The sequence below is a fragment of the Talpa europaea genome (genome assembly GCF_964194135.1).
Source record: "Talpa europaea genome assembly, chromosome: 1".
Lineage (NCBI taxonomy): Eukaryota > Metazoa > Chordata > Mammalia > Eulipotyphla > Talpidae > Talpa > Talpa europaea.
The window spans coordinates 63734984-63879162 of NC_140073.1; positions in this window are offsets into that span (position 1 = coordinate 63734984).

The following is a 144179-nucleotide window of genomic DNA, read 5'->3' on the forward strand; positions in this document are numbered from 1 at the left end:
GGTGCGTGACTTCTGGCTCGGTCACTGACAAGTGGTGGTCCAGGAGAGGACAGCACTTCTCAGACCTCAGCTTCTTCTTCCAGTCACGTAAGTAACGCATTTCTCAAGGCTGTGATCAGATGAAAGGAGATTGTGCAGGCAAACTGCCCTATCTGGGACAGGTCTAAATAGGTCTCTGTATTTGCCACCTATCCCATCATCCACACCCCTAAAAACAACGAATTTGGGATATGAATGTGATGTAAATACCTACTCAGATTGCATTTAATTTTTCTCCCAGCTCCGTGTGACAGAGGAAATTAGCTTTGTGGCCAGCTCTGAGGAGAGGGCTCTCACCCCCCAACCTTGTCACTAAGCGTCCTACTTGCAACCTTCCACTGGAGTTGAGAGATAAAAGCGCTCTGCTTCACAGGCCTGAAGCTGACCACAGGGCTGGCTGCCCTGCCCTGCTAATTGAAGGCAGAAGGCCCAACCCCCTGAGTCTTGCAAAATGCCTGCAACCTGGTTGTGCACGGCTGTCCCCGCCACCCAGATCCCACTGATCCCTGGGAAGACCGCCTCTCCTTCTATCTCTAAACATGGCAAAGTAAGGTGCTGCCAGGCCATCCTGGGCACATCCCCGGAGAGAGATGAAGCTCTAGCTCCCCTGTCTCTATACTCATCTGCTCATACTGACCGGGAAGGGAGGCTGAGCCTCAAGGGTTTACCTGGTGAGTCCTGTGAGCACCCAGAAACAAAGGACTCCCTTCCTCACCTGCTGCAGCCTCTGCCCACAGGCTCATCAGGAAATCCGGTTGCAGAACCTGTGGGGCATGCTGCCCAGAGGCGGTCCCTCTTGGCCTCTCTCCATTGCCCAGGAGTCTGTGCCATATCAGTGCTCACACAATGCCCTGCCTGGGTGAGCACGGATTAATTTTAGTACAATATGTGGATGCAGAGTTTATTAATTATGCATCCACTTTGCCAGCAGTCTTTAACATAAGCATACCCTCTGCCAGGCACTGCTGGGTGACACAGGAGACCTGGTAATAAACAAGGCTGCATGGACACTGACCTCGGGACCGTGAAATCCAGGGGAGCAGGCACCATTGATTAAGTAATCCAGACAGTGCAGATTCAATGCCAGCAGTGATAGACACTGGGAGGACTTATACATGCAGACCTTGGAGCTGATAGAGGGGCTGACCTGGCGCAGGGAGCAAGAGCTCTCCCTGGGAATACAAGCACTTGGACTGAGAGCCAAAGCATTTGTAGGCATGAGCTCAGCAAATCCAAGTATGAATAACAGACCTAGCGCACACTGTACTGACCATGTCCCCGACTCTGTTCTCAGTGATTTACAGTATTAACTCTCCAAGCCTTGCAGAAGCCCAGGATGTGGGTCAGCACCCTGAGTTCACCCATGGGTGAGGGTCTGAGCATAGAGAGTAGCAGGGTGGGTCCCTTTCCAGGCCAGCTCCCAGGGACCAAGTCAGCTGCATACCTTCTGGGCAGAGCTCAAGGCTCACCACCTAGCCCTGGTTGTCATTCCTTCCCACCTGGGACCAGGGCTCTTGCTCTGCTAAGCGGCCAGAGTGAGGAGTAGGTGCTACCCTCTCTGCTGGAGCATCTGAAGCTCCCCTCTGAAGGCTATTAATGTGCAGACTGTGTGCCCAAGGCGCCTGGTGAGGTCAGCTGCCAGGACACAGGAATTCCTAGGAGACAAAGGCATAACCTATGGAAATATATTTTCAATGTGACCCCTAATATATATAATATAAATGTGTGCATGTGTGTGAAGACCTATGTGTATATAATATGGATGTCCACTTATATAAACCTGACTTATCTTATTCAGGTTCCCTGGAAATCCTGGTCTGAGGCAAAGCTTTGGTCTTAATGCTTTATTAGAGGTGAGGCAGGAGTGAGGAGGGAAGAGGATGTGTTTCCAAACTGGCTTATGGTCTGATCTGCAAACACAAGGGACTTTTGGCCGCACAGAATGTCACTAGAGAGACTCGTGGGGCCACTGGATTCCAGAAAAGTCTGTTACAAGGAAAAGGACTTTATTTGCTGGTTCCTCTCATCTCCTATGTCCCATCAGTTGACTTAAGCCCAGGGGTGTCTGCATTTTCTGGCAGAGCCTCCATGAGCCTCCGTGGGTCTGTTTGAAAGCCCAGGTCATTACCTGAGGGATGCAGAGAGGCCCGGGCCTCCACTGAGCCACAGGCAGGCCTTGGAGGTGCAGGTGGAACTGAATAGTACTGAAAAGGCACAAAAAGTGGGTCCAGAATATTGTATTTGTGAACTGAACATGTATATAATCTTTGTGCGCACATACACAAATTTCACAAAACTATCTTTACCCACACTACATTGGGATATATTCTGATAATTTCTGCTCTATTCTTCTACAAAAATCCCAGTAGTTACCCAATAGTTACTAAACTATCCCTTTAGGTCAGATCTAGACTTGTCCTTAATCTTTGTTTCATGTAAGTGGCAGGAAAATGTTCAGAAGCAACTAAATGGGGATTTGCTGTCATACTACGTAGTGGATTTTAATGGACTTTTGTGAAATCAGTCTAGATTCACATGCAACTGTGTCATCTGCTAGAAAGAGATTCCTTGTATACTTTACACCATCTTTCCAAGGGCGACACTTTGCAAAATGATACAACACTGCTTCAAACTACCTATTATTATTCAGATTCTTCCAATTTTACTTCTCATTTATTGAAATTTATTGAATTTTATCACCTGTGTAGGTTCATGTGTCTGTCATCTCAACCAAGACTCAAAAGAGTTCCAGGATCCCTCCTGTTGTCTGTTTACACACGCACCTCTCCCAGACTTTAGAAAGCTGTTTTCCATGTCAAAATCTTCTTATGAGTTTATTTGACACATGTATATCCTACGTCATGTCTGTTCTTAAGTGTTGCCCATGCTCTAGATCTTTTTACAGTTCAACCCCGAGAGCTCATGTGTAGTCTAGCTTATAGTCCTGTGTGGACATGTGATTTGCAAATGTCTTCTCTTACTCTGTAGCCTTTTCACCTTTATGAATCTTGACAGAGCAAAAGACTTTTATTTGGACAATGTACAATTTATCATTTTTTTTATAGATCATATGTTTGATGTGAAGTCTCAGCATGTTTTGGCTAGTGCAGATCTCAAAGATCCTCCCCTAATTTTTACTTAAAAGTGTGTTAGTTTTTCATTTTACATCAGAGTATATGATCGCCTTCAAGTGACTTCTGCAGAAAGTGTGCAGTTTAAAGGAAGATCATTTCTTTTCTTTCCCTTTTACCTCCTCCCCTTCTTCCTGCCCTCTTCAGCCTTCTGCTCTCCCTCTCTTTCCTTGTGGATATCTAACTGCTCCAGCATTATTTCCTGAACTGTTTGGGAACATTGTCAACAACCAGTTGAGCATATTTGTGAATGTCCATATTGAGTTTTCTACTGTGTCCTTTGACCTAGTATATTTTGCTGAAACTACACTTGACTTCTTGATTTCTATTTCTTGATATATTTCTAGATACATTTTAAAAGATTTATTTATCTATGCATACAAGAGCTGGGGTACAGGCCAGAGGTGGGGGGGTGAGAGGGTTCACCAGAGGCAGAGTGGGGAGCAGCACAGGAAGATCAACTGAAATACACTGCTGAGTGAGCTGTGGGCGAGTCAGGAGAGGTCTGCTGCGCCATGTGGGTAGCTCCCTGGCTGGGGATGGAACTCGAGCTGCAGTGGCTGTAGATAGCTTCACAGTGCTGCACCTTAACCCCTTGTGCCACCAGGAAGGCCCTAGATACATTTTTATATATTAGATCTAAATACCTAGTAGAGAGATTCCTCCCACTTTATTTCGTTAAAATTGTTTTAGCTGTATAAGTGAACTTCCATATACACTTTAGCATAAGCAAGTGTAAGTCTACAAAATGTCCCAAAGCAATTTTGATAAAAATGTCATTAAAGCTACATGTTAATTTGTGCAGAAATGGACAGCTTTGTGACATTCAGTCTTCCCATTAGGACATCATATGTCTCTTCATTTATTTAAGTCTTTTTTTTTTTATTTCCTTGCATAATTTTTAGCAAACAGATCCCATACAGGTTTTGTTAAGTGCATACTTAGTATTTTATATTGTTTGAAGTAACTATAAATAATGTGTTTCTAATTTTTATGTGTGCATTTTATTGCTGTTGTATAGGAATGTGACTCATTCTTCAGTGTTAGTCTATGTCTTACACACTTTTTGAAATCACTTATTACTTCTTGGATTGCTACCTTTAATTTTTAGATCTTTTAAGCTTTTACTGATAATCACATTGTCTGCACACAGAGATGGTTTTATTTCTTCTTTTCTAATATGCATACCTTTTCTTTCTTTCACCTAGAAATTCCAGCACGATGTTGAATCAATGTGGAGATGACGGACAGCCTCGCCTTGTTACACATGCTAAGGGACAGGTCTTTCAGCACTGACAGGTCTTTCAGCACTGTAGGATCATTTGTGAATCCTTTTTATGAATTGAAGTAATTTCCCTTTACTACAAATTTGCTGAGTCTTTTTATTTTTTATTTTTTTAATGAGTGTTGGATTTTGTCAAATCCTTTTCTGCCTTAATGGATATATTCATGATTTCGCCTATAGTTTATTTATTTATTTATTTATAAAATATTTATTTATTTATACAAGCACTGGGTACAGTCAGAAGTGCGGGAGGGTGAGAGAATTCACCAGAGCAGAAAGCAGAACAGGCAGACTGACAAAGTACACTGCTGAGGGGAGCAGCAGGCAGCAGGAGAGGTCTGAGCGCCATGTGCAACCGGGGCCGGTGGCTGGGGATCAAACCGGCACTGCAGAGGCTGTGGACAGCTTCGCAACCCTCCGCTCAACCACTGTGCCACCTGGGAGGCCCTCTTCTATAGTTTATTGATAAGGTAGATTGAACATATTGATTATTATTTTGAATATTGAACCAGAGAAGCATTCCTGAAATAAATCCCCTTGATAATGTTGTATAATTCTTGTAATTATAGGAATTCATTTTGTTGACTTAAGGATTGTTGGGGGGATAAGTTCACAGAATTACCTTTACTTTAGTTACCCTTTCATTAGCTACAGGATATGCAGGGATAACCCTTTTTGTTCCTGATATGGATCATTTGTATCTTTTGTGTTTCTCTATTTTTGTAGTCTTACTAGAAGTTAATTTATTGATTTTTCCCCAAAGAGCTAGTTTTTTGTTTCACTGATACTTTATTGCTTTTTGGGATAAAAAGAGTCAGCATAGCCAGCCTGAGGTTGCTATCGCTTGAAAGTCCGGACTTACAAAGTTGGCTGTGGAAGTTCAGCAGCTCCCACTGCCTCAGATATGACAAAAGAGCTTGTCTATCTTTTTCATTTAAATATTTTTTGAAATTTATTTATATTTGTGTAAAAATCTGGGGTATAAGCCAGAGGTGAGGGGAAGTGTGTGGGAGGACTCACCAGAGACAGAGTGGGGAACAGAACAGGCAGACTGACTGAAATACACTGCTGAGGGGAGCAGTGGGAGAGGCAGGAGAGGTCTGCCTCGCCATGTGGGTAGCTCCCTGTCAGAGCTCAAACTCAGGCCACCGTGGTGGGTCATCATGGTGGTAGCACTGAGACTTAACGCTGAGACTTAACCTCTAAGCCACCAGGGGCTTTGTACATACACCTCTAAGTCTGTGTATGTACAAAGATGATAGTTATGCTGAACACATGCTTTCCTCTTGGGAGTCAAGAATTTGGGTATGTGCTCAGCGGTGGGTGCCTGCCTGCTCAGCCTGCAGTAAGAATCTGGGGACAGGGCCTCCCCCAGTGGTGCAGCGGTTGAGCGCTGGGCTGCGAAGCTGCCCGCAGCCTCTGCAGCACCGGTTCAATCCGGGGTGGCCAGGGAGAATCCAACATGGCACAGCAGACCTCTCCTGTCTCGCCCGCTGCTCCCCTCAGCAGTGTATTTCAGTCAATCCTCTTGTCCTGCTTCCTACTCTGTCTCTGGTGAATCCTCTCACCCCCTGCACATCTGGCCTGTACCCCAGTTCTTGTATTAATAAATAAATCTTAAAAAAAAGAATCTGGGGACAATGAGTCTCCAGTGAGTTTCACTGGAAGGAGGTTCTTAGCAGTGTGGCAAAGCTCACGAACTGACTTCTGTGGCTGACAGCTGAGTGTTTCAACCAGGTGGGGGCAGGAAACCCCCACCTTGTGAGCTGCCTCCTGTGTGTGAGCACAGAGAACAGAAGCCAGTGCCAGTGCAAACATGATCCAAATGAGCCAGAGAGGAAGAAGATGCCTTGGGACCCAGCTCAGGGTTCTGGTATTGTGCAGTGGGGGTGAAATCAAAAAGGTTTTCTCCAGAGAGTGGCTGCTGAGGGCAGAGGCCATGTCTTATGCGTGCACCCATCCCCTTAGCAGATGTGACTTCATATTCTTTCACTCTAAGAAGTCTTAGACACAAATATGACTCTGCTGAGTTCTGGTGTATCACTGAGTCTGGGGGTGAGATTTGGGGCCCTCACAATATATTTTCTTATGTTCCTTTTTATTGATTTCCATTTTGATTTATGCTTGCTTTCCATTTACTTGATTCTTTTTCTATGAGTTTCTTGAGATAGATGGAAACAGATTATTCATTGGAGAACTTTCATCTTTCTCATGTGAGCATTACGTGTCAATCTCACAAATCTCCATCATCAATGTTAGCTGCATCTCACATTCTGATTTTTCTCTTGGTCTCTGGATATTTTTTCCTTGGAGACTTCATACTTGTCTCATGTATAATTTAGAAATATATTGTATAATTTCCATATATTTAGAGATTATCATCATGTTATTGTTTTTTAGTTTGATTCTTATTTTGGCCAGAACATGTTCTATATGACTTCAATTATTTTACATTTGTTGATGAATTGTTTTATAGTCTGGGGCATGGTATTTCTAGGTGACTATTCTTTGAGCACTTGAAAATAATTATGTGGTCTGCTTTTCTTGAGTATAGAGCTCTTTGCTTGATTATGTTTTTCAGATCTTTCATGTCTTTGGTGTTTACCTATCTGTCTTCTTTTTTGATGTTCCAAATTCCTTCCTTTATAATTTTATTTCTGTTTAAAGGACTTACTTTAGCTATTCCTTACAGGGAGAACCGATAGTGACAAATTCTTTTAGTTTTCTTTCATCTTAAAATGTTTTAATTTCCTTTTTTTGTTCCCCAAGGACATTTTACCAGATAGAGAATTTGTGGACGAGGATTCTTTTCTATCAGCATTTGAAAAATACGGTGCTACTTCTTTAAGTCCAAAGTTAGGATGTGCCAGTCATTATATTATCTCTTCACATATTTTTTCAGATTCCCTTCTCTCTTCTGGAATAATACAATGTTGGGAATTTTGTTACTTTTCCCCTTTGGTGCCTGAGCTCTGTTCTTTTTTTATTTTTTAAAGATTTATTTATTTATGCATACAAGAGCTGGGGTACAGGCCAGAGGTGCAGGGGGTGAGAGGATTCACCAGAGACAGAGCAGAAAGCAGAACAGGCAGATTGACTGAAATACACTGCTGAGGGGAGCAGCGGGCAAGTCAGGAGAGGTCTGCTGCACCATGTTGGTAGCTCCCTGGCCAGGGATCAGATTCATGCTGCAATGGCTGCAGACAGCTTCATAGGTTGCTCCTTAACCCCTTGTGCCACAAGGGAGGCCCTCTTTTTTTTTTTTTTTAAAGAACTGAGGTGTAAGAGGTTCAAGTGGGGGGTGAGAGGATTCACCAGAGTGGGGAGCAAAACAGGTGGATGCACTGAAATACACTGCTGAGGGGAGCAGCGGGTGGGAAAGGAGTGGTCTTCTGTGCCGTGTGGGTTGCTCCCTGGCCAGCCAGGGATTGAATTCCAGGGATTGAACTCATGCTGCAGTGGCTGGTGATAGCTTGATCACATTGTTTGTAACCCCTGAGCCACCAGGGAGGTCCCCTGAGTGCTGTTCTAGGTGATTTTTTTTCCACTGTGCACATTGGGTGAGTTCTTTGCTTTGTTATCAGGTTCATTCATCTAATTTACATCATTTCTGTCCCTCTTCTGAGGTCATTCTTATCTGTACTAATTTTTTTCAGTTTTATAACTTTTCTTTGGTACCTTTTAATAAAGTTGATTTCTTTCCTATTTTTCATTTATTTCAAGAGAGTTTGTGGGAGAATATTAAGACACATTTATAATCAATCCTTTAAAATTCTTAGCGGAGGGCCTCCCCTGGTGGTGCACTGTTTGAGCAATAGGCTGCGAGGCTGCCCGCAGCCTCTGCAGCGCCGGTTTGATCCCCGGCTACCGGTGAGGATCCCACATGGCATGCAGACCCCTCCTGTCTCACCCACTGCTCCCCTCAGCAGTGTATTTTGTCAGTCTACCTATTCTGTTCCTTGCTCTGACTCTGGTGAATTCTCTCACCCTCTCCCGCTTCTGACTGTACCCAGTGCTTGTATAAATAAATAAATAAATCTTTTAAAAAAGGTTGAATTTCCTTAAATAAATAAATAAACAAACAAACAAACAAATAATAAATAAAATGCTTAGCAGAAAATCCCAGTATTGATTGATTTTGGTGTTGGTGTAAGTTGTTGGTCTTCTCTCTTTCAAGTTGTAATTATCTTTGTTTTTGCTAGGCAGGTGATTTTTAAATTGTATTTTTGTTTTTGTTTTTTTGTTTTTTTTGTTTTTTGTCTATTTGTCAAGAGTGCTTCGGGTACTATTTCTATTTTAATCCCCTGTTCAGGGTTACCATGTGTGTTGTGTTGTGGTTTCAGTTCCATTATCAGTTTAGTTTTCAGAGTCTTTGCAGTGTTGCTTTGGCCCAGGGGGTCCTCTGCAGGGGCATCCTGCATGGCGTGCTGCTGCTGCTGCCCAGCAGCTGCAGTAGCTTCTATGGTTGGGCTCTCAGGAGGGAAGAGTATGCTGGGATCTTCTTACCAGTGTCTCTGATGCCCCTGCCTGTGGGCCCACAGAAACAGGTTCTCCAGACCCAGTCACCTGCTGTAATGTTCTTGCTTGCTCTGCTGCCTCACCACCTCTGTGTCTCCAGGGGAGCTGGGGGATATCATCCCAGAAGGGACCAGAACTTCTCCTGGAGCCCTTTATGTCAGATGGGTTTCCCAGCTGATCTCCTCTGACAGCGTATTGGATTGGATTTCCTGGTGTCGGGGTAGCTACTGTTTGATCTAGGAAAGGAATGAACTTCCCTGACCTGTCTTCTGTTGCTCTGCTGGAATCAGGGTTGCTTTCTTCCATTGGGTGGGGCATTACAAAGACACCCTGCCTCTGTGCTGTCGCTTCATCTCTGAGGCCTCTACCAGCTCATCCTCCTCGTCTATCCTTCAGAGTTCTGCTTAGTTGTATTGTGTCATTTTCATGGTTTATTGCTGTTTTTAGTGTGGAGAGGCAAGAAGAAATGAATCTTTTATATTTTTTTCTGACCAGAACCCTGTGTCTTATCCACTGTGTTTTTAAGATACTGTAACATGGGGCCTCCCTGGTGGCACAGGTGGTTGAACGCAGCGCTGTGAAGTGTGGGGGTGAAATCCCAGCTGCCAGGAGAGATACCCCCATGGCACGGCTGACCTCTCCTAACTCGCCCGCTGCTCCCCTCAGCAGTGTATTTCAGTGGATCTGCCTGTTCTGTTCCCCCACACATCTGGCCTGTGCCAGGTTCTTTTATGCATGAATAAATCTTTAAAAAAAAAGATACTGTAACACCCATGACCCCACCCCTTGTCCCCATCTTGTGTGTGCGTTTGCAACCTGGGGTCATCAAGCTTGCACTGTAGAGAGCTGGATGGATGGGGCCTTCTCCAGGAGAGGTGCACTCCTAGTGTCCACTTCCTCAGACTGTGGAGAGGATTAGACAAGGCAGGTGCTCAGAGACCTGGGACCTGAGCAGAGCTAACTGGGACCTGATGGCAGGGAGTCCTCATATCCTCTCCCAGGTCATGCTTTGTGTTGTGCCCCTGCGTGTGGTCCAGCCTCCCCTCCATCATGGGGGGTTGTCACTATAATTTTTCTTCTATACCGCTCTACGCTTCTGGGAGGGAAGCAATGTTTTTCTTTGTTTTTTATTTAAAGAAGGAAATAAAGCATTTCCTTAAGAGCACAGCAAGTTTTCCTAGGACTTAATTCTCAATAGAAGGTCTTATTTGGGAAATTGCATAGGAAATGCGAGTTAAACCAGATTATACTTCACCATGCCACCATGCAGTAAAGAATCCCGGTGCTGTCTTTTATAGAACAGTTCATAATCATTTCATTGATGTTTGCTCATTGATACTGGAGATTGTCAATAAAGTTAAGCTTTGGAATTTTTATGATCTTATTCATTTATAGTGATATGTAAATGCTCCATCAAAAAAAGGAGCATGCATAGATTTAATCTGTTTTTTTTTTTCTTTTTATTACTGATTCCCTCCTGAATCTGGTCCTTACCAGCTCACCCCACACTAATGTCAGCACTCTGATGCTCTCTCTCCGGCATTCTGCCTTCAGGCTTCTCTCCCTACTAGATGATTTTTGTATCACTATGAGAATCATCTTATTAAATTGATGGCTTGATAATACCACCTGCTTGCTTGAAAGCTCTCCATGAAACTTGTTCTTAAAGGATAAAGTACAAGTTCTATAGCCTATAGTCAAGCTCTATAGCCTGTTGTTGCTGTAACTTTGGTTGGTTGAATTAGTAAGCCTATGGCTCACAATTAATTACATTGTATCTGTAGATACATCATTGCCCATAACTGCTATCACTGAGAAAGTCAGAGGCATGATTTCTGTTAGGATTATAAAGTTCATGAAGTTACAAAGTTCAGTGACAGAACTATCATAATCCCATTTTCTTTTTTTTTTTAAAAAAGATTTATTTATTTATTTATACAAGCACTGGGTACAGTCAGAAGCGCGGGAGGGTGAGAGAATTCACCAGAGCCAGAGTGGGGAGCAGAACAGGCAGACTGATGAAGTACACTGCTGAGGGGAGCAGCGGGCACGGCAGGAGAGGTCTGAGCACCATGTGGGACCCTCACTGGCAGCTGGGGGCTGGGGATTGAACCGGTGCTACAGAGGCTGTGGGCAGCTTCGCAACCCAGTGCTCAACCTCTGTGCCACCAGGGAGGCCCCAAAATCCCAATTTCTAAATGGAATGAAAATCCCTTTTCTGTGAATTCTACTTGTGTCAAGTTCTAAATGATCATTTAAAATTTTATTATTTCTAAAATATAAATACTACAGTCCCGAAGGCACGTATAAAAAGTGTTTCTATGATTAATGCAAAGTTTAGATATACACATAAAATGAATGACATCTAAAGTTCTGCTTAATATGTGAATACTGTGATTCTGTGATATGTTAACTTACCAGGTATGCTTGTATGCTTGGCACTATTTAAGTGTTAGATGTTAACTTGTCAGAACAAATGATCAAGTAGGAGTTATTCTCTCCCATTTTAAAGATGATAAAAACCACATCTGTTGACTAGTTGCTAATGTTTAGATGCAACTTATGGCATGAATAACATGAACCCTTTGGAGTCACATCTAGAGCTGATGAAGAAGAGAGCATGGGTCAAGGACCCAAATTCTGAGCTACATGCAGTATTAGATGAGATTTTAGGGTGCTTCTTTGGGGAAGAAAGTCCATATATGGGAGAAAAGGAATGATAGTAGCCCACAAGCTGGAAGTACTTATTGGTATCCTTTCCAAGGAGCTGGCCCTCCCTTATTGATTATTAATAGATAATCTCTGTTCTCTCACTTGGTGATGTACTTAGTCCTAGCAAATGACTAAGTTAATTGCAGCGATCCTATCCCTTTTTTGAGTCAGTATAATCATGTGACGCCATTCTGGCCAATGAAACTTAAGTTGGGATACGCTGGGTGTGACTGAGTTTAGACGGCCTCTGCTACTTCCTTCTGCAGATGCTGCTTTGTGATAGTGTGATGGATGGCGCCATGGCAGCTGCCTTGTAGTCATGAGGAGAAACTTTACCAACCTGCGCAGTGACAACAGGGAAACAGAAAAAACCCAGATCTTTGATCACATCACTAAGTTGTTAAATTAGGCCAGAATTCTTAATTGAATAATATATACTTTCAGATTTCAATTCATTTTCTAGCAAGATTTTCATTTCTTATTACCAAAAATATCCTAAGTAATCAGAAGGATCACTAGTCTTTGGTCTGCTGACCACCTGGCTTCCAGCTTTCATCATTTTCATCCATCCGATGCTGCTCACCGAACAGATGAAGAGCCTGTTTCCTTCCTGCCTCCCTCTAACAGCTTTTGGCTCCCTACAATATGGCGTATGTCATGCCAAAGCAATTTCAAATGCCTTAGCATTTTATTTGGAAAGTTTTCAGTGGTTCACAAGCCATATGTGTTCGGGTATTCAGGTCTGGAGAGCCTCTGCTCCCACGCTGCCGTTGTGAAGGCTAGGGTCCAGCACCCTGAAGGACATGGGCGTCTTCATCAGCACAGCAAGGTCCAGACAGCAAGGTCCAGACAGGCTGGGAACCCAGGTCTCTTCTGTTCAGGTAAATAGCTGTCCTGCTGTGCACCCCGTCTCTGGGGATGTCAACATCTGACCTCATGAGGCCTGTGCTGAAGTTGCATCTACAGCAAGATTCTTTTTCATCGAATATTTTGCTTGAAATAAAAGCAGCAGCCGACGGGCTCTTTCTGTACATTTCCCTGGGACTCTGGGGAATGTTAACTGAAGGAAGGAAGGATCAGCCTGAATCTTTGTAGTTAATTAGTTTTCCAGGAAACCAATCCCGGGGCCAGAAGTAATTATTTTCACCATTTTGGATTTCTGCCAGATGAAGACTCCTCAGTAGCAGAACCTCCTCCAGGCGGAGGCAGCAGGGCCAGCACAGGCGCATCAGTGACAGGGGGCACTCTCATCTTCCAGGGCAGAGCCAGTCCTCATCCATGGCCCAGTGGTAAGTGATTCTTTCCCAAGAGGATGTCTCTCCCAGGCCTTAGGCTTCCTGGAGGCTCTTCTGGTCTCCATGACCTGCTGAGGAGGAGGGTGTGTCCAGTGAAGGAGTCCAGGCTGCTGAAGCTACACCACATCAGCGTGGCATATCAGCCACGATGTGCTCACCCCAGTGACAAAGGGCTCTGGGGTAAGATGCCCGCTTGGTCGGGAATCCTTGGTCCTGGGCGCCAGGGGAGAGCTGCTGCCTGATGAAGAGAACCACAACTTGTGGGGTCACCTGGCCGTTATACCCCAACCTGCTCACCACCAAGATTAACTGGTGCACTTCTTAAATGCAGATTGCTGGGTCCCCTTCCAGCCCTCCAGAATCAGAACCCCAGGGTCCACAGAGGAGGGTTATATACTTTTATGCACCCAGATGACCATTTTGGACCTACTCACCTAGGCCAAGTCCCCCCACTGAATGTCCTTTGTAACGTCCCAGAGTGAAAGAAGACAAATTTTCCCTGAAAATTTTTCCTCGAGGCTGGGAGTTTTAAGTTGCAGGGGGGGAAACTGGTTCATCCTGGGGGGATGGGCTGAGAAACCAGGGGTTCAGCAGGCCCTGGTTCTCAGGGTAGGCCAGAAGCTACAGCCTGGCTGTCCTCTGGGGCTTCTCACATGACCGCACCAGCAACGGACTCTTTCGAGGATTCTATCCATTGGATCATTCAGCTCCGGCATGACTTGGTGAGAATATTCTGTCATCACCCCCTTGGCAGGTGACGGCATAGAGAGGTAAAGACACACACTCAGGTGACTCAGAGAAGGACAGGACTTGGGTCTGAACCCTGATGGTGTGGCTCCCACAGACACCTCCCAAACATTTGGCCTCATCCGGCTGATTCTTGGAGCCACCGACTCTCAGCTCTGTGACTTCTGTCCTCCACTCTCCCTGGAGGAGGAGGGTGCCCAGGTGGTGGTGTGAGTTGGAGCCACCACCTGTGGTGTGACCTGCTGACTCACATGCTTGGCAGGGACCAGTGCCTCATACCCATCTGTAATACCTGAACTCGGTGACCCAGGCAAGGCGTCTTGTGCTAGGCCTGTGTCTGGGCAGTGGGCTGGGACAGCTGCCCCACGGTGATGGGGGTACAAGGCAGATGCATGTTGAGGACACCCCATAGCAAGAGACAGCCCTTGGTGGAAATAATGCCCTGGCCAGGAGACCCTGGGAAAGCAGAGAGGACTGAAGGGCTGTGTGTCTCAGGGTGCTCCTGTGGCTATGGACAGGGCGAGGATGGGATGGGGTAGGGGGCAGTGTGACCGCCACTGCCCTGGCACCCCACACAGTAGCATCCTGCCGTGTGGTGGGGGTTCTGACCTTTAGAGCTGAAACCGGGGGGTGAGGGAGTGAAGTCTCTACACCTAGGGGTGTCTCCATACCCTGCTCCTACACCAGGCAGGGAGGTCGAAAGGGTGCCTGAGCAGCAATGTGGCCTGAGGTCAGCAAGGCAGGCCTGGTGTTGCCAAATGGAGGGTCACGATGAGGTAATCAGGACTCCAGGCTGCCTCAGTGACCTGAGAGCTCAGGGCTGGGGGCTCAGGGATGCATGGCACTGCTGCTGAACTCCAGGGGCAGGGAGAACTGTGAGAGCAGGGAGAACTGCTCCCATGCCCTGCTCCGTCCCCTCCCTCTGCATCTCGTCTTGCTGTATGTTGCCCTGCCCCTCAACCCCCACCACCTTTTTTTCTGAAAATGTTCTGAGCATCTGCTCAGTGCCCTTCAGCAGCAGCTCCTTGGGGTGGCGGGGATGTGAGCAACTGTAACCATCATGGAGGGTCCACTAGCCGGTACTCAACCAAGTGGATGTGGAGGAGGGGGCGGAGTGGGCTAGGGTGAAGGGATAAGTCCGGGTTGAAAGTGAGAGATGAAGGGACGCATCTGAGAGGTCATGCAGGAAGCTGGTGATGGGTATTCGCAGGAGAAGGGACCTTATGGCTGGGGTCCAGGGCAGAAGTGAGTGGTGCCTGGTGGGGGTAGAAGTCACGGGTTAAAGTGGAGAAGGCAGGGGCTGTGGGGGAAGTCGAGGCTCATGGCCATGAACTTCATGCTTATGCAGAGCCTGGGTGTGGGTAAGACCTGAGGAGGATCACTGCCTGGGCTCGCAGGGGAGGCGGGCATGGGCAGAGGCCAGACAGCGAGTGCCTGTGATAGATGGCAGGACGTGGAGGTAGGGCAGAGAAAGACCCGAGTTCAGGAAAAGGTTTAAGACCTACTTGGGCTTGTCCTGATTCAATCAAGGACATGAGTGTGACAACACAGTGCCAGGGCTCAGTGAGGCCCAGCCCAGGCATCCTGCCCCGGCTCCACACTTCCACAGCAGCAGCCAGGAGACTTGCACCCTCCTAACCCGTGAGCCTCATTGCAGCCAGGTCCCCTGCAGACGAGGCTCCTGCCTGCCACTCTGTCCACAACCTATCAGAGCTTCTGGTGATTTCTATTTCTATCTGAAATAGGAATTTCTACCTGGTCCGAACCCCAACCTCTCAGGCCCTTGACTTCTTGTTCCAGGGACTTGGCCTCCCTTGTCTAGTCATGTTACTCACCCTTGAGGTTAAGACCCTGCCTGGTTATTTTCCTAATTGGAATTGTTTGCACCAATAAAAACAAAATGAGTTCAGCACAGCAAGTGGAAATATTACTCATTGATGAAGGAATGGGGAAGGTGAGCTCAGGCTCCAAAGACACCTCCCGGAGCCAGGGGATTCAGGTCTGTCCTGGGCAAAGGATTGCACGGCCCCCTTGGGCAGGGTCCTGGTGGTCATGTGCAGACCACTCTTTTTGCACTTTGCACTTTTACACACTTCTCTTGTACTTGCTACCCCATTGTCATTGTGAGTGTGGCTGATTTCTAGCATCCTGCCTTGGTTCCTACAGGCAAACAGAGCTTGGAGGGGCATGGTTACCAGAGAAGGTGGGCCTGCTCCTTGTCCAGTGACAGTCACAAGGTACAATATGGCCCCCCGGCCTGTCCCCAGCACGGTGCTGCTCAGCTCTCAGGACAGTGGTCTCCACCTGCACCCGGCCATCGCCCTCCCTGCACGCCTCCCATCCACTCTTGGTGCTTCCACTGAGCAACATCCTAATGTGGGCCCAAAAGTTCCATCCATTGAGTCCATCCCTTTTCACAGCCTTCACCCCATGCCTGCTTCTTCTCCAGTGAGGTCACCTCAGAGTTCCTTCTCTCCCAATCACCTTCAGTTCCCTTGCCCTTCTCGCTTCTTCACTCGCGTGAAACACCTCATCCCTGGTTACATCCACTTTCATTCCCCACCGCTCCTTGACCTCAGCTACCTCTTCTCCCTTCCTGACTACTCCACTGCAGTCTCACCAGCCTCCTTCTGTTGCTCAAACACACCAAACACCCCTTACCCTACAGCCACCGGGGCCTTTTACCTGCTAGCCTCCCTATGGACCCCACTTCACACTCCATATCCTCAGTGAGTGTGGGATCACTTACAGCCGCGCAACCTAATGCCATGTTGCATGCTCTGATGTCTGCTGAGTTGTGGGAATGGTAGAAGGGTAAATTAAAACTCCAAAATGCTCTCATCAAAATTTAGCAACTTCGATCTTCATGAACCTTTCCCTGGATATTGTAAGGATTTTATTAGACTCCAGAGTTCTGAGAGTCACTTCTGAGAGTTTTTGCCAGCTTAATCACAGCGCAGGGATGAAATTTTTGGCATTCCTCGCACCACAAATCAGTCATCACTCATGACTGAGTCTTAACAAAGGAAACAAAAGCACATCAAGGGTGAAGGAGAGTCTTTTCACCAACGGGTGCTGAAGTAGCAAGCTGAGGCTCCATTATCAAATAAATAAGTAAGCCCTGTCCTAAGCCACACACTTTATACAAAAAGAAATTCAAAACTATGTAAAAACTATACTTTTACAAATAAATGAGAAAATTGTTGGCTTCTGTTCAAGTAGGGAAACACTTCTTAGACTTAACACCAAGCCCAGGGTTCATGCCATGGAAACATCAGGAAGTATCGATAAACGGGGCCTCATTAAAATTAAAAACTTTGTTCTTCAAGACCCTGATGAAAATGAAGACAAGCTACAGAATGGGAGAAAATATTGATAAACCACATATTTGTTGAAGGATTATTTTCTAGAATATATTAAAGAATTCCTAATTTCACAGTTAAGCAATGATACGATTTGAAAATGAACAGAAATTTTACCCAATAAGATCTATAAATGGGAAATTAACATATGAAGTAGGTTTAACATCATTAGTAACTAGGGAAATGCTAGTTAAAAGGGACTATATAGTATTGTCACACACCTGTCAGAATGAATAAAATAAAAATTGTGACCACACCAGCTGCTGGTTAGGATGTGGGGAAATTCAATTACCCATACATTGCTGTTGGGAATGTGAAATGTTAATTAAGCCTTTCTGGGAAATGTTTTAGCCTTCTCTTATAATACCTGACATGCAGCTACCACATGATGAAGCAGTGGCACTTCAGTGCATTTATACCAGACAAAGGAAAATTTGTATCCACACAAAAACCTACTCATGAATATTCATAGCAGTTGTATTCATACTAGGTAAAACCTGAAACAATATGTACTTCCTTAAATGGTTGAATGGTTACACAAACTTTGGTACTTAAATTCCATGGGCACTACTAGAAAATAAGAACAATTGATTAATACATAAAATAATTTGTATGGGTCTCAAAGGATGAATGCTGAGTGAAAAATGCTGGTCACAACAACTTACATTTTGTGTAACTTTATTCATGTACTATTCCTGAAATGACACTATTATTTTAATGGCAAGGAGGACAGTGGGTGCTGGGAGTGAAAAGTGGCGTTGAAGGTGAGTTGGATGAGAGGTGGATGTGATAATAAAAGGGCAGCAATAAAATAATGGGTGTAGCGATGGAATGTTCTGTCCTTTGTCTCTGGTGGTGGTGCATGAAATTACATATGGTAAAATTGTCTAGAACTGAATACACAGGTATGCAACCAAGTATCAGAGCAGCTAGATTAATCTGGATGAGATCGGTGCATTGTTTAATATTAATAACCTGGCTATGATACTGGGTTACAGATTTGCACGATGTATTATTGTGGGAAGCTGAGTAAAGGCTGAGTATGTCTGTATTATTTTTTACAGCTGTTCGTGAATCTGCAATATCTTAAAGAAAAAAAACATTAAAAATAGCAAAGGAAGAGTAAAATGGACAATTTCACTTTTGTCTCAAAATTCCCTAATTGCTGGTAGCCATGGAGCTGCACTGCTCACACATCCCTGTAGAGGCGCTGTAGACAGCATTTGCCAACGGTGCCTTCCAGTGCTGCCTCACTTGGCTGCTAAGGCCCGGAAAACTTTTGGCCATAGCAGAGTTCCTTTTCTGGTTCCTTTGGGCTGGCAAGAATTTCTCAGAGCTGTGCTCTGTGGATCTTTGGCAGGGGTCAGAACTGCATTCAGTATCAAGTCTTTGCCTAACTACTTCTGCTTCCTCTCTCCCCTTTATTATCTGTGGTTATTATACCCAATACATATTCACACTTCTAGCTCTATCTAGTGCCTGCTTCCTAGACGGCATCAACCAACACACATCACTGCTAACTGGTCTTAGAGTGTGCTTGTAGATCATCCACAAAATGTCTAGAAGGCCATGGTCTCACTCCCTCACTGCTCCACTTTCAGAGAAGATCCTGTCTTTTTTTTTTTTTTTTCTTCCTACTACCTAAAACTTCTCTGCATCTGTGAAGCTTCTCTTGGTCCCTAGGACTTAAGTTCCTTCCACTGGAGGGTCCTTGTATTTAACCATTTTCTTCTCCTGGAAGTGTTGCTTCTCTCCCAAGTAACTCCACTGATTTTTATATTATCTCAAATGTTGCTCCAGAGGCCTCTTTCCTGATCTCTCATAGCATACTCTCTTTTTCCCCACACTGGGTCGTGCTTGTCTGTGATAGCTTGATAACTTTGTGATTCTCCCATGGCACCAAAAGTCAGGACTTTGTCTTGACTCTTTCAGTTGATTGTTGAATCCCAGCACCCACTCCAGAGCTGGCGTGTGGCTGGAATGCAGCCATGTGTATTACATGGATGGACAAATTGAATTAACTGGAAGAGGATGGCAATTTTCCTAACCTATAGTCTCTTAATTTCATACATAATTTGGTGCAAATTCTTTTATTTGAAATATTCAGGGGAATGTGTTTGACACTAATAACTTTGCACTCTGTGTAAGGCTTGTCTGTGCTGTAAAATGAGGTCGACTCGCGAAAATACTTTGAAGCACCTCTGCATTCCCTGGGTAGCACTTACTGTAATGTCTTAAGTCAGAGGCTGATTTGCTAATCAAAGGTTTTACATTTTTCTCCAACCCCCTTATGAAATCAAAAGGGAAAGAAGGCCATCTTAGCAATCTGGGTTCTTATCCTTAACAAACAATCCTCATAAAATGCTAATTAAGTGATAAATCCAGTGGACAATCTGAATGGCTGACTTGCATTTTTAAAGTTAATGAGTATTTGTAGTTGCCGATACCGCAGGGGTCATTATGAATCTCCTGGTGCAATGTTGACTGCTCAGCCATTAATCTCGCATCTCCGAGAGGGGTCATTGCCTCAGCTTCATGAAAATAAACCTAGGGGTGGAGTCTACATGAAACACTTTATTCTTTGAGTCTCCTAGGAACCAAAGTATGTGGAAGCTAATTAAAAGCAAACAAAGAACAAATACTACATGCATACATGCACAAGCAAATTACACTATTAGTGTTTATGCAAAACAGAAGTCTAATGCATCCCAACAAGTTCTAACAGCAATTGATGAATACTAATGGAAGTCTTAGAGCCTCTGGCCATACCTCTGACCTCCCGAGGCCCTCTTTGGACCCTGCTGTGTTGTGCTTGATCCCAGAATTTCTCTTTTGTTAAGAACTTCATTTAACAGATGGAAGCACCGAATGGCTCCAGAACTTGCCCATAATTGAAAGACAGTTAAATAACAGAAGTAGAAGATGGACTCTAATTTCTGGCACCATATTACAAACCTCTTCCAGGGAACAGACCCAGCTTCATAGCCTTCCCTTCCCAAGTCTGGCTTCCCCAGGTCCTTAGTCTTGCTGAGCCTCCCACGAAGACCTTTTGCATCTGGTCCATCACAGAAGCACATCACTGTGCCATGGGAGAGATATCAAAGCATCCCTGTTTGCTTATATTTTCTTCAGTCCCCAGGGGCACAGTTGGCTTTGATTATAGTAACAACGGGGTCTGTCCTCTGCTTCCCTATGAGCTGGGAACCCCCTTCTCTGTAATCCTTGGACCAGCACTGAGCGGGTACCCTGAGAACTGGATAGGACCCTCCATTCTCCAAGCCAGGCCTGCTTACCCTCCTGTGTCATTTTGAGAGTGTAGTGGCTTACAAGTTTCAGCATTAATGGAAAGAGCAGTTTCTCTACTCTTGCTCTATTACTGATTTACACGGCTTGTTTGGGGTTGGGTGGATGGGGAGGTTGGAAGAACCTGGGCTTCATAAACAGAACTGCAGGGACCCCATTATGCAAGAGACGTACAAGTGGAGCTTCTCAGCTGGTGGCCAGAACCCTGGATGCTTGTCTTTAGGGACTTTGAAACGAGTCCCATATTTCCCCAAGCTCCTTCTGAGCAAAACACATGTCCTGGAAACAGGGTAATTCTCAGAATCCTTGACTCTCAGCCATTCCAAACATCCAGGTCCCTTACTGTTCTGAAATGCTAGTGTTCTCACTTTTTAGTGTAGAGGGATTTCTTCTCTGCTTTCAAAAAAAATCCATGAAGATTCAACCTGCAGAGGACGGGTAATTGATAGCAAAAGACAATTCAGGCATTCAGAGGTCAATGCCAGATAGAATTAGGGTTTCACCAAGATCAGGAATTTTCTGGATTGTGCTTATACCTTGGATTCATATTTGGAAATAGATTTGATAGAGCTAAGAAGTAAAAGGAAAAAAGAGTGTACAAATAAGAGAGGTAGTTATGTGAAAAGTCCCCCTCTTGACTCTTGACAACCTTTCCTCATAGAGTAGAATGTTTCTAGCCTTTCCTGCTGAATAGTTGCGTTGCAAGAACGTATTCACATGATTTTCGATAAGTTCCTCCACCTCCTGATTTAAAGTCTGAGTTTTCAAAGCATTCAGAAGAGAGGGAAGCATTAAGCACATGTCACTGGATTGGTTCATGGAGCATGTTCTCAGGAAGAAACACTTCAGTGTCTCCTGGTAAGACCAGTCCCGAAAGCTTCCCGGTGTTGTCCGTGCCAGGGCAACAGAGGCACATACCACTGGAAATAGAACAGAATAAGTTCATTTTGGTTTGGCTCAAACATTCACATTGGCTCATTTTGGGATCCCCAGAGCATGTCAATTTTAATGATGCACCTTTTCTTTCCAGAAGCTTCTAAACCCAGTACCCCGTGCTTACCAGTGGGGCACTTACTTGAATAAATCCTCAGTGAGAGAGCAAAATCTCAGCTTATAGGCAAAGGGAATAATGAAGAGACTATTGGCTCCAGGTGAGAAAATTAATAAAATAGCAATTACCATCATCATCACCATCATCACCATCATTTCCTCAAGCAACTTGTACCAATAGGTTTAGCCTTTCGAAGGTTTTTGTTTCAAATTCACAATATCCTTACAATAATTCAATGTGAAAACTGAGAATTTTAAGTGGCTCTTAGTTGCTTGTCTCCAGGCACCCTGCAGAAACAAACACAAATTGTGAATGGAGGAAATAAGCTCTAATTCAGGTCCCTCTGGAGTCTCAAATATGTTCATTTAAATATAGGTATATTAAAATTGCCAAAATTAAACAAAATGCCTTGTGTGTGAAGTCAAAATAAGAACACCAACAATAATAGAATGGATTTTGACCAAGTCTTCAGATATAGTTAAAAAAAAAAAAGGAAATAGAAAATAAGAGTATTTGACTTTTTTAAAAATTTTACTTCAATATTTTTTTCAAAGATTTATTTATTTATGTATAAAAGAACCGGGGCATAAGCCAGAGATGCAAGAGATGAGAGGATTCACCAGAGACAAAGTGGGTGGCAGAGCAGGTGGATCTACTGAAATATACTGCTGAGGGGAGCAGTGAACGAGACAGGAGAGGCCTGCTGGCCATATGGGTCCCCTCCGTGGCCAGGGATCAAACTCATGCTACAGCGGCTGCAAATAGCTTCACAGTGCTGCATCTTAACCTCTTGCACCACCAGGGAGGTCCAAGAATGTTTGACTTTTTAAAATCAGCACCACACCATGATGTCTACCTTGTCAGGTAAAAAAATGGGTTACAACTAAATAAGAGCCAAAACCAGCACTGAGACAAGAAAGGGTTGATCGGTATCAATATTCTGGTCTTTGTATTGTTAATAAAGAGGATCAATATACTCAGTAGTTTTTTACATATGGTAGCCATTTGGAGTGTACAGTTAAGTGTTCTTAGGTACATTCACATTGTTACACAGCCAATTTCCAGAACTCTTATAATCATATAAAAGGGAAACTTTATAGTCATTAAATAAGAGACCCCTGTACTCCCTCCCTCAGCTGTCAGGGTGGCCCCTAACAGCCACCAATCTATTTTCTGTCTCTGTGAATCTGACTACTGCAGTGCAGGATGTAAGCAGAATCACACAGTGTTTGATTTTTTCTAACTGGTTCATTTTACTCACCATGATGTCTGCAAGTTTCATCCATGTTATAATTTGTCCAAATTTCTTTCACTTTTCAGGTTGAATAATTTTCCATTGCATGTGCACACTATATTTTATTTGGCCATTGTTCTGTCAGTGAATTCCTGGCTTGCTTCTACCTCTGGCTATTTGCATAGTGCTGCTATGAACATGTGTGCACATATATCTTTTCAAGACTCCAATTTTAATTTGTTTTAGGATAAAGCCAAAGGTGGAATTGTTGGATCATATGGTAATTCTAATTTTAATTTTGTGAGGAACTGCCTTACACTTTTCAGTTGTTGCTGCATCCTTTTACATTTACACCAATAGTAAACAGTGGTTCCAATTTCTCTACTTACTATTTTCTTTTGTTCTTTTTAAGTGCCATCCTAATGGGTATGAGGTGGTATCTCACTGTAGGTTTTATTTGCATTTCTGTAATGAACAGGAATGTCGATTATATTTTCATGTGATCGCTGGTCATTTTAATGTTTTGGAGAGATGTCTATTCCTGTTCTTTATCCATTTTTCAATTGATTTTTGTTGTCAGGTTGTAGGATTTCTTTATATATTCTGGACTTTAAACTTTATCAGATAAATGATTTACAGATATTTTCTCTCATTCTGCATATTGCTTGTTAACGTTGTTGATTGTTTCCTTGATGCAAGAAGATAAAATTTTTGATGTATTCCACTGTATCTAGCTTTTCTTGCTTGTGCATATGTAAGAAATCATTATAAAATATCATGAAGCTGTTCCTCTATGTTTTCTTTGAAGGTTTCTGTAGTTTTAGCTCTTCTATTTATGCCTTTGATCCACTTTGAATTACTTTTTTGTGATGATATAAGATAAGGTTCTAATTTGCTTCTTTTGCATATTTATTTCTGAAATTTCTACTCTATTCCATAGGCCTGTCTGGGTTTTTCTGTTTTTATTACTGAATTGTCTGTTTTGATTACTGTATTTTTGTTATATGTACTGAAATCAAGACACAAAACTTTCAAATTTGTTCTTCATTTTCAAGATAGTTTGTAGATTTATATTAAATAACATAAATTTTAAGATGGCTATTTCTATTCCTGTGAAACTCATCACTGGAATTTTGATAGAGACTGCATTAAATCTTTGAACATTATTGGTACTTTAACAATATTGTCTTACAATTAATAAATACAAAATGTCTTTCTATTTATGTATTCTTTCTTTTTTTTTTTTTTTTTTTTTTTTTAAATAAATTTTATTGTTATATTCCCCATACAATTGCAGCCCCCCCATTCTGACCCCAATCCCTCCGCTCCCGCCCCCCTAAAAGTGTCTCTGGTTCATAGTTTTTTGTTGATTTTGATTTTCACTATCTTATAGTTATTCATTTTCCTGGTCCCTTATTTAAGTTTTCTAGATTCCTGCTATGAGTGAGACCATCCGGTATTTTTCTTTTTCTTTTTGGCTTATTTCGCTGAGCATGATCCCTTCCAGCGCCATCCATGTTGCTGCAAATTGCATGTGTTTATCTTTTTTGAATGCTGAGTAATATTCCATGGTATATATGTACCACATCTTCTTGATCCAGTCATCTATTTTTGGGCATTTGGGTTGTTTCCAAAGCTTAGCTATTGTAAACAGTGCTGCTATAAACATAGGGGTGCAGGTGTTCTTTGGAATTGATGTTTCTGTGTCCTTTGGGTAAATACCTAGGAGTGGAATTGCTGGATCATATGGAAGCTCTATGTTTAGTAGGTCCAGAAATCTCCACACAGCTTTCCACAGTGGTTGGACCAGTTTGCACTCCCACCAACAGTGCAGAAGAGTTCCTTTTTCTCCACACCCTCGCCAACATTTGTTGTTGCTAGTTTTTTTAATATGTGCCATTCTCACTGGTGTAAGATGGTATCTCATGGTAGTTTTGATTTGCATTTCCCTGATGACAAGTGATGTTGAACATTTTTTCATATGCCTGTTGGCCATTTGCATTTCCTCTTCAGAGAAGTTTCTTTTAAGCTCTTCTGCCCATTTTTTGACTGGATTATTTTCTTTGTTGTTGTTGAGTCTCATCAGCTCTTTGCAGATTTTTGTGATCAGTCCTTTATCATTAGTGTTGGGTGCAAAAATGTTCTCCCAGTTGGTGGGGTTTCTCTTTGTTTTTGTTATTGTCTCTTTTGCTGTGCAAAAGCTCTTTAATTTGATGTAGTCCCAGCTGTTTATCTTTGCCTTCACTATCACTGCTTTGGGTGATGTGTCTGTAAAGATGTCTTTGATGTGCAAGTCACGTAGTGTTTCGCCTATATTTCCTTCTATATATTTTATGGTTTCAGGTCTTATGTCTAGTTCTTTAATCCATTTTGAGTTGATTTTTGTGTATGGTGTGAGGTGGTGGTCAAGCTTCATTCTTTTGCATGTAGCGACCCAGTTTTCCCAGCACCATTTATTGAACAAACTTTCTTTGCTCCAATGCATATTCTTTGCTCCTTTGTCAAAGATTAGTTGACCATAAATCTGTGGGTTTATTTCTGGATTTTCTATTCGATTCCATTGGTCTGTATGTCTGTTCTTGTTCCAATACCATGCAGTTTTGATGATTATGGCTTTGTAGTAGAGTTTGAAGTCTGGGAGTCTGATGCCTCCATTCCCTTCTTTTTTTTTCAGGAGAGCTTTGGCTATTCGGGGTTTTTTGTGATTCCATATGAATTTCATCAATAATTGTTCTATTTCTTTGAAGAATGACATTGAAATTTTGATTGGAATAGCATTGAATCTGTATATTGCTTTTGGAAGGATGGCCATTTTAATAATGTTTATTCTTCCAATCCATGAGCAGGGGATGTCTCTCCATTTCTTTGTGTCTTCTTCTATTTCTTTTAACAGTGTTTTATAGTTTTCTTTGTATAGGTCCTTTACCTCTTTTGTTAGATTTATTCCCAAATATTTGATTTTTTTTGTTTCAATAACAAAAGGGATGGTCTTTTTGATTTCTTCTTCTTCAGATTTATTGTTTGTGTATAGGAAGGCTACTGACTTTTGCGTGTTGATTTTGTATCCTGCCACTTTACTGAACTGATTGATGAGTTGAATTAGCTTTTCTGTGGAGTTTTTGGGGTTCTCTATATATAATATCATATCGTCTGCAAATAGTGATAGTTTGACTTCTTCTTTTCCTATTTGGATTCCTTGGATGTCTTTCTCTTGTCTTATTGCCCTGGCTAGGACTTCCAGTATTATATTGAAAAGCAATGGTGAGAGTGGACATCCTTGTCTTGTTCCAGATCTTAATGGAATTGCTTTCAGCTTTTCACCATTGAGAATGATACTGGCTGTTGGCTTGTCATAGATGGCCTTTATGATGTTGAGGTATGTTCCTTGTATCCCAAGAATTTCAAGGGCTTTTATCATGAATGGGTGTTGCACTTTGTCGAAAGCTTTCTCAGCATCTATTGATATTATCATATGGTTTTTATATTTCTTTTTGTTGATGTGTTGGATAACGTTGATTGATTTTCGGATGTTAAACCATCCTTGTGCCCCTGGAATGAATCCAACTTGGTCGTGGTGAATTATCTTATGGATACATTGTTGGATTCTGATAGCTAAAATTTTATTGAGGATTTTTGCATCAGTGTTCATTAGGGAGATTGGCCTGTAGTTTTCCTTTTTTGTGTTGTCCTTGTTCGGTTTTGGTATTAGTGTAATGTTGGCTTCATAAAACGTGTTTGGTATTGTCCCTTCCTTCTCAATTTTTTGGAAGAGTTTGTGAAGGATAGGCACTAATTCGTCTCTGAATGTTTGGTAGAATTCATTTGTAAATCCATCAGGTCCTGGGCTTTTGTTTTTGGGGAGGTTTTTTATTACCATTTCAATTTCGCTAATTGTAATTGGTCTGTTTAGGTGTTCTATTTCTTCTTTATCTAGCTTTGGGTGATTGTAGAGTTGTAGGAATTTGTCCATCTCCTCTAGATTGTTGAACTTGTTTCCATATAACTGTTCATAGTAGTTACTGATTATTCTTTTGATTTCTGCTGTGTCCGTTGTGATTTCTCCTCTTTCATTGATGATCCTGTTTATTTGTGCTTTCTCCCTTTTTTCCTTTGTGAGCCTGGCTAGGGGTTTGTCTATTTTATTGATTTTTTCAAAGAACCAGCTCTTGGTTTCATTGATCTTTTGGATTGTTTTTTTAGTTTCAATTTCATTTATTTCTGCTTTGGTTTTTATTATTTCTTTTCTTCTACTGGTTTTGGGGTTTTTTTGTTGTTCTTTTTCTAGATCTTTGAGCTTCGAGATTAGGTTGTTTCTTTGCGTTCTTTCTTGTTTCTTGATGTGAGCTTCTATTGCTATATATTTTCCTCTTATTACTGCTTTTGCTGCATCCCATACATTTAGGATATTGGTGTCCTCCTTGTCGTTCAATTCAAAAAATTTTTTAATTTCTTCTTTGATCTCCTCATTAGTCCAATGGTCTTCCAGTAGTGTGGTTTTTAATCTCCATGAGGTAGGAAAGTTCCTTGCCTTCTTTTTATGGTTTATTTCTAGTTTGATGCCTTCATGGTCAGAAAAGATGGTTGATATGATTTCAATCTTGGTGTATCTGTTGATGTTTGTCTTGTGCCCCAGTATGTGATCGATCCTGGAGAATGATCCGTGTGCGCTTGAGAAAAATGTGTACTCCGTTTTTTTGGGGTTTAGTGTTCTATAGATGTCTGTTAAGCCCAATTGCTCTAGGTCCTTATTTAGAGCTTTAGTTTCTTTACTTATTTTTTGTCTTGTTGATCTATCCATTGTTGATAGTGGTGTGTTGAAGTCTCCCACTACGTATGTGTTTTCTCTGATGTCTGTTTTCAGAGAGGACAACAGTTGTCTGATATATTTTGGTGCTCCTTCGTTTGGTGAGTATATGTTAATGAGTGTTATTTCTTCTTGAAGTATTGTCCCCTTGATCATAATGTAGTGACCCTTGGGGTCTCTTTTTATCTTTTTGAGTTTGAAATCTGTTTTATCTGATATAAGTATAGCTGTTCCTGCTTTCTTTTTTGGTCCATTTGCTTGTAGGATTGTTTTCCATCCTTTAACTTTGAGCCTATTTTTATCTTTTGTAGCTAAATGTGTTTCCTGGAGACAGCAAAAGGTTGGGTTTTGTTTCTTAATCCAGGCTGCAACTCTGTGTCTTTTTATTGAAGAGTTTAGTCCATTTACATTCAGAGTTATTATTGATATGTTAACATCTGTATTTGTCATTGTGTTTGTCTTTCCTTTGATTTTATTTATTTATTCTTTTAATAACTTTTTTTTTTTTGGCCTTCTTTCATTGTTATTCGTCCCTCTGAGGCTCTGGCTTTAGGACTCCTTGTAGTATTTTTTGGAGTGGGGGTTTAGTTGCAATGAAATTCCGGAGTTTCTGTTTGTCTGGAAAGGTCCATATTCTTTCTTCAAAGAGGAAGGAGAGCTTTGCGGGATAGAGTATTCTTGGTTGGCATCTGTTTTCTTGGAGTCTGTTGACTATGTCCCTCCACTCTCTCCTTGCCCGTAGTGTTTCTTCGGAGAAGTCTGATGTCAGCCTGATTGGTTTTCCTTTGAATGTTATCTGTTTCTTCCCTCTTGCCAGCTTCATTATTTTTTCCTTGTCCTGGATTCTTGGGAGCTTTACTATTATGTGTCTTGCTGTATTTTTCCTTTCATCGTGGAAGTTTGGTGTTCTTCTTGCTTCTTGTATATCAATTTTCAGCTCCTTCTTCACATTTGGGAAGTTCTCTTCAATTATCTCTTTGAATATTTTCTCTGTTCCTACATCTCTCTCCTCTCCTTCTGGTATTCCTATAACTCTTATATTTCCTTTCCTCATGGAGTCAGATAGTTCCCGAAGTCTTTCTTCGTTCTTTTTCCTTCGTACTTCTCTTTCCTTTTCTGTTTTGGTTCTTTTTATTTCTATGTCTTCAAGATTACTTATTCGTTCTTCCATTTCATCTATTCTGCTTTCATTGCTTTTCCCAGAATTCTTTAGTTCTTCCATTAATTCTTTGATCTCCTGCATTTCTTTTACTTCCCTCTTTAGGGACTCAATTTCTTTCTTCTGACCATTGTTTTCCCTCTCTAGGGACTCAATTGCATTCTTCTGATCGTTGATTATTTTTCCCTTATCATTGTTTTCCTTTATGACTTCTGTTAGTTTTTTAATCACGGCAATTTTAAATTCTCTTTCTGGAAGGCTCAGAAATTCTTCCAAGTTATTGTCTTTGCAATCTGGGGGCTGGCTTTCTTTTTGTGGTGTGCTTTTTCTCTGGAGAGTTGCTAGGTTGCGTGTGGTTCTTCTCTTCCCTACTGTCTGTTTTCTAATTTGCCGTATGCGTTGGGACACTGTGTAGTTGGGACTGGCCGGCATCTTGGGTGGGCTTCTCTGTTCCCCTCTGGTTCTTCCAGGAGTCATCTGTCAGTTTCAAGCAGTCTTTACTGGAGAAAGGTCCCTGTTCTCAAATGCCGATGTAGGGACACACTCCCCTGTGCGCCTGGTCTGCCCCGGCGGTGGGTTCCTGCTCCCCTCTGGGCTTGGACTGCAGGCCAGAGGGGGTCTGGCGTGGGCGAACTTCCCCCGCTCACCTCTGGCTCCTGAGGAAGCCTTCTGCAGGTAGTCTTTACTGAAGAAATGTCCCTGTTCTAAAATGGTGATGTGGGACACACTCCCTGCGTGTCTGGTCTCAGGCACACTCTTCTGCGCACCTGGTCTGCCCCGGCTGTGGGTGCTCGCTCTCCCTGTGGGCTCAGACTACTTGTTCGGAAGGGGCCCGGTGTGGGCAAACTCCCCAGCTGGCCACTAGCTCCTTCAGGAGCCTCTGCTGGCTTCAAGTCGCTAGGTGGTGCCAGAGATCTCTCCTAGAGCCCTTGGGGAGCTGATTTTCCACTCCGTGGGACAGGGAGCAGAGCGGGGATGGTAGGGTACACCTCAACGGCTTTGGGGTGCTGTGTCTGCCTTGTGCCCCACCGTCGTGGGGAACCCACGCCCCTAATTTCGTGCCCCGGGTCTCTGTTCCAAAGCCCTCAGTTCCAGGACGCGGGCTGTAGCCCAGATCAGTGGGGCGGGAATGGCGCCTTTTGAATCCTGCTCCCCTGCCTGGGCGCCTTGTTCCTGCTCACTCAGGATGGGCCTCCGCCGTCTCCCCCTAATTTCGTGCCCGGGTCTCAGTTCCAAAGCCCTCAGTTCCAGGATGCGGGCTGTAGCCCAGATCAGTGGCGCGGGAATGGCGCCTTTTGAGTCCAGCTCCCTTGCCTGGGCGCCTTGTTCCTGCTCACTCAGGGAGGGCCTCCGCAGTCTTCCCCTAATTTCGTGCCCCGGGTTTCAGTTCCAAAGCCCTCAGTTCCAGGACGCAGGCTGTAGCCCAGATCAGTGGCGCGGGAATGGCGCCTTTTGAATCCAGCTCCCTTGCCTGGGCGCCTTGTTCCTGCTCACTCAGGGAGGGCCTCCGCAGTCTCCCCCTAATTTCGTGCCCCGGGTCTCAGTTCCAAAGCCCTCAGTTCCAGGACGCGGGCTGTAGCCCAGATCAGTGGCGCGGGAATGGCGCCTTTTGAATCCCGCTCCCCTGCCTGGGCGCCTTGTTCCTGCTCACTCAGGGAGGGCCTCCGCCCGGGTCTCAGTTCCAAAGCCCTCAGTTCCAGGACGCGGGCTGTAGCCCAGATCAGTGGCGCGGGAATGGCGCCTTTTGAATCCCGCTCCCCTGCCTGGGCGCCTTGTTCCTGCTCACTCAGGGAGGGCCTCCGCCCGGGTCTCAGTTCCAAAGCCCTCAGTTCCAGGACGTGGGCTGTAGCCCAGATCAGTGGCGCGGGAATGGCGCCTTTTGAATCCCGCTCCCCTGCCTGGGCGCCTTGTTCCTGCTCACTCAGGGAGGGCCTCCGCTGTCTCCCAGCAAGCCTAGGTCGCAGGCGCAGGGCCCTGGGCAGCTGCAATCCGAGCGCCGCTTTCGCGCAAGCTTACCGGGCGGCCGGGGCTGTGTGCTGGTGCTGGTCTCCTCCTGGGGGGCGTGGCTCTCTTTAATGGCTCCTGGAGCTCACCTCCGCGGTGGATCCTGCAGGGTTCGCCTCTCCCGTTCACGGGGTGTGGTGGCTGCAATAGTTCCTTTCCACTCACAGTCCCACTTGCTGCGTCCGTTTTTCTTGTTGGCCGTTTTGGTTTGTTGTTTCCCTCCTTTCTGCCGGTCGGAGAGTGCCGACTTTGTGGGCGGGGGAGGGGAGCAGGGTTCTGCGCTTCCCTCCCTTCTCGTCCTCTTTTATGGCCACTTTCTTCTTCGGGCAGTTTGCTGGAGTCGTCCGTTTATCTTCCGTGTCCCAGTTCTCACTGGGACCTGCCGCTTTTCCTCCCTATTAACTTTTTTTAATGGGAGATCTTACTCGCAGCGTCTCCTCGCCGCCATGTTGCTCCCTGCCAGTTTATGTATTCTTTCTTTCAGCAATGTTTCAATACTAAACATTGAGTTTTTATTGCACAAGGCTTTCAACTCTTTAAGTGTATCCTTAAGTGTTTTTATTCTTCATAAAGCCATTGTAAGTGGAATTGTTTCCTTAATTTGCTTCTGTGAATTATTCATTATGACTGTATAAAAATGCAATTGATTTTTTTTTTACAGAGGCATGTTTTTATTTTATTTATTTATTTGTTTTTTTGTTTGTTTGTTTTTTTGTTTATACATGCACTGGGTACAGTCAGAAGCACGGGAGGGTGAGAGAATTCACCAGAGCCAGAGCGGGGAGCAGAGCAGGCAGAGGGACCAAAGTACACTGCTGAGGGGAGCAGCGGGCGGCAGGAGAGGTCTGCGCGCCATGTGGGACCCTCCTCCGGTGGCCGGGGAGCAGCCGAGGATCCAACCGGCGCTGCAGAGGCTGCGAGCAGCTTCGCAACCCAGCGCTCAACTGCTGCGCCACCAGGGAGGCCCTGCAATTGATTTTTGTATGTTGATTTTATTTACTTGAATTTCGCTGATTTTTTTCAGTAGTTCTAATAATTGTATGATCTTTAAAGTTTTCTCCATATAAAAGCATGCCATCTGTAAACAGAGAATTTTGCATTTTCTTTTCTAATTTTAATTTCTTTTATTTATTTTTCTTGTCTAATGGCTCTGGCTAGACTCTCAGGAGGTGGTAAAACAGAGGTAATGAAATTAGGTCTCTTTGTCTTGCTCTGAACTTAAAGAGAACGATATCAGCCTTTCACCATTGAGATCATGATAATTGTGGGCTTTTCATGAGTGGCTTTTCTTATGTTAGGGTAGTTTCATTTTAGTCTTAGCTTGTTTGTATCATGAAAGAGTATATAATGTTGTTAAATGTTTTGTTTTTTCTGTCTCAGTTAAGATAATCACATTTGCTCTGTTTTTTCTTCATTCTGTTAATGTGGTATATCGCATTAATTTTTGTGTGTTGAACCATCTTGGCATTCCAGGAATAAGTCCCACTTGATCACAACATACAATCCTTTTAATATGCTGTTGATTCTGTTTGCTAGTATTTTGTCAAGGATTTTTGCATCAGTTTGTCAGGGATATTTATAGTTTTCTTCTTATTATTGTGTCTTTGTGCTTGTCTTTTGTGTCAAGGTGATGGTAGTCTTATTGAGGAAGTGTTCCTTTCTCTTCTACTTTTTTTTTAAGAGTTGGAGGATGATTGGTGTTAATTATTTGCATTTGCTTATGAGTTCCACTGTTCCTAGGCTGGTTTTTTGTTTGTTTTGGTTGGGAAGTTTTATTTTTATCAGTGATTCAACCTCTTTTTAAACACAGGACTTTTAAGATCATAAATTTCTTCATGTTTTGGTCTTGGTAAGTTGTTTGTTTCTTAGAGTTTATTCATTTGATCTATGTTGTTCAATTCAGTGGCATACAATTGTTCATAATATGTTCTTATAATTCTTTTGTTTTTGTAACACGGATTGCAATGTCCTTTTTCTCTATTCACTTTATTTTGTTAATCAATCTAACTGAAATATTGTCAATTTTGTTCATCTTTTTAAATAACTAATTCTTGTTTATTATATTTTCTCTATTTATTTCCACTTTAATATTCATTATTTCCTTCCTTTTCCTAACATTGGGTTTAGTTTTTTTTTTTTCTAGTTCTTAAAGATTTAATGTCAGGATATTGATTGGAGAAGTTTCTTCTTTTTTAAATATGTTTATAGTGATAAATTTCTCTTAATACTGTTTTTACAGCATCCCATGAGTGTTGGTAGTCTGTCTTTGTTTTCAATTATCTAAATATATTGTTTCCTCCTCCTCCCTCTTCCCTTCCACCTTGTCTTCCTCCTCCTTTTTAATAATTTCTATCTCTTAGGAAATATTTTCATTTTATTCATATATTATATTGATTTATTTAGTTGTTTGTTTATATTTTCTTTTTGCTCAATGAGCATATTTAGAAGTTGTTTTAAAATCATTGTCAAGTCAATCAAGAAACATTTGTTTCACTAGTAAATCTTGTTTCTCAAGATTTACTTTCTTTTTTTTTCTATTTATTAAGTTTATTTATTGTCTTACCTTGTAAATTTTTGGACAGTATTTGATTTCCATATGATTCAGTGATTCCACTCTTAGGAATCTATTCAAGAACCCCCTACCCCCCCCCAAAAAAAAAAGTTTGAGAGGAAACCTGCACTCTTATGGTTATTGCAACACTATTAACTTTTTTTCTTCTACTGGGCCATAAGCCTTGTATTTTTTTTTTTTTTTTTGTAATTTGTGATCTTTTGCTGAAAATCAGGTATTTGGAAAAAATGTTGCCTCTCCCGTTCTTCTTCGAAGACTAACGCTATTCAAACTAATCAGTCCTGATTACAAACTCAGAGCCTTCTGAAACCTTTTCTGAGTAATCATTGTCCCTGTATCTATATGTGCTTTTCCCAGATTTCTGTATAATAGTTATTATTAAATATCTTAATTTCATTAAAAGTCTCACACCTGCCTCCAGCCAGGGACTAGAATTCTATTGTATTCCTTTGCTTGTAATCTTTGTCTGTAATCTCTTTCCCCTAGGTACCCAGGGGTCTCCAAAAACCCTTACAGCTCTAATATGCTATGGTGGCTGCCACTGCTTTCAGCAGCCTCCAATCTATATGACACCATTCCTGACAGTTTTCTGAGTGAGGGAAGAATAAGCCAGATAAGCCAGAATATTGCAAGTAAATACCATTATTTTCTTTCTATCCTGTGGGAGGAGACAGGGATTGTCCCACTTCCAATAACATGGACCTGTGCTAGGGAGGGTGTGAAAACACCTTGGAATTATTTATTGATTGATGTGAATGTGACTTTTTCACGGTTATGTATTTCCTATAACTTTTTAACTGGTTCTAAATATTTTACAAAGAGGGCCTCCCCAGTGGTGCAGCGGGTTGAGCGCAGTGCTGTGAAACTGTCCACAGCCTCTGCACCGCAGTTTCAATTCCCGGCAAGCCAGGGAGCTACCCACATGGCACAGCAGACCTCTGCTGACTTGCCCGCTGCTCCCCTCAGCAGTGTCTTCAGTCCATCTGCCTGTTCTGCTCCCTGCTCTCTCTCTGGTGAATCCTCTCATCCTCCTGTGCCTCTCACTGTACCCCAGTTCTTGTATAAATAAATAAATCTAAATAAATAAATAAATAAATAAATAAATATTTTACAAAGAGACTGGGCCCATATGTTGTGGTTACTTGGGGTTTCCATGGTTGAGTCAAGACCCAGATTTACTTAGTGTGCCATCTTGCTGACATCATCTGAAGCTAAATAATTTTGTGTTTTTTAAAGTATATATGTTAGTTTTCTATTACTGTTGTAGCAAATTATCACAAATCTAGTGATAAGGAGTCCCTTACAGGTCTCACTGGCCTAAAACCAGGGTGTTGACAGGGCTGCATTCTTTAGGGAAGAACACATTTCCTTGACTTTTTGGTTTACAGGTCATACACAGTCCTGCTCATGAGCACCTTCTTACAACATTATTGCATCTCATTAATCATTCTTCTATTCACCTCTGCCTCTCATATTAACTTTTAAAGATTCTTTGATCCTAAGGATTACATTAATTATGATGGATTCACATGGCTGATCTAGTAATCTCCCCATCTCAAGGCCTTTCAATTATAATCACAAGTGAAGATTGACTTTTACCTGATAAGGTAAGGATTCACAGGTTTCAGGCATTAAGTTGTGAACAATTGTGGGAGGAGTGGGAGTCATTATTCTGCCACCAATGTCTATGTGCTAAAAATTCTTGTATAATGCTAAAATAATTGACATAGACCTAACATCCAAAACATAATAGCCTAAATGTTAAAAATGCAATAAGAACACACACACACACACACACGCGCACACACACTTCAATTAATGCAAAGAAGAAAAATGAAAAGCACAGAAAAGCAAAAACAAACACCAGAAAACTAAAGGTGGAGAAATGAATATGAATTAAAAATGTAAAGCACTAAAATTTCCATTCATATATATGACTGGCATATTGAACACAGAAGCAAAATCCAGTTAAGTTTAGAAAAGACATACCTGAAATCTACAAAGATAAATATCATAACTTGTGATGCAGCAGCAAAATATGTCTCTCCTCTTTATTTTCCCTTGAGGCTTAATAAGCCCTGAATATTTTTTTTTTCATTCCAAGGGGAAAGAGCTTTGCTACCAAGATCACATCAGAGTTGCTGACCACCAGATGATGGCAAAAGCCAGCTGGCATCAAACAGAGTCACCAGATGCTTGTACTGCAAGGATGGACATGCTGATCCTTATCCACTTGCCACTTCTACTCCTTATACCTGTAGATAAATACCCCTCCACTCAACCAAAGAGCAGGATGGTGGTCTTTCAGACACTAGTCTGCTGCTCTGATTAATTTGTTTTTTTTTGTTTGTTTGTTTTATAGAGGCATGTTTTATTTATTTATTTATTTGTTTTGTTTATACATGCACTGGGTACAGTCAGAAGTGTGGGAGGGTGAGAGAATTCACCAGAGCCAGAGCGGGGAGGAGAACAGGCAGAAGGACCGAAGTACACTGCTGAGGGGAGCAGCGGGCGGCAGGAGAGGTCTGCGCGCCATGTGGGACCCTCCGCCGGTGGCCGGGAGCAGCTGGGGATCGAACTGGCGCCGCAGAGGCCGCGGGCAGCTTCGCAACCCAGAGCTCAACCGCTGCGCCACCGGGGAGGCCTGATTAATTTGTTGACAAATTAAACTACTTTCCTTCTCTTCAAACTGTGTTTCCTTTTATTGATCAAGGGAACAGAGACTGGCTGGCATCCCAGCATCATTTGAAAGAGAGAAGACTACTCTGATGATGAGAAAGTCAATTTTCCAGGAAACATATTGATACCAAATATGTATGCACTATATACAAAAAATTGGCAGAATCATGTGAATAAAATGAGCTGATGAAATAGTGGAGATTTTCAGTACTTTCTCAGGAATTAATAAGTAAGAAATTAAACAATTAGTAGAGATTTAGAGATTTGAACAATACAATAAATAAGCTCGATATAATATGTAGGGCTTTATATTGAAATAGATTACATATTATCTTTGCACACAGAGAACATTTTTATATTTATTTATTTATTTATTTTTAAAGATTTATTTATTTATTTATACAAGCACTGGGTACAGTCAGAAGCGCTGGAGGGTGAGAGAATTCACCAGCGCCAGAGTGGGGACTAGAACAGGCAGAAGGACCAAGGTACACTGCTGAGGGGAACAGCAGGTTGCAGGAGAGGTCTGCGCGCCATGTGGGACCCTTGCCGGCGGCCGGGGATTGAACCGGCACTGCAGAGGCTACAGGCAGCTTTGCAGCCCAGCGCTCAACCACTGTGCCACCGGGGAGGCCCCAGAGAACATTTTTAAAAATGATCAAACAAGAAATTATAGAGCAAAATACAACTCATTTCAAGGAATTGGTTCATAGATATACTTTTTGTAAGTAATTTACAAATCAATAAGAATATTACTCCCATTTATTTGGAATTTAAAATATACTCTTCTAAATAATTCAAAGAGGGAATCAGTGGAAATTAAAATACTTTGATATTGAAAACAATCTCATAAAATCTCATAAAATGTAGTTATACTATATTTAAAGGGAAATAAATATCACAAAATGTATTTATTAGACCAGGATAAATTTTGAAAAATAATAACATGATGAGGCAAGCATCCAGCTTACTAGGATATTAAAAGAAAGAATAAAATCAAAGTGAGAGATGAACAAATGATAAAGATAAGATTAGACAGTTCATAAATAAACAATACTTTGGAAAGAATCAATGATGTTGAAAGTTGAGTCTTTTAAAAGCCTAATTAAATTAAAACATTTTCTGACAAAGTGATCAATATTAGAGGGAGGCATGAATACAAATGGAACAGAATTTCTTTAAAAAATAGTACTATGAAAAACTACACATCAATGCATTTTGGAACTTAGAAAAAAATTAGAAATACATAGCTTAGAGGATTAACTTCAGAATACATAGAATTATGGAGTAATATAGCTACTAAATAAGTGGAATGAGTAGCTCTAAACCTACCTGATAAGAAAAGATTAGGCCTTGGGCCTCCCCGGTGGCGCAGCGGTTGGGGGCTGGGTTGCGAAGCTGCCCACAGCCTCTGCAGCGCCAGTTCGATCCCTGGCTGCCCCCTGGCCACCAGAGGAGGGTCCTGCATGGCACGCAGACCTCTCCTGGCGCCCGCTGCTCCCCTCAGCAGTGTACTTCGGTTCTGCTCCCTGCTCTGGCTCTGGTGAATCCTCTCACCCTCCCGCGCCTCTGACTGTACCCAGTGCTTGTATAAATAAATAAAAAAAAATTAATAAAAAAATCTTAAAAAAAAAGAAAAGATTAGGCCTTAATGATTTTACAATTAATCTTTATAAAACGTTTATGGAACATAAGATCTCAATAAAATATCTTCAATGCAACTTCTGAGGCTAACATACTGAAATATGACAAGGACAGAATGAGATAAGAACATTAAGGGTCAATATCACCAACAAACATATCAGAAAACATGCCAAATAAAACATTGTCAAAATAAACCCAAAAGTTACTTAGCAAGAGAGAACACTCATGACCACTAATGTTAGAGTCCTATTGATAAAATTCACCACATTAACAAATTGAAGGGAAAAAATGATCATCTCAATAACTATAAAAAATGTTTTGTAATATTCATTCATATTTTTGGTCAAATAATAATGAAGATCGTATACCAGAATGTATTGTAATGTACATTATAATAATTATCTTTCATCAAATGTCTGATTAATATGAGATATATTAATGAAATATGATTAATGTTGAAAAAATAGAACAAATCGTTGACAAAGGAGCAAAGAATATGCAATGGGAAAAGGATATTTGTTTATTAATGGTTCTTGGAAATTAGGACCACTACATGCAAAAAAAAAAAAAAAAACCGAAGCTAGACTACTACCTCACTATATGCACATAAACCAATTAAAAGTGGATTAAAGAATTAGACATAAGACCTGAAACCATGAAATACATAGAAGAAAACATAGGTAAAACACCACATGACATACATCTCAGTAACATCTTTAAAGACATATCACCTAAAGCAAAGAAAGTGAGGGAAAAGGTGAACAGCTGGGACTACATCAAATTAAAGAGCTTCTGTACAGCAAGAGACATTAACTAGAATAAAGACACACTCCACTGTTGGGGAGAAAATTTTTGCACAAAATACTACTGATAAGGGACTGATCACATAGCTCTACAAAGAACTGATGAGACTCAACAAAAACAAAGTAAACAATCCAGTCAAAAAATGGGGAGAAGAGTTAAAAAGAAACTTCTCCAAAGAGGAAATACAGATGGCCAACAAGCATATGAAAAAAATATTCAACATCACTTGTAATCAGGGAAATGCAAATCAAAACCACAATGAGATACCACTTAGACCAGGGAGAATGGTGCATATTAAAATAACAGGAAACAATAAATGTTGGCAAGGATGTAGAGAAAAAGCAACTCTCCTGCACTGCTGGTGGGAGTGCAAACTGGTCCAACCACTATGGAAAACTGTGTGGAGGTTCCTCAATCTACTAAAAATGGAGGTTCCACATGATCCAGCAATTCCACTCCTATATATCTACCTAAAGGACACTAAAACATTAGCTTTGGCTATTCGGGTTTTTTGGCGGCTCCATATGAATTTCATCAGTATTTGTTCTATTTCTTTGAAGAAAGTCATTGAGATTTTTAATGGGATAGCATTGAATCTGTAAATTGCCTTTGGGAGGATGGCCATTTTGATGTTAATTATTCCAATCCATGAGCAGGGGATATCTTTCCATTTCTTTGTGTCTTCTTTTAGTTCTTTTAACAATGTTTTATAGTTTTCTTTGTATAGGTCCTTTACCTCTTTTATTAGGTTTATTCCCAAGTATTTGATTTTTTTTGTTTCAATTAAAATAAAAGGTATGATTTTCTTGAAAAAAAATAGAAATATTTATTTTAAAATCAGAAACATGACTACATAACACCCGACAAAATAGGTTTTTATTAAAAAGTTTACAAAGATATTGTTTTTTGTTATTTTGTATGTTAATAAAATTTCAATATAGCATTAAGATACATTGATTACATATATCCACATACCCAATAACAGACCATCAAAATATATGAAGCAAAATGGACTGTATTCAAGGGAGAAACAGACAGTTCTATTATAATAGCTGTAAATTTCAATACCTCACTCTCAATATTAGATGGAACAAGACAGAGATAAATAAGGAAATAGAGGACTTGAACAGCATAATAAACCAACAAAATCTATAAGACTTATGGAACAGTCTACCAAACAACAACAGAATATAGATTTTTTTCAAGGGCACAGGGGATATTTTCCTGGATAGAACATATGTTAGACCAAAATTCAAGTAGTGGGTAAGAAAAATGTATGTACATAAATGGAATGTTACTCAAGCATTAAAAAGAAACAAAATTCCAATCCATTCTGCAACCTGGATGGATCTCGAAGATATGCTAAGTGAAATAAATCAAACACAAAAGGACAGATATGGCATGATTCCACTTCCATGAAATATTTGAGTAGTCACATTAATAGGGACAAGAAATAGAACCTGTCTTCTAGGGAAAAGGAGAATGGGAAATTAGGATATGATGGGTACAATTTTGGTCATGAAAAGTTCTAGAGATGAACAGTGATGATAGTTACACAACAATGTAATGTACTTAATGTCACTGACCTGTATTCCTAAGCGGTGAATTTAGTGCTATGCATATTTTACCATAATAAAAAAAATGAGGTGGGAATGAATGAACACTTCCAAATATTGGGAAGGATAAGGAGAAACAGAATTTTCAGAAACTGTTGATAAGAATACTATTTATATGTTCTCTTTGGGGAGTTTGACTGTTTAAAAGCCACGAACACCATAAAATCCAGTCATTCCACGTGTAGGTATTTTCCCAAGGGAACTGAAAACTTATGTTAATATAAAGACTTATACACAAATATTTATTTAAAGAGACAGAAATTTGTAACACACAGAAACTAGAAACAATCAAATGTCAACCAACAGAGGAACTGATAAAATTATGACATATCTATACAGTGGAGCACAGTAGTATTTAGCACGTATTAAATCAGCAAATAAAAAGGAATTAACAATACATGCTATAGGGCCCCCCTGGTGGTGGAGGGGTTAAAGACAACACTATCAAGCTATTGCCAGCCACTGTAGGATGAGTTCGATCCCTGGCCAGCCAGGGAGCAACCCACATGGCACAGCAGACCTCTCCTGCTTCTCCTGCTGCTCCCCTCAGCAGTGTATTTCAGTCAATCCCCCTGTCCTGTTCCCCACTCTGTCTCTGGTGAATCCTCTCACCTTCCTGCACATTTGGCCTATACCCCAGTTCTTGTATGCATAAATAAAATAAATAAATCTTTAAAAAAAATAAAAGTGAAATAAGTGACAAACCATACCTCTGTTCACAAGAATCTTATGTTCACCACAAAGTTAAAAAAAGAAAGAATCACAAACTAAGATAAAACATTTCTAATATATGTAATAAAGAAAATCTAGACTATATTTAAAAATAATTTAAAGAAAAATTTGAGCAATCTAATATAATGGTGTACGAAAAGACTCAAGCAGGCTTTTCATAGGAGACAAGAGACATGAGGACATATAAACAATGTTCATCTTTATTAGCAATCAAGACAAAATAAACTAAACCAAAATAAGGTATTCCTGGCATTCATTAGATTGGCAAATAAAGAAAAGGACAATAGTAAGATTTGCTGAAAATATCCAGCAAAAGGTATTCATCTACTATTTGTGGAAGTTGACACAATGCCTTTGGAAAGCAGTTGTCATTATACTAGAAAGTTGAAAGTATGCATGCTTTATTAATAAGCAATTTTATGCTTACCAGAAAACTTTCTTTCCTATAGAAAATCTTGCACATTTGCACCTAAAGACATGCATGAAAAGATCGAAGGCAGAAGGGGTTGTTATAGCATAAATTTGGAAATAATGCAATGTTCATCAATAAATGGGAAGCTCATACAATGGAATACTACATAGCAGAGAAAATGAATGAACCATAGTCACACACATTAGCATGAGCAAATCTCAAAATTGTTGGGCGAAGAAGGCAAGTCACAGAGGAATAGAGAGATACGATATCATTTATATGAAATTCCTCACTACTAAATATTTAACAATATATTATCTCAGGAAACATGTTGCCTGATTTTAATGAAAATAAAGGAAATAATAAGCATAAATATGAATGTTAGGATGGGAATAGAGGCATGTTTGGGACTAGGAGTCAAAGGATGTTGGGTCAGGATGTAGATGGTAACTTTATTTTTACAACCTGGAGATGCTATATCCTCTACATACAATTTTCATCAAGTTAAGACTATAAAAGCATCTAGTTCAAGGTACAAAATTTTGGAATTAGTCAGAGATAATACTAATCTTCCTTGAGCAACTTTTCCATTCCAGGTTTTATGTTAAACACCACATTTCAGGGGTGGGAGGTAGATTAAATTGGCTTTTTAATGCTACTATAACCTTTAGCTAAGTAGGTGGTTACTTATATCAGCCCCGGTAGACACACCCAAAGCTGGGAGACCTGCAATATTTTGTTCCCTCTTCAGGGCTCTGCATGCAGGAGCTGCTCCACCAGAAATCCGGTTATGTGTTCACCAATCTTAAACATTTCCTTAGAAAAAGTTTCTTTCCAGGACTAGTGCTATCACCTGACTGGGTCAGAAATGAAGAAACATGATGTGGGGAGACCAGGGAGAGAGGGAAATCTTTTTGAATCTCTGATTTTTCATGTATGTATTTGGGCACCTGAGTGTGGAATGAGCTCACTCTCACTGTTCCTTTGGCCGTGAGTGACACAATCTTATTTCTGAATAATTAAGAAGAGAGAAAACACTCTTAAGGCTGTGGGTGCTAAAGGACAAGGCTGTGAATTTGCAACATCATTAAAACCTTCATTAATTAGTTTCCACAACAGCTGGACCACTTGCCATTGAAGAGTTAGATCGGTGCTGCTCCTGCTAAAAGCTGGGGGAGCAAGCTGATGAGGTTCTGCTAGTAAACAGGCCATTTTCAGAAAAAGTGCATAGATGCAGTTTCACTAAGTGGAGGTTAATTTTCCATAATTGTCCTTCGGTTTCTACATTTTAGTACCTAGGGTCAGTTGATACATGGTTAAGTGACAGATATTTTGCTTACAGTAATTTTTAGATTTACTGTGATTTACTATCAGGGCCATAGAGACAGGCACAGCAGTGTCCAGGGCTGCCCTTAGGGGCTGACCCACAGGGAAAAGCATGGAACGGGTCCCTGAGCCCAGAGCTCAGCAGGAACTGCCAGGGGCATCACCGACATTCCCTGACATAGACCTTGTCTGTGAAGGCAAGAAATGTGCTTCTTTTCCTTCACGCTTCCAACCCCTTCATCAAGGTCTGTCTATCACTGTCACTGTTATAATGATGGGCTAGGTGGATGGATAGGTTTATCCAGTGCGGGCAACACAGCCCTGAGTAAGACATGCAGCCCAGTGTGCCGGCACAATGCTGATGGGGGGGGGGGCGCAGAACCCCGTTTTCTCAGGTAATGCCCAGATGGAGAGCACAGATGTGGCTGTGTCCTGTCACCTCCCAGCTGTGAGTGCAAGACAAGGAGGGCGATGCTTTTCTTTTAAAGATTTATTTATTTATGCATACAAGAGTGGGGACACAGGCCAGAGATGCAGGGTTGAGAGGATCCACTAGAGACAGAGTGGGGAACAGAACAGGCAGACTGATCAAATACACTGCTGAGGGGAGCAGCGGGCGAGACAGGAGAGGTCTGCTGCGCCGTGTGGGTGGCTCCCTGGCGGGCTGGGGATTGAGCTCGTGCTGCAGAGGCTGCAAATTGCTTCATAGTGTGGTGCTTAACCCCTTGCACCACCAAGGAGGCCCAGGCTATGCCTTTGATAGGGAACATTCATTAACCACCTACTACAAGTTGGGTGCTATGCTAAGTTCTTTGCCTGGATTTTTTTCATTTAATATTTGATTAGTTTCTTATGCACACATTTCTGCAGTTGCTGTTGCATGAATGTGGGCCTTGAGGCCAGAGGCCAAAGGGAGCCCACGGCTGTGGAACGGGTGGCCCGCTGTGCGGCCTGTGTCCAGAGGCAGCCTGCACTGGGTGTTTGAACACAGGCTGCAGGAAACCCATGATGTGGTTTGAAGCACTTCAAGAGGCAGGGGAAAGGCTTTGTCTAGATTCACTACTATTATGCCATCAAAATAAATGAGAATTTTTTTCTTTTATATGTGTTTTAAATTGAAATGTTCCTAACTATCCTGATTCACTTTAGTAAATGCGGGGGTGGGGGGATTGCTTGTCAATGATTACTAACTCTGAACTATTTTCCTTCTCTCTCTCCGCTATTCTCTCTCTCTCTCTCCATTTTCAGGAGTCATTCTTCTAGGAGCACAGTATTCAGAGTCTGGGCACACAGTCCCAGCTCATGCTGTTTACCTGAAGCCATCAGCGCTGCAGCACATTCCTTCTAGAGACTATTCCCAGCTCACCCTCCCCACTGTCTGAGCTCTGGGTCACTCCAGCGCAGTGTCCCTTCTTTCCAGGGTGGGTGCTGCCCCTCAGGAGGCGCTGGGTAGAGCAGAGCCCGATGTTCTGTGACCCCATCCGGGCGCCGTCTGCTGTTCCATAGGGAGCACCTGCATCTCTCAGGCCCATCCCCACTGAGGTCCTGGGTGGTACCTCGTGTCACGCTTGCCTCCTGGAGTCCCTGACTCTGCCTGCTCCAACACAGAGTGCCTCCACCTGCCCCCGCCCCCATCTTGGTGATGGAACACACTATTTCTCATTCAAAGCAAAGCTGCTCCTGGCTCAGGTGCTCGTTAGTCTGCTCCCTCAGGACCTGTGCACCCCATCTTAATCACGCCTCCCTGTCCATTGTTCTGCGCCCGCCGGCTGGCTGTACTGGGGTGTCCCGGCATCCCTGTCGCATGTGCATCCTCTAAGATTTGGGGTGATAAAATCCTCATGTGCTGATTCACGTACCCCCGTTTGTGGCTGTCGGGCCCTGACCGTGTGCAGACAGGCCGGCTCAGAGGCGCCACCGGGCGTGGCAGCGCGGCCTGGGGGCCAGCGAGGGGCCTGCGCACCGAAGGGCCCGCGCCTCCCGCTGCCTGCCCAGGCGGCCGGGGCGTCCTGTGTCCAGACGGGTCCAGGGGCTGCGCTCAGCTCCGCTCCGATGCCCTCCCTCTGACAGCCGCCCGCAGGCCCAGCTGGGACCAATCCACACCGCAGCCATCCGCAGGCCCAGATCCGTCCCGTCCACACCGCAGCCACCAGGCAGGCGTCGCAGCGCCCCGGGCCCACCCCCGCTGGCCGGGGAGGCGGCGGCGAGCCCCAGCGATGGCCTTTGGGCGTCACTGCGCATGCCTGTCCTCAAGGCCAGGGCGCAGCGAGCAGGCACAGAGCCCTCCCGGTGGGGGGCGGGGTGCGCTGACCCCAGCCTGGTCTGGGCGGGGGTGGGCACCCAGGCAGATTTTTTTTTTTAATATTTTATTTGCTATAATTCTTGCATCATTTTTCATCTTTGCACAATGTATGCATTTTCATTTCGGGCATATTCCCCATACAATTGCACCCGCCCCCCCCGCCTTATTTTGATTCTAGTCCTTCCTCTCCCTGCCCTTCCCCCCCCCCTTGCCTCAGGTTTATAGTTGCTTGTTGATTTTGATATTTTCTTTATTATAATTAGTCTTTTTCCTGGTCCCTTATTTAGGTCTTCTAGATTCCTGCTATGAGTGAGACCATCCGGTATTTTTCTTTTTCTTTCTGGCTTATTTCGCTGAGCATGATCCTTTCCAGCTCCATCCCTGTTGCTGCAAATGGCATGAGTTTATCTTTTTTGATTGCTGAGTAATATTCCATGGTGTATATGTACCACATCTTCTTGATCCAGTCATCTATTTTTGGGCATTTGGGTTGTTTCCAAAGCTTAGCTATTGTAAATAGTGCTGCTATAAACATAGGGGTGCAGGTGTTCTTTGGAATTGATGTTTCTGTGTCCTTTGGGTAAATACCTAGGAGTGGAATTGCTGGATCATATGGAAGCTCTATGTTTAGTAGGTCCAGAAATACCCACACAGCTTTCCACAGTGGTTGGACCAGTTTGCACTCCCACCAACAGTGCAGAAGAGTTCCTTTTTCTCCACACCCTCGCCAACATTTGTTGTTGCTAGTTTTTTTAATATGTGCCATTCTTACTGGTGTGAGATGGTATCTCATGGTAGTTTTGATTTGCATTTCCCTGATTACAAGTGATGTTGAACATTTTTTCATATGCCTGTTGGCCATTTGCATTTCCTCTTCAGAGAAGTTTCTTTTAAGCTCTTCTGCCCATTTTTTGACTGGATTATTTTCTTTGTTGTTGTTGAGTCTCATCAGCTCTTTGCAGATTTTTGTGATCAGTCCTTTATCATTAGTGTTGGGTGCAAAAATGTTCTCCCAGTTGGTGGTGTTTCTCTTTGTTTTTGTTATTGTCTCTTTTGCTGTGCAGAAGCTCTTTAATTTGATGTAGTCCCAGCTGTTTATCTTTGCCTTCACTATCACTGCTTTGGGTGATGTTTTGGGTGAAGATGTCTTTGATGTGCAGATCACGTAGTGTTTTGCCTATATTTCCTTCTATATATTTTATGGTTTCAGGTCTTATGTCTAGTTCTTTAATCCATTTTGAGTTGGTTTTTGTGTATGGTGTGAGGTAGTGGTCAAGCTTCATTATTTTGCATGTAGCGACCCAGTTTTCCCAGCACCATTTATTGAACAAACTTTCTTTGCTCCAATGCAAAGTCCTTGCTCCTTTGTCAAAGATTAGTTGATCATAAATCTGTGGGCTTATTTCTGGATTTTCTGTTCGATTCCATTTGTCTGTATGTCTGTTCTTGTTTCAATACCATGCAGTTTTGATGATTATGGCTTTGTAGTATAGTTTGAAGTCTGGGAGTGTGATGCCTCCATTCCCTTCTTTTTTTTTTTTTCAGGAGAGCTTTGGCTATTTGGGGGTTTTGGTGATTCCATATGAATTTCATCAATAATTGTTCTATTTCTTCGAAGAATGACATTGAAATTTTTATTGGAATAGCATTTAATCTGTATATTGCTTTCGGTAGGATGGCCATTTTAATAATGTTTATTCTTCCAATCCATGAGCAGGGGATGTCTTTCCATTTCTTTATGTCTTCTTCTATTTCTTTTAACAGTGTTTTATAGTTTTCTTTGTATAGGTCCTTTACCTCTTTTTTTAGATTTATTCCCAAATATTTGATTTTTTTGTTTCAATAATAAAAGGGATGGTTTTTTTGATTTCTTCTTCAGATTTATTGTTTGTGTATAGGAAGGCTACTGACTTTTGCGTGTTGATTTTGTATCCTGCCACTTTACTGAACTGATTGATTAGTTGAATTAGTTTTTCTGTGGAGTTTTTGGGGTTCTCTATGTATATTATCATATCATCTGAAAATAGTGATAGTTTGACTTCTTCTTTTCCTATTTGGATTCCTTGGATGTCTTTCTCTTGTCTTATTGCTCTGGGTAGGACTTCCAGTATTATATTGAAAAGCAGTGGTGAGAGTGGACATCCTTGTCTTGTTCCAGATCTTAATGGAATTGCTTTCAGCTTTTCACCATTGAGAATGATACTGGCTGTTGGCTTGTCATAGATGGCCTTTATGATGTTGAGGTATGTTCCTTGTATCCCAAGAATTTCAAGGGCTTTTATCATGAATGCGTGTTGCACTTTGTCAAAAGCTTTCTCAGCATCTACTGATATTATCATATGGTTTTTATATTTCTTTTTGTTGATGTGTTGGATAACGTTGATTGATTTTCAGATGTTAAACCATCCTTGTGTCCCTGGAATGAATCCTACTTGGTCATGGTCAATTATCTTATGGATACATTGTTGGATTCTGATAGCTAAAACTTTATTGAGGATTTTTGCATCAGTGTTCATTAGGGAGATTGGCCTGTAGTTTTCCTTTTTTGTGTTGTCCTTATTTGGTTTTGGTATTAGTGTAATGTTGGCTCCATAGAACGTGTTTGGTATTGTCCCTTCCTTCTCAATTTTTTGGAAGATTTTGTGAAGGATAGGCACTAATTCATTTCTGAATGTTTGGTAGAATTCATTTGTAAATCCATCAGGTCCTGGGCTTTTGTTTTTGGGGAGGTTTTTGATTACCATTTCAATTTCGCTGCTTGTAATTGGTCTGTTTAGGTGTTCTATTTCTTCTTTATCTAGCTTTGGGTGATTGTAGAGTTGTAGGAATTTGTTGTTGGACCAGTTTATGTGAATGCATAGGTCTCACCCTAAGAAATCCCAGTCCAGCATGTCTGTGATATGGTCTGGGGAGTAGGAATTTTTTTTTTCATATTGCATAGACATTTTTTTTCTGATTTTTAATTTTTTAAATTTTATATATTTTTTTACATAATTTTTCATTTTTGCACAATGTATGCATTTCCATTTTGGTTATATCCCCATATAATTCCACCCCCCTTATTTTGACACTAATCCTTCCTCTCCCCCCACCCCAGAGGTGTGTCTCTGGTGTACAGTTGCTTGTTAATTTTGATTTTTACTTTCTTATAATTAGTCTTCTCCTGGTCCTTTATTTAGGTTTTCTAAATTCCTGCTTTGAGTGAGACCATCCACTATTTTTTTTCTTTTTCTTTCTGGCTTATTTTGCTGAGCATGATCCCTCAGGAATAACTAAGCCCCCCACGCTGAGTTTTCTGGCAGGCAGGACTTCTGAGTCTTCGGGCCTGGGGTTTGGCCCTTCCCGGGCCTTTTGCCTCTGTGCTTTCCTTGCTCTGAGAGCCAGGATTAGGGTAATTTCCTCCCATAGGTCAGAACATCTGTAAGGTTTTTAGTGCCTTTCTCCTTCATCACCTACAGTAAAATCTGACTTACAATATAAGACCCACTTTCTCCAAGGAATCTCTTGACCAACCCTGCATTTTGGGTAATTTTCTTGATGTGTTTGGTGTTTTCTGCAAAATAACCAGCTGTCTGGTCTTAGAGTATGGAGCAGAGAGCTGAAAATGAATACTTGAGAGTTAAAGACTTGGCCAGAACTTGTGCTGAGCCTTAAGTTGGAATATGCTAAATGTTTACCAGCATTTCTAGAATATTACAATACTTCACTGAATCCTAAGGTTTTCTTTATAAACATTTATACACATTTTCTTTGACTACAGGGCATAATTTGCTAACATGTTTGTATTTCCTAACTAAATACCAACAGATGTTTTTTGGCAATAAATAAAATATACATTTTTGTTAGGGTTATTCTTGCATGTGTGTATGTGTGTAAGATTTAATTCTAAACTGGAGCTACTAAATATAAAAAAGATTCCTGTTTTTACTTTCCTATTTTCATAGCATTCAAGTTTCTCAATATTTCAACATGTATCAAACTTATTATTAACAATTATAATACCAATGCAACAAGTTATTGATCATTATTACAGGAGAAACAGTATGCGTTTTATTTTTAGTCAACAAACATTATGAAGAAATAGTTATTTCCATCTTAACAATGAAGACAGCCAAAATGTTATGTAAACACAACCCAAGATTAGAGTCAATATGAGATTTGAATGCAGAAGTGACTGATGCCAACGCTTTTCTTTCTACCAACCTACTTTTGCCTCTGTAATTTTATTAATATTGGTAACTAACACCTAAGAAAGAAAAGAAAACAGAGGGCCTCGCTGGTGGTGCTAGGAGTTAAGACGCAATCTATGAAGCTGTTCACATCCTCTGTAGCATTAGTTCGATCCCCGGCCAGGGAGCTACCCACATGGCACAGCAGACCTTGCCTAACTTGCCCACTGCTCCCCTCAGCAGTGTATTTCAATAGATCTGCCTGTTCTGTTCCCCACTCTGTCTCTGGTGAATCCTCTCACCCCCCACACCTCTGACCTGTAACCTGGTTCTTGTATGCATAAATAAATAAATCTTTAAAAAAAAAAAGAAAGAAAGAAACCAAAACACTCTAAAGTTCATGTGGCAAATTGGTTGGACAATCACACCTTCAACATATGTAAAATAAGGCCAGAGAAAACTTTAATGGGATAGTAAATAAAATTATTTCTAGGTGACAGGGTAGGGGTAACTTTTATTTTCTTCTGTATCTGCTTTTCTACGTTCAAAAATTTATAGTGCAGATGTGCATTGCTTTTGTCTCAGGAACAATGACTCTTTTACAAAATCTATTTGGAGAGGAAGTGGACTTGGGATAGCTCATGGGTTGGGTGGCATGATGGAGAGTCCTGTGTGGTGTGCTATAGAGTAAGAGAAAGTAAAGGTGGGATGAGCTGGAAAGGCCAGATATGTCCCTAGAGGACGTTAACTGGGCTTTGACAAATGCTGGGTTTCTGGAAGGTGCACGGAATGGGTGACGAGAGCAACTATGGCAAGACCCTGGGCATGGTGGATCTACTGGGGATGAGTAGAGAGGTGGGTCCTTCTGACTGTGGTGGCCTTGTGGGTCCTCCTTCAGACAACATTTTGTAGACTTATGATGTTGCTAGGAATATTCTTGCAGGGTTGGGTGGTCCAAGGTTATCTGGAGCAAAAATATGCTGGTTTCCTCAAGTCGTGGGTTTATCTCAAGAATGATCTAAAAGGGAGCCTGCTGAGGCCCTTACTTGTCCTTTGAAGTGCAACCTTTCTTGGGATTTATCTTGCAGTATTACTTACTTGGTTTACTTGATTTCTTCTTTGCATTTCTGCTAAAGCACTGATTGCCAGCTTTCCCTAGAATGAACCCTTCTGCGGGTTGGTGGCAGACTTTCTTTTTGAGAATGATAGAATAAATTGGTCTTTTTTTATATACTTTGATTTTAAGCTGCAATATAATTTATTAAACATAAGTATCCAAAGAGAAGGCACATGGGTTTTTTTTCCTTCCATTGTCCCTTCTCTTTCTCTGCACTCCACCTTTAGCCTCAGAAGCCCTCAGTGTTTTTTGATATCTGCTGGTTTTCAGAAATGTTTTATGTTATTGAATTGTCTGCTGTATAAATGTGTGGCATTTGTTTTTTATCATTTTGACTTACTTTGTTGCATGTAATTCTTTCAAATTTCTTCCTTTTGTAGAAAATGGCTGCATTTCATCCTTTCTTATGGCTGTGTAATACTCCATAGTGTGGATATACCACATCTTCTTGATGCAGTCATCCATTAATGGACATTTAGGCTGCTAGCTATTGTAAATAATGCTGCTAGGAACACTGTGGAGCAATTTTTGATTGCTATTTGGGCCAGTGCCCAGTGCTGTTTGTGCTGACCTTCAGTCTGCTGCTGTGGGCTGCTATCCTCTCAGCAGTCTTGCCTGTGGGCACCTCAGACTACCACACCCTCAGGCCATTGTTGGTGAGACAGCACCATCTTGGAGGAATGGGCTTTTGTTTGGGACTTCCAAACACTGCGGACACTATCTGGGGTGGGAGAGCTGGCTACCTGTGGTCTTAGTAACTGTTTCCCGTTTATTAAATAAACTCTATTATTGTTGTTACCTGAGTTTGAGTGGTTGTGAAATTGTGCACAGGTGAAGACCCACAGACAGCGACCTGTGCTGTTTTGGGCACAGTCCTTTGTTGGTTATAGCCCCCCAATTGCCCTATTTCAACTCCCCGTGATTCTGAGGGGACAGCAATGTATGGGAAGCAAGGCACAAGGGAGGGTGCCTGAAAGACCCCTTAGCGGTTCCACGATCACTTATTGACACCTTCTCTCTGCCAGGAACTAGGAAGTGGACAAAATAAATCAGCACTGTGATGGAGTTTAGAGGCTGCAGGAAATTCAAGCTGGCTGCTGCCTGCGCATAACCTCTTCAGGGTCCCCGCATTACAAATCTGATTGGACAGTTTTCAACCCTCACAACTAATTTTATAAGGGAATATCCTGGGACCCTGCACAGAACTGACCTGCACTGAGCTGGGCCTACTAGCTCTGGGGAGCCATGACCAGAACCGGTCTCATTGGGACCAGAGGCTTATCGCACTTGGCTGTCCTCAGCACATTGGGTGTGACTGCCCAGGGGGTCTGCAGCAGCACTGGAACATGCATCCTGGATACTGCAGCGTGGTCTGCCCTGGGAGCACACCATGTTGCCCAGGCCCACTGTGGTCTCCCCTTGCTGCTTTAGGAACCCCAGTTCCTGAACTGTGCCAGCAGGGCCCAATGCTCCTTCCAAAACAGTAACTGCAGGCTTTGGTGTGGCCCCCATTGCTGGAGGTCCAGGGCCATCCAGTGCAGGGGTGGGTGAGCCTTCAGGCTTCATTCAAGTGGGGCTGCTCTCACTGAGGTGGTGGGGCCAGAAAACCATGCTCACCCACTGTTACTTGTGTAGGCCACTGCAGCTTGCAGGCTACACGCTCTAGAAGGGGTTGGGAGGTGCTGCTCGCAGGTGACAGGCTAAGTGTCATGCTCAGGCAGTGCAGCAGCAACAACAAAGTCACCATGTCCAGCTGCTGGGGGAGGAGGGGGACTCTAAACAACAATATCACTGTAATCAAGAGGGAGAGATACCAATTATCTCCAGAAGTTTCCCTGTGCTCCACCACAATTCCTTCTTCCCTGCATGCAGCCCCTTCTCCAGGCAACCACTTACCTGTTTTCTTCACTACTATTTAGCTTTGTTTTTCTACAATTTTATATCAAAGGAATATTACACTATTTACTCTCTTTTGGTCTTGCTTCTTTCACTCAGAATAATTATTTATGATTCATCTGTTGTTACATGTATCATTAATTCATCCCATTTTATTGCTATTCAAATATTGCCGTTCACATGTTACCATTTAGATGATAATAGTTCACCATTTGAAACTATCTTAATTTTCCAATCATCTGTTTGTGACTATTTGGATTATTTCCAATTTTTGGATATTGGATAGAAGCTGCTGTGAACATTTGTGTATAATGATCACCTCCTGAACTTCTTCTTCTTTTCTTGAGTAAATATCAAAGAATAAGTTAGCTGAATCTCATGGTCGAAGTGGTGTGGTTTACTATTTAAGAAACTGTCAAAACACTTTCCAAAGTATTAGCAATGTTTTATAAACGTGTAAGTTAATTCCAATTGCTTCACATCCTTTACAATGGTTTTTTTCTGTGTGTGTGTGTGAGAGATGTGCCTAATATAAAACTTACCATTTACCAATTTTTGAGACTATGGAAAATTTCTCTGTTTGTGTAATAACGAGTTTATTTTTTATAGTTCTGTAGACTGAGAACTCCACGATCAAGATGTTGTCCCATTCAATTCAATAGAGAAAGATTTTCCCTCTTGCAGAGGGTCACCTCACGTGGCGGGGAGAGAAAGAGAGAGCTTCCTTTGTTAAGTTTAGACATTATAGTGTAGTGCTATTGCTTTGTGATTTTCAGTTCCATTTTCCTAGTGACTTAGGTGAGTGTGCTTTCTTGTGCCCGTTTGCCACCTATATATCTTTGGTAGGATACCTATTAAAATTTCTGCACTTTTAAAAAATTGGTTTCTTAAATTTTTGAGTATTGTTTTTCTTATCTTGTGGTTCTTATCTTTATCAAGTATATACTTTGAAAACATGTACCACAATCTTTTACTGATTTTTAAATTTCCTTAATGATATATTCAGAAGATCAAGGGTTTTTAATTTTGATGACATGCAATGAGTCATTTGTTCTTTTATGGACTATACTTTTAATATCTTTTCTAAAAATATTTGCTTAACCTAAATTCACAAACAACTTTCTTTTATGTTTAATTCTGGGTATTTTAGTTTATCACTTGATGTGTTAAAAAAAAAAAACACTCAATATAGGGAAACTAAGGCATAGTGAGTTTCAATAACTTGCCAAAGGTGACATAATTGTGAAAAACCAGAGCTTGGTGAAAGCCAACATTGTCTCACTCAGGTGACCCCTCCTGAGTAAAAAGGGGATTGACACTGTGGAAGGATTGGCATCACTTAATTGGCTATGGTGGCAAACTAAGAAAATTAAGATGTGGGCTTGGTGACAGTAGAGGTGGTGGGATGGCTTAGTGGACCAGGTTTGAGAGACACTTCAGTATAGTCAGATGCTGGGGTCTAGTGAATCTGAAAAAAGTTTCCTGATACACAGACCTTGGTAAGCTTTGTGATATTTCACAATGAGACTTTGCAGTTCCCAAGAGCAGAATAAAAGTTCCTAGGAATCCTGTGGTAAAACCTTGTAACTTCACTACTTTTATAAAGCTTATGAATGTGTTAGCTTTCACGGAAAAGGAGACTTTGTTGATGTGATTAAATTAAAGACTTTGATGTGGGAGATAATCCTGAATTATTCAGGTGAGCTCAATGTAACACATTTAAAGTAGGAGAGGCAGAGTGAAGAGGGGGTCAAATGGTGCCATGGGAGAAGGACTTGGACACTTCACTTCCATTGCTGGATTTTTTTTTCAAAGATTTATTTATTTATGCATACAAGAGCTGAGGTGCAGGCCAGAGATGGGGGTGTGTGTATGAGAGGACTCACCAGAGACAGAGTGGGGAGCAGAACAGGCAGACCGACTGAAATACCCTGCTGAGGGGAGCAGTGGGTGAGTCAGGAGAGGTCTGCTGTGCCATGTGGGTAGCTCCCTGGCCGGGGATCGAACTCATGCTGCAGTGGCTGCAGGCAGCTTCACAGTGCTGTGCTCAACCCCTTGCACCACTAGGAGGCCCCTCCATTGCTGGATCTTAAGATGGAAGAAAGAGTCACAAGCCATGGAATGCAGACAGTCTTTGGGAGTTAGAAAAAGCAAGAGAATGGATTCTCCCATAGCATTTCCAGAAAGAATGAGGCTCTGATGATTGTGATTTTAGCCAAATGGAACCTATGACCCATCTGACTTCCAGAACTGTGGGATGATGCATTTTTGTTGTCATTAAATTGAGGAAATTTGTCACTGTAGTCATGGGGAAATCCAATAAGGAAAGGCCCAGAACAATATTCCTTTAGTTTTAACATCAAGAAATAATATACACAATGAAATAAAATTCAGCTATAAAAAAAGGTGAAATCTTGCCATTGTGACACCAGGAATGGAACTGAGGGGGATTATGTTAAGTGAACTAAGTCTAAAGGAGAAGGACAAATATTGGATGATTTCAGTCATTTGCAGACTATAAAGAAACAAAACAAAGGAACGGATAAAATGAAACCAAAACAAATTCTAGAAATCTATTTGTAGAATTGAGGGTACTGAACAGGGAGGTGGTGGGTTGGTGGCAAGGAGGTGGCCCAGGGGACTACTGTGGATTATGGGTGCTTCGGTGGTAGGGTGGCGCTGTAACATATACCTGAAGGGGTGTGAACCTATTCCCCTAAATCATATGTAGTGTTATAAATCAATGTTACCTCAAGAAAAAGTAATGCAATAAAAATAAATGAAGTGATGAGACATGTTAAGAGGAGAAGCCAGACTTGTCATGGCCGGGAAGTCAGGAAATACCCGCGGGAAATGTCTGGATTGTAAAGGGGGGAAGACGCTGAGAAACTGGGAGCAGGGAGAAAGGTCAAGATGGAGACTTTCCAGGGTTGGAAAGACAAATTAAAATACAAAAAAACAAAAAGCAGTCTTATTTTCACATGTCTTGTGAAATTGTTGTAAAATCTGGAGTAAAGGAAATCTGTACTATCATGCCAAGTATTGCTAACAGCAGTGTCTCTATTCAAGTGCAGCAGCTGCCAGGTGCATCGCTCCTGGGAACCTGCTCTGCCTCAGCAGCCCAGTCGGGCCTTCCTTAGTGTTGTGCATTTACTTTGCCACTACCGGCTTCCTAACCGTAGGATGAATCACCAGCTCATGTTGCTGGCTTCCAGGCTGGCCTGTGGCTCTGGAAGGAGGGACTGTAAATGCTCCCTGCTGTCTTCTTTTGGCTGCACAATCCTGACACACTGCAGGAATCCCCCATGTTCCGTTACATCAGCAACAGAACGGACAAGTACCCAACATTTGCAGCATTTCTCTGCTCTTCTTGCCAGCTCTGACCTCACCTGTCTTCCCAGCTTAGCTCATGTCCTCTTCCCCCAAATTCTTTGGGGTGGGGCCCCTGTGAAGATCTCTTGGGCCTTGGGTGTCCCCATCCTCACAGCCAGCAGAGAGCCTGTGCTCACAGTAGGGGTGCCGGACGGGCACGGCCCTGCAGTCAGCTGGCCCTCTGAGAGCTCCAGCTCTGACTGTCAGCACGGCTGGGTGACTGAACAGCTTATATAATCACAAGGAAGCTCTTTTTTTTTTTTTTTCCCTCAGTAGATGAGACTTATCAATGTCTACCTGAGATCTTTGGTAAAGATTAGAAATAATGTATGTCAAGCGCCAGGGTGGTAGCTGACGCACAGAAGGTGCCCATAAATGTTGGTGCTGATGATATTAATAAATTTGTCCTATAGAGCTGAATTCAAACTCTGCCACTTGCAGTCCATGTGACCTCAATGTTTCACCTAACCTCACTGTGCCTGTTTCTTCAAATGCAAAATATGTATATAAAGTCTCCCTCATGGCCTATGGAATTCAGGAATTTACTGTGTATTCTGGGCAACAAAACTCCATGTGATGTCATGCTTTCCAGAGAACCTGCTCCTCTTCATTTCTTTCCCTTTCCTTCCTGTATGCAGAGGCAGGGTCTGCACAGGCAGCAGCTTTGTCCTTTGGAAGCTGGGGGCCAGCCCAGCGGATGGGCACTTGTCCCTACACTGTGCGTGCTGGCACAAGAGCCACCTCCCCACTCGTGCAGGACACCCTCAGCATGGCCCACGCAGCTCAGATGTGGGGCCTTATTGCATTTAGTAAGTTAATTGTTCATTAAGAGGAAGGGACACTCACAGAGCTGGCTGACATCCTGATAAGCACCAAACGACTCTCAGTGTTTGATTTATGAGCTCAGGCTGGGATCCTCGCCGGCCGTGCCAGAACGGACTGGAGCGATAAGCGTGCACTTTTCTCTGGGTCTTGATGAATGGCAGGGAAGCCTTGTACCAGGAAGGCAACAGAGCCACCCCGTGGGAAGAGGCCTGTCACAGGGTGCATGCGAAAGTTCAATCAGCCTCCTTGTGGGAGGACAATTAACAGAATTAAAAGTCAGCATTTTAATTATCATACAGATTAGAAGGAAATTAATCAGCTCATAGTTTATGACTTGTCTTGGCGTCGAGCACTGCTGCTTAAGTTTTATGACAAACCTTTGATGAATTGAGACACAGCATGAAGGTCTATCACCCAGACTCTAACCTCATGTTAATTTCTCCCTTTCCTCCTACTCCCAGGGTAAAGACAGGTGAGGAGATGGACGATGCTGAGGCCACAACTGGACAGGCCACGTGGCTTCCCTCCTCACACTTTGCCAGTGTGGACAGTGCTCTGCTGCCCCACCTCCTTTTATCATTTTCATCCTTGACTTCTGCTTTCTTTTGCCACCCTTGGGTGCCGGGTGTCCTGGGCACACCAGTCACCTGACTCTGCTCAGATACCCCAGGACTGAGAGTCGCTGCAAAGTCATCAGTCAGGGTTCCGTGTCCTCGTGTCCATTTTCCACATCTTCCCGGGACCTGAGCCCCTTTGAAACTTGAAGGCTGAAGAATGGTTTCCACGCAGCTTCATGCCCACAGTGGCTCGGCTACTCAATGGAGAGCAAGGGCTTTGGAGGGGGCAGAGCTGGTCATGGCTTCTGTGACACAGTAACAAAAGGAGACTGTCGCTTCATTGCTCTAAACACACAGAGGAGTCACGAGTTTGCAGGAACTGGTCTAAGTAGGAGTCTGTGGGGAATCTGGGAGGGAAGTTCGCCTGTTCATGGGGAGCCAAGATCAGGTCTCAGACAGAAGACAGCAGTCAGGACAGTGAATAAACAAGTGGTCTGTAACATGTCTGCCCCGATCATGGGTCTGCCCTGCAGCCCTCCTGCATCCCCAAGCTAGTCCTTCTCTCTGTCTCCATTCTGGTAAGTGCTAATTCAGTCCTTGCAGTCACCCACAAAGATCTGAAGTTAGCTGATCTTTCAGCACTTCATGTAGATTCTACTACAAAATGTATGCAAGAAGCAGCTCCCTGTCACCCCCCCACATACACACACTGCCCGCCCACTGCCCCTCGTGTTACTGCAGGAACTTGCTCCTGCGTCCACCCTTGCCCGCTTTGGTGGATTCCCAACAAATCTATCAGAAGAAACCGCCCAAGTATAAATTGAATCATGTTACCATGCTGCCAAATGTCCTCAGAGGCTGCTTCTCTTTTAGCGTCAGCGCCAGTGTATTTATGATAACACTGAACAGTGAACGTGATGGGCCCCAACCCACAGTCGCGCCCTTCCCACCCCGCCCGGATTCATGCTATTTGCCCCTCTGTGTCCCCTATCAGGGATCTTCTCCCTTCTGCCAGCTACGTGGGCCTGCCCCCTTCCTTTGTGTCATCTTTGCTCAAATTCTCACCAAGCCTCTGTGGCCCCTCTCTGGCTTCCTTCCCGCCTCGCTGCGGCCTGAAGCGGAGCCCAGCACACCCGTGTCTGGTGGATGTGCAGCAGCTGGCATGCAGTCGGGGGGGTGGGGCACCCAATCAGTGCTTGCTGCTTTCCAGATACTTTCACTATGGCTTATTTTTTAAGCTGCCAAAATGATGACAATAACCTTGGAAAATGACTGAAAATATCCTAAGTGGTGTTCCCAAGCCATACCTCTAATCAACCTTTGCTGTTCTTTTTTTTTCTCCTTCTTATTACTTCTTGACAAGCTATCGACTTTACTTATTTATTTTGCTCATTAGCTGTCTTGCCCACCTGAATGTAGTCTCCGTGTGGGCAGTGATATTTTGACTGCTGTGTTCGCTGCTGGGCTCACAGCCTCTCGGCAGCTTCTCACACTGTGTCTGCCACAGAGTAGAAGCGTGGTGTGATTCTGTTGAATGGCAGCGTCAGTGGAAGAATGAGTGCCTACTGCTTCTCAGGCATGGATACGTTTGGGAATGAGTAAGACCGCATCCTTGACTTTTGTCTAGTAGTCAAGACATGTCTTTGCAATATGATGAAGCAGGGACACAAATAGACATTGTTCCTACTTAAGGAACGTAGGGCAACCACCAAAATCAGATTCGCATATCAGAGCTGACTGATTCTGACCTGAATGAGGAATAATTCTCTAACTATTAATAGTCTTAGACTAGGGGTCCCTGGAATGCCCAGCCTCTAATATTCTTTCTCTGCAGTAAAATCCAGACATGTAGGATATGATGGTCTGTGCTACCTTGTTGAGGGCCTCTAAATCCTCACAATGAATGCAAAGTAGACTGAAGCATACAGCTTAGGTCAGGCCCACCCGTGCAATTTTACCAGCCAGTCAACCCTACAGTCAGAGCTTTAAACAAACAAACAATCAAATAAATAAATAAATAACAAATAAGCAAGAAACGAAACCCATACACTCTAGAACATTGTAAAGTAAGAGCAAGTTACTAGTGCTTGCCTGGGAGCAGCCCCTGGCCTCCACCCAGTGTTGTGTGGAGTGTGATGGAGAATGTGGATAAGGGCACAGCCAGGGTCACTCTTTTTAAAACACGATTATCCTTTTTATTTGTGAATGTGGTCCCAAAAGGGTAGGATCCGCTTAGATCAGTGTTTCTTTCATTTTGAAGAGCAGCAGGGAGGGGAAGAAGAAGAGTGAAGCCTTTTGCTTCCCTCTGTGGATCATTATGCACTAGCGTGCCATTTATCCCAATGACAAATGCATTTTAAAACACAATTGGATAAAGGAAATGAACATTTATTGGAGACGCTAAATTACCTTGTTAGATGAGCCACACAAATATAGACCGAGAGCTTCACTGATAGAATTCCCAATTTTTTTTAATATACACGCTTATCTTATTTGGTAATTTGGACCAGAACATAGAAATCACTTGGGTGAGAGTTTTATGGCACTTTTCCACATCCCGTGTGTCCTGCATGACTTGATGTGTCCTCCCTGAACACGTTCTTCCATTCCACCCTGCTTACTGTTCTGGAAATTGACCTAACTCGAAAAACTGCACAGTGCTCCCATTTTCAGGTTCCTGGGCCAATGTGGCCACCAAGGATAAAGGTCAGATGGAGAAGGAGAGAAAGTCAGGGTAGCAATTCCTTTCACTTCCTCTTGCACAGACATTGAGGCCCTCCCCACTACAAGTCAGAACTTCTGGCTGCTCGCTCAATGGGGAAAGTGCCTCTGACTGCCTGATGGCCTGTTGCCATCAAACTTTGATAGGGACTTCTGGAAGATGAAGGTGACCATGCCCTTCCTTGGAGGAGATTGCTCTGCTTTCTCCAAACCTTATAGGCACCACCGGTGAGACCAGCTCAGATTGAATGTGCAGGTTCCTTGTCAATTAAGGTCATGTTCTCCCAGGGTGGTATCTGTGTGAAGACCAGAACTGCTGAGGAATTTTTTTTCTTTTTCACATTTTCCTTTACTTTTTCTGCTCTGCTCCTCCCAAGATGGTTTCTCTGCTCTTCCCTGGGTTTAGAGGGAGTAAAGCATGGACAAGATTTGTTTTGCAGTTGCCATGAAGGTAAAGCTAGCAGGTGCAACTTGGCCCTTGTAAAGTTTTCCAGCTTGGGTGGGTCCTGGGCCATCACCATGTCCCTGAACTGAAGCCAGCTCGCATGTGTGGTGATGGTGAATGACCACAGAGCTTGGGATTTGAGTATTCAGATTGCTTCTTCCATTGAAGACTTTAATTCCTAAATTATCTGGATGTTTCTCCCAATTTTTAAATGTTTTCCATGTGATTAAAAAAAGTTATTTGTCATCCTCAATTGTTTTTAACAAGAAGCTGATTCAACAGATTTTACCTCATGACTGGAAAACAGAAGCACATGAGCTGATAGTTACAAAGCTTAAGAAATGCCACTCTATTTCAGAAAATAATTGACAATAAGTTTTTGGATGGGAGTAGGGATGTATTTTGGGAAAGCAGGGATGTATTTTGCAAAGTGTTATTCAGAATTAAGTTCTAATTCTTGCTTTTTAAAACAACACCCTTGTCTTATCTCCTCCAGGGAATCTGCAGAAAAGTGGTTGTGGGGGCGGGGGCAGGGTAAGGCACAAGGCACAGGGCACCAAGCAGAATGGCCTTATCTCAGGAAAAGAGACTCCTCTGGAAATCCAGGGATGCTTGCTTAAGAGTATTTGCTACAGATAAAAATAACATAACATTCTCACCTACAAATTAGAAATGCTAAAAATATGTCTTTTACTCTGCTGAGGCGGGTATTTGGTGTTGAGTGTGGCACATTTGGAAGGAATCTGACAACATGAACACAGCCTAAAAGATAATTATGCTTTTACACGTGTAATCTAACTTCTAGGAAATTATATTAAGTAAAATCTAAAATGCTGACAAATGCACTATCCGTAACGATTCATTTATTCAATAGCTACTTATTGAAAGTTACCATGTGCCAGACATTTTTCTAAGCGTTAGGAATAAAAGCAATGAATTAAGAACAAAAACCCCCTGGGCATGGAAGAGCAGGGCTCCCTCAAGTCAAAGATGGGAGTCACTCAGCAGGAAACAAGGAGGGCCTCCCAGGTGGTGCAAGGGGTTAAGCACCACCCTATGAAGCAATCCACAGCCTCTGCAGCACGAGTTCGATCCCTGGCCAGCCAGAGAGGAACACACATGGCGAGGCAGACCTCTCCTATCTCGCCTGCTGCTCCCCTCAGCAATGTATTTCAGTCTGCCTGCCTGCTCTGCTCCCCACTCTGTCTCTGGTGAATCCTCTCACCCCCCCACACCTCTGGCCTGTACCCTAGTTCTTGTATGCGTAAATAAATAAATATATATATTTTTTTAAAAGAGAGAAACAAGGAATTTTAAAGCAGTTCGTTTCTGACTCGAATGGAAAAGGCACATTGCAACTTATTTTTCCCAATGATAATGACCAAACACAACTGAAAGAAGCTTCTTTGGAATTGTGGAAAGTAAATAAGAACAACTATGTTGGAAAGAAAAGTAAAAGCTCCCAAAAGGAAAAATGCCACTAATAAGGTGACTATGAGTTTTCTAGATTTTTTTTCCATCTTTTTGAATTATCAGTTTTGACCTCAGAACAGGTAAAAATGGGAAACCATAGCAAGTACAACTGGCAAAAACTGTACAAGAAGACTCTCGCAGGAGAGCAGATGGGGAAAAGTCCCTGTGGAACAGGGAATGTGGAGAGAATCTTCATAATTTATATATATTTTTTATTTTTATTGTTTTTTAAAGATATATTTATTTATTTGTTTGTTTGTTTATGCAAACACTGGGTACAGTCAGACGTGCAGGACGGTGAGAGAATTCACCAGAGTCAGAGCAGGGAGCAGAACAGGCAGACTGATGAAGTACACTGCTGAGGGTAGAAGCGGCCATGGCAGGAGAGGTCTGCATGCCATGTGGGACCCTCGCCAGTGGTCTGGGATCCAACTGGTGCTGCAGTGGCTGCGGGAAGCTTCACAACCCAGAACTCAACCACTGCACCACCAGGGGAGGCCCTATATATATTTTTAAAGATTTATTTATATATGTATATAAGAACTGGGGTGTAGGCCAGAAGTGCAGGGGGGGTGAGGGGATTCACCAGGGACATAGTGGGGAGCAGAACAGGCAGATCTACTGAAATACACTGCTGAGGGGAGCAGTGGGCAAGACAGGAGAGGTCTGCTGTGCCATATGGGTGAGCTCCCTGGCCTGCCGGGATCAAACTCATGCTACAGCAGCTGGCGAGAGCTTGATAGCATTGTCTTTAGCACCTGCACCACGAGGGAAGGCCCCATAATTAATATTTCTAATTTTACTTCCCCCCTCCCTCCAAGACGGGTCCCTATCACACAATGTACCATGTGGAGCTGACATGAGCTATGAGACCCCAAGCAGACACTGGAAAGAGGGCAAAGACAGGCACAAGCTATGGAGAAAAGTTCAGGAGATTAAAATTCTGAAATAAACTCTTTCTGGGAAGGAGGAACTAGGGGGGATCTCTGGGAGGTGGGTATTATAAGAGGGATGTCTGAAAGGGAGCCTTGTAGACAACGGGTAATTCATGTGTGAATGAACCACCCCAGAGCTGAATCTGTGCGTAACACACTGGATAAGCCCAGCAAAGGCCATGAGAACTGATGGAGCCTCAGCCTTGGCCAACACCAGACCTGTGTGGCACATGCAAGAGAAAGACCAAATAGCATACAAAAGCTGTGAAGCTATACCCACATGAACCATCACTCAGACAAGGAGAATTTGTGAACTAGACCTAATTGGATTGCTTGATTGTTAAAAATTAACATTCTGCAGAGAATTTTAAGATGATCCAGAGTTGCATCACATAATGGTTTAATTTTTCAAAACTGTGACCAATTCTCAATGGCAAAGCAGTCAAAAGAGGTCAGCCCTGAAGATCCAGATGTTGGAATTGCTAGACAGACTTTAACACAACTATTGTAAGAGTGATATGAAGTGAAAGTGACCATTTTTGAAATACATGGAGATATGGGAATTCCCATTGCACAAATAGAAATAAGAACAGAATAAATGTGAATTTTAGAACCAAAATGCAATGTCGGAAATTAAAAAAAAAACTATTACTGGGTTGACACAACTAAATGGAAATAAAAGAATCAAAGAACTTGAAGATAGAATAACAGAAATAATTCAGTCTGAAGAATAGAAAGTAAAGAGAGTAAATGCAAAATGAACAGAACCCAGAGACCTTTCAGACAAAATGAAAAGGTTAGATATTTGTGTTATTAGAATCTGTAAAGACATGAGGAAGAGTATAGTGCTAAAATTAATATTATGGCTCAAAGTTCCCCAAATCTGGTGAAAGCATACATTTGTAAATTAAAGAATCTTAACAAAACCCAAACAGGAAGTTAAATGCAAGGAAGACCATTCCCCAGGAAAAGAAGGAAATAGGTCTTCTACTAAACCTATATACAAAAATGAACTCAAAGTAGATCATAAACTTAAACATAAAAATTAAAAAGTTTAAGACTCTTAGAGGGAAACATAGGTAATTCTAATCTAATCTTTATGGATTAGAATTAGATTGTGGTTTTGTATATATAACACCGAAAGTACAACCCACAAAAGAAAACACAGATAAGCAACATCATCAAAATAAAAAACCTTTTGTCCTTCAGAGGAAAACATCAAGAAAAAAGACATCACATTTCTATGATAGAAAATATTTTCAAGTCATAAATCTGATCAGGGATGTGTATTCAGTATACACTGACTATTATGATTCAATAATAAAAAGGCAGAGTAACCCAATTTAAAAATGGACAAAATATGTGAGCAGACAATTCTGCAAAGAGGATAAACAAATTGTCACATTGAGCAAATAAAAATTAGTCAACATTGTTAGCTATTGGGGTAAATGCAAATCAAAAGCATAATGATAAGTCTACCTCACACCATCTAGGATAGCTACAACTAAAAGCAGAGAATTAGCAAGTGTTGGTAAGGGTGTGGAGAAATTGGAGGATTCATAAATAAGGAGTATGTAAAATGACTCAGATGCTTTGGAAAACAGTCTTGCAAATCATTAACTCTAGAGTCACCATATGATCCAATGAGATCACTGTTGGATTTACAGCAAAGAAAAATGATGGCTTATGTTAGCACACACATACAAATTGTACACAAATGTTCATAGTGGTATTACTCATGCAAAGAAAATGTAGAAACAACCAAATGTCCAAGACTTGATGAGAAGATGAATAAAAATATGGCATAACAATGCAATGGAATACTATTTGGCAATACAAAAGAAGAACATTCTGAAACCTGCTACAATATGGATAAACCTCCAAAACATTATGCTCAGTGAAAGAAGTCAGTTACATAGCACCACATTTATAGAATGCCATTTATATAAAAAGTACTAAACAGGCAAAATGAACAGACATAAAAAGTAGACTATGGGTTGTCTCAGGTTGGAAAGGATGGGAGTTGGTGAGTTAAGGGGAACAAGGATACATTTTTTGAGGAATGAAAGTATTCTACAATTTTCTCTGATGATGCTTGCCAACTGTGAATAAGCTAAAAATTCACTGAATTATAGTAAATGGGTGAAATGTGCGGTTTGTGAATCACATCTCATTTTTGCTATTAAAAAGACTACCACTCTTAGACACATAATAATCAGACTTCTAAAAAAATCAGAGATTTTAATGCATTCAAAAAATACCAAAATTTCTGTGAAGGTTCAATACTTTTTATTAATATGAATTTCTCATCAAAAATCATGGAAGCTGGAAAGCAGTGGATCAGTATTTTCAGATTATGAAAAGAAAAAAAAAATCACTTATCTAGATTTCCATAACCACTGAAATTATCCTTCAGGAAAGAGGCTAAAATAAAATCGCCCTTAGATGAAAGGAAACTATGAGAATTTATCATCAGCAGATTTGTTCTAAAATGAATCAGAAAGGGTTTTCCTTCAGGAAAAAGGGAACCCACACCACAGGGACATTTGTACCTTCAGGAATGAAGGAGAACATGGAATGTCAAGGTCAGCATGGATATAACACACTAGATCTCTCTTCTTCAGTTCTTTGAAATATATGTGACTATTGAAAGCAAGAGTAATAACACTGGTTAGTTTCAATGCATGTAGATATAAAACTCTAATATAGAGAAGAAAGGATAAAGAGTCCCACACGACTGTAACATTTCTGTTTTATTTTAGGTGGTAAAATGTTAGTAGATTGTGAAAAATTTCACATATAATAATCCATATAAAAGGAATAACGAGTAAAAGGCGATATAGTCCCAGCGCCATATTGTCATAGTGACACAGGTTGAATCACTCTGATTCCACTGTAATGAGCCATTGGATACCAATTTTTCCTCTTCCCTATTTTATTCCTACTTTATTTTTAAAAAAGGAGCCTGGTCACAATTCAGTTTATATCTTGACCCATTAATTGTGCTTTTTAGTTTGACAAATATCAGCATAGAGTAGAACTAGCCATCAACTGAGATTTTAAGAAAGAAAGACTAAGAGCTGTGTATCTGGGATGCAAGTCCCTCTTAAACCTCCAATTCTTCCAAAGGTGAACTGGGGAAAAAGCCTGCTCCACAGAGGGCAACTTGATTATCTCAGACTTAGGTCAAGGTGGAGAGAAAACAGCAAATAAAAAATAACTCCCCACTGAAAACTCCTTGCCTGTAGTCATATGTGGTGAGTTCCAGAGTTTAGATTAGATCTATGGCCTCAGAAATCTCAAGCTAAAAATTTAATTTCAAGTAGACCTGGGTTGGTAGCACTCACAGATTCTGTCAGAATTGAGCCAAAATCATCTCTGGCGCAGTCACTTAACCATCAGCCTCAAATAATTATTACTCATAGCTTTAAAAAAAATCATTAAACACACAAGGAAATTGACCACCAGTTCTGAAAGTCAGCAGAAACAAAAATTTTAGATTCATTCTTGAAACCCTTCAAATACTCGATTTACCAGATCTAAAACATAAAATAAGGATGTTTAAGGGCATATAATAGGGGGTTGAAAATGTGGATAAAATTGAGAGTCAAAATTCACTAGCCAGATCTGTGAAAGACAGTAATGGAACTTCTAAAATATAAATGATACTAACTGAAATTACAAGTTCAGGAATATGCACCCCTTCATTGGGGGATGGCATAGTGACTTGCTTCTGAGGACTAGGAGGGGAAATTATCATTGTGAAGTGGAGAAGCATGGGAAACACTGCATTACACAAAAGATGACAGGTAGCACTTCAGCGATGTCCTTGGGTGTCTTGCTGCTCCTGGTGGGATATGATGAGGAAGGTACGCCCCCTCTCTTGTCTTGTTTCCCAAACCCATAATTACCGTCTAATCATGAAAAAAATCAGAGACAGCAAAATTGGGGAAATTCTTTTAGGGGATACTTGGGAATCAACACACAAGTCAGATCCTGGAATAGAAAGGAGACTTTCATGGAAAAGCTGGTGAAATACAAATATGTCTGTAATTTAGTTAATGGTATTGTACTAATAGCAGTATATAAATATTGATAAGTGTGCCATAGTGATATAAGGTGCCAATGACAGTGGAAAACTAGTGAGGGGTATAGGGAACGACATGCATTATTTTTGCATCTTTTTTGTAAATCTAAAACCATTCCCAAAAAAGTTCATTAAAAATAACCGTGCCTCAAAAATGTGTTAAATGTAACCTAGGCAGTGCCAAAGAGGGTGGTGGTGGGGCAATGCCTGTTAACTGGAAGATATATTGAAAGACATTTACTTGGAATGAATTTAAAGCAGAAAGAAATGAAAAATCTGAGACCTTAAAAGCAGGCAAACAGAAGGCTTGCTATCTCCATAGGCACATAATGAGACAAAGAGTTAGTAATGGAAACCAACATTCAACAAAATACAAAGTTTTAGAAGTGTCAAAACAGAATTGTATATTCTGCAAATCTTCTTTAGGAATAAGGCAGACTGGAAAATAGAATTCAGTATTATAGCCCCTACTGAAGGAGGACGCTAGGATATGGGTACAGGCAGTCGGGAACAGGGTGCGCCAAGGCCCAAGTCCATTTATCAGCCTGATCGAGAAAGATTCACAGACTAGGAGGGCACCTTTCCACCAATTCAATTAAGAATGGAATGTTCAGAATACCAACATAATAACACAAAAGCAACAGACCGAAACTTGTTTTGGAGAAGTAAGCTGGGTAATGTGGGAAAACTCACTGAGTCCTGATAGCCTAGGAGACCTCGTGGGCCCAGCCAATCAGCAAGAGACACAACTTGGAAACACCGAATGGCCAGCTGCCCACTCCTTGCCCATTATATGCATATAGCACCTCCGTCTCGGCACCCCCACCCCAGTGGCTACTCATGTGGGATCCCTCTCCCCTCAGAAAGCGTGCCTGTCCTTGTTTCTATCTATCCATAAATTACTTGCTCTTCTGTAACTTTGATCTTGAACTTGAATTCTTTCCTTGCTGAAGACAGGAACCAAGAAAGAGCCCACCTGGGACCTCAGACTCTGGGCCTGCTCCCCACAAAAAAACCTCATTCACTATTGAATGAATGTAGAAAGAGTGTGCTTTGGGAAAAAAAGAACACAAAGAAAAATGATCTCAGTGAAGTTAAAGAAGGAATGATAAGCAAAAAACTGGAGAAAATCTAAGTAAACATTCATTGGACGACATTAACAATATTGTATTTTTTAGAGCCTTAAAACTCTAATGCCCTTAACAATAATATAATTTGTGTTAAATGTAACCTAGGCAGTACCAAAGAGGGTGGTGGTGGTGGACGGGGCATCTGTAGGGTCTAATAAGGTGAGAGGTGATGATAGTTCTGAATTAGTTAAACTGCGAGGAAATTAAAAGTATTTTTAGAGTGTGTGTTTAAATTTCTTTTTCTTTAAATTTAAATTTTTTTTTTTTTAAAGATTTATTTATTTTTATACAAGAGCTGGGGTACAGGCCAGAGGCGTGGGAGAGTGACAGGATTCACCAGGGACAGAGTGGGGAGCAGAACAGGCAGACTGACTGAAATACACTGCTGAGGGGAGCAGCAGGAGAGACAGGAGAGGTCTGCCGCACCATGTGGGTATCTCCCTGGCTGGCCGAGAATTGAACTTGCGCTCAACCTGCTGCGCCACGGGAGAGGCCCATTTAAATTTCTTAGATAACCTATAAAATGGTAGATTGTATAACTAATAAGCTACCTAGAAGAGAAGATAAAATAAGGGAAATAGCCAATATATATATATATATTTTAAAGAGGCATGTATTTTTATTTATTTGTTTGTTTGTTTGTTTGTTTATACATGTACTGGGTACAGTCAGAGCACGGGAGGGTGAGAGAATTCATCAGAGCCAGAGCGGGGAGCAGAACAGGCAGAAGGACCGAAATACACTGCTGAGGGGAGCAGCGGGCGGCAGGAGAGGTCTGTGCGCCATGTGGGACCCTCCTCTGGTGGCCGGGGAGCAGCGGGGTATCGAACCGGTGCCGCAGAGGCTGAGGGCAGCTTCACAACCCAGCGCTCAACCGCTGCGCCACCGGGGAGGCCCTAAATAGCCAATATAAAGAGGGTGAGAATGAAGCAAATGTAGGACACTAGGAAGTAGGCCATACCATGTGGAAGACAGGACTACTCCGGATGTTGTCTTCAGGGAAACTTTCTCTGAGAAGAGCACCTCTAACTTGAGAAGGGCCAACCTTGAGACTAACGTTGTGAGGCAGGTAAAGGAGGGTGGAGTTTGAAGTCACAGTCAGGGTCTGAGCCACAGGAGTAGAGGTGGAAAGCTGGGGGAGCAGTTTCATGCAGGCCCATGTTAGAAGGATTAACCTTTACTCCAAGTGCCACTGGAAACTGACAAATTTTAACCAAAAGAATCATGTGACCTGAATTGCTTCAAACATGCTTTGGGCTGCTCTTTGGAGAATGAATTATATGGGGAGTAAGTGGAGTTAGGAGGCTATGCGAGCAACCCCAGAAAGACTTGCTGATGGTTGTACCGAGAGAGGCAATGAAGGGAGGGGAGGGGAGAGGGGACAGGGAGAACTACGAGACACTGGGTAGACGGATCTGTTTCTGAGTAAGGGAGAAAGAAACGAGTTTGTGAGTTTGGATGGCACAGTTGAATCAAGCATGTCAAGGTGAAAGCATTATGTTTGAGATGTCGTTTAGACTTTGAAATGAGTTGTTTATTTGAGCTAGAGATCTCTAAAGATGCAAAAGTATGTCTAAACAAAAATTTGGTATGTTAAACAACAGAACAGAGTGGAATTACCAAGGAAAGAGGTGTAGGTGGAGAAGAGCTTCTGTAAGAGCCCTTCTAGGCAATAATCAGGTAGAGAAGAAGAAGCCAAGAAACCAGATTCAGAAAGGGCTGTAGGTGAGGTGAGCAGGGACTCGGGAGAGTGGAGGATTGTGGAGTCAAGACAGGAGTGTATATGGAGTGTGTGTATTTAAATTTATCTGCATGTTGAATAAGCCACGATGTGGTTGAAGTCATGGGAAATACTCTGCAGCAAGGACAGAGAGAGTGCTCTTTGCCTTTTGCAATAAGAAGGTCATTGGAGCCTTGGATATAAGCAATTTGGGAAGGTTAGGGGAAAGGGAAGCAAGGTTGGGGAGGGAGAGGTGATATCGAATAAGTGTGATGAACTGGAAAGGACAGGATGCTGGTGACGTGCTGTACGAAGCCCTGAGGTGTGACTCACATTACCCGTGCTGTTGTCACAACACTTGACATGGGGCTTGAGACAAATGGACTTCAGAACACACTTGCTATTGATGATGATGTGGACTGAAACCAGGGGATGGCTAACATTTCCTGTCAATGGTGATGTAGGAGATATTTCAAACTTGGTGCTCCAAACAGTCTCTATCACCAAGTCTGTGTTGTAGTTTGAAAACTGTCACAGACAATATATAAATGAATACAGCTTTATATAAAAATAGTTGGGGTCAGATGAACATATCCTTATGTAATATGGGTAATTGCACATGCATGTAACATATATGTATGTGTGTATATGTATGTATGTATGCACATGCACATAGACAGGTGGTTGACAGGAAGGTAGAGACACAGCTATACATTTTTTAAAAAATGAAAATTCACTGTTAGTAATTGGAAACGTCCATTGCATGCCGAGTTTCACCCTTGTGGATTCTCTCTCTCTCTCTCAGCGTATCCCAACTTGCTCAGTCACTTAGAATGAGCATGGATTCAGGAGCCTTCAGCCCACAGCTGGTGTTGCTGTCCCATTCTTTTCCAAGGGTTAACTCTCTTTGTTGGTCTGAAGTAACAGTGACCAGCCAAGGGACTCTCTTTGACCAGCTTGGAAAGGGCGCTGTCCGCTCCGGCAGCACTGACTGGAGGGTCATTGCTGCGGGGGAGAGGAGTGTTAGAGAGAGGCAGGTCTGAGCAGGGGTTTGTACGGGGGTTGGGGTCAGTTGTGCATCACATTCTGGGGGCTCACAGCTAGAGACACCTGTGGCTCCTGTGTCCTGTGAACTTGCTTTTTTGGAAGTGGAGCCATGTGTTAGTGACGTGACAGAGGGGCTGGTGCCGACAGCAGAGCCTGCAAATCAAGAGGAACATCAGCCTCCGCACATTAGGATTTGATTTGGCTAGTTTTATAACTGCTTTAGAGAAATCTTTAAATGTGACCTGAATTAAATACATTTCTCATATTTCCACTCAGCAAGAAATAAGCATTTTTGCCCATTTTAGCAAAATTTGTTTTAACTATGTTGATTATGAAATTAGAGATTTTCTACTTCTTATTTTTATTTTTTTTTTAGGATTTATTTATTTATGCATACAAGAGCTGGGGTACAGGCCAGAGGTACAGGGGGTGAGAGGATTCACCAGAGACAGAGTAGTGGGGAACAGAACAGGCAGACTGACAGAAGTACACTGCTGAGGGGAGCAGCAGGTGAGTCAGAAGAGGTCTGCTGTGCCATGTGGGTAGCTCCCCGGCCAGGGATCAAACTCGTGCAGAGAGGTTCATAGTGCTGTGTTTAACGCCTTGCACCACTAGGGAGGCCCTACTTCTTATTTTCAGTTGGTTGTTCTTAGAAAAGATTTCATATGCATATCTTTAACACTTAAGAAATAACAACTACGGTGTAATTATAAGGACTCAACTCTAGGCCTGGCTAGCTGCTTTAACTATGGCCCTGTTGCTGTTGTAGGGTTCAGGGGTTAGAATATTTCAGGGAGATATTTGATCTGGTTTATTTACATGTTTATACTGCTGCTCCGGCACTGCTGCTGCTCTCCTACTCACTGCTACTACTGTGGAGAGGAGGGGACGAGGGGGAGGAGCAGGCATTATTAATGATGGTGTCGATTGTTGAGCACTTACTGCATGGCAGAAATTGAAATGACAATTACATAATCATAAAAATTATCTTTGATTGTCATGACAGCCTTGTAGGTTGGCATTTATTACCCACATGATACAGAGTAGGAAATGGAGAATCAGAGGTTAAATATGCAACCAAGGTCACATAACTAGCAATTGGCAGAGCCCACGTGCAAAACAGTCTGATGCAGATATGCCTTCACCTTCATCCAAATCCCTTTCTCGCTTAGACTCTTGGCGCTCTTTAACAGCAGAATGCCACACTGCCATTCTGAGTGTTCAGACAGAGCACAGCAGGGAGATAAATGGCACTTGTCCATTTTGTGGCATTTCCGGCACTAAGATTTCAAGAGTCTTAGTAGAATATGCTCATGGCAACCCAAAGACACTGCCCATGGATGTGTTTTGAAAGATCCTGTTATCCCTTGACTTTGAAGAGGAGGGGTAGTTCTCAGCAGCATGAAAGCAAAGCAAAACAAACAACTTTCTAGGGTCAGTGGTATTTTTGTGTGTTGAGACCCCTGTTGGCCTGCCTGACACCAGCACTAGGAGAGGACACTCTGGGGTAGAAGAGACCAGCATGGCTCCCATATCCCAATGCTAGTAGACTCGACATAGGCACTGTCCCTTGAGGCCCTCTGAGCTTGCCTTTGACATGGTGCTGCCTGAGTGAAATGTTCTGGCTTCCTAATGGAGGGCTGATTCCCCTGGGACTCCTCCAGGTTGATCTGGGTCTACACTATTCTGTGCAGAGGGGTCTGCCAGCTGCTTTTCAGCTCTGTGATTTACAGAATTTTCTTTTTCTTTTCTTTTTTTTTTTTTTTTTTCAGGCTGGTCTGAGCTGGGGATCTGCTTTATTTTATTTTTTTATTTAAATATTTTATTTTATATAATTCTTACATCTTTTTTCATCTTTGCACAATGTATGCTTTTCATTTTGGTTATATTCCCCATACAATTGCACCTCCCCCCTTATTTTGACTCTAGTCCTTCATTTCCCTGCTGCTCTCCCCCCAACCCCTCAGTAGTGTGTCTCTGGTTGCTTGTTGATTTTGATTTTTACTTTGTATTGATTAGTCTTTTTCCTGGTCTCTTATTTAGGTTTTCTAAATTCCTGCTATGAGTGACACCATCCAGTATTTTTCTTTTTCTTTCTGACTTATTTTGCTGAGCATGATCCCTTCTAGCTCCATCCATGGTGCTTAAAATAGAAGAAGACACAAAGAAATGGAAAGACATCCCCTGCTCATGGATTGGAAGAATTAACATTATCAAAATGGCCATCCTACCAAAAGCAATATACAGATTCAATGCTATTCCAATAAAAATTTCAATGACATTATTCAAAGAAATAGAACAATTATTGATGAAATTCATATGGAATCACCAAAAACCCCAAATAGCCAAAGCTCTTCTGAAAAAAAAAAGAAGGGAATGGAGGCATCACACTCCTAGACTTCAAACTATACTACAAAGCCATAATCATCAAAACTGCATGGTTTTGGAACAAGAACAGACACACAGACCAATGGAACTGAATAGAAAATCCAGAAATAAACCCACAGATTTATGGTCAACTAATCTTTGACAAAAGAGCAAAGAATATGCACTGGAGCAAAGAAAGTTTGCTCAATAAATGGTGCTGGGAAAACTGGGTTGCTACATGCAAAAGAATGAAGCTTGACCACTACCTCACACCATGCACAAAAACCAACTCAAAATGGATTAAAGAACTAGACATAAGATTTACAGAATTTTCATATTCAACACTCCATTGTATATTATCACCCAACGGATATAGAATATATATGAATATAATATATGTATATGTATATATTATATAATCCCAGGTGTCTAAAGGGGGAGTCACTTGCCCAGGTTCTCTGAGATGCTATTGTACATCCTCTTAGAAACCCAGATCAGTCTGTTTCCAGAACTACGACCTAAAAATGGACTGTCCCACATCAGAGAAGGATCACCAACACACTTCCTGGAGCTCCCCGATTCTTCAGGCATTGCAATTGCTTAGTCCACCTCCTTTTACAAGTTGTGTGCAGAGAAGTGTGGGTATGCTTAGCTGTGAGAGCTCTGTGCCCCATCTGACAAGACAGCTCAGGGCAAGCGGGTGGGTGACTGTTCACAGCAGATGCTGGATGTCTCGGGAATGTCAGCATCCAAAAAGGAAGAGCCAGGTCCTCATGGGCTGACACTTGACAGTTTGCAGCTATGGAGAGGCAAGCTCAGAGAGACCAGTGATTTGCTTGTGGTGGGGTAGGTGTCACGGCACATACGTGTCTCCCTTCTATCTTCAGCTCATCTGCCTGATTGACGGTGGAGGAGGCAATCCTGTCTGCTGACCGCTCAGTGCACTAGCTGTACTTTCTGAAAGTCTCTCCATAGCTAGGAAAGCCCCTCAGAGAAAGGTGAATATCACTCTGCTCATTTCATCCCGGGAATGCTTGGGCAGTTTGTGCTACCTTTCTTCTCTGGTGCCACTGCTTTGCTGGGCTACACACACGTGCATGGCAGCTCGCCCACACTTAGTTCCAGTCCGTTGTTCTCTCCTGGCTTAAAACAACCAAGCTGTGTCCTGCCTGTGAGGGACACAAACTGGAGGCCAATGTACATCCTGTCACTACTGTCCAAGTGTAATATGGTGGATAATAGAGTTCGCTCCCTGAAAGTTCCCGTACTTCCTACAGATTTCTGCGATTTCCACTGTAGATAAAAGAGGACCTATGTGGCTGACTGTGGCCATTTATTCCCAGAGCTTCATCAGTGTGCAGTGAGCTTTCACTCAGTATAAGAACACAGTGCCATGAAAAATCTGTCAGTGCTGCGGAGCCACTGGCCCTCAGAACAGGCTTGTCACCCTCCTGAGAACTGAGCGTTGCTCTCTGGTGAAGGCACCCCAGAGGAAACCATGATCTAGACCAATGATTTTTTGGTAGCATGCTTCTTCTTAAATCACCCAAGACTATTTCTAGATGTTAATGTCTGGGCTCGAGGAACTTCATATCTCCTTTGAGTTTATTGAGGGCTTTGTTTAAAGTCCTGCTAGAAAACTGTAACAGCCTGTGACCTCTCTCTTCTCATCCCTGTAAGTTCAACACCATTCTGCTGAGGGCTTGCAAAAGCCAGGTGCACACGACGTCACCATTTAATCAATTGTCCAAGGTCAACTACATTTAATCTTGGTTTTTCATTGCTTACAGCTTGTCTATAAATTCCAGACTTGACTTTTGTCTCTAAGTCTTTACTTTATGGAGATGTGTGCTGACTCCTTTTTTGATCCTGGATTTGATTTATAATCCTGACTCTAGTGCCCTTCTTCACACTCCTACTTGTCTCCAATCTTGGCAGTAGTTGGTATCTCCCCGGGAAGTTACCCCTCTTCACAACATGATGCTGCGTGACCATTTTTCTCTTAATCAGTCTTTTGGGGGATGGATTTAAAACTTAAATCCTATACCTTGTGGGTTGGTTTGATTGACTTCATTCTTGTTACCCTAGTAAGTGAACAGTGTGTGTTCTCTATCACGGAGACATTAGAGGTCCTCAATTGGTTCTCCACATCCAGGAGCTAGAACTTGGTTAGTCAGAATCTTTTCAGCTGTAAGAAAAGGAAATCTAATTCAAACCTCCATGAGCAAAGTGGGCTCCATGTTCTCATGTTATGGAGAGGGCCACAGAGAGGGTTAGGTTCAGGCATGGCTCCATCCAGGAACCCAAGATAATGCTTCCTGGATTCTTTTCTTTCTGGCCCTGTAAGTATCTCTTGGTTCTTCTTTTTTGGTACTATTTCTCTTTCATTCTGCATATAGACTCTTTAAGGGAGAGTAGATAATTACTTGGTCTCCCAGATTTATTTTCACCAATCTTCTCAGTTCCAGCAGAAAAGGAATTATTATATCTCTCTGATTGGCCCTGCCTAGGATGCCTGCCTATAGATATACCTGGAACTATGAATTTGCTCAAGAAAATGGATTATTCTAATTTGTTCAGACCCAGGTCATAGGCCATGGTTGTGGTCATGGGGTTGGGGCTTATAACCAAAAGAAAGGGACATGAAGATTGCCTGCCAGGAGAGTCACCGGTAATAACACTCGTCCTCTTTCATAGGCAACCATGCAAGACACTTCAATCCATGGGGAATCGTAGAGAACATACATCCCTCATTTATCCTTTCTGCTTACTTTGGGCCATTTACAGTCATCCCTTTAAGCAATAAATTACTGAGTTCATATTATCCATGCTTTGTCTCTGTACCCTCTAATGTTCTGAGAGAGGGGTTCTCTCCCTAGCCCCTGGAGATCCTGTCTGCCCTTGCTAACCCCTTGGTTGCAGCCAAAAAAGAGGCCATGGGCAGCTTTGTCCTAATATTATTGCTTTCACTTTCTTGGACAGCTGATAATATCTGTCAACACCATTAGCACCTTCATTAAGTGGAAGACTTTGTACATGATTTTTTTAAATACAGGATATAAACAGGCTTAATATCTGTGATTTAAAAAATGGCTTTGTGTTTAAGGAGTTTGCAATCAGACACATTATCTACTCCAAAGGAAAGCAAAAAACAGTAGGGTAATTGGCCCCATGCAGAAAATCACAAGCACATTTGCACAGAGTGTCAGGAACCCATTTTCATTTGAATCTCAACATTGTTTCACAGATGGTCTGTTAGCCTGATGTGTTCATTAAAGGTGTGATTTTCCAAGGGCCCCCATTGCACTGTGCCATTGCTTAAGTGCTTTCTCCCCCCACCCCTGAAAAAACAAAAAAGATCCTCAAATATAAGCTGCCACAGAGCTAGCTCTGGCATGCTTGCTTCCATGAAAGGACCCATCTTTCTGCTGGGAATAAAAGACTCACTGTTTTGCATTAAACCTTGTAGAGATTATTTATTGCCTTTGTTAAAAAAGCCAATTTACTTCCCAGTGTTGATAATTGAATCCAAAGCCCTGCGATGCATCACTAGCACATGTCTTCAAGGAAGAACAAGAGACAGTGTGCAAGCTGAGGCTCTGAGGCGCCTGTGAGGACAGGCACATCATATCTCATATTTTATGTACCTCTCATTTCAATTAGCAAAATATGTCAATTTCTCCCTTTCCTCCATATTAATCTCCCACTAATAAACAATTGCATTGTACCCTACAATAAGAAGGATATTTCTCATAGATGCACCAATTTGCATTTGCTGTCAGCCAGAAATCTAAATTATAGAATAAATAACATGGATGGAGCAAGCATAGAGAGCTGGGGGCCAGCTGGCTGAGAGTCGCTTTTATGGTGTATCTGCACGCATGCATGTGTGTGTGTATTTATAGCATTATTTCTAACAAGACACGGACATGGATATAAGGACTGTCACTGACTATAAACTAGATAATAGTTTGCTATTAGCCTTTGCTATAAGGAAACAGCTAAGCCAGGAAGATGCATGCTGCACTAAGGGGCCAGCCAGCCTATGGTGGAGAACGGTCTTCAGGCTGTTGTTCTCCCCTGAGAACAGCAATGGAAACCAACAGCAATGCTCTGGAGTGAGGACTAGGAGCCCAGACAGAGCAGCTCTAGGAGCCCTGTCCCTGGGGTCTGTGTGTGTAACTATGAGGTTAGTGTGTTGTGTAGTGCGAATGTGTGTCTCTACTGTTGTTATTGCTTGTTTGCACATTTAGAAGAACTGCCAGACCTTCTGGGCTCTGGAGGACTCACCTATCTCATTTCTGGGATCATGTTCACTGGCACAGCTGAAGAGAAGCAATTCAGGTTGCAGACCACTGAGTAGGTGTATGTCTGATTTCAGAGGAAAAATGAATCCTGAGGGAGAAAACAATAGACCCAGAGGTCAGAGGAGGACAGCTAAGAACTGGCCAGTGAGACCCAGAGGAGAAGTAACAGAAGGACAGGAGGCAGTGGTCAGAGATTCATACAGGAAACTTTCACTGAACAGAAGAAAAAACTGTTCATTGATATGAATGGCTGTGTGCAAGCAATATATAATACCTTTCATGTTTATAAAGTTTATAAAGGCCAGTGAGTTTATAAAGTCCAGTGATTAAAAAAAGGAAGGAAAAAACCTCACACACATTGACACTGCAAAAACAACTTATTAACAAAGGGAAGTGCACTTTTTCTTCTCATCTGCAATAGTGGAAACCAAAAGGCAGTGGAAGAACCGTACAGATACCTGAAGAAAATGCACCAGAATCCAAGAACCTCACCAGTTCGGACACAATCCTCCTGTGAGGCCAGAAAGAAGGCGTTTGTGGGTGACCAAGGAGTGAAACCAAAAAACAAAACCAGAACTACAAAAATATCCAGAAATAAATGAAGGGAATGCGCACAAGGACCCCAAGACAGTATTATTATACCAGACATAAGTAAATCCGCAGAGGGTTTCATCATTAAAGGAGAAAGATGGATAATAAAGGAACCAAGAAGCCACATCAGAATTACCAGCAGCCTAGAGAAAAAGTAAAGAGAGGAAATTATGGAAAAAAAATAAATGGACTTTCAAAAACATTGATAAAAAGAACAAATAAGATCTATTTTTGCTTGTTCTTCTTTTTTTAAAGATGTATTTTTATGTATTGATGCATACAAGAACGGGGGTCTAGCCCAGAGATGTGGGTGGGAGAGGATTCACCAGAGACAGAGTGGGGAGCAGAACAGGTGGATTTACTGAAACACTCTGCTGAGGAGAGCAGAGGGCTGCTCCATCATGTGGGTTACTACCATGGCTGGGGATCAAACTCGTGCTGCAGTGTGTAGTGGCTGGTGATAGTTTTATAGCGCTGAGACTTTTTTTTAAATAGTTTTCATTATTTTTATTATTCACATGTTGGTATTTTTTTTAAATGTTAAAAAATTTTGTTTAAATTCAGGTGAATTTCACAACAGGTTTTTTTCCTTTCCTTTTGGTTATCAGTTCTTGAATTGAATATTTTGGTTAAAGACTTAAACTTTCCCCATTTTTCCATGTAAATAATAAAGAGTGTTATAGACAGGCATGCCATTAATATATGAAAGCTTCTGCATATTAAGAAGCATCAACAAATTCAATTTTTTATATTGTTACTGCAAGTTAATTCAAATATCCTTAAAATTATTTCCTACCATAACAATAACAGAGATAAGTGAAATATCATTTAAGTTGATATATAGACCAACTCAAAAAATTGTTCACCTTTGATATCCATCCTGTTTGGCCTAGGTTAGACAAAAATGGGGAAGGGTGTTCGAGATGGTCTTATTTTGTCACAATGAGAAGTCTTTCTTTTTCTTTAACCCTTGTGCCACCAGAAGGCCCTGTTATTGCCTGTTCTTGAAAAACAACAAAATAGAGGACTCTCACAATATCAAAGGGAAAAGTAAAATTAGAAATACAAAAAAAAAAATAACAAACATGGACAGAGTATGAGACTGTCTTGTATAACTCCTGGGAAAAGGAAGAAATAGATAATTTCCTAGAAAAATATAGAGCTTCAAAAATTCAAAAGCAATAGAAGAGTTGAATAAAGGCCATAACCACTAGGCAGAGACTATGTGAAGCCATTTTACAGCTATTTAGTCGACATTTTTATCACATAAAATTCCATTGCTATTTATTCTCAGGGTACTATTGTCATGCTAGTCCTCAGTCCAGGAGAAATGCAAAATGATTATATTTTTAAAATGTTCAATTAATTTTGCTGATACTTGATTTATGATTTTTTTACTTGATTAAACTTTGTCACTTTTATTGTTCTTTACATGTGCCTTATTTTTTCTGTCTTTTATTTATTTATTCTCCACCACCACTCCTTATATCCCTTTATCTCTTTCCCTTCTCTCGCTCTCTCAGCCTCAGAGCTCTCGGTGTTTATTAATGTCCACTAGTTTTTGTAAGCATTTTACTTCATCAAATGTCTGATATATTAATGTCCAGTATTTGTTGTCATTCTGACTTGTTTTACTATACATAATTCCCTCAACATCCCTCATTTTTCTGAAAATCACTGTATTTCATCTTTCCTTATAGTTTTCCATACCCCATACTGTGGATACTTCATCTTGATCCAGTCGTCTATTGATGGACCTTTAGGCTGCTTCATGTCCCAGCTATAGTAAACAGCGCTGCAATTAACACTGTGGAGCTTATAATTTTTTGTATTGATGGTTTCATATTTTCTGGGCAGATGTTCAACAATGGGATTGCTGGGCCATATGGTATTTCAATTTTTAGGTGTTTTGAGGTAAATTCTGATCACGTTCCATAATAATTATACCAGTTTATACTACGTTCATGAATAATATTGAGCTCTAATTTTCTCTTTTTTAAAATATTTATTTATTTATGCATACAAGAACTGGGGTACAGGCCAGAAGTGTAGGGGATGGGAGGATTCACCAGAGACAGAGTGGGGAATAGAACAGGCAGACTGACTGAAATCCACTGCTGAGGGGCGCAGCAGGGGAGATAGGAGAGGTCTGCTCTGCCACGTGTGGGTTGACTACCTGGCCCAGAGATAAAACTCAGGCCTCACAGGAATAGCACTGAGACTTAATCCCTCGGCCACCGGGGTGGCCCCATCTCTTGGTAATATTTTTTTAATAGTGGGTTATGCAGAAATTATCAAGCTGATTTGGAGAAGTTCCTCCATTTCTCTTTTCTCTAAAGAAGCTTGTGGAATATGGTGTTATTTCTTCCTTACTTGACAGAATTCACCAGTGAAGCCAATCAGGTCTGGAGTTCTCTTTGTAGAAAGATTTTAGAGACTCAATTTCTTAAGCAATCACTTGTATTTTCATATTTTGTAATTCAGATCTTCCATTTCTTCTTGTCACTTTTGATAAGTTGTGTTTCAAGGCAAGTAATTTATTTCATCTAAGTTGTCAAATTGTTATCCTATCATAAAGTTGTCTTAAACAACTTTCTATTAATCATTGTAAACAAATTATCAATATACAATTTGCTTATAAATGTCACCATTTTAATGTATGCAGTTGATTACTTTTAGTGCATTTATGGAGCTGGTGCAAACATCACTACACTCTAAATAAATAAAATCTTTACTACCCAGAAAAAATTCCCTATGAGGTTCACTAGCAGTCACGTGCTTTTCCTCTGCCCCCAAACCTAGGCATTTGCTAATTTAATATCAGTCTTCATGGATTTGCTGATTTTGAACATTTCATCTAAATCAGTATGTGTTCATTTATGATTAATGCTTTCATTTATGATGTTTCTGAGATCCATCCATGTTGTGACACAAATCACAACTTCATTCTACTTTCAAAGTAATCATTGTATGCGTATACCTTATATTGCTTACTCAATAATAATTTGACTTACAAATAATACTTTGACTTCTTGTCACACTTTGGCTATTATGAATAATGCTGCTATGAACATTTGTGTAAAAGACTGTCACAAGCATGTGCTTTACTATCTCTTGAATATATACCAAAGTATATGTTTTTCAGTATTGTGACACTATAGACATGTTTACATGTATTTGCACGTTCTTTGCAGGATTGTCTATTTACTTCCATTGCCCATTTAAAAAATTGAGTTGTTTGTATTTTTTATTGAGTTGACAAAATTCCTTTATTAGATTTGCAACTATGTCCTCCCATTTCATATTCTTCAATTTCTTGGTTGTAATATCTTTATCACAAACATTTTTTAATTTTAATGTATTCAAATTTACAAACATTAATTTTGTTACTTTTGCTTTTGGTGTCTTATCTAAAAAAAAAAATGCCTGAACCAAGATGATGAAGATTTACAACTAAATTTTCTTCTTAGAGTTTTATGAATTTATCTCATTTAGCTCTGTCATTTATTTTAAGTTAATTTTTGTATATGGCACAAGTAATGGATCCAAATTCATTCTCTTGCAAGTGGAGCCCAGTTGTTCCAGCTCCATTTCTTAAAAAGACTGTTATTTCCCATTGACTTGTCTCATGCTCTTTCCTAAAAATCAACTGGTCATAGATACATGGATGTATTTATGGACTCTAATTCTATTTCACTGAGCTATACATATATTCTTATACCCTTCCATACTGTCTTGTTATTAGTTTTGTAGAAAATTGAAATCAGAGAGTGTGAATCTTCCAACTTTGTTCATCCTATTCAATATTTTTGACTATGTTTAGTAGCACATAATTCCACATGAATTTTAGAAACATTTTGCCAATTTAGGCAAAAAACAAGATGGGATTCCAATAGGGATTTTACTTAAGTTGTACATAAATTTGGAAAGTACTGACATCTTAACAATATTAATTGTTTTTACCTTGATTAGTGATCTGGAATGTCTTCCCACTTGCCTTGATTTTCTTTCATTTCTTTCAAAAATGTTTTTCAGTGTTCCATGTACAAGTCTTACATTTATTTTGTAGAATTTATGTCTAAATATTTTATTCATTTTATGCTATTGAGGATGGATTTTTTTCCTTAATTGTATTTTTACATTTTTGATTATTACTGTATAGAAATAAACTTGATTTTTGTATGCTTACCATGGTGCAAAACTGCAACACTCAATTACTGGTTTAATTAGCTTTTTAACAGATTTACTGGTATTTTCAACAAATAAAATCTTGCAAATGCAAATAATATTTGCTTTGTTTTCTTAACCTATTTGCATTGACTTGAACATCTGATGTAATGATGAAGGTAAGCCATGAGTAGAGACACCCTTGTTTTTTCCCAAATATTACAAAGAAATGATCAAGTATGATGTTAGCTGCTTTTGTCAATTATTCTTTATCAAGTAAAAGACATTTCCATCTATTCCTAGTTGCTAAGTGATTTTTTAAAAAACATAAAATGCTATGGAATTTTGCAAATGGTCTTCTGTTAAGATAATATAATTTGTCTTTTATACTGTTGATTGATTTTTCATATGCTAGTGTCATTTGTTCATAATGTATAATCTTTTATATGTGTTGCTGGATTTCATTTGGTAGTATTTTGTAGAGGGTTTTTGTTGACTATACACATTAAGGATACTGTTCTGTATGTCTGGTTTTGATATTAGAATAACAGGGACTTCATATGGTGATTTGGAGGTATTCCCTCACCTTTCCTTTTTTAGAAGAGTTTGTTTAGAAATAATGTTAATTTAATGTTTAGTAAAACCATCATTGAAATCATTTAAGATTTTGTTTTCCTTTGTGGTAAAATTTTATCTCATTATTAAAAGTATTTTCTTTGTTTGACATCTACTCACATCTTTCATTTGTTGAGTCAGTTTTGTTAGTTGTTTTTCTCTAGCAATTTGTCGAGTTCATCTAAACTGTCAAAAATTTTAGCATGTGGTTGTTCACACTGCTTCCTTATTTCTATGAGTCAGTAGTTACATACTCTCATTCCTGATTTGGTAGTTTTAGCTTCTCATCATTTTCCCCTGATCACTTCACTAAATGTTTGTCAATTTTGCTCATCTTAAAAAAATGTTTTTTGGGCCTTCCCTGGTGGTGCAGGCAGTTGAGCGCTGGGCTGCAAAGCTGTCTGCAGCATCTGCAGCACCGGTTCGATCCCTGGCCGCTGGCGAGGGTCCCACATGGCGCGCAGACCTCTCTTGCCGCGCCCGCTGCTCCCCTCAGCAGTGTACTTTGTTGGACTGCCTGTTCTGCTCCCCGCTCTGGCTCTGGTGAGTTCTCTCACCCTCCCGTGATTCTGACTGTACCCAGTGCTTATATGGATAAATAGATAAATCTTCAAAAAAAAGTTTTTATTAAATTTTTCTTATTATTTTTCTATTATTTTTATTCATTTCCAGTAAAATATTTATTACACTCTTAGATCTGCTTATTTTGGATTTATTTTTTTATTTTTTAAAGATTTATTTATTTATACAAGAACTGGGGTATAGGCCAGATGCGTGGGAGGGTAAGAGGATTCACCAGAGACAGAGGGGGACGAAATACACTGCTGAGGGGAGCAGTGGGTGAGACAGTAGAATTCTGCCACGCCATGTGGGTTGCTCCTCATGGGGAGCTGCATAGGCTGGTGGGGATCGAACTGGCTCTGCAGAGGCTGTGGACAGCCTCACAGCGCTGGGCTCAACCGCCTGTGCCACCAGGGAGGCCCTGCTTGTTTTGAATTTAGGTTGCTATTATTTTCTAATTTCTTAAAATGGAAGTTTAAATTTTGATTTGAGATCTTTCTCCCTTTTAAGCGAAGGTATTTACACCTCTTCGATTATATGTAAGCCCTGCTTTCACTCTATTCCATAAGTGCTAGCAGTTTGCATTTTTTAATTTTTATTCTCAAAGTATTTTCTAATTTCCCACATGAATTCTCTTTGAATCATTGGTTATTTAGAAGTTTTTTTTCTCCTGTTCTATCCCTTTGTTTTGAGCTTTTCAATAAAATAAATCTCTAAATCACGTTCCAAATTTTGTGTATATTTGCATGTCTATATGCATGTGTGTGTATATGTATTTGTGTGCACATGTGTGTTTGTGTGTATGTATTCCTGTGAGGTTGTGTATATTGTGTTTTTGTATGTATGTGTGTATTTGTGTAAATGTGTATTTACTTGTAAGCATGTATATATTTGAGTGTGTATTTCTACACATAAATATTTGTGTAAGTTTCTTTGTAGTTGGGTGTTCATGTGTAGAGGTGAATTTGACTGTATACACACTCAAATACACACTCAAATTTAAAAGTTTTTTGATTAACTTTCACAAAATTTCATAAATCATAAAATTTTCATATGAAAATTTCATAAATCATAAATGTCTTGGTTTTCTAACTTTATGCTACTGCAGTTAGAGAATATACATTGTATGGTTTCAGTCATTTTACATTTATTCAGACTTGCTTTATGGCCTATAATATGATCTGTCCTGATGTGTTCAGGATCTGATCTCTCTGCTCAGGTTATTTAAACTATATATTCTTTGTCTTTGAGCCTGGTTACTTAGGGTTGAACCTCAGTCACTTTCCTCAAAAGTTGTGTTTAAACCCTTGTGGCAGTTAGAATTTACCTGCTATTATGGGAGACTGCTCTCATGGTTTCTGGAGTTTGTGTTTCGGCTCCATGCTCTGTACAAACTGATAGCTTGGATTTTCCCTTTCTGTCAATCTTAAGAATGTCTAGCCTTGTGCATGCACACAGCCTCCCCAGCCTCCCAGACGGCCAGGTATGTGATTTCACTTTTTAACTTGGCTTCTTAGCATTGCCTTTGGGGCAGAGGAACTTATTTCAGTCATCCTTTTGTCAAAGGATTTAACCCCCTAGTACTAATGAAAATGACATTGTTTGGTTACACATCTGTGTGCCTTTTGAGGAATGCTTTATAGTCTGTCCCTCACCTATTCTGAAGGTGTTCTGGCACTTACACATGGGAATCCTGAGTGCCAAGGATGATCTGACCCAGAAGGGCTCTTGTTGGTGCTCTTTCCTTGTTTCTTTCTGTTGATATCCCAGTTGCTTAGCTATTTTGCTTGCTGCTACTTGTATCATGGAACTATGTGTTCCCTGCTATCTTGATTGTGCTTCCTCTAGATCGCCATTCTTATGACATCCATAAACCATCTAAATGCCCCTTTCAAATAAAGTATGTCATCTAAGACATAGCTGATGTGCCTAGCATTGTGAACTGGCTCTCCTCTCAGTAGAAACTCTGCAGGGGATAGCTAACCATGGCTCCCAGAGCGACACCATCATTTTATGAGGGAGCACTAGTGTGTTTCTTGAGATAGAAATCCTGGCTATTTGGGCTGGGTGCTCCTAATGTGAAATCTCCATTGAATGAGTACTGACCTGGGGTAAGGGTAACTGTGATAGGGACCCAGTGTTTCTGGCCTACTACTTCTGGAGTAGAGCTTCTTACCTACGGCTAAGGACTGGTTGAGAAAAAGATAAATAAATGGTCTGCCTTTCCCATCTAGGTGGACAAGGAGGCCATTGTGGTGTCCAATCTCCTGTTTTATGTTGCTAAGGCTCTAATTAGGCAGGCTAGGTGGAGACGACCAGCAAATGTTTTGATAAGAGTTTTTCAAAACTAATTTTTTAAAAAGATTTATTTATTCATGCATACAAGAGCTGGGGTATAGGCCAGAGATGTGGTGGTTGAGAGGATTCACCAGAGACAGAGTGGGGAACAGAACAGGCAGATTGACCGAAGTACAATGCTGAGGGGAGCAGTGGGTGAGACAGGAGAGTTCTGCTGCACCATGTGGGTTGCTCCCTGGCCAGCTGGGGATCGAACTCGTGCTGCAGAGGCTGTGGCTTGCTCCATAGTGTGGTGCTTAACCCCTTCCGCCACCAGGAGGCCCCTCAAAACTAATTTAAAATATAATTTAAAGTCTTTGGAAGCTCAAGTTAGAAAGTAAATGGAGAAAGCTTTATTTAAGAAAATTCACTAAAATATACAAAATCTCAATAAAAGCCACGAGAGTCTGTGACATTTGAAAATGAACATACTACTCCCTCCTCCAAACTTATGTTCAGTATGACAGAAAATACTCCATGTGGAAACCTTTTTCCTATTTCCCTTTTTAAGGCTATAAATGATATATTTTTAAGCATGAGCTTTCTCCAATTAAATTTTTGTTTTGTTGGGGAGAGAGTCCTCATCAGTTCTTATTCCACCATTCCAGAAGTACCCTACTGTTCTCTTTTCCTGTTAATTCCTACAGGCTTTATAGTGATGTCACCATTTTCATATCCACTGTCAGTTAATAATAGTTTAAATTTTTTCTCTGTTTTACTGTTTTTCTGTCAGCTTGTTTTATCAATTTCTGAGAAAGGTAGATTAAAATAACCAGATATATTATGGATTTGTATATATTTTCCTCTTGCTTAGGCCAGCAGGTTTACTTCACTTAATTTGAAGCTATTTTATTGTATTTTATTTTTAAAGATTTATTTATTTATGCATACAAGAGCTGGGGTACAGGTCAGAGATGCAGGGTGTGGGGGAGGAGGATTCACCAGAGACAGAGTGGGGGACATAACAGGCTGGCTGACCAAAGTACACTGATGAGGGGAGCAGCGGGTGAGTCAGGAGAGGTCTGCTGCGCTATGTGGATTGCTCCCTGGCTGTCCGGGAGCTGCCCTGGCTGTCGTACTGCAGTGGCTGTGGACAACTACATAGGTTGTGTCTTAACCCTTGCGCCACCAGGGAGACCCCTGAAACTATTTTATTAGGAAAATAGAAAAGCCATGTCTTTCAGGTAAATTGAAACTTCTGCTATTATGAGATGCCCTTATTTATCTTTCAATTTTTTCTTGTTTTGGTTTTTACTCCATCCCATACAAACATGGCTATATTAGTTTTCTTATGGTTATTTGAATGCTGTATGTTTCCCCACTATTTACTTTTACATTACCTGTGTTATTTCATTTAAACTGTGTGCTATGCAAACAACATATAATTAATTGCCTATCCCATCTGACAATATTTGTCTTTTAATTAGATTGTCTAGTTAATTTAGATTTAATTTAATTACTGATATGGTACTGTCCAAGTATATCAACTTATAGTATGTGTTCTTTATGACTCTGTTATTTGTAACTTTGCTCCCTTTTTCCCTGCATTCTCTTTATATAATGTATATTCTGTGTGATATGATATATTTAGTGATGCCTTTTAATACTTCAGTGGTAATTGCAATTACAGTCTCACACCATATTTTAATGTTATATATGTTATCAGATGCAGGGTAGTTTTATTGTTGTTAACAGCCAATAATCCTTAATAAAAATTTACAAAGGAAGCTTTTCCTCTCTCTCTCTCCCCGCCTTCCCCCCGCCCCCTTTCTGTGTGCGTGTGTGTGTACATGCCCTTTATGGTATTCACCATTCTTACAGAATTTTTCTGTACCATTTTTGCCCAACTTGAAGAACTTTATTTCTTTTAGTGCAAGCTTTGTCGGCAAATAAATTTTCTTAACTCTCACTTGTCTGAATGTTTTAATTCCAATGATGTGTTTAAATAATATACTTGCTAGATACAGAATTCTAGTTTGAAATGTTTTATCTTGTTTTCTATTTTTTAAGATTAGCAGTTTGAATAATTGTGACTGTGTGTGTTTTGTTATCTGAATTAAGTCAACTAGTTGATGTGTTCATTTATTTTGGAAAATTCTTATCTGTTACCTCTTCAAATACCTCTTCCCCTATATCTCTCTCTTATATGTCTTTCATAGAGTATTATTTTATTTTTTTGGTCTCAGTATAAAAATTTTTCTATTGTTTATTGGCTTCTAGTTCACGGGTCCTTTTAACTAACCTTAAAAAATGATGTATTAATTTCATTTAAAATTTTTTATTTTAATTTTTGGGGTTATATTTTTACTCTCCATATGTACAAATACTCCACTCACCCTCCTTATTAATTTCAAATCAATTCTGAAATGTCTAATACTGTAGACATACATTTTTATATAAAACTTTCTAATTTCATCCAATTATTTTCCCTTTATTTATAATTTTATTTACCATAGCTATATCATTTATTTTAAAATTCTTGTTTGTTAATTTCAATATCTGAATCATATGAGTCATCTTTATTGACTATCAATTGCCTTGCCTATGGATCATATTTTTTCTGTTTACTTGCATTGATAATAATTTTTAATTCTTAGCAGTTCTATCATTTTTTAATTGGACATTGTGTTTAAAAATCTGTAGAAAAAAGGGCATCAGCAACATGGTGGAATAAAAAGATCCAGACTCTCCCTCTACCCACAGGAGTAATGAATAAACAGATGCATATGGATCAATCCTAATATGGAAAAAAAGTGAGAGACTCCTGCACACCAGTGGCTGTGAAAATATCTGCACTGAAATGGGCCGGAAAAACTGAAAAGCACTTTTGCCATTATTCCCACCCCAGGAATAGTGCCATACAATTGGGAGGAGCCTCTAATTCCCAGCTAGTCTGAGGAGTAAAAATTTTGTGCCATATACTTACCATCCTAACTTTTATGGCCACTGCCTCAGAATGGTCTCCTACCTTGCCCATCTCTGGGAGTCAATGGATCTCTGTTTTGTTAATCCTCTAGAGATTAATTAAGAAGTAGTTTTAAGTAAGTGCATAAGAACTTCCCATTGCTCTTTTTCTTAAATCATTGCAGAGTGAGCAATCAACAAATCCCATCTTCTACTTCAAAGGGGTTAAGCTACATATCTAACACATGCTTCTTTTCTGGCTACTGTCCAGTGCTCTGGCTTCTAAGTAACCTGCACTGACAAGGTTCTTTGGGAGTTTGATGGGAGTGTGGATACTTCCTGTGGTATCTATACTAGCTCAGTCCAGCGATAAAACCCAGCTTTCAACTTCCTAAAAGGGGTTGGCCCAAGCATCTACCTCCATGACTTTTATGGATATTATCTAAGGGCATTACTCCTAATTCACCTATCTGTGGGGAGGGGCATGCCACTTACTTAAAGTAAGTCCCAAGGATATTCCCCCTTACCCAGCACAGAGTAAGCAGGAAACAAAGTTCAGCTTTTTAGAAAGGGTTAAAGTGTATATCTAATGCTTTATTATAGCTACTGCCCAACTGGCTTTTAACTATCCAGCTTCTCAAAGCTGATATACTGAGTGCATGACTTTCCCATGTGCTCCCCAAGGGTCTTGCTTCAAACCCACCTGTCATTGAGAGCTGACTAGTAAAGGTATTTTCTAGGCTTCTGCAGGTAACAGAGAACAAAGAAATTGTCTGAAAAAGAATATAATTTGAAAGAAAGTATGTTTCAGTTCCTTCTTCTGGTTCAGTAAAAAGCAAGTGGGGGACAGACTCCCATTCCTAGCTTCTTCCTGAGGAGAGAAGGACTTCTGCTATGCATTTATTTATTTATTTTTTTAGATTATTTATTTATTTATACAAGCACTGGGTACAGTCAGAAGCGCGGGAGGGTGAGAGAATTTACCAGAGCCAGAGTGGGGAACAGAACAGGCAGACTGACGAAATACACTGCTGAGGGGAGCAGTGGGCGCGGCAGGAGAGGTCTGCTGCGCCACGTGGGACCCTCGCCGGCTAGCTAGGATCGAACCTGCACTGCAGAGGCTGTGGACAGCTTCACAGCCCAGGGCTCAACCACTGCACTGCCAGGGGAGACCTTGCTATGCATTTAATTGCCCAACTCATACCTGTCTCTTGCTTGTCTTAGGACACTGACAGGATGTAGAATACAGTAGTCTCCTGGGAGCTACTAAGAACACAAACAAAGATTTGAATGAGCACAAAGTTTTGAGAGCCACCCAGAATTTCTGGATGATGCTAGGTTGATTGGTGATGCTGGGTTGATTTCCTACACAAGATCATTCTTTGAAGACTTAGAGAGGTCATTATTTCATCTGAGACACAGAAACCAAAATGGAAAATTAAGAAAAAAAGAAGAGACAGGAAATGTTTTAAATAAAAGAACAGGACACAGCTGCAGAATCAATCATGAGTGAAATGGAGGTATGCAATTCACCAACAAAGAATTTGAAATAGTAGTTATAAGGATGTTTAACAAAGATAGGAAAGAAATGCATACATTGAGAAATTCAACAAAGATCCAGAAAATATTTAAAATTACAAAGTAAAAAACATCAAGCTAAATAATACAATAACTGGAGTGAAAAAAAATCAATAAAGTAAATCAACAGTACAGTAGATCAATCACAAAAAAGAACCAACAAACTCAAAGGAGGTCATTAAAAACCATTCTGTCAGAAGGAAAAAATGAACGAAAAAAAAAAAAAAGCAAAGATTACTAAGAAACTTAAACAATTGAATGAGACAATATACTTATGGGACTCACAGAAGAAGAAAAGAGATGGAAAGGGATAGGCAACTTATTAAAATAAATAATATCCAGAAACTTCCCAAACTTGGGGAAATAAGTAGAAAGCACATATCAAGAAAGCACAATAGATACCATCAAATTAAAGTAATTCGAAGATACCCATATCAACACAAATCATTATCAATTTTCCAAAGTTATAAATCGAGAGAATCTTGAAAGCAGCAAATGAAAAACAACCTGTAACATACAAGAGAGCCCCTATAAGAGAATCAGCAGAGTTTTCAGCAGAAACCTGATATAATCAAAGTGCTATAAGAAGAAAAATACATCATTCAAGAATATTATACCCAGAAAACAATGTTCTTCAAAAATGGAGGGGCAGAAAGATTTTCTCAGACAAACAACAGACAACAACATTCATTACCACTAGATATGACTTACAAGGGAAATGAGTGGATACTAAACAGTAGCAAAAGCATAAAAAAGTGTGAAATTCATTTGTAAAGGTAAACATATAGACAAAAACTAAATATTGTATTACTATTATGGTGGTGGGAAAATCACTATTAACTAACATAAAATTTAAATACAAATAAAAACCTATAGTCAAATTATGTTTTAGAGCAGATAATATGAACAGATATAAACAGTAATATCAAAAGCATGGTTTATGGGGGGTGAGAGGTAAAAGTGAAGAATAATTATATAAAAGTAAAGTTATTATTGCTTAAATAGACTCATATAATAATCACAACATATGTTATGTAAGCCCCATTGTGACCACAAGGAAAATGCCTATAGAACTTAAGCAAAAAGAAAAAAAGAAATCAAAGTCTATAAAAAGCCTATGGCCATACCATCCTGAATGTGCCCAAACTCATCTGATCTTCAAAGCTAAGAAGGGTTGGGCCTGGTTAGTACTTGGATAGAAGACAAAGTCTATAAATAACAGTTAAAAAACAAAGAAGAAATATAAGAGAGAAAAAGAGACAAAAGAACTACAAGACAAATAGGACACAGTTAACAAAATGGCAAGTGAAATTATGTCCTTCAAAATCATTAATTACTTTAAATGTAAGTACTTTATACTTTCCGATCAAAAGACTTAATGTCTAGATGAATAAAAAACAGGATACATCTATGTAATTCTAAAAGGAACTCATTTTAGATTCAAGAATATGTATGAATATGTTTCAGACTGAAAATGAAGAGATGGGACATATATTCCATGCAAATGATGCCCAAAAGAAAAGATACACATTAATCAGACAAGCTTTATCTCTAGAGACAAAGAAGGCCATTATATAATAGAAGAGTCAATTCTACAGTAAGATATGACAATAATATATATATATACACTAAACATCAGTGCATGTAAGGGCATAAAGAAAATATTGACAAATGTGCAAGTAGAAATCGAAAACTCTACAATAATAGTAGGAAATTTCAAAAACTCCATTTTCATTAATGGAAAAAGCATCCAGTCATAAAATCAAGAAGAAACAATAGGCTTGAATAACAAAATAGATAACATGGACCTGAATTACATATTCAGAACTTTCACACAATGTGCTGTGTGTTCTGTGTTCACATTAGGTCACATGTTAGGTCACAAAACAAGTCTAATAAATTAGAGAAGATTGAAGTCGGACTAAGTATCTTTTCTGACCAAAACTAGAAAATGAATAATATCTAGGAAGTGGGAAAATTCATAAATATGTACAAACTAAATCAAACACTCTGGAATTAAATAACCATTTGATCAAAGAGGAAATTAAAGAGAAAAATTTAAAATACCTACAGACAAACAAAATGGAGACCACAACATATGAAAACATATTTGGTGAAATAAAAGGAAAACAATACTAAGAGGGAAGTTTATTCTGATAAATGTGACATTAAAATTAAAAGAAAGATATCACATAAACTAAAACCAATTTTAGCTTTCTAAACTAAAAAATAAGAAAAAGATAAAAAGATAAGAAAAAGATAACCCAATATTAGCAGAAGGAAAGAAATAAAAAATGTAGGCCAGAAATAAATCAAATAGAAAATAAAAAACTGCTAGAAAAATAAATTAAAAATTGGCTTCTGAAAAAGTAGCAAATATAATAAACAATAGAAAAAATGAGAAAAGATGGAAATAAATAAAGTAAAAATGAAAGAGGAGACATTATAATGGATTCTCAGGTATAAAATTTATTTTAAGGGATCACTATGAATAATTATATGTCAACAAATTGGAATAAATGTACAAATTTCTAGAAATATACAACCTACTAAGACTAATTCAAGAAGAAATAGACAGCTTGAACAGATCAATAATAAGTAAGACTGAAGCAGTTAAAGCAGTAATCAAAACACTCCCTACATAGAAAATCCATTAAATTTTATCAAGCAGTCAAAAAAAGAATAACAATCCTTCTAACATTCTTAAAAAAATAGGGAACAGTTTCAAAGACATTTTCTGAGGTTAGTATCACCTTGATACAAAAAGTACAAAGACTTCACAAGAAAAGGAAACTATAGGCTAGCATCCCTAAAGAAGATAGTTGTAAATGTATTCAATAAGATACTAATTAGCAAGTCAAATTCAAAAAGCACACAAAAAGATTATACATCTTGACCATGTGAGACTTATTCCTGGAATGCAAGGATGTTTCAATTTATACAAATCAATCAATGTGATACACCACATTAACAGATTGAAGGATAAAACCATATGATTATCTGCATATGTACAGAACAAATAGTTGACAAAATTCAACATCCATCCATGATAAAAAAAATCAAACAAGACAGATATAGAAAGAACCTATCTCAACACGCTGAATACCATATACAGAAGCCCACAGCTTATATCATACACAATAGGGAAAAATTGAAAGTTATTTCTCTATGATCTGGTATAAGGAAAGGGTGCTCACTCTCAATGCTTCTATTCTACATAAACTGGAAGGCCTACCTAGAGCAATTAAACAAGAACAAGATGTAAAGGCATACCAGTCAGAAAGAAAAGGGTAACTTTTATATCTTTCTTTTCCATGACACATTCATACACGTAGAACCCTCAACAACAAGGACAAAATATGCTATAACCAATAAACTTAGTAAAACTGAAGAGTACAAAGTTAACCTACACAATTTGGTTGAATTTATATACATTAACAACCTATCTGAAAAGAAAACTAAGAAAGCAATCCCATTTACATAGCAACAAAAATTATGAAATACTTCAAAATTAACTTATCCAAGAAAGTGAATATTGTACACTGAAAACACTAGAACACTGAAGAAGGAAATTAAAGACAAATATAAATGGAAAGATTGGAAGGATTAATATTGTTAAAATGTATAATATACATTATTTTATATACATGTGCATACACAATATATCACCATGAAATACCATTCAGCCTTATAAAAGGAACTTGCAACTTGCAACAACATGAATGTATCTTCAATAATGTCTTATTGAACTAAATCACTGCATGATCTAACTTATGTGGGGAATCTAAAATAGACTCTCAGAATAACCGATCAGAATGGTGGAAGCAGTGTTGTCAGGGCAAAGGAAAATGAACAGTTGTCAAAAGGCAAAGGTTTTACTTATGCAAGATGAATGGCATCTAGTGTACTGTGTGGTCATGAAAAATCACGGCACCGTATGGTAATTATTACAGAAGGGTGATGGATACGTTATTTAGCTGGACTGTGGCAATCTTTTCACAATGGATACATATATCAAAACATTGAGTTGTACACCTTCAAGATGTCAAAAAAGTTGTTTATAAATCACCTCAAATACAGGAATAAACGTTGAAAACAAACAAAAATCTTACATTTTCTTTTGGCTAGTCAGCTGTTAAGCTTTTTCAAGTCTGGGTTATACCTTTAGTTAACTTTAATTAACTGCTTAAAATTTTCAGAGTGATATCTGACCTGTGTGTATATAGATCCTTCTTAGGACTGAGTGCCTCGAGAATCACAACGCTTTTCCGCACTATGTCTGCCCAATGCCCAGTCCCAGCATGTCCATGGGCAGACTCAGCGATGTCCTCTGGGCGTGAATCTGCATCCCGGCTCCTACAGATGCTCATCCACATGCTGGTTTCCTCTTTACCAGCTGCATTCTCAGCCCACCCCCTACCCCCACCCTGACTACACAGATACTTCCTAGATGTGAATGTTGTTCATTTTTGTTCACTTCAGAAAAGCTTATCATTCCTTGTACTTCTTTGCATCCACATCTCTCTGGTGTATTTTAAAAATATACCATGTTTTACATTATCCATGTTTTAGTTGTTACAGTTGAAGGAGGATTGATATATTATGAATCTATGTCCTAGCCAAAGTTGCAGGTCTTTCTTATATTACTTTTTGGAGGGATTATATATCCTCCCTACGTCTGTGCACCCAGGTCATCTTCACCTGTGCTCCCTGCTACAACCCGTTTTTAGAAGCATCTTTGCCTGATATGGATCAGGCTAGGGGATGGTGGGGAGAGGATAAAGACTGATCAACAAAGTGTTGGTAAGTCTTATTGATTAGTTGGGAATTATTTTGTTTCATTTTAAGCCAGGGGAAGAGTTCTTACCTCTTGTAGTGGCAGGCTAGGCACAGTGCAGGTTTTCTGATCCAGTTGACGGTAGAGTTCTGGAGTCCTCGATGGCTTTCTCAGTCTTCTATTAAGATTTTACGTGTAGTGTAGCAACCAGGTAAACTGCAGGCAGGGGTAGGGGGAGGGGTGGCAGGAGGCCAGGGGCCTCCAAGCCCCGCCCCTCCCAGCAAGTCTTCACTCTGGGCTTCTCTGGCTTCTCTCTCTCCTTCTCTCTCCTGCCTCTCTTCTGCTTCTGCTTTTCTTGGTGACTCTTTCAATACTCTTCCCATGGCCCACCTAAGTAAACAAGAGAGCTTGCAACAATGTAACAAATGCAGGTGCCCCATCAGGCAGGGCAATCCTAATGGTGGGAGGGCAGAAAAGCCTGAAATCCATTGACCAAACAGTTTACCCCAACCCCCTGCTGGAGAAGATGTTCTAGGACCTTGAAAAGACAGAATCAGTGACCTCAGTTTCCCCATGTACTGGGTGAGATCCATGGACTAGTGTCCCTCTGGCACTATCAAGCATATTATTCTGCAGATGAAGCAAGAAAAAGGTAACTATAACTGATGAAACATCTTAATGGAAATGATAGAATAGCTGCTTCCTAAACATGATGATGAAAAATAATAATTCTTGCTTGATTTGGCAGAAGGAAATTAGAATCTGTTTAGCAAACATGACCTACAAACTGATTAATTTCACAGCAACAATACCTTTTCCTCAAGGCATAGCTTTATTTCAGTTGCTGTTGAATTCTGCTGTACTCACACCATTTCTGATCTGATTTGAATTATAAGATAAGGTCTCAGAGGCTGTAAGTAGCTTCCCAGTACTACTCAGCCAACAAGTAGCACAACAATAATAAACTTGGTACTCCTGACTGCCTAATAGGACCGTAATCTTTAAAAATTTATAGGATGCCTCCCATGTGCAGTATAAACCACATTTCTACAGCCATCCACACCTAGGTCCTCAAAGACAGAGACATTCATATTTGTTTTGTTTTGTTTTTTCCATTCTACTGCTATTCCAGTATTCTTCACACAGCATGCACTTGACTGGAGTGAATGAAATTAGGGTCCAGATCTTGAAGAATAATTTTTCCTTGCCTTGACTTGGCACGTGATGTGATCTGAATTTTGTTTTTTCCCCCCAAATCTATATATGTTCTACTCTTCACTCCCTGTCCTTCAGAATATGACCTAATTTAGGGACCTCCCAATGGCCTAAGGGTTAGTCTCACTGACTCCACTGTGGCCTGAATTTGATGCCCAGCCTGGGAGCTGACCCACATATGGAGCAACAGACATGTCCTGCCTCACCCACTGCTCCCCTCAGCAGTGTATTTCTGTAGATCCACCTGTTCTACTCCCAGTCTGTCTCTGGTGACTCCTCTCACATACCTCTCCCCCTACCAACACCTCTGGGCTATACCTCAGTTCTTCTACGCAAAAATAATAAATAAATGAATTAATAAATAAATTACATATTTAAGAATATGACCTAATTAAGTGAAAGGATAACAGCAGCTGTGATTAGCAAAGACATGCACTAAAGTTGAGTAACTGATAAAGTCGTGGCTGTTGCCTAGAGTCCAGCTGTAATTGAGACTGGGCCTCACTAGAGGGGGCCTGATGGGACATGGCTGGTGTCCTAAGGAGAAGGGTAACTGTGGACATGGAAATGGATGCCCTCAGGGGAAAAGACAATGTGCAGAGATACAGAGAGGCACTGCCATCCGCTAGCGAAGGTCAGAGGGCTGGGGCAAAGCCTCCCTCACAGGCAGCAGTAGGAACCTACCCTGTGACTCAACTACCTGAGTCTTGCCTCCAGAACTGTGAGAAAATTCATTTCTGTTGTTTATGCCCCCAAATTACAAAACAGGGCAGAACGTTCATTACTTTCTACAATGAATTTTATTCAGCACCTATTGTAGTGGGGAGAAATACTGGGGTTAAGACAGAGACCTGGGGGTGAAAGAACTCACCAGAGAGAGGATGGGCAACAGAAAAGGGGGATTTATTGAAATACCCTACAAAGGAGCAGGGGGTGAGTCAGGAGAGGTCTACACAGGAGGAAGGATTTGAGGATCTCTTTATACTCTGTTTTTTCAGGCTTTCCAACTTGGTGTGCCAGTTTGCACCAGTTATCTGCTAGGACATGTGGTCTGGGGCTGCTAGCCCTGCTTCTGCTTTCCTGGAGCTGGGCTGGCTTTTCTGCTCATGATGGTCAGTCTTATGGCCTTGTCCTGGAGGCACCCTTTGCAATTCCCTTATCTATTCAGGCCTCCCAAACCTGTCAGAGGCTGGAATTCTCGATTTTGTTAAATGGTACCCCGAATGTCCCTCCCTTCTAGAGGACAATGACAAATCTTTAGAAATGGAGTGAAGGTCTAGCTTCCACTGTAACTGCTTCAAGTTGAGTTTTGGGGCATAGTGCTGGCTCTCCCTACCTTATTATCATCTCAGGTCAACGGGAATGGGGTGTGAAAGGGAATGAGATGGCCACACTAAGTGGGGGCTTAGTTTTTAACCTTATTAAATGGTACCCTGACACCTAAAGGTCAAAATTACGGGAGAAAAAGCTGCTGTGCCCATTTTCCTATTGGAACCTCAAAGTTATGAGTTGATAATTATGTGCCTTTTTAATTACAGCAACAAATGTTTACTGACCAGACACTATGTGACAAGCAATATGCTGGGGATACTAAAAAAAGTAAGATGGTGTTGCGCAAACATTCCAAGCCAGGCAGGTTAAGTGTTGATTCAGGCACACAGAAAGAGAACTTCAGAGCCTTCTGTGTGTTTGACAGGCCTTTTATGCTCAATCAGGGGACCAAAATCACAGTCAGACCAGCAGGCAGGGAGGCAGCAACTGAGTCCCCTTCACAAGAATCTCCCCTTTGAGCCCTCGCTTCTCAGCCCAGGTGTCGGTATTTACATACCTGCACACCCCTATGCTTGCGGGCTCCTAGGGCCAGGTGTCCATAATTATAGGTGCACATGCCTCACGCTCACACTTCCAAACACCTTTCGCAATCACGTGATATCACATGTTGGCAAAGAAATCTGAGAGGAAAACAAGTTTGCAGGTAGCGTCACAGAGACTAGTGGCAGGAGGTGAAAAAAGAGCCTGCGTAGCCCAAGTTCCTTACAGAGGAAGTCTTGGGAAAAGCAAGGAAGCTGCTCTCATGCTACTCCCGTGGGAGGGGTGCATGGAAGAGGGAAATCAAAGAAACCTTTCCTGGAGAAGACAAGCGGACTGACTCTTCCAGCACATGCAGACATTAGTTAAGAGCAGAAAGGAATGGCCTGTGGTCATGAGAGCAGGCAGAAAGGAACACTGAAACTGGGTGATGACACTGCCCAATAGTTTACTGGTCACTGAGTTCTTCACTCTCATGCAAAATTGGAAGACTATTCAGGCTCCGAGAACAACAAAAATGGGATTTATTTAACAAACCAGGGCAAACAAAGAGTCAAGGAGGCCACAAATGGCATTTACCTCACGGAAGCAGTGTCCAGTGTTTTCAAGTCCTAAACAAAAAAGCATCTAAGATGGTGTCTTCCCACCACTGAGGGCCTGGAGCACACAACAACCAGACTGTAGGCCAGGATCCAGCTCACAAATACAACAGAAGGTACAACAGGAGATGCTACCGGAGCTGCTGAGATGCTCCAGCGCAGCACCAGACAAGCGACACTCAACATAGCAGCTGCTACTAAAAATGGAGCTTCCATACGATCCAGCAATTCTACTCGTAGGGATCTATCCAGAGGACACAAAAACATTGATTCAAAAGGACACCTACACCCCTGTGGTTATTGCAGCTCTATTTACAATAGCTAAGCTATGGAAGCAACCCAAATGCCCCAAAATAGATGACTGGATCAAGAAGATGTGGTACATATACACCATGGACTATTACTCAGCATTCAAAAAAGATAAACACATGCAATTTGCAGCAACATGGATGGAGCTGGAAGGGATTATGCTCAGGAAATGAGCCAGAAAAAGAAAAATACTGGATGCTTTCACTTATAGGAGGAATGTAGAGGAATCAAATAAGGGATCAGGGGAAAAAAAGCTATAATAAAGTAAAAATCAAAAGCAACAGGCAACCATAGACCAGAGGCATTCTGTAGGGGAGGTGGGAGGGGAGGGATCAGGATAGGGGTGACAAGGGCCCAAGGGACTATGGTGATGGTGCACGGATGAATTGGTGGTGGGAGTTTCATGGGGAAACCATACATTGTACAAAAATGAAGGATGATGTAATAAATATATTAAAACGACAACAACAACAACTACTACAACAGCAGCAGCTGCTGCAAAGTCTGAATGACCTGGCAAATGGCCACACTCAAGGCAGCTCAGCGAGGCTACCAGCTCTGGGTAGTCACCCTCCCGGCCAGGCTGTACCAGCGGCAAAACCCTTAGCAGTTTCAGTCGCTTGGCTCCTTGCAAAGCCTCTGAGCTTTTCCTCTCTGAGTGGCTGCTGGAAGCCTCTCCATGTCCTTCAAATGCAACAGCCTTCTGGAAGATCCGGTGTGGTGGGACCTGTCATCGCTGACCCTGGAATTTCTGAAGTTACGAAAATGCTGAATCCCAAACACCAAAAGTTCAAATACTGAATCTGAATATATAAATGCCGAATCCCGAACACTGAATTCTGGGGGCTGCTTATATTTCTTATGTTTCTTATCGGTGTCTCCCCCCTAAATGTGATACTTTTTAGCATTTTCCCTGGGGCTCTCTCTCACCAGCGCCCCCTCCAGGGGCCACCACCTGTAGCCGTCTTTGTCTTCAGCCACCGGTTACAGTAACAGCGCTGAGATGTGAAAGGACCATTCCCTTAAAGTCTCGTGACACATTTGCTGATTTGAACACATACACACACATGCCTAACCCCTTACCTTAACCCTCCTGCTCCACAATATTTAGACCTGCTGTTAAGAGTTTACGAAGGAACTGCTGTAAGGCCTTTATCATGCAAGTTGACTGCCCTGCCCCAGTCAGGTGCATCACCCGCCACCAGCAAAGGCGGGGCAGGAGCGCTCATGGAAGCAACACCCACTTACTTCAGAGGGTTGCACTGCTGCAACACTGCAGAGAAGTCGTCTTCTGCTTTTAGTGTTACATGAATGGGAGAGAGGGAAAGCCTGCCTCTCTAGAGGGGACAGAGAGCGTGCGCACTGGCCACAGGCATTTGAATCCCAGGGGCATGTGGCTGAGCCCCCTGAGGCTGTGGCGGAAGGGCAGGCAGGTTGGCAGTCAGAGGAGAGGGAGTGTTGGGGTAAACACATTGGCTCCTGCCAAGAGCCACGTAGGAGGCACTTTCGTTGAGTTTGGCTGTTGGGAAGATTGCTTGATGGGGAGAACCGAACACGCTGCTTCAGCAGCAAGGAAAATCCCAGTTCATTGCAAGTACCAATGCTCACAGTTAATGAGTAATGAAGACATTCTGGGGGCCGAGGAGCTGAGGATGGGGCGCTGCCCAGGTGCCTCTGGCCCAGGACCTGCCTGTCTTGTCTCTCCTCCTTCAGAGTCCCTTCCATGAGGGCTGGGAACTGCAGCCTCCCCAGACCCTGTTTCCCCAGCAAATCGGGCAGGTGCCGCCTGGGGTTGGGGTATGACATGATTTAATTACGTGAGTGGGGGCCCTTTCTCGGTTCCACACTGTTTAGAAAGGAGACAGGCACACATGCTTTTTCACTTCTTGGTATCAATGCCAGGGACTATACAAAGCATGATTACTATGCAAGAGAAACGTTTACTTCAATTTTTTAAAGTTTGAAGAAGACTTCTATTAAAACAGAGATGAGTGGGGATGCAAAATAAATAAATCAGTCAGATTTAAGATTGTAAAGTGAACACAAATATGATTAAAGTAATGTTAATGACATTTTAATGGCAGTATGACATGATATTAATGGAATTTTCCTGCTGGAAGCTAGGTAGAAAATCAGCATATAACATTGCGCATAGCAATGTTTTTCAAAGTCCAGATAACAACACATAAGTGGGTTTCAAAATCAGTTTCATAGCTTGCAAACAATATATATTTTTAATGAACCAGAACAGAAACTATCAAAATTTATTGCAAGTAGTGAGGGTAAGTATTGTTTTGTGAAAGTTCTTTGGAGAACTATAAAACCTATATTTGGTTGCGGCCAAAAAAATATCTAAGAAACAGAGTATATATTATGATTTTAGCTTTTTAAAGTAAATGTAAAAAAGACCACTATCAATATATTAACACCGGTTACTTTTGAGAATAGGATCATTGATGATTTCTGTCTTCTTATTTCTACTTTTCTGTGGAGTCAAACTTTTCTGTAAGTATAGATCAATTTTATTCTCAGGAAAGCAACCATAGCACTGTTATAAAAACAAAGTAAGTGGTATACGCTGACCATCACAGGGTAACGGAAGACCCACAGGGCCTTGGGTGGGACTATCTTCAGCCTCACTGCTGCTGCCCCTTGTAGGTTGTTAAGGCAAGTTGTATCAAGATATGTCTCCTTCTAGGAGTATTGTTTTTATAGAAGTCTTAGGATGGAAAAGCTTTTACTGTCTTGCAGCCAAGACAGTGAAATTGGATGCAGGAGGAGTAGGGTGCATTTGTTTTCTACCGATTCATAACAAATCGCCATAAACTTAGTGGCTTACAGGAACGGTTCTCACAGTTCTGTCAGCCAGAACATGGCTGTTCTGTGCTCTTGGTCTCATGGTGAAGTGCAGGTGTTGGCAGGCCTCTGGCCTCGTCTGGGGCTCAGGACCCTCTTCCAAGCTCAAATGGTTGAAAAATTTAATCCTATGATGTGGGACTGAAGTTCGTGTTTTCTTGCTAGCAGTTAGCTCAGGACTTCTCTCAGCTACTGGAGGTCCCCCACACTTTCAAAGTCAGCAAGGTAGACTCATGCTTTTTCAAAGAAGAGTTTTCAAACTATTAAGGACCTGCCTGATTAAGTCAGGCCCACCAAGGCTAATTTTCTTCTTTAATGTCAGTTGGTTTGGAAACTTAATCACACGGTAAAGTACCTTACAGTAGCACCTGCTTCAGTGTTGGAGTGAATGACTTGACTTTGCTTCCCTGGGAATCTTGGAAGCCATTCTAGAATTCTGTCTAACAGAGTAAATATGTGGGTCTCTTCTGGAGGAAGTAACCTCAAGTAGCTCCCCTTCCATGCACACTTTCATAGATGATCTGCATGTGCATCATCTGAAGGAGATCAATGAAAATTTGAGTTGGGAATACGTGATGGCATTTGTTGAATATGCTCTTTGCAAACACACTTTGCTTGGTGCCATAAGCACTCACATTTCACAGATGAATTGAGGATTCCTATTTTGCAGAAAAATTTTAAAAAAGGTGCAAAGAGTTTAAATATGTGTGTGATCACACAGCTTGTGTGTGCAAAGTTGGAATTCATACCCGATCTTATTCTATTTTTTCTCATTTCTTGTCTAAGACAGAATAATATGTTTTCAGATAGAGTGATTGGGCAAAAAGTTGAGACACTGAATGCATTCCTAGCTCCCAGCACTCTAAAAAACTTAATTCCATTTTGGCAAAATCACATGTTGTATGTCCTGTTGTTCCTGTACATGCCTGAGGCAGACATCAGCTTTCACTCTCCACACTCAGCAGCCTGGGACATGAGGGATGCAGTCTCACAACTTTTCTCAGAGCGGTGCTGTGGGAAGTCTTCACTGGGGACTAATTATTGCACAGATCAGATGATGACTGATCCAGAACCAGTGTCTGAGAATGTAGGACTTTAAATATATTAAGATGGAATAAATACTAAATCAAAAATGGACCAGGTTTTGTCAATATCTTTGAAAGCCTTGAACTTTTGTTGAGTCTTGGCTCCCAAATATATATTATGTATTACTTTAATACAGTCATAGAGCTATGGCAAATAATGAAATTTACCTCTAACTTCTTCCTATTTTTAATCATTGATTCACGCACATTTGTCATTCATCTAGTAGACAAGTATTGACTTCTTAAAACTGAATAGGCTAAGTGGCAAGTAGACGGCTCAGTTAGTTCTGCCTTTTGCCTTGTATGAGCTCACAAATAATAACAAATGTAATATTGTTTGCCTTGACTTTAAAATGTTTTTCAACTTAGTGGATACCTATTCTCACCATTTTGTATCAAATACCTGCTGATTTAGGTGTCTGTGGAATCCTAGGACTTCTTGATTCTTGCATTAAAGGAAAATGAAGAAGTGATAAAAGAAAATAATCTGACTGCAGAGTTGAGGCTATCAGGGTTGGGGGGGCTGGCGAGTAAAGGTGGTTTGGGGACCAGGGACTATGGTGGACTATGGGTACTTTGGTGCTTTGAAGAGGTGCGAACCTGTACCCCTGCATCATACACAGTGTTGTAAGCCAGGGTTACCTCAATGAAAAATAATATAATATAAAAAAAATACTCTTTGACATCTAACTGGATACTGTTTATTCCTTGATTCACTTACATATTCATTCAACATGTTTCTCTTGGGATCCCTGGAGTGCTGATAATTATAGAACTTAAGGATGAATAAAGCACATCTGCCTTCCAAGTATTTGCTATTCATATATCTACAGTACAAGGAAGCAGCAAATAAGTGTCATCAAGGGAATAAATACTTACAAGGAAAAATAAGTATAAAAAACTTTGTGCAATTGTCCCCTCCCCACGGTCCCTGGGGCACCAACTCCCAGTTCCCTCCTTGCACCGTACCCCAGCTCACGCCCATTCTCCACCTGGTAGATTCTTGCCGTGGCCTCTGTCCACCTCTGCCCCAGTGAAGCTTCTCCCTGCACAAACTCACCTTCTACAAGGCCCTCTCAAGTGTTTCTGGGGACCCCTTCCATATAACCGTATGCCCTGTGACCTACTTTTGTAGGTGCTGTGCATCTACAACAAGTAAATAAATGGGAGCTGGTAAGAGGAAGCAAAGCCTCTCAGCACAATGTATGTGACCCTTTATGATTTGACTGCAGCTTGCCTGCTAGCTCTGTCCCCATCACCTGCACATAACCCTCTGCACTCCACCCTTCTGAGGTCCTAGGATCTTACCATGCACGCCACTGGCACAACCTTGCCCTTCTTGGGCTTACCTTGAAGGCCCAGAATCACTACCCACCCACCATCCTGTCATCTCTCAGGATACTTGTCCCTCAAAAGAGTGGGACCCACTTCTTGTACCCCAAGAGAGTGCCCACCGCCACTCCAAGAAACTAGTATTTGCTTGGGTGCACTTTTTTTTTCCCCACAACACTCTTCACACCCCTAGAAATGACTTGAGGGAAAAGACCATGTCTTCTTCACCTCTGTACCGCAGAGTTACATCAGTGCGTGGTGCTGAATGCATGAAGCAATGATTGACGCCCTATTGCGCCAGCAAGGGAGGGGAGATGGTGAATGCGGAGTATTTCTGGACGCGTCTCACCCTACAAGGTAACTCTTCACATAGGTACTAAGGCCCTTGTGTGCCAAACCCCATCTTAGGATCTGGAAGGTCAGTTAAAAGTCATAGAACTTTCCTTGTTACTTATAAAAATGGTGAATTCTGGGCAGAAGGAATGGAGAGTATAGTTTTAATAGTGGAAAGGTACAAAGTCTACTTAGGAAAGGGATGACTAATTCTGCTGTTTTTTTACTCATGAGCTCGTCTGTCAGTTCACTTCTAGAGCTTTCTGAGCGTCTCCAGTTGAGCACATGTTAAGCTCTGGTAATGTAGCGATGAATCTGGGAGATTTTCTTCTCTCAAGAGGCTGCAGACTCCTGAGATAGAGAGAGAGGGTGACACTCATAAATAATTACAGGAAGCTTTTCTGGGGGAAATCTTGTCTTGAGGAAAAGAGGCCAGAAAAGATGGCATGTAAGTGGAACCTGGTGGGAGCCATCGGAGCTGGGAGGCCAGGCAAGTGGCAGGGGCAGGGACAGCGGAAAGGTAGGCTCCAGGAAGTGTGCTCTCTGGCTCGTATTTGCGCTCTGAGTGATGGAAAGGTGGGTATACTCAAAATCTACATGTTCTTTTCAGACTTTTCACCATACGAATGAAGTGCTTGATTTAGGGGTGGGATTTCAAAGACCAGGCTTAGTTTATGCTTCAGTGACAAGGTACAGTGCCTACAGCTTGAGTGAGGGAAACCACAGCTTGAGTGACTGCTGCAGTTAGAGCAACAGCACCTTCCACAGCTGCTCAGTGGTAGGCCACCCAGCCCCCACCATAAGGTCAGCAGGTGACCAGGGGTAGGAGTTCTACTGAGACCAGGGGAGATGGGGCAGGAGGACAGCAAGGTGAGTGCAGACTGCACGTGTGCATCTGCAGCACGTCCCAAGTGCTACTGTGCGGAGGGGCTCAGGGCCTCTGGGGAAAGCAAAGCCAGAGAACTTGGGGCACATGGAATATTGCAATGTATTATGGGCTAAGTGGTATGTCCCCCAGATTTACATGCTGAAGTCCTAGTACTTTATAATGTGACCTCACCTGGAGATGGGACAACTAAAGAGGTAATTAATTTAGAATGAGGTCTTTAGGGGCAGGACCCTAAACAAAATGACTACAATTCTGATAAGAGAAGGAGATGAGAACACAGACACACACAGAAGGAAGACCCTGTGAGGACACAGCGAGAAATTGGCTGTCTACACACCAAGGAGAAAGGGCCTCCAAAGGACTCAGCCCTAACACCGTGGTCTTAGATTTGCAGCCTTTAAAACTGTGAGAAAATAAATTTCCATTTGGCCCCCCAAGTCTGTGCTATCTGCTAGGGAGCCTGGCAGGCTAACATGTCACGTGATAGATGCTGGGTCCCTAAAGCACAGGGGCGGAGAGTTTCTTTTGTTTCTTTCTTTCTTTCTTTATTTAAAGATTTATACAAGCACTGGGTACAGTGAGAAGCGTGGGAGGGTGAAAGAATTCACCAGAACCAGATCGGGGAGCAGAACAGGCAGAAGGACCCAAGTACACTGCTGAGGGGAGCAGCGGGCCGCACAAAAGGTCTGCGCGCCATGTGGGACCCTCACCAGGCAGCCCGTGATCGAACCTGCCGGCGCTGCAGAGGCTGCGGGCAGCTTCACAGTCCAGCGCTAAACCACTGCACCACCGGGGGAGGCCCAGGAGCTGAGAATTTTAATTGAAGTTTTAGGGGACATGGCCTGGTGGCAGGACCTAAAGAGTGTCCCAGTTTAGGGAAATGCCTTGGCTCAGAGGGCACCTGAGCCTGGTGGGGGAAGTCGGGGAGCATTGTACCCACACTTCATTCACATCATTCCACCACTCAGCGCTCAGTCACTTGGGTTGCCAGCCCAGACACTGGAGATACTTTTTAAAATTCATCCCATCTTTGTCTCTTTTGCGCTTGGCTTTTATCTGAGGCTGTGGCCAGAGGCGCTGGGGTGTCTCCCTTCAAGCCAGCATAGCTGCAGACAGACCAGCTCTCTGGCTGTATCCACACACCCTTAGGACTGTGGCAATAGTGCCCAGCACATCTTTGTAAATATTTTCTCACTCTCTGTTTTAGTTTTCCATCTTTTAGACAATATCTTTCAAAGAGCAAAAATTTTTAATTTATTTTATTATTTTTTTAATATTCCCCATTCAATTGCACCCCCTTATTTTGACCCAAATCCCTCCTCTCCCCGCCCCACCCCCATAGTGTGTCTCTGGTTTATAGTTGCTTGTTGATTTTGATTTTTTTCTTTATTAAATTATTCTTTTTCCTGGTCCCTTATTCAGGTGTTCTAGATTCCTGCTATGAGTGAGACCATCTGGTATTTTTCTTTTTCTTTCTGGCTTATTTCGCTGAGCATGATCCCTTCCAGCTCCATCCATGTTGCTGCAAATGGCATGTGTTTATCTTTTTTTTTTTTTTTTTTTTTTTTTTTTTTTTTTAATTTTTCTAGAGGCATGTCTTATTTATTTATTTGTTTGTTTGTTTGTTTGGTTTATACATGCACTGGGTACAGTCAGAAGTGCGGGAGGGTGAGAGAATTCACCAGAGCCAGAGCGGGGAGCAGAGCAGGCAGAAGGACCGAAGTACACTGCTGAGGGGAGCAGCGGGCGGCAGGAGAGGTCTGCGCGCCATGTGGGACCCTCCTCTGGTGGCCGGGGAGCAGCCGGGGATCGAACCGGCGCCGCAGAGGCTGCGGGCAGCTTCGCAACCCAGCGCTCTACCGCTGCGCCACCGGGGAGGCCCGTGTTTATCTTTTTTGATTGCTGAGAAATATTCCATGGTGTATATGTACCACATCTTCTTGATCCAGTCATCTATTTTTGGGCATTTGGGCTGTTTCCAAAACTTAGCTATTGTAAATAGTGCTGTTATAAACATGGGGGTGCAGGTGTCCTTTTGAATTAATGATTATGTGTCCTTTGGGTAAATATCTAGCAGTGGAATTGCTGGATCATATGGTAGTTCCATCTTAGTAGGTTAAGGAATCTCCACACAGCTCTCCACAGTGGTTGGACCAGTTTGCACTCCCACCAGCAGTGCAGGAGAGTTCCTTTTTCTCCACATCCTCGCCAACATTTGTTGTTGCTAGTTTTTTTGATATGTGCCATCCTCATTGGTGTAAGATGGTATCTCATTGTAGTTTTGATTTGCATTTCCCTGATTACAGGGATGTTGAACATTTTTTCATATGCCTGTTGGCCATTTGCATTTCTTTTTCAGAGAAGTTTCTTTTTAGCTCTTCTGCCCATTTTTTGACTGGGTTATTTTCTTTGTTGTTGTTGAGTCTCATCAGCTCTTTGCAGATTTTTGTGATCAGTCCTTTATCATTAGTGTTGTGAGCAAAAATGTTCTCCCAGTTGGTGGGGTTTCTTTTGCTGTGCAGAAGCTCTTTAATTTGATGTAGTCCCAGCTGTTGATCTTTGCCTTCACTATCACTGCTTTGGGTGATGTGTCTGTAAAGATGTCTTTGAGGTGCATGTCATGTAGTGTTTTGCCTATATTTTCTTTTATGTATTTTATCGTTTCAGGTCTTGTGTCTAGTTCTTTAATCCATTTTGAGTTGATTTTTGTGTATGGTGTGAGGTGGTGGTCAAGCTTCATTCTTTTGCATGTAGCAACCCAGTTTTCCCAGCACCATTTATTGAACAAACTTTCTTTGTTCCAATGCATATTCTTTGCTCCTTTGTCAAAGATTAGTTGACCATAAATCTGTGGGTTTATTTCTGGGTAAAAATTTTTAATTTTTATGAAATCTAATTATGAATTTTCTCTTTGTGGATCATGTTTTTAGTGATGGAGCTAAAAAATCTTTATTGATCATGACACAAATGTTTTCTCCAACATTTTTCCCCTTAGAGTTTGAGTTTAACCTTTAACTTTAGATCTGTGATCCATTTGGATTACTTTTGTGGGAAGTGAGAGGTATAGGTCAAGGTTGATTTTATTATAAAAACCATCAGTTTTTCAACACCAGTTTTGGGAAAACTCTTTTCTTTATTGAATTGTCTTTGAATGTTTGTCAAAACCCGACTGACCATATTATGTCTCTGTTTCTGGAGTCTGTTGTGTTCACACACATGTCTTTCCTGCCCTCAGTGCCACACTCGTATTACTGTAGCTTCTCCATATTCCTGGAGTTGATGTCTAATTGTTTAAATTTTGCTTTTCTAGTTCGTTTTTCCCACACACATTTTTCAAATCAGTTTGGAAATGTTTACAAAGATTCAGAAAAAGGGTCTCCCTGGTGGCGCAAGGGGTTAAGACATAACCCATTAAGCTGTCCGCAGCCTCTGAAGCACAAGTTCAATCCCTGGCCGGCCAGGGAGCTACCCACATGGTGCAGCAGACCTCTCCTGTGGTGCCCACAGCTCCCCTCAGCAGTGTATTTCACTTAGTCTGCCTCTTCTGTTCCCCACTCTGTCTCTGGTGAATCCTCTCATCACCCCCCCATGTCTGGTCTGTCCCCCAGTTCTTGTATGCATAAATAAATAAATCTTAAAAAAAAATCTTGCTTTAAAAAAAGATTCAGAAAAAACTTTAAAAAACAAACATTTTACTTTAGGATACTTTTAGATTTACAGACATATCACAAAGATAACATAGAGAATCCTTATATACCCTCTGTTGGTTTTGTTTGATGTTTTTCTCATGATTAGACTAGAGAAAGCATTTTGGGGGTAAATGAGGATCTCAGGGATGAATTGTTTTCATCATATCATAGCAAATGACTTATTGTTGATGTTGACCTTAAACTTCTGACTGACGCCTGCCAGTCTTTCCTGCTGTACGTTATGCTGTTTCTCTACCCTTTCATTCTGAGCTTTGGGGGAAAAGGCACCTGACGTCATTGCCACTTAAGAGCCACAGATTGGTATTCCACCTCTCAGGGCAAAGTATCTACATAAATTACTTGGAATTTGACAGCTCAGGAGATGTTTCTGTCCTCCCCTCCCGCTGGTCTGCCTACTCATCTGCATCAGTGTGGGCTCATGGATTTGTGGTATCCTTTGGGCTAAGTAGGGCAAGTCATTCTCAGGCTTTTCTGCCCTCCTGCTATTGGGATTGCCCTGCCTGGTGGGCACCTGCATTGGCTACATTCTTATAAGCTGTGTTGTTTACTTCTGTGGGCCTTGACATCAGCATTGAGACAGTCAGAGAGAAGCAGAAGTGGGGGAGAGGCAGGAGAGAGAGAAAGGGTAGAAAGAGGCCAGAGAACCCAAGAGTGAAGACTTGCTGGGGGTATGAGGGCCTCCTGCCCCCCCCCCCCGGGCACCCCTGCCTGCCGTGTACCTGGTGCTGCACTACATGTGACAGCTTAATAAAAGCCTGAGAAAGCCACCGAGGGCTCCAGGACTCTCCTTTACCTGGTCTGCTCAAATCATGAAACTTGCCCTGTGACCATCCTGCCCCTACAGGCTATATACTTTTCCTTTGCCTAATTTGTTCCTGTTCTGGCAGCTGAAGTTTTTCACTTCACCCCAGTGTCCCTTCAAATTACTCAGTATCACTGTGAGCTCTCGTAAGCACTTTCACACTTTCTGGTGCTAAGATGCTTCAAGTCCATTTTGGGTATTTCCTTCCCCTGTCCCAAAATCAGTTATTTCTCCCAGGACACCTGCTTCCTTTTACTGGAGAATGGAATTAGAGGCCAAGGTTGGGGTTTGCGACCAGAGTTTCCTGCTTTCAGTCCTTCCAGGTGACAGAGTCAGGAAATGGAGCATGGGTTCTAGTGTGTGTGTGTGTGTGTGTGTGTGTGTGTGTGTGTGAGAGAGAGAGAGAGAGAGAGAGAGAGTGTATGCAACAGAGCTAAATGGTTACATTACCTTCAGATCCTAAAGTGCACAAAAGAAACTCATTTTCTTTCTGACGCTTTTATTTATAGATGCAGTAACAGCAACAACCTTGAGCTGAGTCCCCAGACTGGCTGGGAACTAAGGATACAGAGAAAGAAGTTGCTCCCCAGAAACAGGGCACCTTGAAAAAAACTGCATCCTGGCTCTGGACTCCTATTTTATTTTATTTTTTTAAAAGATTTATTTATTTATGCATACAAGAACTGGGGGTGAGGCCAGAGGGGTGGGGGTGAGAGGATTCACCAGAGAGAGTGGGGAACAGAACAGACAGACTGAGTGAAATACACTGCTGAGGGGAGCAGCAGGGAGACAGCAGAGGTCTGCTGTGCCATGTGGGTAGCTCCTTGGCTGGCCAGGGATCAAACTCATGCTGCAGAAGCTGTGGACAGCCTCACAGTGCTGTGCTCAACCCTTGTGCCACCAGGGAGGCCCCTGGACTCCTATTTTAAACAAAGTCCTTTCTAATTGGTTTGGATAGAGGGAGCCTTACTTGGTCCCTTGGTCACTGTCACTATAACATGCTACTTTTTTTGCTCTTTGGCTATTGTCTCCTGAATTACTTAGTTCCCTTTATCTCCACGGGGCTAGAGACATTAAAACTTTCAAATAATTGTAATTCAAGGGTGTAAACAATTGGGATTACAACCTGCGACAACCAGGCATATCTCAAGTTAGTTAGGAATTCTCCTCTGTGGATGCCACCTCTCCATTATTTAACAAGCTTTAGTTAGCAGTGTAGAAGTCTTCCACCCATTGCCCCTTAAGAATGAGGAGCGATGTTGAGAGAAGAGGGGATTGTCACTTGCCTGGGAACCATAAATTCCATGTCCCTACCCTACTTATCCTGTTCTGCTCCTGTTTTTCTTGCAGACAAAACCAGAAAACCAGACAAAGCCACTGAAACCAGAATGAGCTAGAATCAAGGCAAGCATAAAGCAATAACCTCATTACCACAATAGAAAACATGCCTGCCAGCACCATGACAGATCTGGTCAATACCAAACTTGGAAGAAAAGGGGGTTTAAATGCAGTGCCTGGAAACCTCCACCTACTTCTTTGATGCAACTTGCTGATGCAAACCCTTTAGTCTTACCCCTTACTCAATATTCCCCCATATAAGTCCTTCCTTCTCCCCAGGTTGATCTTTGAGCCAGTCATCTGCCATGTCCTCAGGATGCCTGCTCCTCATTAAACCTGATTTCCTTCCTGAAATACTTCTGCATGAAACTATCTGAATGTATATTAGCCTAAACAGAACGTCATGGAAATGCCACCAATTCCAATCCTTTCCCACATGGATCATCCATTGATGGGTACCCTTGGTTACCTGCAAGCTCCCAGGAGTGTGAGAGACCTGACTCCCGCCACCAACCTTTCATTTACTTGTTATTCAATTCCATTGCACATGGACAGCATCTCAGAACTACTAAGTCATACCCCTATCAAAGTGGAAATGTGCCAGACACAGCCATTCAGGTAAGACTTTATTCAAGATTATCGCAAAGGGGAGAAGAACTGAACTCAACTTTGCTAAAAAAGAAGGTGGGGAGTGGGGTTGAGTGCTGAGATGAGCTAATGGAGAAATTATGGATGAGATTAGGTGAATGGTTGATCAGTGCAATGTGTAGATAACATTGACTTGTGTCTGGGCTTACAAACATTTTTCTCTGCGATTAGGCCACCTGTTTGTTAATTGGCACAATCACTCTGGGGTGTCTTCTCTCCCATGGCAACCAAGAGGGGGTGTTATCTTCCTGATGACTATATTGCAAAGCAGTGGTTCCCAGGTGCTTGAGAGAGGCATTTCCTGGGTTATAGGATTGTCAAGACAGAGGGAGAAGATTACATGTATCTTACAAATCAGAGAAAAGAGATGCAATTATTAGTTGTCCAAAATAAATGTTCTAAGGAAAGAGTTGTCAGGCATCTAGAGGCAGGGAGAAAATTTGGCCAAGATAAGGGAAACTAGAAGGCTATTTATTTGGTCACCCCTGTGAGAGGCAATTTTATCACTAAGAGTTCAGTGCTTATGTGCAATTTTTTGCCATTACAGATGCCACACATTTCAAAAATTACTTACTCAGCAACTTTCCCCACTCCTCACTGAAGTTGTTTCAAACATTTATAATATGCTTAGGTTGTTTTGTCACCTTTTGTACTTCATACTGGAGTCCTCCAACCACCCAATGTTTGTTTATGACCCCCCCTTTAATTAAGGTTGCTCTGTGTGCTGAAGTTATATGACTTTTGTAACATTTGCTTTATTTATTTATTTATATAGAAGAACTGGGGTATAGGCCAAGGGTGGGGGCATGAGAAGATTCACCAGAGACAGAGTGGGGAGCAGAGCTGGCAGATCTACTGAAATACACTGCTGAGGGGAGCAGCGGACAAGACAGGAGCAGTCTGCTGCATCACGTGGGTAGCTCCCTGGCCGGGGATTTAATTCAGGCCTTAGGGGTGATAGCACCAAGACTTAATTCCTAGGTCACCAGGGAGGCCCCTTATATAACTTTTGAAAAGTTAAAGTTGTGAATCCACTGTATTAGTTTCCCAGGACTGCCATAACGAAGTGACACGGGATGGGAGGCTTAAATAACAGACATTTATTTCCTTGTAGTTCTGGACGCTACAGTCTAAGATTAGGTGTCTAGGGTTAATTCCTTTGGAGGCCTCTCTCCTTGGCTTGTAGATGGCTATTTTCTCCTTGTGATCTCTGTGTCTTAATTTCCTCTTCTGACGTTAAGTCATATTGGATCAGGGCCCAACCTAAATGATCTCATTTTAAGTTATTCAACTCTTTATATTCTCTCTGCAAATATAATCACATTCATAGGTATGCTGGATTAGAGGTTTAATATCTAAAGTTGGGGGGCAGAAGTCAGCCCATAATACCTACCATTACATAAAATTATCATACAAAATAATTATAATACCTTTTAAAACCCTATGTGCTGCACACATTCTACCACCTATAAATCCCTGGAAACCACTGATTTCTTCTATTGTCTCTAGTTTTACTTTCTACAGAATGTCATATAGTGAAATCGCATCATAGGTAGCCTTACAGGCTGACTTCTCTCAGTTAATGTCGTGTATTTAAGATTCAGTCATCTCTCTATGGCTTGAAACCTCATTTAATCACTGATTCTTTTTATCTGTTTGTTTTTTCCAGTTTGCTTACCTATTCCATTATTGAAGTTTATCTTGAGTTTGGGACAATTATGAATAGAGCTTCTATAAACATGAGTGTACAGGTTTGTACATGTTTTCAAGTCAATTGGGTAAATATTTAGTGGCACAGTTTCTAGATTGTATGATAAAACTACATAAAGCACTGTACGAAACTGAAAATTGAAGCAATATTCATTGCCTCTCCCCCCCCCCCAGGGAATGTTAGTATGTCAAATACTAATGAAAATATAGAGAATTGTTTTGCTCTATATCTTCGTTAGTATTTGACATAGTCAGTTTTTGGATTTTAACCATTTTAATGATAACTCATTTTTTTAGTATGAATCTCCCAATACTAAGTAATGTCGAACATACTTTTCTTTCCTTATTTTCCAACTACTGAATAATGATTTTAGTAGTTAGTATTTAGTTCACAGAGTTTGTTGATTTTTAAATCGCATGATTCTGGGCCTCCCAGGTGGCGCAGCGGTTGAGCGCTGGGTTGCGAAACTGCCCGCGGCTTCTGCAGCGCCGGTTCGATCCCCGGCTGCTCCCCGGCCACTGGAGGAGGGTCCCGCATGGCGCGCAGACCTCTCCTGCCGCCCGCTGCTCCCCTCAGCAGTGTACTTCGGTCCTTCTGCCTGCTCTGCTCCCTGCTCTGGCTCTGGTGAATTCTCTCACCCTCCCGCGCTTCTGACTGTACCCAGTGCTTGTATAAACAAACAAACAAACAAATAAATAAAACATGCCTCTATTAAAAAAATAAATCGCATGATTCTTTTGTAATTTTTGAGTTTTAAAATTTTGGGGAGGTGTATTTTGGATATAAGCTCCTTATTAAATATTTTCCACATATTTTCTCCCAGTCTGTGACTTAATATTCATGCTCTTAATGTTTTCACAGAGTGAAAATTTTAATTTAAATACAGTTTTACTTAATTGTCTTCTTCCAAGGATCATTCTTTCGTTGCTACTTGTACAAACTTGTCACCAAACTGAAGAATATTTTATTTTTCTCCTAAGAAATATATCACCAAGAAGCTTTATGGTTTAGCATTTTACATTTAGTTCTATAATAAATTTTGAGCTGATTTTTGTGAAACTTTAAAAGCCTTGTCTGCTTGTAGGTATTTCTTTTTCTTTTTTCATGTTAATGTCTAATTAATTACCGCAACAGTATTTATTGAAATGATTGTCCTTTCTATTGCATACCCTTTGCTCCTTTACAAACATCAGTTTGCTATATTTATTCAGGTCTATTTCTAGGTTTTCTATTTTGTTCTGCTAATCTCTCTCTCTCTCTCTCTCTCTCTCTCTCTCTGTGTGTGTGTGTGTGTGTGAGTGTCTCCCTCTTTCTCTCTCTCTCCCTTTTTTTTTAAACTAGTACTGTACTATCTTGATTGCTGTAGCTTTACAGTAAGCATCACTATCAGGTTTTAAATCCTCCAACATTGTTTCTTTTCTTAGTTCCTTTCTTAGTTATTGTCTTAGTTACTCCAGGTTGTTTTTTTTTTTTTTTGCCCCTATACACTTTATACCTTATATACACTTTCCATATACACTTTAGAATTTGATTATTGATATATACAATAAGGGCTTTCAGACATATTGAATTTAAAGGGCCCCAAATAGCCAAAACAATCTTGCACAAGTTGAAGGACTCTCACATATTGGCTGAAAATTTACTACAAAGCAACAGTGATCTAAACTGTTTTGTATGAGACTACATGGAATACTAGTCATGTAGACAAGTGGACTAGAAATCTAGAAGTTAATCATTATATTTATGGAAAAATGATTTTCAGCAAGTGTGCCAAGACTGTTAACTAGAAAAAGAATAGTCTCTTTTAACAAATGGTACTAAGACAACTGGATATTCACATTCAATACAATGAGTTGGGTCTCCTCTCTCACACCATGCATTAAAGTTAAATCAAAGTAGATCAAATCTCTAGATGTTAGGACTAAAACTGTAAAGCTCCAGAAAAAAAAAAAAAGTATGAGTAATGATTGCTGCCCTCGGAGTTGATAACCGATTCTTAAATATAACACCAAAACTATAAGAAAAAAAGGCAAAAATAAGTACATTGTATTTTATTAAAATTGAAAACAATTGTGTGTAAAAGGACAATATCAAAAGAGTAAAAAATAAATGGGCATCATAGGAGACAATATTTACAAATAATATATCTTACAATGGTCCAGTACCTATATGAGAACTGTTAGAACTCAATGAAGTAAAGATAATCAACCCGATTAAAATCTGGACAAAGAACTTGAAAGTAGACATTTTTACAAAGAAGATATACAAATAGCCAAGAAGTACTTGAGGAGATGCTCAGAATCATTAGGGAACAGAAAATCAAGACCACAGTGGCATACCACTTCACCCTATTAGGATAACTATAATAATTTCCAAAGTAGAAAACATACTGGAAACATGCAGAATAATTGTAATCCTTGTACATTGCTGGTGGGAATGTAGGATGATGTGGCTGTAAGGGATTGGGGTCAAAATGGGGGGGTTGAAATTGTATGGGGAATATAAAAATAAAATTTATTATAAAAAAATTGACAAACAAAATTAGTTAGGCAGTTCCTCAAAAAATTAAACATAGAATTACTCAGTGGGCCAGAAATTCCATTCGTTCAAAAGAATTGTAACTATCTGGGCACAAATGCTCATAGGAGCACTAGTCACAATAACTATGAGGAAATATAATTCCAATATTTATCACTGGATGAATAACGGATGTCTTGATTGGCAAAATACAGTATATCCGTACAATGAAGTATTTTATTCCGTCATAAGAAGGAATACAACAGAGATGCAAATTTAAATTAGCCTGATGCAAATGTTTATATATTATAGGATTTAATTTATATAAAATATGCAGAAAGGTAAATCCATAGAGGCAGACAGCAGATTAGTGCTTGCTTAAGTATGGGGAGAGAGAGGAACAGGAAGTAACTCCTAAGTTTTATAATTTTAATATGGGAAATGAATAAAATTTCTAGAGATAGATGATAATGGTTGCACATTATAGTGAATGTACTAAATACCACAGCATTGTACACTTTAAAGTGTTCATTTTATCTTACTTGAATTTCAACTCAATTAAAAAAACTTGCTAGGATTTTGATTGGCATTTAATTGGATTTATAAATTAATTTGGGAAGTATGGCATCTTAAAAATATTGAGATTTTTTAATCAATAAGTGTGTATTGTCTTTATCAATTTAGATTTTCATCAAATTTTCTTCATTGTTGACATATAGACCCTTAAAATATGTTATTAGAATTATACGTATATATATTATTTTGTATTGCTAATATAAGTAGAAACTATTTTCTAATTCAAATTGCAATTTTTCATTGATAATGTAAACAAGAACCATTTATTTTTATATACTTAGCTTGCATTTTGCTTATGTACTTGTTTATTAGTTTGAAGAAAATTTGTTGAGTCTTTGGAAATTTCTACTTGACAATCCAGTCATCTCTGAATACATACATAAATGGAGGGGACGTTTTTTTTTTCCTATCGTTAAATTTGATATTAGCCGTCAGTTGTTTTTTTTTTTTTTAATTAAGTTGAAAAAGTTTCCATCTATTTCTAAATTGCTGAGTTGAGGTAGTATTTTATAGATTCCATCACTGTAAGGTCACTATCTGACCTCCTTTCTGGTCTATGCAGTCAGTCATGTGTCATGTAGTAACATTTTGGCCAATAAGGCAGCAGTCCCAGTAGACTCTGCCATATTGCCTAGGTGTGTAGCAGGCTATACCAGTAAGGTCTGTGTATAATTGCCTAACAATGTATTTCTCAAGAATGTGTCCCTGTCATTAAGCAACACTTACTCTTTGATGGAAGTCAAAATGTGCAGCTTGCTGTTCAGAAGTGAGAAGTTATGCTCTACATTCTTATGGGAAGGCTCTACATATATTGTTTAAAATTCTTAATGCACAGGATAGTCGTCCTTCTCCACTGTTTTATTTATTCAATAATTGTATTATATCAGTATGTACTATCGTACTCCAACAGTGTAAGCATGGGGTAAGAGGAATAAGTAAAATTGGGTAAAAAGAATAATCCATAAGTATTTATTTACACTGTGGGTTAAAAATCTACTTTATTCTTGTGCAAATTGTTCTGTTTGAGTTTTTCTACTTGGTTTTTGTGTCCCTTCAACATACTGCCCATTTGGGGTGAGACTCTTTTATTTAATGGCATTACAGTTTGCTATTGCCTAACTTTGGATAGTCCCTCATTAAGTCTTAAAATCAGTCAATTCTCCAAGAATCCATGATTTCTGTTATCGGAGAGTGGCATAAGAAACCAGGACCTGTGCTCTGCGTGTGTTAGTTGCTCCTGGTGTGTCACTGCCATTTTCAAACAGGGAAAAGAAATACATGTTTGTAGACGATTCATACACACATACACACACACATAAATTAATTTTTTATGTATGTATATTGATGTCAATATGCGTTTATACTGATATCTGTCACCCATGGATAATTTATCCTCTTCTTTCTTATCTGTAATCTCCCACTCCCACAGTGCAAGTATGGCTGTCAATATCTGCCATTCATTGACTTGGTTAGCTCTCATATACTGCAGACTGTAGAATGTTTTCATCTATAGGTAACAAGTTTATCATATGTAGTGCAGTCGATATGTGCAGATACATTTACATTTGGTTTTACATATGCCATCCATTTCCAAAGTTATTTAGGTTAGTACCCTTTTCCCCACCTTCAAGGTAGTTTTTTTTTTTTTTTCATTTATGGCTTTAAGTATGTCTTTCTTTACCTACTGTGTTTTTTATGCCATCAGGTACACACATTTTGATAGCCTTTGGTTTTCTTTTATAGTTATTATTTTTGAGAGAAAATCCTGCCATTTGCAACAGCATGAAGAGATCTAGAGGAAGTCATGCTGAGTAAAATAAGCCAGACAGAGAAAGACAAACACCATATGATTTCACTTACATATAGTAGATAAAGAAAAAATGAATTAAAAAAAGTAAAATTTTAGATGATAAGAACAAAATAGTGGCTACCAGAAGGGAAGGGATAAGAGGAGTAAGTAAAATTGGGTAAAAAGAATCAACCGTTTGGTGTTGGGTGAAAATTAGAATTCTGGTGGTGAAATAATATAGTATGCAGAGATGTGTATTTAAAAGACTTAAAACCTATATAGTGTTTTAAGTTAATAACAAAACAGAATAGTCCTCATGATTTCTTTTTATTTTCTAGGAATTTTTCTTACCCCCTTTCTATGATGTTATGTGGACTCCTCATGGTTAATTGTCCTTTGTTTTCCCTATAATGTTTCTGTTATGAAGTCATATTGTCTTTTTCTCTCATTAATTTTTAATTCTGTAAGTTCCTGACATTTTCTCATTTGACCATTTATTCTTTGATTCTTTAAAAAGCATTTTATCATTTACTTTTTGAACTGCATTAAAAATGTTGGCATGTTATGTTATTATCCCCTGATTTGTGGCTGCATTTATTGGTTTATTAGTAATTTTTATTTAGTTTTTAACAAGCACTGATTTTTATTTTTTATTTTTCATTCTCTCTCTCTGTAAGCACATGTAAAAAAAGTTTTGATACATTTTTTGTATTAGTAATTGAATACTTTGACTCCTTGAGGGTCACTTATTAGCACAAGACCCAAATTGTTTAGCAGAAGAAACAAATTGTCATGTTCTCCATCTCCATTTCAATTTAAGGTCTCTCTTCTCTACTGTTATATGGAGAACTCTTCATAGCAGTATCCTGAATTTTTCTATAGCATTACTATTGTTAGCTTAACTCATTTTGTAAATTTTGTCCTGCTTTATTGATCATCAAATATATCTTCATCATTTCTACCCTGCGTGGAATAACTTCTGCCTGGGAATGAATCTTGGCTGATATTCTCTGGATACTGACTTCTTGTGTGTATATTGTGATACGATGTTGCACTTACTGGTCATAGATCTATAAATTTTATTGCTGAATTCTGTATTTTATTGTTTTAGTCTGTATGTCTATCCTTTTGCCAACACCACACTTTATTAATTACTATTACTTTGCAAGTTACAAAATTGGAAAGTGTGAGTCCTCTAACTTCATTCTACATTTTTAAAGATTATTATGTCTACTTGGGGTCTTTTGCAATTCCATATGCATTTCATCACTTCATTGAAGAGCATTTGGATTTTGATAAGTGTTGTATTAAATCAGTAGATTACTTAGAGGAAATTACCATCTTAAAATATTAATTCATTTGTTAACATCTTATTTTCTTTCAAAATTTTCTGTAGATTAATATCATTACCTCCTTGATTAATTTATTTAAAGATTTATTTATTTATTTATTTATACAAGCACTGGGTACAGTCAGAAGTGCGGGAGGGTGAGAGAGTTCACCAAGCCAGAGGGGAGAGCAGAGCTGGCAGACTGATGAAATACACTGCTGAGGGGAGCAGTGGGCAGCAGGAGAGGTCTGCGCGCCATGTGGGACCCGCGCCATGTGGGACCCGCGCCCGGTGGCTGGGGATCGAACCAGCGCTGCAGAGGCTGTGGGCAGCTTCGCAGCCCAGCGCTCAACCGCTGTGCCACCAGGGGAGGCCCTCCTTGATTAATTTTTTCCTAAGTATTTTCTTTTTTAAAATGCTATTGTGAACAAAATGGTTTTCTTAATTTATTTTTCAGATTGTTTATTGCTTGTATATGGAACTACAACTGATTTTTGAGTGGTGATCTTATTCTGCAGTTTTACTATATTCACTTTTTTAGCTCTAAAATGCAATTATAGATAGTCTATAGCTATAATCTTAGTTAAAGTCTTAGATATAGTCTTAGTTGCAGTTCTTTATCTAGTGCTTCTCTAAGAAATAGTCTATTTTCTCCAAGAAATTATTAAATTCCAGCTCTAGGTTTGCAAAGATGTGACTAGTCCTGCCCTGTCCTTCTTGTCTGGCAGGTGTTATATTAGCTCACTGGCCGTTGTTTCTTTTCTCTCCTCCTGTGACTCCATCAGTCATTTTATTTACATTAACTAAATTCTGCATTTAATATAATGTTTATTAAATTTTGCAGCATTTACTGGTGCTTGTAGTAGGAAATAGTCAGGGTATCTGGTGTCCTATGAGACTAATTCCGAGAAACTATATCAATTATCATTACTTTATAATTTTAGAAACTAGCCTACCCAAATATAGTATTATCATATTCTAAAAATAGTGAAGTAGAACCAGTAATTTCTGAAAATGTCTGAATGAAATCATGGTCCCATTCAAGTGTATGTCTTTTGTTACTGAAATATTTTGAATTCTGTCCCTTGAAACTCATATTTTTATCATAATTTAATTCTTTAATTGTAAAATTATAAAGATTCCCTGGTTTATCCTCAAATATGTAATGATTATTGCTAGCAGAGATAAGTATTTTTATTTTACTTTATTCAAAGAGAATCCATGTTTAATGTTTTTATAGTGTTTTCTGTAAAACATAAAATCACAAGCTTTAATAAAACCCCTTGGTGCTTGCTTGGTGAACAGCAGCCTGTGATTTAAAAGCCAATAGGATAAGTGAGCTTTTATTCCTAAGGATGATATATTATTCCCTGTGTGATCACTCTGGACACAGAATGATAAAATACTCCTTGCCTCAGTTCCTGCTGAGTCCCTTGTATGGAGACTTTTAATTAGATTCTGGTGCTGGTTTGATCTTCTATAGAGAGGAAGGATTGCTGAATACAGATATTCATTGCAGAATTAGAGCTCACAGCAGCTGGGAGATCCAACTGGGAAATTGTAGAAATAAGGATTCCATGGTATTTCAGGGACGGCAATTATCCCATTTCTAACAGGAATGGTCTAGAGTTACTTAGGATGCTCAGGAAATTAAAAATCACTAACTAAACTGTTCATAATAGATCTTGATTTTACAGAAAATTTGCAAGATAATACATAGATTTTTCATGTAATCAAAATCCAGTTTCCCATACTAATGGATTAATAATAATATAAATATATAAATAAAAATATTAGTATTTACATTAGTTTGGTAAATTTTTTAAATCAATAAGCTATATTTGACACATTATTATTCACTGAAATCTGTATCTTCTGTGGAATTTCTTGATTTTATCTTTACTCTCTCAGGAAATGCAGGATAACACATTATACATAGTCAAGTCACTGCAGCCTCCTCTCATCTGTGATAGATTTTTGTTTTCTCCTTGTTTTCGATGATAGTGAGTTTTTAGGAGTCCTGGCCGTGTATTAATCAATGGGATTTGTCAAGTGTTTTTCTCATGATTAGGATGTACTTATGAGATTTAGGGAGGAGATCACAAATGTAAAGTGCAGTTTTTATCACCTCGTATGAAGAGTATACTATTAACATGGCTTATGCTGACTGGAGTATAATTATAGTTCTCCTTTTCTTCCTAGCAATGTTGTACTCTTTTCAAGGAAGGCACTATGCACAACCTGCACAGAGAAGTGGGGGAGGACTATTTCACCTGTTTGCAGACATAGTATCTGGCTATTATTTGGAATTCTTCTGCTTGTGAGATTTGTCTATAGTTCTATTGTTATTTATTAATTTAGTTATTTTTTGTTTATTTATATCAATCATTTCTTATGTCACCCATCAAAGGTCTCCCTCCAAAGTTTCAATGGGAAATTTAATTTCCTTTCAGTTTTCTAGCTTCTAGGACTGCATTCTTTACATTATATGCACAGGGAATTTTTATTAAAGTAGTAAAATAAAAATTCCCTGTGCATCTCTTATTGAACACATTTCTCGTTGAACCTGTAAAAATAGTGATCAATTTATCATGTCTGTAGTTTCCATTTTCCATGATATCATAATAGAGTTAGATACTATGTATCCTTTTCATACTGCCTTCTTTCATTTAGCAATATGCATTTTGATTTGTCCTATCTTTGCATGACTGATTTCTTTTTGTTGCTGAATAGTATTGCTTTTAATGGGTATACCATAATTTCTCCATTTACTATACCGAATATTAGTTATTTCCAGTTTTGGCAATTATGAATAAAGTTACGATTAAATATTAATGTGCAGGTTATTGTATGAACATATGTTTTCAAATCCATACAGTAGATATGTAGGTGCACAATACCTGGATTGTGGTAGGATAGATTAACTAGTAGACCCCAAAGTTATCCAAGTCCCAATCCCTAGAACTTGTAAGTGGAAAATTGAGCTTTTCATATATGATTAAATTAAGAGTCTGAAAATGAGGAGTGTTCTAACACTTCATTTAAGGCCTTTATTTCTTTGTTAACTTTCTGTCTGGATAATCTATCCCTTAGTGCCAGTGGTATGTTAAAGTCTCAGACAATGATTATACATTTGGATTTGATGATATTCTATAGTGGTATGCTTTTAATTTTTTTTGTCTTTTGTTTTTATACTATTGGTTTTTGCTTAGTGGTTATCAGGTTAAAATATCTTGTTGTCTATTTGAATCTGATAAGAAAAACTTCAATTATGTACCCTTTTACTCCTTCCTTCCATAGTTCATGGTTTTGATGTCACAATTTGTATATTTAATGTTATATATCCATTAAAATAAGTGTATAGTTTTTTTAAAAAAATAATTGTTTTAATCTTCACAATAGAGTTAAGTGATTTACATACCACCATTGAAATTTGAGAGTATTCTGTATTTGACTCTATATTTTCTTACCAATGTGTTTTATACTTTAATGTGATTTCTTGTTACAAATTCACATTCTTTTATTTAAGCTTGAATAAATTCAACATTTCTGGCAAGGCAGTTCTAGTGATTATAAAATTCCTTAGCCTTAGTTTTTTCTAGAAAAACCTTTATCTATTCTTCATTTCTGAAGGATAGCTTCATTGGGTAACATTCTTGGTTGGCAGGATATTTTTGTTGTTGTTGGTTTGTTGTTAATTTAGAAGTTTGAATATATCATCCAACTCTCTCTTTATATGCAAGGTTTCTGGTGAGAAATTGCTGGTGATTTTATGGGAATTTGTTTGCATGAGATGTATTTTTTTTAAAAGACCTATTTATTTATACAAGAACCAGGGTACAGGTCAGAGGTGCAGGAGGGTGAGAGAATTCACCAGAGACAGAGAAGGGAGCAGAACAGGAAGATGGACCAAAATACACTGCTGAGGGGAGCAGCAGGCGAGACAGGAGAGGTCTGCTGCGCCATATGGGAATCTCCAGGAATCAAACCCGTGCTGCAGAGGCTGCAGACAGCTTCATAGCATGGCACTCAACCCGCTGCACCACCGGGGAGGCCAGGGATATATTTTTTTCTTGCTGCTTTTCAGATGTTTCTTTGTCTTTCATTTTTGGCAGTTTGAGTATAATATAGTGGCAAACACTTGAGTTTACTCTGTGGGCACCTATAAACTCCATGTACTTAGATATCCAAACCTCTCCCCAGATTTTGGATGTCCAGACATTATTTCTTTTAAAAAATATGCTGTTGATGTTCTCTATTAAATTATCACTTTGTTCACTGCTTTCTTCATTTCCAGACAATTAGTAGTTTCTTTTTCACTATTTTTATTTTTTCTTTCCTAATTAATTGTTTTCCTGCTTTTGTTGAATTATCTTATAGCTTTCTAAAAGCAATTACTTTGAATTATTTGTCTGGAGATTTGTAGATCTTTATTTTTTTAGGTTCACCTACTGGAAAAGTATTGTTTTCCTTCTGTATTGTCATCTTTCCCTTTTTTTTTTTTTTCGTATTTATTGTAGTTTTGCACTGATGTCCATGCAACCAACTCTTCTACTCTTAACAAAACCGTTTTGATGGGGGAATGAACTTCACTTGTGTGCCAGGGTAATGACTGGGTAGGATGTGGGGATCACAATTCCAAGGAACACCCAAAACCATAGTCTCATGAAAGTCTACCAGCTGAAGTCAGCTTTGGTGAAGACTAAAGGAGCCTCATGGCAAGACGGTAGGTACTCCACAGTAGTGTTGAGGGGTGCTGGCATCTTTGGTGGCAAAGTCTCCTGGATTCACTTGATTTATTTTTTTCTCACATGGGATTTTGTGAGACTCCTTCTTGGCACCACTTCTGATTTATGTGTGTCTATATGTTGGTGCTGTCATTGATGTCAGCACCAATTAGCTAGAAGCAGAGGTGAGTCCATTTCCTTACTCATGGGTGCCTGGAGCACTCATAGAGGCAGGTATTGAGTGTGGACACTTGTGAAATGATGGGGGCTCCTGGGTTAGAGGTGCTGGTTGGTGCACAACAGTGGTGGTTCTGGTGTGTTTAACAAGACTGGACATCAAGCAGCTAAGGTCCAGTATCTATTGTCTAGGTGCTTATGGAAAGACTGCAGCTTTGGGGCCCAGTGTACTGGCTAGCCCACATCCGTGGTGGCTTTAACACCTGAGATACAGATGCACATGGGATAGAGCAAGTTCCTGATATCCTATGTGAGCAAGGTGCTAGGAGCCATACTGACAAATATTATTCCACTGTGAAAGCCATGGATAATTCAAAACTGTGGGGATTGTTGAAGTTCTCAGTGGCAAAGGCTGTCAGCATGCTTTGTAAAGAAACCCATTAACAGATCGGGATGGTACCTGTTATTTGGCTCACACTAATAGCCCTGCCCTTCTTTCTTGTTGCTAGGTCTACACTCATATCAATGATGTCCATTGTCCCAGCAATTCTTTCTTTGTGATTAGTCTCTGTTTTGGGTGGGGGGGGTTTGCTTGTTTTGTTATGTTGCCATTCATTCTCTTTTTTTATTTAGATTTATTTATTTATGCACACCAGAATGGGGGTACAGGCCAGAGGTGTAGGGGGTGAGAGGATTCACCAGAGACAGAGTGGGGAGCAGAACAGGCAGATCTACTGAAATACCCTGCTGAGGGGAGCAGTGGGCGAGTCAGGAGAGGTCTGCTGCGCCATGTGGGTAGCTCCCTGGCTGGAGATCGGACTTGTACTGTAGAGGCTACGTTAACTTCATAGTGCTGTGCTTAAACCCCTTGCACCACAAGGGAGGCCCGCCATTCATTCTTGAGTCCTCCCAGGATTATTTTCAATCGTTAATAGATGTTCGATTGGGGTTTTGTTGTAAATGTAAGAAGGGGGACATGGGTTGTACTCTGCCATCTTGCTAATGGCACTCAGCCTACATTGATTGATTTTTGATGAGTAATAGGTTTGCATTTCTGTAATATGTGTCACTTAGTTTTGAAGTGTAGTTTTTTTTTTGCATTGTTAGATCCAATTCCCTAATATTTTGTTGAGGATTTCACATGTGAGATGTTTATCTGTAGTTTTCTTTTCTTGTATGTTATCTGATTTAAAAGTAAGTTCAGCCTCGTAAAGTGAATTGGAAATATTTTATCTGCTTCTATTTTCTGGAAGTTATTGTGGGGATTTGGTATTATTTTTTATGTATTTGGGTGATTTACAAAAAAGCAATTGTAGTCTGATAATCCTTTTGATATCAATTAATTATTAATCATATTTAATAGATAAAAAGGATGTGCAGTTTACTTCTCCTTTTGTGTGTTTTGGTCATTTATGTAACTAAAGAAATTGTTCTGTTTCATTTAAGTTATAAAATTTGAGAGAATAGGATAACCACAGCTTTCCTTTATTAGTTTTTAATGGTCCTGCAATCAGTAATGATATCTTTTTATTTCTGATGTTGTAATTTGCAACTCCTTCCTCTTTTCTGTTTTTTAGCTTGACAAGAAGTTTATCACATTTATTGACCTATTCAAAGAATCATTTTGTTGATTTTCTCTATTGTAGTCTTAATTTCAATTTCATTGATTTGTACTCTAATTTTTATTATTGATTTTCTCCTGTTTGCATTAAGCTTTAAATTGCTTTTCTTTCTCTAGTTCCTAAGGTGGAAACTTACATTATTGTTTTAGGCAATATTTTTTATTTATACATCCATAATATACTCATCTGTTGCAGTAAATCACACTACAAGTACTGCTTTCACTACATTCCACACATTTTGATGATTTTTTCATTTTTATTTAGATCTTAATTTTGTATTTTTCAAAAATTCTTCTTTCAATCAAATATTACTTAGAATCATGTTTATCTTTTTAAATATTTGGGCACCTTCCAAGAACTATGTTTCCGCTACTGATTTCTAATTTAATTTCTTGGTAGTCTGAGAGTATACTTGGCATGACTTCCATTGTTTGAAATCTCTTGATGTGTGCCTTATGAACTAAGTCTTGGAGAAGCCTCTGTCTGAGCTCGAGAAGAACGTGTGCTTTCTGGTTATTGAGTGAAGTGTCCCATAGACGTCAGTTAGCTCCAGCTGATTGATGGCACTATTCAGTTCAGCTATATTATTCCTTTACTTTTCATCCTTGTTGAAGCTTTATTTTTAAGGTGATTTGCTAATGGACACAATGCAGTTTTCTCTTTGTTTATCAAATCTTTATCTTTTCATTGATGCATTTGGGCCATTCACACTTGGTGATCAAATGATTTAAAATGGTTATTAATGTAGCTGGATTAGTATCTATGATTGTAACTGTTTTCAGTTGATTGCATTTCTTCTTGTCTTATTTTTGTCCTTTTCTTGTTCTTGTGTTAACTGAGTACTTTTTATAAATACATTTATCACTTCTCTTACCATGTCAAACATTACTTATTTATTTACTTATTTATATATTTTACATCATTTTTCATTTTTGCACAATGTATGCATTTTAATCTCAGTTATAGTCCCCATACAATTCCCACCCCCCTTATTTGATCCCAGTCCCTCCTCCCCTCCCTGTAGTGTGTCTCTGGTTTATAGTTGCCTTTTGATTTTGATTTTTACTTTATTATAATTAGTCTTTTTCCTGGTCCCTTATTTAAGTTTTCTAAATTCCTGCTATGAGTGAGACCATCCTGTATTTTTTCTTTTTCTTTCTGGCTTATTTCACTAAGCATGATCTCTTCCAGCTCCATCCATGTTGGTGCAAATAGCATGAGTTTGTCTTTTTGATTACTGAGTAATATTCCATTGTGTATATGTACCACATCTTCCTGATCCAGTCATCTATTTTTGGGCATTTGGGTTGTTTCCATAGCTTAGCTATTGTAAATAGTGCTGCTATAAACATAGGGATGCAGGTGCCCTTTTGAATTAATGTTTCTGTGTCCTTTGAGTAAATACCAAGGAGTGGAGTTGCTGGATCATATGGAAGCTCCATCTGTAGCAGGTTGAGGAATCTCCATACAGCTCTCCATAGTGGTTGGACCAGTTTGCACTCCCACCAGCAGTGCAGGAGAGTTCCTTTTTCATCACATCCTTGCCAACATTTGTTGTAGCTAGTTTTTTTGCTATGTGCCATTCTCACTGGTGTAAGATGGCATCTCATTATAGTTTTGATTTGCATTTCCTTGATTACAAGTGATGTTGAACATTTTTTCATATGCCTGGTGGCCATTTGTATTTTCTCTTTCGCGAAGTTTCTTTTTAGCTCTTCTGCCCATTTTTTGACTGGGTTATTTACTTTGTTTTTGTTGTGTCTCATCAGCTCTTTGTAGATTTTTGTGATCAATCCTTTATCATTAGTGTTGTGTGCAAAAATTTTCTAAATACTGTCTTCATTTTTGCTACATTTTTGATTCATAGTATTTCCTTTGGATTCTCTCTTAGTGTCTTCATATCTTTCGTATATTACCCACATGATTTAAAAATGGCCTACTATTTCCACCAGAGTCCTTGACTAACTCATTGTTCTTTAAAATTCTCTACTGATTCCAACATCTGTGTCACATCTAAATCTGACTTGATTCTTTGTTTTCAAACTCTCTCTCTCTTTTTTTTTTTTTTAAATCTTTGATATGCTGAGTAATAGCTAGTTGAAATCCAGTCTTTTCAAATTGGACAAAAGGAATGAGGTAAATAGACCTTCAGTGTGAGGATTTATGTTACTGTGGTTAGTATCTGGGCTATGTTTCACCATTTGCTATAACTGTAAGTACCAGGGGTTTTGAGTTCCACTTATGTCCTGTTTTTCTCTCACTGGACTTTGGGTCTTACTTATTAGTCTTCCTCAGAGAGAGTATGTGTCTTGCAACTCATTCAATTAAAATTACTTCTAGTATTTTACACTGAGACTTTTTTGGCTGCAATGGTAAGGTGTGAGTTAGGCATATATTATATAATTTTCTCATTTAATTATTTTTTCCTGAGAGTTGACCATTGAACAATAATTTCCCATTGATCTAGTTTTCTGTTTCCTTGTCATTTGCTCCATTTCCAGACCACAGAATTCAAAACCTATGTCACCAAAGCCCTCATGCATTTGATTATGTTTCCGCTTCATAGGAGATGGAAAATGTCTGGGTCCTGGAATGGGAGTTATTCCCTCCTGAGATAAATCTGGCAAACTCTTTCGCATTATAAAATAGATGGTTATTATTGAGAAGTCTCTGGATTATTTCACAACAGCTAATTTTTCCTCCCCACTAGAGCCCTCAAGGTATCTTTCTAGCTCTTCACCTTGAGAATCTAGTGGTTTTCCCAAGGGTAACACGATAACATTCTGGGATTTCCCTAAGATTGGCTTCTTAGGGGTTTTTCATTCAGTCAGAAGCCTCCAGCAATTTCTCAAAATTTAATGTTTCTTCTGAGTTTTGGATCTAGCAATTCTGCTTCAGGTAAGCAGATTTCAGTTTTATCTCTCTTTAAGAAACTAAGAACAAGTTTCTCCAGTTTTGGGGGCAAAGTTTGCTCTAAATCTTAGTTCCCTAGGGCATCCCTTGTAGCACAGGGGTTAAGACAGTGCTATCAAGCTATCACCAGCCACTGCAGCCAGGGAGGCAACCTACATGGCACAGCAGACCTCTCCTGTCTTAGCTGCTGCTCCTCTCAGCAGTGAATTGCAGTAGATCTGCCTGTCCTGTTCCTGACTGTCTCTGGTGAATCCTCCACCCCCCTCACCTCTGGCTTACACCCCAGTTCTTGAATGCATAAATAAGTAAATATTTAAAAATAATAACAAATAAATCTGAGTTACCTAATAAGTCTGAACAAAGTTGATTTTCAATTTTTATGCTTTTTTAATAGTAAGGATTAGGGTTATCCAAATTGATGCATAATAGAACTGAAATTGCAAATTGCGTAAGATATTTTTTAATTAATTTAGTATTGAGGTTTGTTTTCTCCCATCCTACTTAAAGGGACCTTGCTCAAGTATTTGAGTCTTTACAATTCTTTTTTTTTAAGATTTGTTTTTTTATGCATGCAAGAACTGAGGTACAGGCCAGAGATATGGGGGGGGTGAGAGGATTCACCAGAGACAGAGTGGGAGAACAGAACAGGCAGACTAACTGAAATCCACTGCTGAGGGGAGCAGTGGGCGAGTCAGGAGAGGTCTGCTGTGCCATGTGAGCAACTCCCTGGCCGGTGATGGAACTCATGCTGCAGTGGCTGCAATTGCTTTATAGGTTGCGTCTTAACCCCTTGCACCACTAGGCCCTGTTTACAATTCTTCACCCTTTTACTTACCATGCACAAAATTATGGGTTTTTAGTCTAATCCAAAACAGTGCCAAGAAAGGGAGAAAAATGGAGTGGTATGATCAGAAATAGTACAAATATCATGAAATTATCTTAAGAGTTGTCATTTAAAATCAAGTAGATTAGTACTACCACAACATGAATGGAACTTGAGGGCATTATGTTAAGTGAAATAAGTCAGAAGGGGAAAGACAAATATCATATAATTTCATGCAAATATGGAAGATAAAAATAAAAACTAGCTAAAGCAAACTTGTTTTGTTTAAAATAAACTCTTAGACTATAAGAATGAAATCCTAATGTTACCACAATTAAACGACTAAATTATTATTTAAAAAATGATAAAAATCCTGGTTACCAAAGGGAAAGGAGGAGGGAATGGTAAAATGGATAAGAAATGTTAGCTGTAAGGTGGGAGATGGAAACTTGTCTTTTGGTAGAGAACACAATGTAGTATATATAGAAGCCAAATTACAAGGCTATACTTCTGAAGCCTATATAACATTATAGGCCAGTGCAACTTCAATAAATTCTTTATTTTTCTTTATTTTTTGAAAGATTTTTTAAATTTATTTTTGTATAGAAAAACTGGGTGTAAGGAGGTGCAGGGCATGAGAGGATTCACCAGAGACAGAGCGGGGAGCAGAACAGGCAGATTGACTGAAATACACTGCTGAGGGGAGCAGCCGGTGAGACAGGAGAAGTCTACTGAGCCATGTGGGTCACCTCCCTGGCCGGGGATGAAACTCAGGACATTGAGGTGATAGTGCTGAGATTTAAACCCTAGGACATGAGGGAGGCCCAATAAATTCTTTAAAGGAAAAATAAAAAACATAAAGCCCTCACACTTAAGAATTGTGTATTGATATTTGGTGCTCGAATCCCATCTGAGCACTTAACTAAATTGCTCCCTGTAACTCTGGTTCCCAGTCATGTGTACTATAACAATAACAACAAACTATTAATTTTATTAACATTTAGGAAAATACCACCTCTAAACAAGTTTCTGGTGGAAGTTAGATTAGGAAAGGTGATTTAACTTCCACCTCCTCTACATGTGAGCGGGACTGAAACATCAGATGTGAGAACAAACTAAGGGCTGATTTCTCACTCTTTTTATTTCCAGGAGTTAACTTGACCCTCCACAACCTCTTTTTTAGCATTCTCTTCTGGAGAACCCTTCTGAAATATTTTATGACCTTGAGCAATATAACATAGCGGTATATTGAAAAAAGGATAGTCACTACTTAAGTTAGCTTTATTTTATTTTATTTTTAAAAGATTTATTATTTATTTATACAAGCACTGGGTACAGTCAGAAGCGCGGGAGGGCGAGAGAATTCACCAGAGCCAGAGTGGGAGCAGAGCAGGCAGAAGTACTGAGGTACGCTGCTGAGGGGAGCAGCAGGCGCGGCAGCAGAGTCTGCGCGCCATGTGGGCCCCTCGCCTGGTGGGGATCGAACCGGCGCTGCAGAGGCTGCGAGCAGCTTCGCAAGCCAGCGCTCAACCGCTGCACCACCGGGGAGGCCCTACTTAAGTTAGGTTTAAAAGTAAGAAGTGGGGGAAGTATGGCTGGATCTCTGGTTCCATGCCTGTTACTCCTGTACTTAGATGGCGCCTGGCAAGTACAGCATTTTCTCTCCACACACATATACACTCACATCGCCCATGTTCCCTACATTGTAAGATGAGTGTTCAGTTTCAAGTGAAAGTGAATTATAAGAGAGGATGTAAATGAGGAGGTAGAAATGAAAGGAGGGAAAAAGACAACTGTTCTGCAGATTATTGGGGTCCAGCTTGGCCTTTGGGCTGCACACGTGGGCTGGCCACTACGCCATATTGCCAGACCTGGGTGGGGCTGCTCTCGGGACTGTGCTGAGATGTGGGCCTCAGCCAAGCTGTCATGCCCCGTGGCTGGCACCTGGATGGATAAAACTGGCCATGCTATGAGGCCTGCTTCAAAACAAAGGGACACTTGTATATCTTAAATATTACAACCACAGCTATGTCAAGCGTGGCTGTCAAAGTACACTAAATTCATTAGAAGTCTTTCATATGCAATGCTTCTTGTACTTATGAAAGTGTTGTCAATGAATACAATTTTCTTCAGTGTTTTGAGGAGGAAAATATGGCCATTTCACAAATTCACACAAAAGAAATAAGAAGACTCAAAATAAGAAGTTAGCAGAGTCTGCACCATCACCTTTGTCAGTGTGTTTCTATTGAAGCACAGGAAATTGTCCAAGTTCCACTTAGGAGCATTTGTTTTACACATACTGCAGAAAGTACTTATCTCTGCGTTAAGATGATTTACTAAGTGGAGAAACCATGAACTTCTCCTTTGTAGAGTCTGACAAGCATGTGCATGAGACAGACCTGCCCTGGAGCAGGAAGGCTGCACTGGTCATCACTAAACACAGACCAGCCACCTCATTCACAGCCTTTGGGGTTGGCCAGTTGCCTTCCTGGTTATGCGGATTCTCCACACTGACATTCCGCTCAGTCAACTATTAAGCAGAAGTTTTTCAAAAGGTAAACTTAGTTTCCAGTTAATTATAAAACAATTACCTGGCAAGGCAATCCCAGTCACTACCCAGGTTAGTATCTGGTATACACTGAAATGCTTCTTTAAAAAGAAAAATATTTAATATCAACAGACTTCTACATTTCTATATAACTTTCTAAAAAGGGCAAATATTTATGGTTAGAAAAAGGCTTTTAATGAATATTTAGCAAAATCATTTTTTTTAAAAGATTTATTTATTTATTTATACAAGCACTGGGTACAGTCAGAAGCGCGGGAGGGTGAGAGGATTCACCAGAGCCAGAGTGGGGAGCAGAACAGGCAGACTGACGAAAATACACTGCTGAGGGGAGCAGCGGGCACAGCAGGAGAGGTCTGCGTGCCATGTGGGACCCTCGCCAGCGGGGGGGATCAAACCGGCGCTCAGAGGCTGGGGGCAGCCTCGCAGCCTAGTGCTCAACCTCTGTGCCACCAGGGGAGGACCGCAAAATCATTTTTTAAATACCTACAGGGGTGCCCTTCAGCTGTGTCATTTATACAACCTCACTTAATCCCTACTTAGGTGGTTTGAGTGTGTGTGTCTATGTGTGTGTAGAGAAAATGTTGTATTTGTCAGGATTACTGCATCCCACACATGCAGCCCACAGTCCATGTTGGACCCCAATAATCTGCAGAACAGTTGTGTTTTCCCCCCTCCAATTATCTTGGCAGCTGTTTTTGATTTAATAAGAGAGGAAAAGAATAATCAGATAAATAACACATCCAAGATGACCTAAAACAAATGGTTCTAAAAGGATTTGAATCTAGGACTGACTTTAAACTCGCGTCACATTTAGTACCCACAATAGAAATCTCTAGTTTCTGGGAACTTGTTAGACATGAAAATACTTGGGTCCCTACTGCCAATTAAATTTATTAACTATAGCTTCCAGGAAGATGTGGTACATATACACAATGGAATATTACTCAGCAATCAAAAAAAGATAAACACATGCAGTTTGCAGCAACATGGATGGAGCTAGAAGGGATCATGCTCAGAGAAATAAGTCAGAAAGAAAAAGAAAAATACCAGATGGTCTCTCATAGCAGGAATCTAGCAAACCTAAATAAGAGACCAGGAAAAAGACTAATCAATACAAAGTAAAAATAAAAATCAACAAGCAACTATAAACCAGAAACACACTATGTGGTGGGGGGTGAGGAGAGGAAGGATTAGGGTCAAAATCAAAATAAGGGGGGGGAAATTGTATGGGGAATATAACCAAACTGAAAATGCATACATTGTGCAAAGATGAAAAAAGATGTAAGAATTATTTAAAATAAAATATTTAAATAAAAAAATAAATTTATTAACTATAAACAGCATTCTAATTTCTTATGTATTAAATTGTGTCTTAAATAAAAAGTATAATAACTTCGGTCCTCTCTTAGCACTCTGAATCAGGAATTCTGCAGATGGGGCACAGCATCTGCATTTGGACAGTCCTCCAGGGGACTCTGGTGCATTTTAAGTGTGAGCATCTGCGCACTAGACCATCCAGCTTCTGGGCTTTCATTTGCTGGCCTTCTTCTACCTTGCCGTTCTTCCCCGGGCTTGTGTATGCCATTCCACACATTGTAATGTTTAAAGACATTTTCCACTGGCTTCGACAAGTCATCAGATTCTTTCCTCAGTGGTAATCTCGTTCTCATATAGAAAATGTATTCCGTGGCACATTTTTGGGGACACTACGTTTCCTATGTGTCTTAGAAAACAACAATTACTAAGTTCCTAGTTACAAAGACAATTGTGCCTCTACAGTTTTATCACAGATATTAACAGTATTTTATTTCACTTAAAATTATTTCAGTATGAGAAATGATCCTACAATTCAACATAAAGCAGTGATATATTGTGCAACATTTCCTAATAAAGATAAGAACTATAAACCAAGCAAACCAGTCTTTGAGGTGGGATTTGTTCACCATCACAGAAATGATTCATTTGCTTATCAACGTAACCTGCAGTGACTGGCTTATGTGGGCAGCCTCTATTTTCCCTCATCCACAATGAGGTCAGAGTCAGTACTTTATTGCACTCATCACTGATTACAACAAGAACAACAGAAACTTGAAAGGTTTCTTTTTTTAAAAAGATTTATTTATTTTTACATACAAGAGCCAGGTGCAGGCCAGAGGTGTGGGGGCGGCGGGGTGAGAGGATTCACCAGAGACAGAGTGGGGAACAGAACAGGCAAATTCACTGAAATACACTGCTGAGGGGAGCAGCAGACCAAACAGGAGAGGTCTGTTGCACCATATGGGTAGCGCCCTGGCCGGGGATCGAACTTGTGCTGCAGAGGCCGTGGATAGTTTCATAGGCGACGTAACCCCTTGTGCCACAGGGGAGGGCCCGGAAACTTGAAAGATTTCTTGGAAAGATAGAGGAAGGGTAATCTTGCAGAATACACAGAAAAACCAAATTGTGTTCTTGCCACTTATCAGTCCCAGGTCTGCTGTCTCTCAAGTTTCCTCCATATCCTCTGCAAGGCTGTGCTGCCTCTGACTCCCACTGTCTCTGATCTTTCCCTTCTGTAATTCTTTCCTTATCTTTTTACATAGGATCTGCCTGGACATCTCCTTTTGAAGGCACAGAGCTAATCACAAATGATGCTTTCTTCCTATTACACTGGTTCAAAAAGAAGAAAAATATCTAATTTTTGTAACTACTTTTTTTGTTTGTTTGTTTTAAAATTCTAAGACAAACCCAGTAGAGCAAGGAGAATTCTATAGAAGGGGTTCCATTTGCAGGAAGGGCTGACAGGACAGTGCCACCATGAATTCTCCTGTCCAGACAGCACATCTGAGGCTGGGGCAGGGCTGCCGGTCCATGGCATGACAGAGGCCGCCAATTTGGATTGAATGAACCAGAAGGTGAGACACCGTTTTGCATGTAGATTTAGATGTAAACTTCTCAGGTTTCTCCTCAGCTCTCTGCTGGCTCCCCACTGTCTTTCTTTTGGGTAGGAGTGACCTCGATGACGAAAAAAGATGTCCTTTACCTGTGATTACCCTTGTCTAATTTGGTGCTGATTATTATTGAATGTGTTTAAGAAATGCACTATGATTATACATTTCATGGAATAGATTTTTATGCTCCATTGTGTCCTTAAGGAAACAGCCACTACTACTTTAGCAGAAGAAAACGTTCAACAAACAAGAGGACCATTAGGGACCGCATGGAGCATAGTGCTGGTCATCCCAGTACCGAGGTCTCTGAGGTGCAGAGACTGAGAGTGACAATGAGGCAGGTCAGTGGAAGCCAGGAGCCCCCACAAGCTCACTTGGCTCCCATATTGTTCCTCCCTCCAATCTTTGCTCCCAGTGGCACAGGAAGCGTCTAGGAGCAGGCCTTCTGGGGTCAGACAGTTTAGGGTTAAAAGCTTGACTGTTGCATAGCCTTGGTGGGGGAGGGGCATTTAAGTGCTTTGTACCTCAGTTTCTCCTTGATTAAATGGGGGATCATAAAAATACCAGTGCATAGGTGATTGGTTATCATTGCTGAAGCAGCTACCATGTGATTTCTCATAGTTCTGTGATCATGAATTCAGGAAGGGGGTCTACTGGACAGCTCCAGCCCAGCACTGGGACTGAGGGTGTGCGGATGAAGCCATAGAGGGTGCTTGGGCCTCTCTCTCCTCAGCAGCTTCAGGACTTCCTCATGTTTTCCTCTCCATAGGGTAACCTCAGAGCTGTTGGCTGCTCTGCAGGCTTGGGGGAATCACCTACCCCCAAACTGTAGCAGAAACTGTAGCATCCTCTGTGAATCAGATTTGAATGTTAGCCTGTGTCCCTTCCATGCTCAGCTATTGACATCTTTCCGGGAGAGGCCACTTCTCTATGGAAAGAGCACCAAGTCTCATCTGCCTTTACCTTAGGATGGGCGGCAATGTCGCAGCTGTGGTTGCAAAGCACAATTGCCACAGCAGGGGTGGCATGAGGTGCATGTGAGTTAGTTCATGCAAAGTACTCCTAGCCATAAAGCATCAATGTCTGCATGGTCTTTGATTCAGATGCACAGATGCTGGTCTGAACACTGTCGCTGGCTGGCCATGGCCCTGTAGATAAGTGATTTTACTGGCAGCTCAACCTGAGCTCTTGTGAGCAGGCAAAGAAACAGCCTCTTGGCAAAGGGAGGAACCACCGATGGCTCCCGCACAGAACCCCCACCTTCAACCGACTTTGGTTCCTTAGACTTGCCTGTGGACTATGGTCTTTGCTCTTGGCTTTGCCTCAGGTGGATATCCAGGGGCCTTTGTGATCCCTCCAGACAAATTCTGTAATGTGTCCCCAAGTCCTCCAGGTTCACTTCCAAGTGCTTCTCAGACCTGTCCCATTGCTTCTGCTCTCTCATGTCTCTCAGTTCTTCTCGATCACGTCTTGTCCCTTCCTTCCACTGGTGTCACCTCAGACTGCTCCCTCCACACCAGTCCTTGAACTCCTAGTGGTAAATCTTACCCTGAAGTTTCAAATTCATGTTTCATCACTGTAAGAAATAAGACCGCTTTAAGAATAAGAAAAAAGTTATGAGAAATGGTAAGAGGTTGTGAGTAATCATTTTATTTCATATTTGGATTTTATATAATATAAATTTATCAGCTGCCATGACATCTAAAGGGACTATTGCCTTCATGCCCCCTTTCATCTTCCCTTGTAGAAATTCCTGATAGTGTCACTGTTTTTAGTTCATATTCTAACCTAGAAACATAATATTCATGATTCTTTAGCATTGATATGTGTAAATTGGTCCAAGTTTCCTGCTCTCACTTCTGGCTTCCCCATGTCTGGTTTTTCAATGGACAACCTTTCGCTATTGGTAGTGTTTTTTTTTTTTTTTAATCAAATCGAGCTTAAGGATATCACCTTTCAGATGTTCTGCCTAGAACTGTAATCCTTGAATGAAATCTTCATTTAGTATGCTATTATTAGCCACATTTTGTTTCCCTCATACTAAGCTTTAGATTATATCATCTTTGTCTCTTTTCTATATCTATCATCTTTCTAATTGCTTTATTTGTTTTAAACCAAGGTCTTCTGCTTGTGATTCAGTTGCCAGGGGTGACTGTTCTTCCTTTGCTGTTGTTAATGTCTTACTGGGGCTGAGATGATATAATATGGTGTTTTGGTTCCCAATTTGTGTCTTTAAGTTGCCAGTCTTTTTGATCTCATTACATGGTTTTATTACCTCGTCAAGTTTTTGAGTTCATGTTTTTATTAATGGAATATTGATAGCTTTTCCTGCACTTCTCCGCCTAGGATTTTTGAATATTTTTATATGCCTTTGATGTGATGCATTGCATGCATTCATCCTCATTTGTGGACTTTTGCTGGGTGGTTTGTGTGCTTGTCGTATGCTATTATTTTTCCCCCTATTCAGGCTTGTGTAGGGATTCTCGCTCCTGTGGTGCCTGGCGAACAGTCCATCTCCCTCAGTACAGAGTCTGGGCCAGCTGTGTCCTCCTCTGGGAGGACATCTGGGGGGCAAGTGTGGTTTCTTTGGGTTCTGGCAGGTTTGGGTGGGCTGAGGGCATGGTGAGCATTGCAGACAGCCTTAGTTGGATTACCCAGGTGCAGCTTTTCCTGTGAGATCTTTTAATGTCCTACATCATGATTCACCAGTCTTCAAGTTTAAGGGTCTTCTTTGCAGGAAATATCTGTGGGTTGTGGATCTTTTCCCTGATTCCATGAAAGCACCAAAGCTTCAACATCCTCATACAACCAGCTTGATGTGCGCTGTTCTCATCCTTGCATTCATTGCTCCCCAGCCCCCACTATTTCTCTGCTCTAAGGCCTGGAGGAAAATGGGGAGACTGACAAACCATTCACTTTGGTTCTCTTTAGTTTTGGGATTACTGTGCACATTTTTAGAATGAGTGGGCTTCTGAGATATGGTAACAGCTTCAGTCCTTCTGTCTCCTGGTACTTTAGAATTGTGTGTAGCTTTCATTAGTCACCAGATTTTGCAATTTATTGCCTTACATTATAACTGTGTCATTTGTATTTGCTGTTGGTCTGTTTTACTGTTGTGCAGTAATTTTATCCTGCCATCTTAACAATTAACTTCTCTTTGAAATGGAATCTTTCATACATCAATGTTCATGTAGCTGTTTCTCATAATAGTGTTGCATTTGAAGTGCAGTTTCCCACCAAAAAGACTTAACAAGGTAATCATAAAGTGGCCTCCTTCCTCACTTGCACTTCCTGGAGAGTATTCATGGCAGGTGTCAGTCATCTTACACCGTTCCTGCAATAGCCCTATGTCCTCTGTCTCCCCGCTGATTCCCAACACTGCATGTGCTCTCAAAGACAGAAACAACCTCAATTAGCTCTAGTCTGTCACGTCTTTCACTTTCATCTTGTCTTTTTTTTAAAAAAAGATTTATTTATTTATGCATACAAGAACCGGGGTATAGGCCAGATGTGTGGGAGGGTGAGAGGATTCTCCAGAGACAGAGCGGGGAACAGAACAGGCAGATTGACTGAAATACACTGCTGAGGGGAGCAGCAGGTGAGACAGGAGAGGTCTGCTGCGCCATGTGGGTAGCTCCCTGCCCAGGGATTGAACTGGTGCTGCAGTGGCTGAGGACAGCTTCATTGTGTTATACTTAACCCCTTGTACCACCAGGGAGGCCCTCTTCTTTTTTCTTCCCAATTCTACTTTTCAGAAGATAAAATATCCTGGAAGAAAGTATTTCTATCTTTGGAGAACAGAATAGAATAAACTGAATCTTACTTAACAGAGGCTAGAGATTGTCGTGAATCTGTTACAGGGCAGGGAGAGGGGCACCCCAGACCCCGAAAACCTGCCTGCTCTAAATAGATTCTGCCATCCACCCCATCAACACAAAACATGTGAGACTTTAATGGGAAGGAACTTTAATACAATTAGGAGGCAATACAGGAAAGGCAAAGAATATCATTTCTAAATCAAGCACCCATTATCCATCCTCTTATGGGTTAAAGTCCACTCAGGCAGGATTGGCCCAGAGCAAGGCCCCAAAGCCTGCCTCACATCTAAAGCACCTTCCAGTGGGGACCCACAGAAAAGGATCAGAAACAACTAGACAAGTCTGGAAGGAAAAGAGCAAAATCAAAATTAAGACAAAAACCGCCATTGTCACCTCCCTTTGGGTCTCTCACCCACATCTGTGTCACCCCGTCTACAACCATGAGGCCAGTGCAGTTTCTTCACATGTCTCTTGGCTCCATGTGCCCCCTCCAGGTCTCCTTCTGGCTCCATCCTGCTCCTTCCTTCTCAGTCTCCTCTGCAGCTTCTTCTTTCCCTGCTCAGCTCCACCCTCCCTTGGGTGGGGCAGGAAACCTGGAACCTACCCATTTCCTGGGGACCCCCCTGTTACAATCCCTTTTTTATTTTTTATTACACCATTTCTATGGTGGCACAGATCTCAGGGTGTAGTCTTAGGAGACAGTCTTTTTTCAGTGTTACATATATGTAAGAGAAGCAACAATTAGTCAGCAGCATTGTCTGAGAATGTCCAGTATGACAGTTTTCCATTAATGGAAAACAGTCCATTATCCAAGCCAAAAAAAACAAAAACAAAAACAAAAAAAACATCTGGAGGATTAGCCAAAACAAGACAGCAAATATATCAAAATCACAGGGGAAAAAGATCTTAAAATTGGTTCAACTTATCTAAAAGCAAGTTCTCTCAACCTTGATCCCAAATTGTTTTAACAGCATAGTAAAATTTTGCAAACTAAATCTAATTTTAAACCATATTACCTATTTTTGTATACAATCACATGGCAGAACAACTAAACAGCAATTTTAGCTGGCTTTGTTGGAATACTCCATATAGGATCAGAGCGAACTCTTGACATCCAGTCTATGTAGGCTTCAGAACAAAGTTGGTCTTGCCAAACTCCACCTGGGCTTCCTTTTCTTGAGGGTACCAGGACTATTTCGTTTGCCGGGTTGTCCAGTCCTGCCAATGGAGGCAGCTTCCTCACCTTCTTTGGAGGTCTCTGGAACCCTATGAACAAAGCAGCAGGTTCTCTTCTTCTTGGTTCAGCTCTTTTTCAAGTCCCTGGAAGAACTCCACTCAAAGCCACACAATGAAACTCATCTCCAATTGTTTTTGTTTTAAGCAGACAAATCCCTATGGAAGTTATGCAAAAATAGATGCTGACATGAGTAGGAAAAATTACTACCACAATTTCATGCTGTGTTTGTATCAAGGGGAAAGAAAACACAAACACAAGTTAGATCTGCCGAAAAGAAATAATTGAACATTGCTGCAAGTCCTGGTCAGTCAAAACAAGAAAACTTTGTTAAACCAGAACAAAATGCAACAAAATTTCCAGTATTATGTCAAAACTTAGTAAAAATCAAATGTGTCTCCAACAGTCTATTCAGTCCTTTGTAGTAAAAATTTTTAACCCATCAAAAGTTCCATCAATAGGAATCTGTTGAGGGCTTTCCCCCCTATTTTTTACAGAAACAATTTCTTTAGATATGAAACAATTGAAGTATACAATATTACAAGGTGACAACCACCACTGACAATTTACATACATATCAGGGACTGAGAGGTTTTATACACGTTTCCGAAAACCAATGTTAACATTTCTGTACATGTCAAAGTTTTACCCTTTTCCCAGGTGACAATGCTTCCCTTCTCGTTTTACTCTACTAGGTAACCCAAATAAGACAAATTCATCTAATGCCTTTCCCTGGAGGAAAGGGAGAAACTTTGTAGAGTGTCTCAGGAGCTCTACTGAGGTTCCACAAAATTTTCTTGCATCAGCCAAATGACAGTCTACCAAATTTTTACTTGAATTTAGATTCCTGGGAAGCTTTGCCATAAATATCAGAAAAACAGCAGAAACATCAATATCCAATCTCTATGAAGGCACCAGCTTAGTTCAGTAGTAGTACACTGTTGACAATCAAACCATAACTTCTAGTTTTTCTGTCATAACTGGAGACTTTTTTTCCTCCAATGTCTATAGGCACCTTGTATACCAATTTTTCAACCTCTAGAGGCCAAGACAGACACAAAGACATACAGACATACAACATATAGACAAAGATGGGTTTTTTTAGTTATGCCATGTGGAATATCTTATATAACTGCAGTTTTACTCCATAGGTTCAGAAAAAAAATGTCAAAGTCCAAAAAAATGTGGAGTGTTGCTGGCAGAAATCAGTTTCCAGCTGTCACCCTACAAACCTAAGACTTTGTAAATAGGAAGAAAAAGTTTTATTAATCACAAGAGTAACATGACCTTGTTTATCACTTTAGGGTTTTCAGTGTTCAAGCCTTTTTATTAGAAGCCAATCCTGGGGTATCCTGTACAACAGTTGAAAGAGCAACATCAGCAGTTATCCTTAAGCAAAAGGAGTCATCTCTTGTTAGAGACCAAGCAGGCACTCCTTGGGTTTCCTGAAACAGAACATGAAAGAGAAAAATCAAAATATCAGCGATTAACTTTCAATTAAAAGGAGTCCTCTTTGTCCTGTGATTTATAAGACAGGTAGAAGTGCAGTGAATTTAAAGAAAGGTGGCCTCATCCATAATCCTCCATCGGCCTCCCTGACTTTCCATCTTCTCACTCGAGCTGCATGGACTTTGGAAGTAACTTTGTAGGACCCTGGAGCTTAGCAGAAGCTCCGGTTTCAACAGCACTTGCAAATGTATGGCCAGTGCAGAAACACAGCTGTACAACTTGATACAGGGAGTTCTAGACTCTTCAGCTAGTGTGTTGGGGCAATTGACTTGTTTACATGAAAATAAAATTAATCCATATTGTACAAAATGTATTCTTGGTAGACTAAAGATTTAGTTGTGAAAAATAAAATCACAAAATCCTAGAAGAAAATATATCATTATGATGTTCGAAAAGGACATGATTTCTTCCCAAAACAAAATGAAACAAAACATAAAGGAAAAGCTTGATAAATTTGATAATTAGAATAATAAAATAATTATGATCCAAGGAATACAAAATAAGCAAATTTAAGAGAAAAGTCACTAGGTAGGAGAAGCTATTTGCAACCAAATTTATAATGGTAACTGGAATACATATGGACTCTACAAATCAAGACAAAAATAGTAATACAACAAAATAAATGGGAGACAATATGTGCAAACAGTTCACAGAAGAGAAAACCAACTGCCCATCGATATTTAATAAGATACTTAAACTCCCAGGAAATTGGGCAAACTCAATGAAAATAAAGAGAAGGTGCCTGTCATTTCATTTTTATCACACTGCAAAAAAAAAAAAAAAAAACAGACTTCTGAGAGTCTGATACTCCAAAGCATTGGCAAGGATATGCAAGCACCGGGCTTAGCTGGTGAAAGTGGAAATTGGTATAATCGCATTTGAGAGTAACGTCTATAAAAATGAAGATGCACATTCCTTAAGTTGCTGCAGGTCTACCTGCAGGTAAATATTCTCCAGACATTCGCGTTTGTTTCCACAAAAGGCATGTCGGAGGGGCTCTTTGCAGACCTGATTTGCAATGAAATTAAAAAAAAAAAACATTAAAACTTATCAGTAAGATAATGGATAATTAGGTTTTGGTATATTCCTATAATTAAATATTATATGTAGATCTAAATGTATGATTTAGGTCCACAAAAAAATCTAAGAAAATAAAACTGAATGAAGGAAGTTTGCTACAGAAAACAGCACAGCTGACATTTTTTGATGCTTTTAAAATATCCAAAAAAAATACTATATGCTGCTCATTGCTTCATGTATATATGTAGGGTGCAACAATTAAAAACACTGTCTTCAAGATGTTGATTATGCCAGGGAAGAGAGAAGAGTTGGTGTGGGGATCTGGTAGGGACATTGAGAATATTACATTAAAATTTGAAATGTTTTATTTGCAAAAACAAAGCATGAAGCAAATATGGCGAGCAGAATTTCTTGTTTGTCATATTACTCACTCTTCTTTTTTGACCCTTGGAAATAACTCTTAATAAGCACAGGGACAAGAGAGGAGAGGAAGTGTCCTTGCAGAATGCAGCTCTGTGACATGGCCTGGGGTCTCCTCAGCCTCATCTTGGGCCACATCCTACTCAAACCACATGTGCTTTCAGTTTTGGTGTCTGATCTTCTGTGGATTCACACACAGCACGCTGTTCCCACTCGTGACCTGTGGGGTCCTCAGCCTTCCCTCTTCTGGGAAGCTGACCGTTCAAGCTGGGTGGGTGGTTCCTCCCCTTCCAAGTGTTTGTACATCACCCCACATGTATGATCATTCTCCATTTATTACCACAGTTTGTAATTATATATTTGGCTCCCACAGAGAAAGTGGGAACTTGCTGAGGGATGAACTGGTGTCTCAATTCTGTCTTTACCCCAAAATTCAATCTAGGACCCAGGAAATGCTGTTGAATTCTATGGACCTGACCTCAGGCCTGCTGCATCCTGCAGTCCCACAGGATCCCCTTAGAGGCAGGGGGGTTACAACCCTGGGCCTCCTGCTGGTGAGCGCACTGTGACACTGCCGACCTTGCTTCCTCTTCTCTCCTCCCCACTTTCAGACACTGGGTTCATGTTTTTTTTTTTTTTTTTTTTCCTTGCTCCAGTGATTGAAAGGTAATGCATTATTGTGGGTCGTTGTTCTTCACCAGCACCTTCCATAATTACATCATTTAATCTTCTGGACAACCCTGTGAACTGTGCAATCATCGTCTTCATTTCACAAATGAGTAAACAGAGAGAGAGAGGCAAAATGACCCATGCAAAGTCACACACCAAGCAGCAGGGCTGAAATTGTCCCCAGCGTGATGTGCTTCTATACCCAGCGCTCTGCACCCCCAAACACCCTGCTCTCCCCAGCACCCCACCCCCACTGCCCCTGCCCCCTCCTTGTCTTGTCTTCGGGAATGAACTTGGCTAGTAGACACACTGACAGCATAAATAGGATGGCGTAGATGTGCCTAAGTCAGCCTGGAGGAAAGACAGTTAATGATGAACAGCCTCATTACCCAGGGAAATCACATACAATTAACAGATTTACTAATTTCATATTCCTCTCTTTCAAATGCATGTGTGATTTCACATATGGAATTG